The sequence below is a fragment of the Abrus precatorius genome, unplaced genomic scaffold (assembly GCF_003935025.1).
Source record: "Abrus precatorius isolate BTA unplaced genomic scaffold, Abrus_2018 Scaffold7, whole genome shotgun sequence".
NCBI lineage: Eukaryota > Viridiplantae > Streptophyta > Magnoliopsida > Fabales > Fabaceae > Abrus > Abrus precatorius.
In genome coordinates this window covers 32,317,646-32,428,505 of record NW_020874417.1, presented here as the reverse complement: position 1 = coordinate 32,428,505, position 110,860 = coordinate 32,317,646, and the positions used below count along the sequence as shown (strand labels likewise).

Sequence of the window (110,860 nt, the reverse complement as noted above, 5' to 3'; positions counted from 1 at the left end):
GGATTTCATCGTTCGGGTCTTCTGCCTCCGGGCGGTTCCTTTGTCCATTTTGTTAACCTGTGAGAGCTGAGTATAATCGGTGAATATATTTTTATAATTTCAATGTAATAATATATTTATTATATTTTTATAATTTAATATAATAGATGTATAATTTTTTTGTAATTTTTTATAAATATTTAAATTCATTACTTAACAAACTATTGTACTTTGACAATTGCTTACAATGTGGACAAATATTGACAGATTATTGCGGGTACCACGATTTTTATTAGGTTGGAGAGGACAAAATTTTGGCATATATTTTCTCACCCAAATCATTTTCACTAGATATCACATGCATATTTGTTGTTTAGCTAATTTTTGTTTTTGGTCGCTACTACGTTTAATTCATGGACTATATATATATATATACTATAACGACTAGTTTTTTGTAATTTTCTTTTTCAGTTTAGCGGACAGAAGTACCGAAACATGGTGCATTCTATAGTACGGAGTTTTTAGTGCCTATGCTTAATTAAGTATTCTAATTCCTGGGCCAGATACATCGACCTATATCACAGTTCAAAGGACTGAGTTCCGGTGCTTAATTCAGCCTCCGAAGACTTATAATGAAAAGTAGGGAACTTTAACATAATCTCTCCTACAGTATGCTCAAATATCAACATATTTTGCGATTTTAAGACACTTTTACTTGTTTAATTGAGATAAACTTTTCTTAGAAAAAAATATATCTTTTATTTTCTTAATCTACCGACGCAGTTTTTAAAATAACGGGAATGACGCTTAAAAAGAAGAGAAATTCGGCATTTTGCGTCGGATATGTGAGTAGTACAATGTATCCATATTTGCGATAAAATGTGTCTAATTAAATTAAGTTTTTGTTAAGTTCAGCGTTTAAATTAAATTTAACTATAGTAATTTTTATTTTTTTAAAATATATTTATTCTATTAAAATTATAAAAGTGTAATACACAATTTTTAATAAATATTATTACCAATTATTCAAACTCAATTTTAATAATTTTATTAAATTACTTTGAGAAATTAGTGAAATGTGACAAGTTTTTCTATCTTTTAACATGTTTATTTTAAAAGGCTTTGGAATGCTTGAATGAAATATTTGAAATGAGTAATTCAAATTTTATAAGAATTTAAACTTTTATGTATTAATTTTTTTAATTTTAAATTTTAAATTCTTTAAAATTTTAGAAATTTTAATAAACTAGAAACAAAGAAATCATAATTTTATTAAAATAGTGAAAATTTGAAATTCTATGAGTTTGCTCGCCTATCTCTCTGAGTTTCTTCTTCCCCTTTCTGGCTTGGTTTCTTCTTGAATTTTTGTGTTGTTATTTCTTTCTCTCTGAAACTTATTCTATCGCTGTCTCTTTCTGAAGCAAAAAATAGCTATTGAAATACTAAAAAAAGGACTAGTAAAAATTAGGTACAACAAAATAAATCGACACTACAATACCAAATAAAACCAACAAAGCTTTCTTATACTTTTAATTTAGAAAATTACTTAGTTTAATATGTAATTTTACTTTTAATTATTTCTTTTTTTTTTTAACTTTATAACTGAAAGTAATTTAATTAATATATCTTAATAAAAGTTTTTAAAATACAGAATGTTAAATAAAAAAATTTAATTACCTTATTTAAAAAATATTTTAAAATAAAGAAACTTATAAATAAACTAAATTTATTACTTTATCAAAATAAAATGTTTTAAAATAATATAATTTAAAACTTAGAAAAGAAAAAACATGAACAACTTAGAAAAAGGGTCGTGACAAAGCAAGCTAAAATCTTTCAATTCCTTAGTACGGAATTACAACGTTAAACATTTAGGCACCCAAACTTTTATGATAGAACCAAAATAATAGATTATAATTAGAGAATTAGAGAATCGGGCTCCAAGTTCAATCCATTGGGAATGAATTCTTTGTTAGTTTTCAAAATTTGGCCTTTTATCTTCTTGAGTTTGACAACCTCATGAGATTAGGGATGAAAAATCTATGGATGATTATACAATTTTATTTTTCATACAAAACTATTCTTTAATCTTTGTTTTGAAGGAACATCAGACTTGCCATAAGATGACAAATAGTTACAATAATAATTAAATCTTTGTTGGCGAGCTATTTAGGCTGCAGAGGATTCAGCTGTTTGTGTTTGAGAAACGAAATGTGCTGCTACAAGACGCCTTAGAATCTTGCCAGTAGCGGTCTTGGGCAAAGAATATGTAATGAAGACCCTTTTGGGGACTTTGAAGGTTGCAAGGTTCTTCTTGCTAAATCTTTGCACCTCTGCCTCATCAATGTTTGATCCTTCTCTTGGGATGATTGCACAATTTATCTGTCAAAATGAAGATAATGTGATCAATAATTCAATACAAATTTTCAACAAACCAACAAATGCAGCATCCAGGGAGCCCCCATATTTCTGATATATCTTTTCATTCGCGAGGCAATTGATTTGGCCTGAGTAATCTTTCTATATGTTCTTGTAGTATCTTTTTGGTTAAATTTAACTTTTTTATATCTAGTATTTTTTTTTCAATTCAAATTATTTTAAATCATGAAAAAATGTAGTTATTATATATATAAGATTGAAAAATTTTCCCTATCCTAAGATGATGCCATGGTTTGTTTTCATATATACAACAAATCGTTGTGGGCAAACCAAGTTGATCTTGGGGTTACCTTCATGGTAGGACCATACATACGTTCTATTGGGCTTACAGGTTCTGTATGACCTCATTCATGTCAATCACAGGAGATCATTCATTTATTAGTTAATTACCTATCAATGCAAATATCTGTGCGTCAACTCTTATATGGACTTAATAATGTATATATGCACGTAAGTAATTAATAATTGGATTTATGTATAACAATTCTTATTTATAAACACTCCAACAATATCTTATTTAACAATTTTTATTATATCCATCATTTTCTTCCTTTTAATTTCTTTCAGAGTGTGAACATCTTCTGAAATGTCTAAGAAACAGTTTCTTTTTATGAGTTTACGACCTTTCATTATTTGAAAGATTTATTGACACCGGTGTGCGATATAAAAAAGAGAGAAAAAACGAGAGCATAGTGAAGGATGAGGAAACTTGGAAAAAAATTGCAGAACATAATTATTCTAAAATGAATATATTCTAAAATAAACAATCAAGCGTATTGATTTCAATTTAATTTAAAATATATTATAATCTCTAAATTAATCTCATAAGAGCTTAAATTCTCTAAAAAGACGTACCTCTTCACCATATTTGTCATCTGGCACTCCAAATGCAATTGCTTGAGCAATGTCTGGATGAGATAGAAGGACAGCATCCACCTCTATTGGTGATATTTTCTCCCCTGAAAACAAAGGTCCTACTTATAAAACACGATGATTTGATAATATATATGTAAAAGGAAAGTCAATGTAAGCGATATTTCGTAGACAACTCAGATGCTTTACGACCATCTTCATTGTTATTTTGCTTTCTATTATGCCTACCAAAACTCTAATTTTGGTTATAGTATTTTTTAAAAAGAGATGACATAAATAAAAATAACAAACAATCATAGTATATAGTTATGAAATTGATTCGCCAGTTTTACAAGCTGACAAAATAAACAATTAAGATTGCTTTGAGTCGTACAACCAACATTTGCCAAGAACTTCCAAATGTACGTTTTACGTTTTCAATACAAATACACCACATAAAGCTATTCTTTCTTGAAACAATCATAATAAAAGGATAGTATCAATGTACAGTCCATTTTTTTAGTATAAGAGTTGAAGAAAGAGAGAGATAAAAAATTAAAAAGAAAAATAAGAGATTTGGAAAAAAGAAAGAAAGAGATATAAATATACCTCCCCGGTTAATAAGCTCCTTGATTCGACCCGCGAGATGCAAATACCCGTCCGAATCAAAGAACCCCAGATCGCCCGTATGAAACCACCCAAATTGAAACGCGGCATCGTTAGCATCAGAATTATTTTTATACCCATTTGTCACGTTGGCTCCCCTAACACAAACCTCACCTTTCACTTCCACCATTTGAACCTCGCCCTTCTCATCCAATACAGCCATTTCTTGACCTACGGGTTTCCCAACCGACCCGGCCTTATGCGGCCCATCTTCCGGTAACGGGTTTGAAGACATCAAATGGGAAGCCTCTGTCATAGCATAGGCCTCCAAAACCGGAGCTCCAAATGCCTCTTCCAACCGCTCCAATATAACCGGAGCAAGCGACGCACTACAGCTTCGAATAAACCGAAGTTTCGGGTAAACGGGTTCCGGGTTTTTTAAGTGGCGATCCAATATTATTTGGTGTATGGTAGGAACCGCCGTATACCACGTCGCGTTATACCTCAACATGTCAGACCAAAACGTCGAAGCGGAGAACCGCCCGCCGCCGGGAGTGCCACGGCCGCGCCGGCGGCGAGTGAACTCAGTAACGCGGCAAGCAAACCGTGAACGTGGAACAAGGGGAGAACGATCACGGTCGAATCTGACTCAGTGAGTCTGTACACGGACTTTATGTTCTCCACCGAAGAGGCCAAGTTGTGCTGCGTCAACGGCACTCCCTTGGGGCGGCTCGTGGTGCCGGAGGTGTGAAGGAAGAGTGCCACGTCGGACGGGTCGTTAGTGAGTGCGGCAACTGAGTCAGTCTCTGACTCGGTCTGGCTTAGCGAGAGACTCACTTCCGTTGCATCGGGTTCTGCGAGCCAAGCCGTGGCGTGCGGGATACTCAGCTTCGAAGCCGCGGTTTGAGCCGGTTCATTCCCTCCTCTTGAGGTTAGTAACAGCTTTGACTCTGAGTCGGACAAATAGAACTCGAACTCTTCCGCCGTGTAGGCTGCGTTCAATGGTGCCGCCGTGGCTCGTGCTCGAATCACTCCCAAAAGCATTATTATAAACTGAGAACATCAAATAGTAAATTAGAAATCTCAAATAATACATAATGAATAAAATCATGATTAATTAATTTATTTGCTTTTTTGTTGGCAATGAAACAGTAAGAGGAAAATGGATTTGGAGAGAGAGAGATGACTTTGACGGTGGTGTGGAAAGTGAGGGCGACGACATCGCCGGGTTTGATGCCGGCGGAGAGTAAGCGTGTGGCGGCGCGTTCGACGAGGTGGTGGAGACGAGAGTGGGTGAGGTCAAAATTGCCAGAGACAGAGACGGCTCGCCGGGAAGGGAATATTCCGGCGATGTGACGGAGCAATCCCGTGAGTGTGGTTGGAGCTTGCATTGTGGTGTTGGTAAGGTTGCGATTCGATCTGGTGCATAACCATAAGTAACGTGAGGGTGTGAGACATAAAGGGATGCTATTTTGTGAACGTGGCATGTGGTGATACGTGAGACCGCATAACGTTCATTAAATTCTTAAATTAGTCTCTACATTGTAATGGAATTTTTATTATTATTATTATTATTATATGGAATGCCATTTATTTTATTTTTACCATGAAAAATAACAAATTTTATTTTATGAAGTTCAAAATTGATTAAAATTTTGAATTATTTATTAATTCCATTTTCAAAATTAATTTATAACTTTTTTGAAATACATTTAAAACACACCATAGGCGTCTCACGTTATCAGTTGGACATAGCACAAATCCAGTCATCTTTTCGTTTCGTGCAATTGTGCAGTACAATAATGAGGATAGGATTTCATAAAACCTTGAGAGAAAATGTTTTTTTTTTAATTTAAATATTTTATACAAATTTATTTGATAATATATTGTATAACTTGGACATGGATTTGATAGGGTATTGGGTTCGTAATAGATAGGTTTGGCCCGTTTGGCTAAGAAGGAATCGAGTCATTGTAGAAATTTATATTGAAGAAAGGGAGTAAAAGAAAAAGAGGGACTGATTATAAAGTGAACAAGTTTCAACGAGGGCAGACCAAGGAATTGAGTTGTTAACATTAATGGGTCTTTAATGTTTCAAAGAGTTAAGTTCTATAAATAATAAATTGCGTAAAATTGATTTGCTTAAAGTTAAAAGACCGTATAATGTAAAACATATGAGTGAATTTATTGTTAATTTACATTAATATATATCGTAAATTTACTTTTTTAAAAATAAAAATAAATATGTTGTTCTCAAATTTAAAAAATAGTTAAATTAATATATTAAAACATAATTTTATATCTAAAAGTCCTAAATTAAAGCTACTACTTGTTTCTCTTGAGTTATGTAAATATAAGTCTTGGATCTATATGTGTTTTTTTTTTTTTTTTATGTTCGGAGACTTTCTTTATACCTTAATTTAAGATATACTGTTTTTCAAAAAAAATTATGTTAAAAAAATGTTTGGTGTTTTCTACTTTTCACTTTCTTCATGTAAAAGAAATATAATGATAATGTCTAAATCATAGTTTTCTTTTAATGATTTCCCACGTACGTTTTTTTGTCTAGTAGTAAACTATATATTAATACGACAGTAGTGATTTATTGTTACCTAATTGTATACTTTCTACGAAAAATTAATATAGTTAATATAATAGAGAAAGATATATAATAATAAACAAATAAACAGTATTATAAAAAAATATTATTGAATAGTACAATTAAAAATTTTATAACTTAAACCAATGAATATTTGTTTAATTGATCATACAACAATAGTTTGAAAATTGTGAAACGAGTTCCCCCAACCTCCAACTACCCTTGTAATTAAGTAATTAAGCGTTATACAAGTTCACAGGTTTTTTTTTTCAATGATACTTTTCCTCTTTCAACTTTATTCGCTTAACGCTAAAGCGTATAGTATTTATTTATTGAATTTGCATTGAGAAGTCGTTAGTGAGTATTGTTGTAAATTTTCTGAAAAAGAGATGCATAGCAAGCTGATTTGTATCTATAGTTGATAATATAGTGAAAGCTACACCTTATTATAATGTGCGAATACTTGCAGGCCCGTAGTGTACAACAAACTATATAGCGATCTTACAGTGCAAAACTCCTATCTAGGTGCAACTTCATTATTACAAACAAGATGTAGTATGCCACACTCAATTTGTTTAATATATTTAGTTGTTTAATATATGCCACTCTCAATGTGATCTTTGTGTGCTATAAAATTCCTAAATCTTAGTATGGTGGGAATGACGGGGCAGCCGCGGGTTCAATTGTGAACTCCACTGGGTTAATTGGTGCAGAAGCTTCGAACTGCACAGAGTGCACTGGTCCTGGTGCCACTATACCAGAGCTTCTCAGTTCAGCCATTCCTCGACGAGCATTTGCACCTTGTACTTCACATAGCTTCGGAAGAAACACACCTACACCCAAAATGAAAAAAAATGCTCAAAAAGCTTAGACATTAATTTTGGCGTCGTAAAAGGAGAAATGTGAAGTATGTCTCCATTTTAATACACGTTTTGAAACAATTATTTTTAAAAAATTATTACTTTATTTTTTCAATGCTCAAAATTATTACTTGAGAAATATAACATGTATAGGTGTGTAGTGTACCTTCACCAGCTGCGAGATTGAAGTATAAGTCAACAACGTTTGGGCAATTCTGGTAACACTGAGGGGAGCAGAGTTTTTGTGTGAAGCGAGATTCAAGAAGAGAGTCTGAAGAGATTCCGAGGCACTTTCTTTCCAACCCACAAGCCTTGATGCATTCATTGGTTTCAATGTGGTCCTTCAGTTTATCAGCATCAATCTCTGATGTCTTGCATGTGTACGCTTCCTCACCACTCCTCTTCACATGCTTCTCAAGCACACACCGTTTCCCAGCTGATGACACCGCGAATGAGCACGTGTCATGCTTCAGATCCTCACATTCTATCGCCCCTGCATTTCCTCATTACAACATTTAGTATATAGCAGTGGTTTAGTTTTTAAATATTCATCGAATGATCACCTCACATGTGAAAAATATTCATTGAACTTATTTCAATAATTTTTATGATCAAATTTATATCATAACTTCTTGTGTGATAAAAGAAAGTTATAAAACAATTACTTAACCAAACTATTTATCTGAAGGCACTTAAAAGTATATATATATGGCAGTTAAGGCATTTCGAGGTTGATCGGTATTGGAGACTTACCAAGAGTGCCTTGCAGGGCGAGAGAGAATGCAAGGGCAAATATCATCAAAGTCCTCAAGCTGAAGTTAGAGGCCATAGCTTAAATCAGAAGAAGATGCAAGCGTGGCGAAACTAGCTGGGGATTTTGGGTGATAACTGTGTTCTTGTGCTTGGAGGAATATTGTGAGGCTTGATGGCCCATGTATTTATAGTGGGTTTTTCCACGGGAATCATGGGGTTTGGCACAAACGGAGGAAAAATGTATACTAATTTTCAACGTGAATGGCAAGGACCTGACGAAAAGAACTCTAAATGTTATAAAACTTGAGAGGCCCTCTAGAATAATTACACGTTGACATTCTTCGTTTGGGTGTGAGGGTCAGTGGAGTCAAGAGAAGAATACAAATTAAATGTAAGAGAAAATATCTCTGTAATTAATTACACGTTATACCCTCTAATGCATGTGTCTTAGGATTCAAATATGCTTAATTTGTACGTTTCTTTTTAAATGACACTACTTTGTTTTTAGTTGCCAGTATTTTAAATTTTTATTATTCAATCAAAGAAATGAAGCATAAGAAAAAAAAAACAAAATGAAATAACATTTAGGTTCCATATGTCCTAGTTGACAAGTTAAGTAATTTCATGTGAACGGATATATTGTAAAATTCAAAACACATTAAACTTTGTGCTAATGGCTATTAAGCTTGAGCAAGAAATATAGCTCTACATCCAAAATGTGTGAGAATACCTCTTAATTTCGTGCGACACAGATGCATAATAGAATGGTGATTCTGAAAGAATTAAGTGTCAATAGTGGTCAACCATTACCGCCATTAGTGGCGGACCCTCTCCACAATCCACTGCTCCTTCCATCCATCTTTCCGTCACGCTAATTCAAAACTTTGCCATTGCTTCTGACTGGGTCCCATAGATAATGTCATCACGTTGAAAATTACATTTTGAGTTTTTTCAGTCACGTTAATGTCTTTTTTTATCGTGATAAATAAAATATATTTTTGCTGTATTACTTATTTTCGACTTCTTGTGCTAGTGAAATGAATTAAACTGATATTACGAGAAATTTTAACCCGGGCTATACGGCAAATATAAGAACAAAATTATTTAAAAAATCTCAACATGTTTGTCCATTTGCTTGGTGAACCTGTGACTAATCGAATGTTTGATCTTTTAAATTGTTTGTGTACTTGTTTCCTGGCAGTCAATGCTATAGAAGTCACTCATATATGGTCATAGCACCAAAAAGAAAAAATATTATTAGTCAAGTCTATACATACACTAAAGGTATGACATATTAATTATACTAAATATGTATAAAAATTCTGATGCATTATTAATAAAAAATTATTTATATTATTAATGAATTAAAATATGTAATGAATATAATCTGTAAGTTAATTATTATACAAAGAATAATTTTTCTGATATCTTAATTCATGATTGAATAATGATATAAAAAATTTATATATTATTAATATGTCTTAATTAAACTTTTATTAAAGATATATAAAAAGAAGTCCATAAATCTGAAAAAAAAATACACAAATTCATCATTATAAAGTTAATAAATGAAAAGTCCTTGAGCATAGAGTTTCAATTAGAGTATAATGGTAAAAGGGAGAAAAAAAATTATCCAATTCTTGAGAATGAGCGACGATCATGAAGGAATTGATTTGATTTGGGTTAGTTTGATTCGATTTATCATGTAGGTCTAATACAATAAACAACTTTAGTTTCTACCAATAATTTAATTTCTGTTGAAAAAAGTTATACAAACAAAAATTAACCAAATGGCATATCATACAAAACTATTCGAGTTTGTTGCTAAATTTCGTTGATAATGTAATTTATACCAAAGATAATGCATATATTGGACTTCATTTCATGCCGTTGTTTGCGGAAGGAATTGCATGGTCTACGGCAGCGGAATTGGTTATCTGTTGACCACAACAGAACTTGGCCTGCTTGAATCCCACTATAAGGGAGATGATATTGGCCCTTTTTGCCTCTTATTTCGGACCTACCAAATGTTTTTAAATAACTTTAATGTGGGAGCATATCTAACTTCTTCAACGTGGGCTATTTACTTTATTCATTATTTTAATCTGTACATGATTACATATTTATATGCAATAGATTTTTATTAGCTTTATATATATACACTACCATTTTAGAAAAGGAAAATATTTTTATATTAATCCGAGTGGCAAAAATTAGGTGTGACAGGTATTGTTTAAGTAAATTATTGAATTTGAGTTATTATGTATGTGAAAAATCTTTAGAATTAGACTCGTTCATCACATCCAAATTTACAATTTCAGTCAGATTCAAATTAAATTAAATTAAAAAAATTAATTAAAAAGAATAAGCAAAACCCTATATCACGTAAAATAGACCCAGTGATCACGGCGATGAGTTTGTACGTTGGGATTAAAAACGAAATGGAGTTGACAGCAGCGTTCACGGTGCCAACAACTTGGTTTTGCGTGAGCATCGTGAATCGTCCAGCAAATATCCCATCGAAACACGTGCACGGTTAAAATTTTAAGAACATGTATAACCCGTTCACACTTCCGTTCCACAACCAACCATGTGAATGTGATTATAACAGTAAAAAGTTTTGCTCCATATGCACTTCAGTCTTACCAATTTCTCAATTAATCCATTAAACCGCCCAGCCCAAATGATTATATGTAAATTTTTTTAATAAACTCTTGTTGTTTAAAAAATTATACAATATGCAAATTTAATGATAAATTTTTATAATATATATTATTTTTGTGAACTATTTACAAATCTTTTTAAATAATCTAATATTTATTCGTTAACAGAGCAACATTTTTATTTAATAACGATTTATCTGTGAATTAATGTAAAAATGAAAGCATTTACGTAAATTATGTTATAAAAAAAACAAAATAAAATGTTCAATTTTCATAGAGGTAAATTTTACCGTATAAGAAAATAAATTAGATAAATAACATTCGAATTCGCACAAATTAAAGAATAAAAAAATGAAGTGATTTTTTCTTAAGTGCAGTCCCGCCTCACTTTCCTTTCTCATTTTCTGTGCCTGCGTAAGATCTGTTACAGCAGCTTGCATAAGTTTTATCAACATTTTATATATTTTTTTCTTCTCCTTTTTATTATAATTATAATTTTTTATTACCTTACTCGTTTAACTCTACAAAATGCATATTCAAATATCATTTTCATTTTAACAATTTAACCACCTCCATGATTGAGGTGTCTCTTGATCTAAACCCAGTTTTCCCTTCCTTCTTTTGACCCGAGTAATATGTCATTAATTGGCCTTTTTGTCACATACAATTAAAGTATATAGTTAATAAATAATGTAATTCTTTTGTTAAAAAACTTTATCCCTGCTTATGTTTTTCCGATATTTAAATGAGATAGTCAGAAAAAAGGAATAATTTATTAATCAAATGTATTTCCAAAATGTTATTAACTTGTTTACGGTTGTATGTTGTAAACAATATATTTAAAAATCATATTATCATTAATTTTGCAAAAACACTAATTTACAATTACTTAATTTAAGTTATAATTAAAAATGTATATTAATATAATTATATAATACATCAAATAATATGAAAATATAAAACTATAACGATTTAAAATAATTAAAAAAATTAAGATAGGAAACTTAATTTAAATATTTAAAAAATTAAAAAAAATAAGTGAAATGTATAATAGACATATTAAAAAATAAATAAATTGGGGGAGCAACTGCTCCGCTGTCACTTAAAAGCCCCGCCACTGGGTCCATGACTGTGTGTTTCTCTTTAATTTGAGAAGTGGAGAGTTATCATGCAATAACGGATCCGGATCCTCTGCAGTGTTGGCGAAGCAGGGAGCGCAGTGCGTTTTCGCTTAAGCGACAAAATTTACTTAAGCGAATTTGAATCAATTTTGCTTAAGCTTGGAAGAAGGCTTAAGCGAATAGAGAAAGGGCTTGACAGCGCGCCCAAGCGAGTCACAAGAAAGCAAAATCATGTCTCGCTTAAGCCCCTACTTTCGCTTAAGCGATTTTAATTTAGCTTAAACCCTTCCAAGCAAAAATAATTAAACCTAAGCGAAAATGGACCAGAGAGACATGTGGTTCAAGCACTCTTTTCGCTTAAGCGGAACCTAAATTGCTTAAGCGATTATAAATTAGCTTAAGCCCTGACAAGTGATTTTAATTAATATTAAGCAATTTTCAGGCAGAGAGCAATGATTCAAACATAGAAAATAGCTTAAGCGAATTTAAATTGACTTAAGCGAATACTTGCAGGGCTTGAGCCCAGATTTGAATTTTTCAACGAATACAGATTCGCTTAAGCGAATATGTGAGCTTAAGCGAATATATCAGAAGTTGAAAAAATTATGCAGACATAGACAGTATGTAACAAAATGGCTTAAGCAAAGATTAAGTGGCTTAAGCGAATGGTGGCAAGGCTTGAGCCAAAAATTTAATTTTCCAGCGTATCTAGATTCGCTTAAGCGATTTCATGGGCTTAAGCAAATAAATAAGAAAATGCAAACATTTTGCAGTAACAGACAGCATGCAAGGGGGCTAATCACACTGGATTACATCTGTTCTTCAACATACATCTTCCACCAAAAACAATTTATAATGACTTTGGCACGATTGTGAATAAATATTAAAATTCATCAATGAAAAAGTATAGAATTCGGCATTGGAAAAGTAAAGAGAAAATGTATTACATAACAGAAAATGTTTAGTCATTGATATCCATTACAATAAAATCATAATTCTAATCATGGGTCTCCTATATTGTCCTCTTCTTGCATTGGTTGTGGCCCATCTTCCTCATCATGTCTCCCTTCTTCCTCTAAGTTTTGATGTTGTTGTACATCTCCCTCTTGATGATCGTCAATGTCCTCATTGGCTCCTTCATCTGGATGTGATACATGATCTTCTAGAGTTTCTTCTTGAGCTGGAAAGATAGGGTTGTCTCCAGGCCACGATACAGTCGCTGCAAAAAGCTCTGGTGTTGGCCATGGAAAAGCAGATGGTTCACCATGATGTTGATGTAAAGTGAACCTGTGGAAAGAGAAAATCAGGCATGGTTGCATAATTGATTAGATATATTAAAATATTAAATGAGAAAATGGCTAACTTGTAGAATGACTCATTCAACTGAGTGTAAGCGCGATTAGTTGCTGCCAATTGTTGCTCTATGTGGGTTAGATGGCATAAGACACTTGAATCCGTTTGTGGCATGTCAGGCATGAATGGTTGTGTTGGCTGTGATGTAAGTGGTACAGATGAGGAGGGTTGAGAGGAAGGTCCTGCAGGCAGTTCTAATTGATTGGTGCAATAATTTCTGATGAACTGGGAATTGATTGGTTTCTTCAAATTGATAGTTTGAGCAGCGCTCTCTGGAATGATAACGCTTTGGGAAGCACATAAAGCAGTGATGAGTGCTGGAAATCCCAAAGGTTTTGTTGCTGATGCAGTAGAGGAGGTGTTGGAAATAACAAATTGGTGCAGCTCATCTGAAATGATTGCTGCAATGTCAACGGATATCCCTTGCATGATACTGTATATGAGATATGCTCGAGGCATCCGAAGATCTGAGGTATGTGTCGTTGGGGCAATGTTAGCAAAGAGAAATGATGTCCAGATTTGGGCCAAAGTATTCAGAGATTGTCTTTTGAACCTCATTGGCTTCCCAGCAGCATTTGTTTCATATGATTTTCCAGGGATGCATAAGGTCTCAGCTACCCTATGATCCAAAAAACCTGAGAATCGCTTTTGGCGTTGCTGGTATTGGCATAGCTCCCCTTCTTCTAAGGTCAAAGGGTTGCCTAACAAGGCTGAAATTGCATCTCTATCATAAGCAACTGGGTGCCTTCGAACCCAAGATCTCCTTTCTGACCTTTCTGGTATCAATGGCCAAGCATTTGCATAAAACTCTTTGACGATTACGTCATTAATTTGGTTGGGGAGATTTGCCAAGAATTCCCATTTTCTTCTCCTAACCTCTTGCATAAATTCTTCATACTCTCCTTCTTGTAAAGCTACCTTTCTCTCAGGTAGCAATTCTCTAGCCTGTAAGTCAATAAATCTCTGAGCCTTGGCCCTGGTTTTGAACCTATATCTATCCCATGATATGACTTCTGTTTGTGTTTGTATTTGAGTTTGAGGTGGTGAATGTTCATGTTGATCAATAGGTTCATCACGCTGTTGTGAAGTTTGGCAAACTTCTGGTCTCTACCTCTTTCTTTGAAGAATGGATTTTTTTGGTGCCATCCTGCAATCGAAACTAGAACAGAAATTTCAGTTAAAATCGCTTAAGCCTAATGTGTCGCTTAAGCGAAATTATGTCACCCAAGACCTCTTTCTCATTCGCATTTATTCGCTTAAGCTGACATATTCGCTTAAGCGTAAATGAGTCGCTTAAGCGAAAAATACAGACAGACATCAAGGTAAGCTCAAAGTGACATTTTATCCAGCAAAAATATTTTCAATCAGCCCAACATCAAAATAAAAGTTAAAAAATGCATCTCTTATAATATAAATGAAACAAGGGTTATATACCCACACAAAAGTTCACAAATAACACGAAGGGGAAGACCCCATAATGCAATGGAAGAAATGTAAATGAAACAGAGTAATAGGAGAGATACAATGGTTTAGGGTTTGTACCTGAGGAAACAATTTTTTGGACGAGTTGAAGCTGTGGACTACAGGACAGAGGCTTGCTCAACTTAAGCGAGTAGCAGAGAGTTAAAATGCAGAAATGAAAGGAAAGGAAAGGAGGAGATTCAATCTTATGTAAAACCAACAGTCGCATAAATCGCTTAAGCGGATATATCCGCTTAAGCGATAATTCACTTAAGCGATAACTATCGCTTAAGCGAGACGTAGCGAATTACCTAGCGACGTCTCGCTTAAGCGAATATGGACGCTTAAGCGAGTTTTGCAGAAGAATTGGCGCCAAATATAATGTATTGGCGTATTTCTTAAGAAAGAGGCTTTTCCTAATGTTAAAAATGATGAAACACTGAGTAGATGATGTTCTTAGAAGCTTTGATAAAGGAAGTTCCCTGGTGAGGGGGTATTTTGACAAGTTCATATCATTTGCTCGCCATTTTGGAAAACTTTTTGACAAATATCATTTTCAAAGAGATAAGGCGTAAATAAGGTACACCTTTACTGCATAATATTTTTAATGCATATGATTACAAAAATGAATATAGCTCATCTTTATTATTATGTTATTGGAGTATAGAGATAGTCACAAAGATGGATGTCCCAACGAAACCAAGTGTTGGATTAGAGTTTGAGAGTCTTGAACAAGCATGGTAATTTTGGTGTGAATATGGAAGGCTAACAGGATTTGGAGTGAGGAAACAATACTTTAATAAGCGAAAGAGAGATGGTGTCATTACGGGTTGCAGATATGTTTGTTGCAAAAAGGGACATCGAAAAGAAGATAAAAGGGATCCATAAGTGACAAAGCATCGACAATAAACTAGAACTGAATGTCTTTCCAGAATAGCATTGTCTTTGGCAAACAATAATAAATATGTCATTCATCAATTTGTTGAGGAGCATAATCACCCGTTACAATTGCCAGAAACAACACACATGCTTGCTTCTCATCGTAATATAACTGACGTCCAAGCTCATGAAATTGATTTGGCTGAGGCATCCGGATTGTGACAGAAGGCGTCATTTCAACTAATGAGCACACTTGCCGGACACCAAGCTAATGTTGGGTATACTCGCCTAGATGCAAAAAATTACTTGAAGGCAAAGAGACAAAGGGAAATGGTATACGGAGAAGTCAGTTGTTTAATGCAATATTTTCAGCGACAATTACTAGACAACTCATCTTTTTTTTCATGCGTACCAAATGGATGCAGAGGAGCAAATCACAAATATTTTTTGGGCGGATGCAAAGATGGTAATTGATTATGGGTTTTTTGGTGAAGTTGTATCACTAGACACTACATATTGCACCAATCGAGCTAATAGACCTCTAACATTGTTTTCCGGTTTTAACCATTATAGAGGCGTTGTTATCTTTGGAGCAGCTTTTTTGTATGATGAAATAGCTGAATCATTTCAATGGTTGTTCGAGATATTCTTGGAAGCACACAACAACAAAAAACCTCAAACTCTTTTTACAGACCAAGACCAAGCAATGGCAAAGGCACTTGTCCAAGTAATGCCTGAGACACGTCATGCTTTATGCACGTGGCACTTAATGCAAAATGGAATCAAACATTTGGGGAATTTGATGAAAAGAGGGAGTCATTTCTTAAGAGATTTGAAACGATGCATATATGACTTTGATACTGCAATTGACTTTGAGGAGGCTTGGATAAGGTTGATTACAGAATACAATGTTCAAGAATATACTTGGATTACTTCATTGTATGCTATAAAGAAGAAATGAGCATCATGTTATCTCAAGGATTATTTAACCCTTGGAATGCGTAGCACTCAGTTAAGTGAAAGTTTAAATTCTGACTTCAAGGCATGTATGAGACCTGCTGTTGACATCAAGCAATTCTTTGAACACTTTGAAAGGGTGGTTGAAGACAAACATTACAACGAGCTCAAGTGTGAGTATGACTCTCGTCACAAACTAGCCATGTTGCGATATGAGGTATCACCAATACTAATACAAATGGCTAAGGTTTACACACATGTAGTGTATAATTTATTTCAATAAGAGTTTGCTCAATTCTTAGCTTGTTGCATATCGCAAAGGATTGAAACTCCTCCTTTGATTGAATATGTAATTACTAAAGTCAATCAACAAAGATCATGGACAGTTACATTTGATCGTTTCTCAACTACTATCAGTTGCTCTTATAAAAAGTTTGAAACATTTGGTTTACTTTGTTGTCATGCTTTGAAAGTGTTTGAAGCCAATGATGTAAAGGTTATTCCTGACAAGTACATACTAAAGAGATGGACAACACAAGGACGCTGTGGTATTATTCACAATGTAAAAGGAATACCAGTGGAAGGAAATCCTACATTGAGTACTACACGCAGATACCGACACCTAGCATGCAAAATGATTAGGTTGGCCTCTGAAGTTTCTAGTTCACAAGAATATGGTCAATTAGTGGATGATAGTATTGATACTTTAATTAGTCAAATCACAAAGCTTCGCTTACAACCACAAGATAATGACAACAATAACAATGATGGTGTTGATAAGGTCAATATTCATGGTATACAACCTAAGGGATTCAAGCATAGACCTACTACTAAGAGAAAAGGGTGTAAAAGATTCAAAAGTTAGGTTGAGCTACAAGCAAAAAAGAAAAAGAACAAAAGTCTAACTTTAGGTCAATCAGCATCTCAGGTACTTTGTTATAATGACTTTTATTGTCCATTAATGCATTTATTTTAACTTCTTTGTTGTAACTATATCATAAATTTCACTGTCCTTAAATGTTTAGGAATATCAACCAATGCTCTGTGATGAATTTCAAGTACATTGTTCAGCACCTCCATATTATGATCCCCCTCAAACATTAATCAATCAATTAAGTTTCACAGATTTGTTGAAGGTAAGAATATTCAACTTTCATCCATTATTGTTTTCTTTCATCCATTCTTGTTCATTATGTGTCTTCTTATATCTCTTTTAATTTTGTAGGAACAACTTGATGATACCAATACTTCAATCCTTGATCAAATTTGATGATGCAATTGGCAAAAGTTCTTTTGTTTCTAAGCTAAATTTGTATGTATAAATTATTTTTGGTGGAAGATGTATGTTGAAGAACAGATGTAATCCAGTGTGATTAGCCCCCTTGCATGCTGTCTGTTACTGCAAAATGTTTGCATTTTCTTATTTATTCACTTAAGCGAATCTAGATACGCTGGGAAATTAAATTTTTGGCTCAAGCCTTGCCACCATTCGCTTAAGCCACTTAATCTTCGCTTAAGCCATTTTGTTACATGCTGTCTATGTCTGCATAATTTTTTCAACTTCTGATATATTCGCTTAAGCTCACATATTTGCTTAAGCGAATCTATATTCGTTGAAAAATTCAAATTTGGGCTCAAGCCCTACAAGTATTCGCTTAAGCCAATTTAAATTCGCTTAAGCTATTTTCTATGTTTGAATCATTGCTCTCTGCCTGAAAATTGCTTAATATTAATTAAAATCGCTTGTCAGGGCTTAAGCTAATTTATAATCGCTTAAGCAATTTAGGTTCTGCTTAAGCGAAAAGAGTGCTTGAACTACATGTCTCTCTGGTCCATTTTCGCTTAGGTTTAATTGTTTTCGCTTGGAAGGGCTTAAGCTAAATTAAAATCACTTAAGCGAAAGTAGGGGCTTAAGCGAGACATGATTTTGCTTTCTTGTGACTCGCTTGGGCGCGCTATCAAGCCCTTTCTCTATTTGCTTAAGCCTTCTTCCAAGCTTAAGCGAAAAGCGACAAAACGTACTGCACTCTCTGCAGTTCCTGCCAACAGTGCAGAGGATCCGGATCCTGCAATAACAAAACTGTCTTCTCCTTTAAATTTGCGTTATGGTTTATTAAAAATTTAAATGTTCTTTGATAAAATTATATTGTTTTTTTAACAAAATAAATGAATGAATAAATTTTTTTTACTCTTAGCATTAATAGTTTAAAATTTTCATAATAATAATTTTTATATTTTCTGGATATACTTTATTTTTATTTATTTATTATTACATTATTTACACATTCTTTTTTATTTTCTCTCTTCTTTACATCTAAATAACACTCTGCTTAAGGGATGTCAAAATAAAATATCACAACCCTTGAAAGAGTACTCATTTTTTGTATTTGTTTTCGAATTTATGTATTATGCAATCAAGTGGCAGCAGCACACGTGCATGGTCACCTATGTTTAAAAAGGTACAACTACAGAGGGAGGCACATTACATAATGAAGTATGAATAGACCCGTGCGAACAAAAATTTGATTAATCGACATGTTTGATTGATGGGTTTACCTTTGTCAGCTGGGGCACTCGTGTTCATGTTTGATGCGACACAGATCTCAAGCAAGTCTTTCCTCATACAGTTACTGTGGTCTGCCATCAACTTGTAATTCACAATGACCAAACTCCATAAATTTGCAGCAAAGATTATTATTAGATAACATATCACTAATTTCTGAAGACAATGAGCTATAATGTAACTTGCACCAGAGTTGATTGGCGTGTTCAATTTAATTCTCTTGATTGCCCTATACGAATCTGAATAATACTGTTTATTAATACATGCTGTAAACACTACAAAACAGTACAATTTACTAAAAAATTAATTTTAATTTGACCTTTGTCGATATATTTTTTTAACAAAAATTAAATAATTTATATAAATATTATGAATTTATATTCACAAATTAATAAACTATACTAAGAAAACTAATTTATAATGTATCATACTACTAATAAATTTTTTTAATAATGTGATATTGTCTATTAATAATATTTTTCAATAACGTATAAAACATAAAACACACAATGGAAAATTAATTAGAAGAAAAAAAGAGAGAATTTTTTTATTTTTAATAAATATTTTAAATTATAAAAATATAATAAACAATCAAATGATTAATTAATATATTAATTATTTAATTAATTTTATAAAGATTATATTTTTAATTTAAAAATATTTCTTAAATTAATTCTGGTAAGACAAACGGCTTCTGCCTTAAAACAAACAAACAAACGGCTCTAAAGGAATGAAAAGGGAATATTAAAATAGGAGAAGTATTACTTTTGGTTTCCTCAAATTATGCGAGATAAAGTTATCATGTTCAAAGAGGAACGGACAATATTAGTTGCTCTAAAAATAAAAATAGATTTTATTAATTTTTAAAAGCTGAGTTTAAGTATTTACAAATAATTTTTTTTATAAAAAAGTATATAATTATTATATTAAAGTTATAAAAATATAAGAAATAATTATCTTTTTAATAAAATTATATTGTCCATTAAAAACTAAAGTTAACATGACCCAATAAAAATTGATTTCTTTCTCCTCTTCTCCTCAGATACATGTTGGGAGATGCTGACTAGTTAAACACCCAACCTACTTTTTATTCATTTGTTCTGCACAAACCTACGTAGTAAAGAAAGTGAACATGGAAGTTCAAACGGACAACTTCAATCTGTAGAACCGTGTTGCTATTCGATCTTAACGAGCTCAGGTACATGTATATACGTAAATTATCACAATTTAAAAAGTAGAATTGGCTTATAACTTTTTATATATGATGGTAATGATAATTTAAGTGCAATAGACTGCATTTATTTAAAAATTAACCTTATTATAGTAAAAAATTCGGCTAGTAAAGGGAGTAAAAATAATTCAAGAGTCATCAATATTCAAAATTAAAACTGTGAAGACAAGAAAGGAATCTTAAATCTATAAAGATTAATCGAGTGTTTCTTTCTAAAAGCTCATTAAAAGATTAACGCATATCTACCATGCATAACCAAAAATTATCTTTTTGTAATAGCATATATTTGATAAGAATGCTAGAAAGCGGTGGTTGAACCATGATGAACAGTGTATACATAGAATCGGAAAGTTAATTTTGCAGTATATAGAGAGAGGAGAAAATTAATTACTTGAGTTTCACTGAGGAAGGTGCATGTTGTGGATGCTACACATCAAACGGATCAAGACAAATATAAAGGTGATGGAAAATTCCTAAGGGATCGCATGATCCAAGCCGGGAAAAAAGGTCCAAAACCAGCATGTAAATGCAGGAATGAAGGACATGAATTAGATCAATGCGATCCCTTTGGAACTCTCCACCAACAATAAGGCACTTCACCAAAGCCCTTGTAGTCGAAGACTTCACCAAAATCTGGAGTGGAACACAGCTTTTATTGCACGAGTTGTACATATGAGGCTCTAAAAAGTAACTATGCTTTGGGTTGGTTCTTAATCTTTCTGATTTATAAGGGGAAATAATAAAATAAGATAAAGGTGGGGCTATTAATTCAGTGAATCCATGCCTTTTGTGTAGGTTGTTTCAGGTCTCACATGCACTTGGACTGACTTAAATGTTTTATTTGAATTAGAGAAAAAAAATATAAATAATGATGCATATATTTTTTAATTTGTTTGAAGAAAATATATAGAAAAATAATTTTTAAAAAATTAAAATTGTTCTCTTTTGTCCAGTTTCTCTTTATTTTAATTTTAAATTTTTTCTTCTTTTTTCCTTGAAATATATAAAGGTCCTTTTTTAAACTCATCATAGTAGTTTCATAGGCAATGGTTTTTAATACGAATATGAATTCACATTGCTTACTTTGTTTGATATTATTGATCAAGAAGTTTAATTATTTTTATAACATTTAACACAACATTCACCGTGATTGATCATGCTGAATATTTCATAAACTGAAATTGATTTAAATTTAAAATTACTAATTAGCGTGAGATAATTTTTTGTCAGTTGATTTATGCATCCAATAATGTTAACTTTATTAGTTATCTAAATAAATATTTCTATTTAGCATTTCACTTTTCACCTGTTACTCTAAACATCATTTCAAGAAAATGTTTATTAATTTCTTGCTAACGTAACTTACTTCCAAGCTTCAATTTCAAGCGTTGATTTTTCCTTTTCACTTTTTTACTGTTTAATTCTTAAGACCTTTACAAAGAGATTAATCACGATATCTGACCAATCATTAATGAGTAAAGGTCTATTTAGGTGATTCTCAAATGCATTAAGTTTCTTCTGGTTTAAGGATAGAAACAAGAAAACCTTGCGTAGAAACAAGAAAACCTTGCGTGGACCTGAATTTCTTGATCATCATCCTCTGAGGCAATGAACGTAACGCTTTGCAAATTTTCTTCTGCACGAAGTAAGATTTCTTACTTTTGGCGTAACGTCAGTTTAACACTGGCTTTTATATTGGCACCCATTAAACATTATTTTATAAAGTTTTAATTATAAATTTAATCCTTATATTTAACATTATTTTATATTTTAGACATATTTTTTATATATTTTATCTTTGTATTAAAAATTATTTTCTATTTTAATAGTGTTAAATTTGATTACAATATTTAATAATATTTTATTTTGGTCTCTCTGTATAAAATCTCTACATTTTAATCCTTAATGACATTTTTTTATCCTTCATGAAGAAATTTGCCAACACTGTTATAAGTTCAATAATTTATGGGAATCAATTTATGATTTTTTTACATATAAAATCCAAGATATATAATTTTTTATATATAAAAACTAAAACAAACTTTTTATAATTTTGTCGTCAAACTATGTAACGTTGAAATAGTACTTCAAAATAATCTATGTTTTTTCACAATCTTTTTAATTTTCTCAACATCCTACTTAAAACAAAATTAAATTTTACAAATCCACTTTTGATAAAACACTCTCAAAGATAAACTTTATCCTTTTGAAAAATATTATACTTAAGTTATTCTACAGAAATGTCGAAACACTCTTTATCAGCATGTATGGCTTGAAAAATGTCTTTTCGCTCTTGCTTCTGACCACAACTACTTTATATGTTGTGGCACTAGGAAGTATTTTGATTATTGATTTTGTTTCATTGATGGGTAAATTGTTTAAATTAAGCTTGCTAAAATGTTAAATATGCCCCAACATAGAAAATGAAAGAAAGAAAAAGAAAATATTATAGAATATGTTAAATGAAAAGAGAAAGTAACTTTCCTTTCCCTCTTTCCTTATAAATCGTAAATAATGCCCTTGCCTTCTAATGTTCTTCATTCCAACTCATCTGATAATTTTTTTTTTTCAACCCGTATGGTTGATCATCACATTATTACAACAAAAAGAACACAAGAGAAAGAAGGTGTGAGAAAATCCAAACTCAGAGAGGATACAAACCTCTTTTTCTGCTTCATAACCAGATCTGATCCTTAGTTTAACTTCAAAAAAAAAAAGAACTATTTGCAAACAGATTAAGTATGCCCGTATATATATACATTGATGCACAAACATGGAGTCGATTTAATCTGCAGTGAATTGTGTTAATAATTATGGGACCGACAAGATTATGCAAGATTATTTGGTTTTTAAGGCTGGTGAAGGTTGCAATCAAACAGCTAATGCTGCTGGGGAGAAGCTAGGCACAGTCTTTTTTTGACAATGACACATATTGTTCCTATGATTAGAAATATTTTCCTTCATTATATGGTTTTGCTTTTCAGTTTTATACTTTTATGTCCTCTATGTTTAATCCAAAACCAAATAGTATTTATACCATAAAGACTTTGGAAGCTCGACGATATTGATATTGTCTTCACTTCTCTTTATTGGCTACCTTTATTTGCATCTGTGGTTTGATAGTTGCCCAATTTCGTCCATTCATTTGCATGGATAGAAATACAAATCAATTACATCACACTAAAATCAAATTTTAGAATGATCAAGAATGCTAGAGAGTTCAGCTCTTAAGTTATTTTTCTCTTCTATTATTTTGCCGGATGTAATCATAAAAATCTTCATTAACAAGAGTTTGTTAACAATCTAAAGATAAAATAAGAAGAGGTGTAAACAACCATCTTCATAACCAAAGGAAAACAAACTCTGTTCAATGGAAAAATACGATACCCTCTAGAGAAAAATCCCACTTGAATTGATAATTAAAATTTGAACATTGCTTATCTCACTAATCTCGTCATACTTGCTAGGAATCTTTACACAAGATCAAAAGCCTTAGGGTAACAGATAATAATAAAAGAAAAATATCAGTTCTTTAAGAATTCCATTTCCTCCTCTGCTTGGAAACATTGAAACAACTCTACACGTATTATCTAAAAAGGAAATGAGCAGAAGATATAGATGATGGAGAGTGCAACACCCGCGGGACATTCAAAACATAATTCCTCCCTAAATGGATCCTGAAAGAAATCATGCATGTCATTATCCTGGTAAATATCCATATATATATATATATATATATATATATATATATATATATATATAAAGTTAATAAGTTTTTTGGTATACTAGTTTATCAATGAAAAATATCATAAATACAGTCTTGTAGTAAAATTTAAATATTCATGATTTCAAATAATTTGTTTCTTAAAGCACTTGTTAGTAAAATCTCAAATTAAATTTAAAAAAGCATACAAGACCATTGAATTGTATTTGTTTCCTAAATAGGAATAGTTTAAGTTCATTCTAATTGATACCTAATTAACCTATGTATTATTTAAACAAGTTCTTTTATTTAATTCAGGTTACTGGCTTTAGATTAAGTTTTAGTCATTTTTTATTTTAAATATTTCTCCTCATTTTTAAATCACAACTGGTGAATTAAATCAGTGGTTTAAAAAAAAGAAAAAAATGATAAAAAATAATAAAATATATGGGATTATTTTTCTACTAATCATTTAATTCCAAATTAACTGAAAGACTTATTAGAGCAGCACTTATAATTTAAGAATTAATTAGGATAATTTAAATAAGGATTGCCTATTTAAAAAATAAATAAAATTCTAAATGGTATTTTCCCTAATTAAACTAGCCATTTCTTTGGTCTATTTTCTTTTCAGATGGGTCCAGCTTTTTTCCAATGGCCCACTTCACCTACCCTTGGCGCAAGTCCGGAGACGATGAGATGAATTAGGAACTAAAAATTAAATAAAGTTAAAATAGAATAAAAATTTGTTATTTAAATGAATAGAAAGAAGAAAAAAATTCTTAAACTTGTTTGGATGTATAAAAAAAAATGAAAATAAATAAATATATTATAAATAATAAATATTTTAATAATAACAAAAAATATTTAATAAAAAGAAATATATATTTTTAATATAAGATTAATTCTTAATATCTTTTCCAATTTTTATATTATTTAAAAATTATTGAACATTAAAAATTAAAATTAAAAATATCCTCCTTTTATTATTTATTTCACGGATAAAGTGAAGAGAACAAAATTTTGTGAATTCCACCCATCTTTTTTTTTCTCTCTCTATCCACAAAAGGAGCATCCAAATAAAGAAAAAACAAATTTTTTGAACAAATCTATCCCCGATTATTTAGTGTGTTTGAAATTAAAGAGATAAAAACAATTATTATTCATTAAATTGGAACATCTGGAATGTCCTCAAACAAGGACTTGAGGGACTTGGGCACTCTATTTTTGATATTTTTTTTTAAAATCAGCATATTTCAATGCACCTTAAACAAATTGATACAATCAAACTTAAGGTTCTTTTCTTCTTTCAAAAGAATAACAACTTAAATAAAAATTATAAAATAAAATTAAAGACCAAAAACTTCATTAATTCATCTATTATTCCCACACCCAATACACGAAAGTAAATATAAATAAACCGAAATCCTTGGCGAAACCAAACTCTGATTAATCTCAACTCTTGATCATTCTTCACTGCCTTCTGAATTGATGAGATTAACTGCAGTTTTTCTTCTAAATTGTGGACATAGAGTAAAAGAAAATGTTTATTGTATATATTTAAAGAGGAATTTTTTTGAGTTTGATAAAAAATTTTGTGAATAACATAATATTTTCCTAAAATTTTGTAAAATAAATCCTTTGATGTCTCAAATAACATAACTGTAAAGCAAAAACAAGTTGCATAATAATACTTTAATTATCATCAAACTTTAATGTTAATAAATTAATTTTAAATTTTAAAATAAATTTAATTTTTTTAAATACCTATTAAATTTTTTTTCTAAATTAAACCTAATTTTTTATTTACTAAATAGAGAGTTGTGGGAAAAAAAAAAACACAACTCACATTACTTGGCAAAATAATCAATTAGAAAATTATCCTATATCAATATGTCGTATATATCATGCAAAAATTAATGAACTAGTAGCCTAAATTTGTATTTTTCCAAAGAATATTTCGTTGGTCTACTCTTTTAAATATCTATACCATGTATTTACATTTTACGATTTTGTTAATCTAATTTTTTAAGATTAACTTTAAATATTTAAAAGTAATAATTTTTTATTAAAAATAAAAACACACTTTATGTTTCTAATATAATAATTTTTATTATTATCTTTGAATGCTTAAATTCCCACCCTAAACTGATATTAATAAAACTGCATATTTTATTACGCTTATACATGTGAAAGAAGAACCCCATATGGTGTCCCACGCAATAGCTTCGAAGGGCAGTGGTTTTATTTTATTTTTTTTCCAGTTTTGCAAATGAATTATCATCGATTGAATTTAAAATCTTTAAAAACAAGGGAAAATTATTAAAAATAAAAAATTAAATTTTATGTCAAATTATAAATAATAAAGATTTTAATTGTTTTAGAAATCAAAACTCATGTTTGGATTTTATTGATTTATTAAAAAAGCTTTTTAATAAAAAATTAATCGTTATATACAATAAAATAGGTTAAGTTTTACTGCCGAACACACATAGATAATCTAATAAAAGTTAATTTCAATGGATTATCTATAACAGTAAAAAAAAAATGTAAGTTTTAAAATTTAATTTTTTATTTCTTGAATAATAATCCCAATACGAGATTTTATTTGCCAATCAAACTTATAATATTTAAATTTATTTCCGAAAAAACGTTTTAACACTGAAACTCAAAAAAATAAAAAGTAAATAAACAATAACATCGCTCTAGATTTTAATTGTGTGGGTTACCAAACTCAGAAAATCCCTAAGTCCCTTATTCCCGCGCCTTTCTTCTTCCCTCTCCTCTCTGAAGAGAATGGTTACACAGTACGGCAACAAATTCGCCGTTCACCTCATCACCAACCACTTCGGCAATCTTGTCGCTGTAACCCTCTCTTTCTCTTTTTTTCTTGTTACTGATTCAATTGGTGTATAAATGTTGATTATTTTGCGTGTGCAGAAAGTATGCGAAAATCTATTCAGCCATGGACCTCTCACTTTGGATCAGTTGATTCGCTTCACGGAACTTACCAAGGAGCAAGTCAAAAACTCCCTACTTGTCTTAGTTCAACACAATTGTGCCCAAGCATTTGTTTCTTCTACTGAAGACAAAGGTAGTGCTGTTATTTTCTGCAATCCCTTCTTTTCCTTTTCAAATTATTGCATGCTTTTAACTTTATTATTACCTACTTGCAATAAACTTGTTGGTGTAAAATACTATTTTAGTGGTTATGATGCCGTGCCTTGGTTTGCTAGATTAATGTAATGTTAGCCATTAAACACTGCTCCATTAGTGGGTAAAGTGACCTGATGGCGATATTTTGAATAGTTATGAATGCAGATGATGATGCAGACAAATCGAGAGTTAGAACGCGGTACATGGCATTGTTTGATAACATAATCCATCGATTGAGATTTCCCAAATTCTTGGAGATTGTCTCGCGGGAGCTTAATGAAGAAGTTAGCTTGATCCTTATGTTTCTTGAAACTTTTCGATGTATGGCTTAAAATGCTGAGTGTTTTCCACTTGTTTTGCAGTGTGTAGAGCTTCTTGACGGATTGCTTCGTGATGGTAGGCTTACCCTGAAACAAATGGTTGACAGAGCAAGTCAAGGAAAAGGCAAGTATTTTAGGATGTATGTGCTACATTGAGCATTGTTTCTTATATTAATTGATTTAATTAGACAAAAGAACAAAAGTTTAACACAGATTGACAAATACTATTTATAAGTATTGTGTGACCTATCAATTGAATCATACATAGAGGAATTATGATTAAACCATATTCCTCCTTGCAAATCAGGTGAGGGAACTGTAGATGAATTTTAAACTACGGAAAACAAAAGTATGTCTGGAGTGGGTCAAGGTACATGTACTAGAAGTGTGGTATACTTTGGTTTGGGTTATAGGAATGGTACATCATACACAACTTTGCTAATTTTTTGGTACATTAGGAGAGGGCTTAGTTAGTTTACAAGTGAAGGTAGTGATACAGTCAAAGACTTACGTGAGTCTTTCAAAATTATGTTGAGGAGAGATATATTACTGAATCTATAATTGAACAGTATACTCAATTTGATCAAACAGCTGATCTCACCTAGTGGGATAAAGCTTTTGTTGTTACTCAATTTAATCAAACATGTACTTGCCTCTTGGTAATATGTTGAAAGTACTGTATTTTAAACATGGTTTAGCTCATCTATATGTCTTGAAATCATGAATCCTCTCAAATTAATCTATCTCAAATCATATACTTTCACTTTCAGAAAATGCTGTGGGTACAAAAGTTGTACGAGATACCCTTTCTAAACTTTTGACAGCACGGTATGTTGAACGCTGCCCTGCCCCTGAGCCAATTGTTTCTACTGTATTTAAAGAAGAAACTACTACTAGGAAGCGTAAGTCTGCCAAGGTAATTGTTCACTCATGTGAGTTTTTTTAGGTTAACTGGATTTTCTTTAGTTAATTATTTTGGACAAGAGGCATTTGGCCTCTATTTGTTGTACAGCACACGATCATTCTGTAATTTTTTTTCAGTTCATCTTGATATATTTCTCTATTATTTTTATTGAGCTTACCGTAGCTTTTTGCTTATTTTTCTGTTGACTTTGGAGCAAAAGGCATTGTCTCTGCTAATTATCCAAGTTTGAGATCAAATTTATGGTAATATGAATTAGAAAGGAAGTTAAGATAAGATAATGTCAGCAGTGAGTTCAATTTACTTGGTTAATTATTGAATTTTGTATACACAGATGACCCATCATTTAATGCTTCCTTTAGGATGCGTACTGTCAGAATAATGTTTCATCAGTTACATATAATGAAAAGGAAAATAAGTGCTAGAAAGTCGATAATTAATGGGCATTCAGTGTTATCATTTTTTATTGAAGTTGCAGCAGCATGGTGTTCAGTCTTGTAACCTGAATGTAAATGTTGTCAACACTGTTACTTTTGATACTTTGTGGCTTATAGATATTTGAGCCACCAGAGACAATAGAGCAACGTGTTCTAGAAGCAGCAAAGCCTGGAGAAGCAATCAGATTTTCATTCACTGCTTACACAGGAAGTAATGCTGATGGGGAAACAATTTCAGATGATTCCGAAATGATTAAAGTTGAAGAAGATGCTGGTAAGACTACTAGTTTTCTACTACTTTTCAGTTCATAAAATCTTAATTTTTTGAACTTGGGTACTAAATTTGGTGCAGCAAAAGAGGAGCTAATACTTTGGCGTGCAAATTTTGAGGAGTTTATACGTCATCTTAGGCATAAGGTTGGTTTAGCAATAAATATACTATTTGAACTTTTCACTGTTACTACCCAGGCTACTTTTTTTTTTTCTTTGAATTTCCTCCTTTTTAAATACAAATTCTTTATGGTTTAACAAACTGAGAAAGGGAATTGAACTTGGGAGTTGTAAGTTGTAACAAGCAGACTACATGGTTAATGATAGTAATGTTTTGAATAAAAAATGCAAAAGTTGAAGGGCAGAAAAAGGCTACATTCTAGTGTCATATAAATGTTGAAACTTAAATTTGAAACCCCCTGCTCTTGAAGGCAACTATATTGTTTTCAAGTTGTCAAATGCATACTAATAATATATGTCAATCTGGATACAGCACCACATGAAATCACATAGATTACTTATTGATTGAAATAGTGCCTTAACATTGGGGTAGTTCAATTTGAAGTTCATAATGTTTTAGGAGTTATGTTCAATGGTTAACTTTGACATAAGCTAGCATTGATCTGATTCACATCTTACCCTTTACACTGTACAAAATTTTACAAACTCATAATTTTTTACAGTGAGACACTCATGGTTTGGGTGGGGGTTGTATTCACATTGCTGGATCGTTATGTAGTGCTTCCTCCAGAGCAGTTGCCTTTTTGGCATTTACTTTGATTTCCCTGTTGATGCTACTGTATTTTCTCTTAGCTTGTGAGTTGAATGTGGCAACAGGAATTGTACTATGATTACTGTGCACTTGGTTTTATTTTTGATCATATTAGTAAAAGATTGTAATGTTATCATGCTATGATGTTTAATTGAGCATCAATGTTTTAGTTTTTTGGTCTTCTGTCTGTGGATATTATTATTGGAAGCACACGCTTAATATTCTATGTATATTCTAGGTATTGATTGAGAATGTAAGAGCACAGAATGATGATGGAACTGCTACTGTCTTATCTGCAATATTGGGAGCAACAAGAAATGCAGAGCAAAAAGTGAAAATGGATAATTCAGGTGAACCAGATTTCTTACACTGAATTTTGTATTTATTTTGATAAACAATTCTGGTTGAGTCCAGATTTACACTATGTTTGCATGAAAGGAGTGAAAGAGAGATGAATGAAATAGAAAAGAATGACATAGAGATAAATGAAATAGAAATGAAATAATGCAGTGTTTGGATTAATAGAAATAAAAATGAAATAAATGAGATTAATTGAAGTATAAGTATATAAAGACTATTTTATTCTCACATCAATTGTTAGATATTATTTAAATAAGGAATAAATTGTCCATAAAACGTTCAGTACATTTGAACACTGTTTCACGGCAAATTGGGCTGAAATTTTTTAACATGGTTCCCACTGTAATTTAAAAAATTTATTCACACATTTCACCTTCAAGAAATGGATGAAATGAGTTGAAATCCTCCAATTTCATTTGTGCCCATTTCAGCCCACACCATATCAGTAAAATCACTGTTAGAATACAAACGCAAATACACAGGATTTGCTCCTAACCAACAAAGAGTCTCCTGCTTCAACGTTCTTAAAATGCAAACTGCACGACAAACTACCTTACACGCCCAAACAAGCATAAACCTCCCCCACAAGAATTGTCAAATGTTGAAACATAACCCACAATAAACAATGGGGTAAGATTAGGCATTTGGCTTTTGTTTGGTGTGAGATAGTTGGCCTTTTTAATGGGATTTCCCTAATAGATATTGTTATAATACATGAAAATATATGTAAAAAAATATCTTTTTCATATCATAGATTACTTTCTAGTATTAGTTTCCTTATTTCTCATTATTTCATTATATCTTAAGATTGATTACCATATTTCTGACTGTTATTTTATGGTACTGTCTTGACCTATGCTATATTATCCTATATTTCAGTTTCCTTATCACTGGATACTATTATCACAGAGGTGATGAAGACTGAAACAGGTCGAACAATGACCATAGATCGTATTAGAGCTTCCCTTGTCCAGTTGGGTTGTTCACAGAAGATGATTATAGATGATTCATATGGTATTGGTATGTCATATCTCTTTTCCTCACTGTAGACTATTTTTTGTGGTATAAAATGTCCACCATTTTATTTTATTATTTGTTTATGTTGAAGACTTCTTTTATAGTCCTGGTATATCATTCCTTTAATAGTCTGTAATTCAGAACTCCTTTTCCTTTCCAGATTTGAAGAAAATTATTGAAAGGGCTCGAAATGAAGAGGTTTTAATATATTTATTTTCTTTACAAATTATATTATAGATACATTCAGGTTTTGCTTATGTAGAACAGTCTTGTTTTATGTACTATGTTGCAGGTTGAGTCAATTGTGTTGAAGAGGTATGGCAGGGATGCGTACAGAATGTTCAGGTTACTGTCAAAGGATAATTGTTTTCATGACACGGATCAGGTGATTATTTCTTGTTGATGTAATTGCTAAAAATTATTAATTTTCCCAATACAAAAAGGGGATTCTATCAAATCTTCCCAATATTAACTTATGCTTTAGGGGGGTTGTTCACTGCAATGATCCGCTTGGATTTTGAAGGATGAAGAACTGCTAGCATGATGACATGTAGTGTATGTTTGATAAAAGGGCAAGTTTAGGCAATGAAAAATTACTAAGATATTTTCATTTTTGAAAATTTTAACCAATGAATTTGTATTGTGTACACCGATTTTGCCAAAAATATGAAATAAAAATTCAAGTTCTGAATGTTTATTTAATGGTATTATTGGCATTTAATAAATAAATGAGATTGTATAAAAGGAATATTAAGTGTGTTTGTAACACTAGCTTGTTGTTTATTTATGGTATATTTGGGAGAGGATTTTTGGAAGAGAAGGGAGGACACACACACATATATATATTAATTTTAAATTAAAAGAAATATATATAATTTGTGATGATAAATGCATAATTAATATATTAAGTTTATGTTAATGTATTTATATATTTTATTTTGAAAAAATTATTAATTTTTAATATATTTTTGTCAAATAAGAAATCTTTCCTTCCCTTTCCTCTCTTCAAAAACTTCCTTTCTAGACAATCCCTTAGATATTTGTGGTTTTTTTAGGGTTAATAAGCTAGTAGAGCTCTGATAAATTAAAAAGATAGAGAGATTGCAACTTTTTAAAGTTAACTTATGAACAGTTACGCCAAGTTCACTTATGATACTTTTGAAAAACAAAGGACAAATTCAAGTGATTAGTTGTCTCAGGCAAAAGCTGTTCGATTAGGGTGTCTATTAACTTCATCCACGTTGACCCTCCTCCCTGATGCTTCACGCGTGCCAAAAACCAATTAAGGAGATTGCTAAACTGAAATTATCTGTCCATGGTTACATATTCCATTTCCTAAAACTAAAAACAAAGGAATTATCAAATACAATACTACTGTTATGACCTTTTATTGCTTCTCTTTTATTTGTAGATAGCAGCATCTACACTTGTTGAGAAAAAGGAAGCTCCAAAATTGCTATACAAGTTATGGAAGGATAACTACTTGTATATGGAGGTGATCAGTCATTTTAATATTTGCAATTGCAAACACTCCAGAAATCACCTGATACTTGATATTTAATCTTTCCACAACTTAATCTTCGTTGCAGAAAATTCTTGCGACTGGAGCCAAGATATCAAATATTTTGATGTGGAAAGTTAATAAGCCTCTGCTTTGGGAATATGTGCTGGACGAGATGTACCATGCTGCCTTAAATTTGAGCCTAAGAATAGCTTTTGAGCAGGAGAAGGATGAAGAGGTTTGTAAATAAGACTGTTTATAAATTCACCTCAGTTAAATAAAAATGTTTATAAGTTTAGGTTATAATATCTGATTTGTTATTTTAACTCGTTATACAAACCTCGATGAGGCAAGGCGGAGTAGGAAGGATGTGGTTCCCCGTCCCCCATTGGGTTTTAAGGAGTCTTTTGATTTGCAGCCAATGTTGCAGGAGTAGGGGTCACGAGAAATGGATTTAATGTGTAAATAACTAAATGACATTTTTAGAAAATTAAAATACTAGTATAACAATATATATTAAGTAAAATATAATTATATTCATGCAATACTTATAATTATTAGCTGATATTTATATTATTGATTTGATGTCGTCATCATATTTTTGGCCTTTAATCTCTTGCAAAGTTTATTGAAAAAACATAATCAAAACCATTTTTAAATAAAAATATTATAATTAAACAATGATAATGCGCCAAGTGTATTTGGTGAAAAAAATACATAAGATTTTGAAGATAAGGCGCCAAGTGTGTATTCAGTACGGAATATGATACAGATACGATACCAATTTAAAAGTACCCATGCTTGAGTTTTTGCAACTACTAATGATGTCTTTCTTTTGCATCTAAATTACTGTAAGCTTTGCATTTTTTTTAGCTCTATTATTTATTATTCCAATCTAATCTACAACTTATGGGAGTCTACCAAGTAGCAATAGAAAAGGAAAATTTATGAATTAGTAGTCCTTGCTGCTATACTATTATATAGCTATTGTTGCGATGGACTTTTGGCATGACAACAGCTGTCAGAAAATCTGGGAAGATTGAGTTTCCTCATTCTTGCACTTCCTCTGATAACTGGAAACAAAATGTTTGACGTGGAATATTTGGTGTAATGGCATGCTGTACACAGCTCCGAACGTTGCTCCACATTTACTTTTATTATTGACACTATTTCCTGTATTGAGTCTCGTTATCAGTTGATTGACACTATTACTTCTTGTTTCAGCTTTTAAATGCTCCCAAGGACAAACGGCTACTAAAGGTCTGGTTACTCCTAGGATCATCATTGATGAAACTCGACGATGCTCTGATGCTTTTCCATGACTTCTGAACATAAATTTTAGGACAGTTATTTATTATGATTTCTTCGTAAAGGGAATAACAAATTTGATATTTTCATTATCGAAAAGTTCTGTGAATGTAATTGCAGTGTTCATATTAATTAATGAAAGTATAGGGAATTCGATGCAATGGATACACACCTTGGATGCGTTTTTTTTTTTTAATTATCATTATTTAATATTCGTTTTCCTAGATTCTTTTACATTTTAGGAAAAATATACATACATATTTAAAATAAAGGTTTTGCAGATAATTTCATAGACATGAAAGAGTCTTTGTCTTTACCCGCCTGTGCGAATACGAAATATTACTGCTTTAAATATTATGTGTTTGGTCCACGAAAATACAGTTGTAGCTTGAATATTTAATATCATTATAATTAAATTTGGTGAAATTATGATTGTAGTAATATCAGCTGTAATTGATTCATACGTTTCATGGTCTCTATACATGAAATTAAGTTATTGCTTGTCCGTTTCATCAGCGTCACCCGAGATTTTTAATTTGCTTTCCTTTTCCTCGTTTCCCTGTGTAGAAAAACGAAAGAAAGAATCACGCATCTTAAACCAGTGTGGACATATTTGTGTAAAATCCAATACTTCACACTCTGGTAAGACGTACCGGCCAAAAATTCTTACTAGTATTTTGAGAAACTGCAGAGCTAAAGCAGTCAAAAGGGTTTCACCGGCCAGTTTGAAATAAATGTTTTTCATACAAAATGTTCCAGCACTTACAAAAGTTGGAAAAGTTAATATCCAACAACCAAAATTCTGAAGTTTGAAAAATACAATTGCTGATAGGATACAGTTGAAATTGTTCTCAAGGGATAAAAAGTTTATATTAACTCACCAACATATCAATACGGGGCTACTCTATTTTTTGAAAACTTTAAAACATAACGATAATATATAAGGAAAATTTTCATATTTTTATTAACTATCAGTTAAATAAAATTTTAAACATTTATTGTGAAGATAATAACAACAAATATTTAACAATTCATCTAAATATAATAGCATATATCCAACATCAGCATTACTATAAACATTGAATAAAGTTCTTTAAAGTGTTTTATAAAGTGAGCAAATATAGATATATTTACTAGAAATTTAATTTAGAGTGTATACTAATCTTGTCTCACTAAAATTTAACACTACATAACACCATTACTTGTACATTGTAGAGACTAACTCATTTACAAAGAACTTTTTTTCTTTTTGATATTAACCCCCAGATCACAACTTCCTAACTTTAAAAATTGGATTCATTACTTTTTTTTAAAAAAATGTTTGTCCAATTTTGCAAGATAGCTTTATTTTTATTTATTTTTCTATTTAAAAATATAAAAAATATAAATTAATTATTCTTTTTGAATCAAATCCTTATTGTATATAATTTTTTAAATGTTACACATTTATCGAAAATGAAAAAGGAATAATAATATGGCAGAAGTTATATTAGGAAGTTAATAATAATTTTAATATGAATAAAGATATTCATTATATTTTTTTAATTTGCTATATTTTAAAGCAGATAGATAAGAAGAATCGAATGGAGTAATTTCGTGTCCAATTTTTGTTTTCTCAAAATTATCATGATTAGTTACTCATTTGAAAATTTAAATACAACATTTTTTGGGACATAACAAATTGAAAGACAATTATAAAAACGATAAAATTATGCATAAATTAATTAACGATAAGATATTACCTATTAAATCACAGAATAAAAATACAAATGTAAATAGGCGAATAAACCATAATCATGATGGCGAAAACAATAAAAAAATAAAAAAAATTTAAGTAATAAAATAAGAAAATGATGCATTAAAATTTTTTCCAAAGAAAATAAATGAAGTGTGGGAAATGATGTGATAAATTATGCAGGATGTCATAAATGTATATTACAATTAACACTTTAACAAAAAAATTTAATAATCCTATAAAAATTAACTGACAAAATAAAATTAGTGAACTTCACATTTAATTGAACTTATTTTAAAGATATAGTTTTAAATCTTTCTCTAACATATTCTCATTTATTTCCATAATTCAGTTTTTGCTCGACACTCATCAAGAGCAATGAAGTGTAAGGTTAATATGTTTTCGTGTTTCTTCCAATAGGCAAAGAAATTTGTTAAAATAAAAAGGATTACTTCAACTCTTACACAATTAAATGAGATTAATCATTGGTTATAATATGACCTTATGGACTCAGCAGGGTTAAAACACTGCTAGAAAAATTATTTTTTTTTCATAATTTTTTACTTATATAATCGTTGTTAATTTTAAATATTGTCTGCGGTTTAAATAACTATAGTTAAGTATAAATATTTTTTGTAGTTTATTATAATAACCATAGTTAATTAATGATGATTGTAAAAAATTTCAGTTAATTATTAAAATATATTTTTACTCTTATATTATGATAACTTGGTCACGTGCATAGAAATCCTTCTTTCTCAACCCAAAAATATAACCCTATTGTATTGCCAAAGGTTCATGTCCTTTCTTAACTTCTCTTTTGGCATCCTCTCTTTGTCAACTCTTCTTTGAATTGATTTCATGCTTGTTCTGTTGCGCAAAAGTTTGATTTAAAAACAAGTATGTTAATATTAGTATTTAGTTGTTTGTGAAATTTGAGCTTACTTATTTTAATGATGCTTTTGTAAGGAAAAAAAATTTAATAATATGAATCAACCAAATCTTTATCCCTAAAAATATCTACTCAAGATTCATTAGCTCATGTTTTAGGAAGTAAAGAGCATTGTGACCGTGTTCAGAGTCTGGGATTGAGTCCGTGTCCATCTCAAGTCATTAGATATCCTTCTCGTTCATATAATGAAATATCCTCATCTCTTCCTTCTTACAGGGAATTACAGAATCAAGTAAATATTTTAAAGTCACAAATGAATGAACAAAATAAAAAATTTGATGTAATAATGAATTTTTTCATTTAAAACTTTCAAGGTCAACTACCTCTAAACTTAGTTATGTTGGTAATCTTTTTAAATTGAACTGTTTTATTAATATATTACATACAAATTACATGACAATTCATATTTTTAACTTGTTCTTAATTATTACATTTTAAGTGACTGATCAAGGAAGTACACAATCAACTAATGTAACTGATCATTCTCCTTCAAAAATTTTAGAAGAAGAATTCTCTTACAAATTATAGTAGTAGTTTATCTATGAGTGTTTGTGGTTTTTAAAATTTGTTATGTTTATAAATTAAAGAAAATTATTTGATTTTTATGTGATATTATATAATATACAAGTGAATTAAAAAAACTTCAATTTTAATTATCAAAATTTTATATTTTTTAACGCATGCATTTAACAGGTATTTCATAACTGTAAGTAGTTTTAGCAAATTAATAGGAGTTCAAAAAACTACAAATATTTAATGAGAGTTTCAAAACCGCAGACAATCCACGTTAAATTTAACGGGAGTTTAAAAACATATTTAATGACAGTTATCAAATTCAAGATAATTAACAATATTTGTTGATTCGCGTATATTTAATGACAGTTAATAAATTGTAGGTAATTAATAGTGGTTATTAAACTGCTAGTAATTAACGATATTTATAAAAAATCACAATTAATTAGCAGAGGTTAAGTAAATGTAAAGAATACCAAATTTATTTGCAGTTGTTCAAAACTGCAAGTAATTTATTTACCATGCTTAAATTAACTATGCAACCACATATAATGTCATTTATAGCTATTTAAATCTTTATTATATCATAATTAACCATTGATAAACTATCTTTTTCTTGCAGTGAAATGTCAATCCGAAAATAAAATTCTAGAACCACCCACCCACCTTTCCTATATATGAACCATGACAAGTAGCCAATTTTAGTGTGGTCCAAGAAATAAATAATCAAATCAACCAAAAGCGACCTAACTGTTGAATGACATTACAGTTGCAAATTAACTATATATACTTCACCTTTTATTCCTCTAATGGAACCATTATGTTGTAGAATGCTTAGCTTAGCACTGTTAGAAGGAAGAGCAACATAAAATCTCCAAGCAGAAAAAAAGACTAAACCTGATGATAAAAGGCATAAAAAAATATATGCATCACAAACTTTTGATCACAATGGCAAAATAAACATTAATCCTCTACAAAATTGTAATTATGTTCCTATAAACATTTAATCCTCTACAAGAGTTGCCACTTTCCATATGAGAATGCAAGTACCTTTGGGAAAGCTCTCAACATTTCCAGAAACTCGTGAAGGTAACATTAACATTACTTTTATTTAAGTGTGAACTAGCTAGACAGAAACTAGAGAGGTAAATATGCTACCTTAACACTGGTTCCACGAGTTGTCGATTATGATGATTCAAAGCCATTAATCATCATCTTTATTTTTGTAAAATATTGATTAAGAGTAGTGTTTTCTTTTTAAAATCCAAACATCTTTAGATCATTCCCCCTATGTTAAACAAGGGAAAACTTGTCTTCTAATGATTGATGCAAGTTTGGGAACATTTCGTTTCAGCCATTATAAATATCCAGCCAAGATTCAACACTTTTTCCCGTGACCGATGTATGCTGTCACATGACCACTGTCCACTGCATCGAAATGAATCTTAACCACTCAATATATATTGTTATAATATATAATTTTATTAAATAATATATTTTAATAAAATTAAACGATATGAACGCACCCTGGATACCCTCTCATGTGAAGTTCTTGGTCCCTTAACAATAAGGGTTTGTTGAGAAGAATTTATAAATCTTTAAATAAATGCATCTTATATAAAATATAAATTAATTTCTTATTGAATATATAATAAGGTAAAAAAATCATGTGACCAAATTAAACTTAAAATTAGTAGCGTTGTTTTTCACGTGCGAAGATATCTACCAAAAAATAACAAATGTATATAATTAATATTTAAAATATGATGATCCCTTTGTCCACTGAACAAAATCTATAAAGACAAATGGACGCGTGAGAAAAACAAAGAGGAAAACAAATCCAAAACAATGATAATCTACTCACGAGCACCCATGCAAAAAATAAGAGTATGTTTGTTTTTATTTTTCTCTTTTTAAAAAAACTTTTATTAAAAATACAAATAAATATATTCTAAATATCTTTTGATTGTTTTGTTTTAAAAAAAACCTTGAACAAATAATATTTTAGAAAAAAAGGAAAAAAATAGAGAAATAATAAATAATATAACAATAAAAATATAAAACAAATAGAAAAATTAAGAGAGGTAAAAAGAAAACTAAAATTACGTTATTTTTAAAATGACATGTGAAGAATTAGATGATGCACGTTTGTAATGTTTTGTGACATGCACGGACACAAATCCCGTTATAAACGTTTCCGGGGAAATCGGTGACTGGCCAATTGCATCTTTCCATATTTTTTTAAAATAAAAGAATACTTAATAATACATTTTTATTATTAATTAAAATTTATTAAAAATTAAAAAATATAAACAAATTTATTTTATAAGAATAAAAAATATAAAATTTATATAATTTGTAATAAATTTTAACCAATAAAGAAGTATTGCTAGTATTATTATTTTTTATATTTTAACATATAATATTTTTAAATTAATTTTCCGATAGGTTTATGGCTGATGAGCAGCATCAATTTACAGGAAAGGATTAGGGCAGGATTTTAACTAAGTTGAAACTTTCTGTATTTGAACCAATCAATGTTTAAAGGGTGGGGACTGCAGATTGCACTAGCTAAGCAAAATTTAAATGTCGCAGCTTAATTGGCTGGATTAATTAATTAAATTATTGGCGATTAACCCGCGTGATAATGATGATATAATACTTATACAAAATATTATATACAATAATTTTTTTTAAAATGCTAACCAATAATCTTAAAACAATAGTTAAAAGATAAAAACAAAAATATTTTATTAGAATATGAAAAAATATATTGTTTTTTATTTTTTTACTGTATTTTAACAAAAAATTTTATGAAAATTTATTATTTATCAAACAATTTTTTTACTGAATTCTAATACGTTTTTCAACAATAACACTATTTTCTCTTTTATCCTCTAATAAAATTGTTTATTATTATTATCAAAATTATTTCTAAATATAATGGATCATAACATTATTAGTATAAATTTACAATATTTATATCAACAAAGGTACATACAACGCGTTAATGTATGGTATTTTTCTAGAAATGGCCTAGTATTGAGTGGGTTGTTGTGGCTGCACGACCAGAACCGTTCGATTTTAAACATTAGTAAGTTTCCGTACAACATGAGAATAATTAAATTAAAATAAAATTTTTAAATATATATATATTGTAAATTTTTTTAATTTTAAAAAAGTTATCTTAATATTTATAATACATACTATATTATATTAAGTAAGATTAAATGAAAAATATCATTTTTTAAAATTAAAAAAGTACTTATAACAGATTAAAATAAAATAAATTTTTTTAAATTGTATAATACATGAAAATTTACCAAACATAATAAAACAAATAATATTTAAAATCATATTTTCATTATTTTGTGTGTTTGCATGTACTTCCATTAAATAATAAATTAATTGTGTGAAATGCAGAATATATAAACACCGATAGTTTTAATGTGTGTAAGTTTAATTTAGAAAACAAATGGAAAGCAAAGAAAATGTTTTTAAGAAACTGTTCATTTTTTGAAAAAGAAATAAGAAAAAATTAAAATTTTTTCCTTTTAAATCCTTGTCTCGTTACAATTTTTTTTATTTTGTTTTTAACATTCAAACAAAAGACTAGTTCAAACTTCTCTTTCCTTTTCCACATTTTAAAAACTTTCATTTTTTTTCAAAACTTTCAAACGAAGTTTTAATTTATAGAGAAAAATATTTTTCTTGGTAAACAAATTAAGAGTGATAGATTTTAACTCTAAAAAAGGACATACATGCTCTAAATTTTTAGATTTACACTGATTGTAACATAAATAGAAAAATTAAAATTTAATGAAAAAAAAATTGCTTGCATAATAAATTACACACACTAAGTTATAATTTGTTATTGTAATTTTGCATTATTGTTTACAATTTTGCACTTTATTTTATAAAATCTGTATTGGACTAGCTAGAATGCAAATCTCAATGCTATTTCCTTAAAAACAAAAATCTCGTGACACCAATTATATTATTTTGCTATATTAATCTATAATTGTACATTAACATTAAATTTGGGTGTATAATTAAAGTTTAAAATTATAATTAAACATATGAGTTATGATTATAACGTTTAGAAGTCACTTTAGAATTGACATTATAATTTTAAGACATAATATTTTAATACAATTATGATATACTCTAATTTGTTTTATTCTTAACATCTACATTTGAATTACACTTTTCAGACTTTCGATTGCAATTTTTACTGTTACCTCCCTCTTAGTTTCAGTCGCTATCACTATTAATACCTATTATTACTATCATAATTATCATGAGTTATTATTTTTTTAATTCAAACCTGATATAAACTATTTTTTATCCGAAACTCATCATATAAATTCATCCATTATTACCCTTAAGTAGAGGTATTGAGTAAAAAATTAAATTAAATTAATAGTTATAATTCTACACTTTTCTTCTTTATATAATTCAAATATAAAAGATATGATTATCAAATAATTAAACAAAATTAATGTTATAGTTGTAAATTAAACAAAATTAATTTCACATGTATATGTTTATCACCAATTATTGATTTTTTTGGGTAACATTTACAACTACGTATTTGATTGTCTAAGCTAAAAAAAAAAGTAAAGTGTGATGCCCCTGATGTGCAGGTGGTGCACTATTTTTAGTATTTTTTTTTCTTTCCTTTTTGGGGCGAACACGGCGTAGTTGATTTCTTTCTTTATTACATCGGCTATTGCATTGACTACAAATATACCGTACAACACTTTTGCAAATGTTCATTTCCATCCTTTTCAATTTCATAGCCGCAAGAGTAATGTTATTTATATAATAAAATTAAAAAAAAGAGATAAATAATGTGATTGAGAAATAAAAAAGTTTATATGAAGAATTAAAAGAATATGTTATATGGATAATATTATTCCAGCCGTAAAAGAATCTATACATATATATATATATATATATTTATTTATTTATTTATTTAAAAGTGTGCGTATGGTCCAAAAAACATATGAACAAAAGAAAGTTGGACCAAAATATTCAAACAAAACGTGAGAGTCAAAAGGTTCAACCGAAGGACTGTCGTGGAAAAAAAAATAATAGATGCAATAAATAGTCAAAAGCCACGCATTCTCCTATTCAAAACATCATAGTATAAATACCAACATGGCTCTTTGCTTTAAATTCCACAACACAACGATAAACATAGAAGCATAAGTAAGATACGGAGAGAGAGAGAGAGAGAGAGAGAGAGAGAGAGATGGAGTTTCTAGGGCTATCTGGGATTCTTGTTGCCTTCTTGGCAACACTTTGCCTTTTCTTGCTCATGATACTAACATTTTCTTGGTGGATTTTCCCTATCCAAACACATAAGAAGCTTAGGAAATGTGGGTTGGGAGGGCCAACCCCAAGTTTTCCACTTGGAAACATTAAAGAGATGAAAAGAAAGAATAACATTCAATCTTTAGTTGCATCCTCAAATCTCCCACATGACATACACTCGTACGTTTTCCCCTACTTTTCTAGCTGGCAGAAATCACATGGTAAGTTTTCTATGACCTGTATCCATATTGAACAGTATTATGATATATAACGTATATAATTACTCAAGTGGTCATGAAGAACTATAAATGGAAACTCTTGTTAAAGATGCATTTTGATTTTTGTTATTGTAGGTAAGCTGTTCGTGTACTGGCTGGGCACAGAGCCATTTTTGTACATTGCTGACCCAGAATTCTTGAAGAAAATGTCAGCAGAGGTGATGGCGAAGAGATGGGGAAAACCAAGTGTGTTTAGAAATGATAGAGACCCCATGTTTGGAAGTGGTTTGGTCATGGTTGAGGGCAATGATTGGGTTCGTCACCGCCACATTGTTGCCCCCGCATTCAATCCCATTAACCTCAAGGTTCCTCTCTCTCTCGCTCGCTCTCTTCCTGTCAAGTTACATGCAGTTGCACGTGTACCATTTCCTAGGCTTTACACTTACATTAAATATAGTTGAATTTTTCATTTGCTAGACACAAGAATGAAATTTTTGGACTTCCAACAATCACGACAAAAAGAAAAGAACCAAGTAATTAATGATACATTATCCTATATTATAGGAAACTACTATGAAATGGTTCGCCAAATAATTATAATAAATTCAATTATTTTTTTTTCTTGATGTCAAACGTTTTGATTATTACCTATTTTGGCCATAAGCATATAAGCATTCTAAATAGTTTTGCATTAATTATGGAATGTGATAGGCCATGGCAAGCATGATGGTTGAGTCTACGAATCAAATGATAGAAAGATGGGCAAGTCAAATAAACTCGGGTAACCCCGAAATCGATGTGGAGAAAGAGATTATAGCAACAGCCGGAGAGATCATAGCAAGAACAAGTTTTGGCATGAAAGGCGATAATGCAAGAGAAGCGTTTGATAAATTACGAGCCTTACAAATGACTCTCTTTAAGACTAATCGATATGTAGGAGTTCCCTTCGGCAAGTATTTCAATGTCAAGAAAACTTTAGAGGCCAAGAAACTTGGGAAAGAAATCGACGAGCTCTTGTCGTCCATCATAGAAGCTCGAAAAAATTTACCCACAAAGAATTCTCAACGAGATTTGTTAGGTTTGTTGTTGCAAGAAAATCATCACGATGATGGAGGGTCAGGGAAGACATTAACAACCCGAGAAATTGTTGATGAATGCAAGACCTTCTTCTTCGGCGGCCATGAGACTACAGCACTTGCTATCACTTGGACTTTGTTGCTTCTAGCCATGCACGAAGATTGGCAAAATCAACTGAGAGATGAGATAAGAGAAGTGGTGGGTAATGACAAGCTTGATCTCACCTTGCTTTCCGGTTTAAAGAAGGTAAGTTGATGTATTTTTAATCCTTCACCAACAATTTTTCTATTGATTATAATACATATGATAGTGAGTTGGTGTTTAATGATAATGATTCCCTTCTGTTCTTTCCTTTGGTTATATAATTAACAATTAATTCCTAAACACAGTTAGATGTTGCATAAAAATAGAAAAAATAATCTATAACTATATCTAAATCTTCTCTTATATACCAATACCTGTAGGCTAAATTACTTCTACAAATAATTGTGAGTACTATTTTTTAAATAATTATCTTTAGTAAATATATTTTTAACTATTATTTTTATTTTAAAATTTAAATTAATTTTAATTTCTATTTTTAAGTTTTTATAAATTATTTTTAGTTTTAAAATATCTTTAAATTTAATAATAATAATCGTGCCATGTACGAAGAAAAACATATTAGTGATAATATATTAGTTTGAGATGAATTTACACTTTCCTGAATGATATTCAAGTATGTAGGTGGTCAAACTTTATACGTAAAATTCTTCAGTGTTGATATGTAATGTTAAGCAATTTATTTTTAAAAAATTGACGTTCCACCACAAAGCGCGTGTGCAGCTGAAGCATGTGAAATTTTTTGCTCAATATCATATTATTATAACAAAAAATAAAAAAATAAAAAAAAATATATATATATATCCAAGATGCGGTGCTCTTGTTACCACAAGACTAGAGGCCTACCACTATGCAGCGACAAATGTTCATAAAGCAAACCCCTTTATATTTGAAAGAAAAATATAAATTTTATAAAACACAGTGTCACTGTCTTTTTTATGTATTTATAGTTTACAGCTTTGTACCCTTTTTCTAATTACACATGGTGCATCCTTATGTCACTAGGTTATAGGCTTGTCTTTGAATATTCGGTTTCTTTCTTTTTCTTTAATTTCATTAGAACTAAATATTTAATCTGACATGTAAATGCCTTGATCCCACGTGCAGATGAAGTGTGTGATGAACGAAGTTCTAAGACTGTACCCACCATCACCAAATGTGCAAAGGCAATCTAGGGAAGACATTCAAGTTGATGATATAACAGTGCCTAATGGAACCAACGTTTGGATCGATGTGGTAGCGATGCACCACGACCCTGAATTATGGGGAAAGGATGCGAATGAGTTTAGACCAGAGAGGTTCATGGATGATGTGAATGGTGGGTGCAACCATAAGATGGGGTATTTGCCTTTTGGGTTTGGAGGGAGAATGTGTGTTGGTAGGAACTTAACCTTTATGGAATACAAAGTTGTGTTAACCCTACTTCTCTCTAGGTTTAGTTTTAAGGTTTCCCCAAGTTACCATCATTCACCATCTATCATGCTCTCTCTAAGGCCCACTCATGGACTTCCACTCATAGTTCAACCCCTTTAGAATATTCAGCTCAATTTTACAAATAAGAAACGTGTACACTTTAATAGTTCTTTCCCTTTCATAATTACAACTCAATTGTAGATAGTTTACAAATATCAGCGTTCCCCAGTACCGGTGCCTTTTTGGTTCTTAGAGGGGCCAATTTGTTTAGGCGATGCCTAGTTTGTTTGCTTGGGATTGTACATGCTGGATATATATATATAATAACATTATTTATTGGTAACCATTAATTTTAGATCTACATATTTCATATTGAATTTTTAATTCTTTTACTGGGTATTTATATAATTATCGTCACTATTATTAAATATTTTGAAATACAATTTTTTATGATGATTTTTAAAAACATAATCTTATGTTTTAAGAATACTAGTTAAGGAATCTTGATAAAATTGTATCGAAATCAAAATGAAATGTGTTGATGATATTTTTTTAATTTTTAAATAATATTTAAAATATTGAATAGGTTTTGAACGAAATATTACTTGTTGTATTTCTAATGTTTGGGAAGCAGTTTATTTTTGGTTACATGATAAAAGAAAATAAAAGAAAAACTAAAGTACATTTAGAAAAACTACACATCTTCAACTCAAATCTCTTGTTATAGATACACTACAAAAAATCGTTTATTTGTAGCAGTTAAATTTTATGATTAAAGAACACTACAAAAAATTACTTATTTGTGCCAGTTAAATTTTATAATTAGAAATGGTTTTAATCACTTTTAAGTAATTTTCTGACGGTTATGAAACCAACATTAAAATTGACGGTGCAAAACTAAATTTGTGGTAGTTAAACCACCGCTAAAATTTGAAATTCAAATTTTAGTCTGTGTGCAGCATGGTTCTGTTTTTGGTGGGGCAATGTTCTATTTTTGATCGACAATGCTCTATTTTTTTCTTCCACATTTTTTTTTATCTTCTACTTAGTTCTTTTTTTTGCTATTTGGGTTTACATTCCATTTATTTTTTAATATCACAACGTATATTATATAATTTATAATGTAGAATTGTTGGAGAAGAACCATTTTTAGAGAAAGTAAAAATGATAGTAGAAGATTAATAAGGTTGTCACAGTTGAAGAAAATATTTTGGCAGTGACGACGATGCGGCAGGACGACGGTGGTGACAGTGGTGGTAGTGGCAAAGAGAATGGTGAAACTCATGAGGCTAAAGTGGAGATGAATGATAACTTTGAGTGGATGATGGAGAATAAGAGAAAAGTAGTGTTTCTTATATTATGTCATAGTGAACTGATGCTAAATCTTGCTTTTTTTGCAGCAGTTTTTCAAAACCACTGCTAAATAGCGCATTTTTTGCTGTAGTAATGCAAAACCGCTATTAAATACTAATAAATCGCCATTAAATGACGTATTTCTTGTAGTGATATTAGAAAGTGAGAAATTTTAACATACACTCGTTTTAGTACATTTTTTTATAACTAGTTCAGTTAAAAAATTAAGATATTTACATCATAAAATAATTATTTTTAAAAATATTGCTTTAGTGTTTTTAAATATGCATCAATCAGTTAAAAAGTGTGTTTAAAATAATTCTCACGTTTAGATATGCACTTCCTCAATTAATGCATTTTGTCAACTAATTAAAACTTCTTAATTGTATTTTTAATTTTTTTGATAAAAATTATTGTATATAATTTTTCATCATCTATGATATTATACAAATATAAAAAACAATTATATTTAATCTATGCGAGGGTGGAAGTCTTATAGATATTCGAGTTAAGGGGGGTCAGTTGAATTAATTAGAAATTATTTAATTATATGAGAAAGGGATTGATTAGTTAATATTTCTACTCCGTGTATGTGACGCATATTAAGTGCTCATTGTAAACACTTTTCTCATTTAGTGAAATCAATTCTAAATTACCAATTCACTTTAATTTTCTAAATTTCTCCTTTTAAGAAACCGTATTCTTTAACATTTTAATCTCATCTGAATCATAAACCAAGGTGACATTCCCGATGATTATTCCAAGTCAAAGTTAAGGTTCAGTCATTAATTTTTTTCATTCATAAATTTTACAAATTATGTGTTTTTTTAATAAGATCAATATAAATAAATTTCAACCATATTAATAATGATACATATAAAAATTTAAATCAAATTAAAAATATTCAAAATTTTTAGTATAAATTACTGGAGTACTTTAGACTCATTTTTTTTCTAATATTATATAAATAAAGTGGGTACAAAATATTTTAAAAAATAGAGTTAAAAGGTTAGAAATATATAAAGATAAAAACATGTATGAATAAAATAAATGAAAAATTAATAAAGAAGAAATAAAATAATATAAAAATAAATCAGAATTAGAAAAAAAATACAACGTGGAAATTTTAGTCAAAAAAGTAATTATTTATATATATAAATTCCTCTTACGTGCATAAAAACATAAGAGCCACGATAAGTTTTCAAACAATTGTAGTGTTTTAATCATGAGAAGCGCGAGCTATTCTATAGACTATATATAAAAATTAAAGCAGAGATTTATTTGATAAAGTTGGCGCACTTTAACTAAAGCTTGTGTTTTCTTTGCAAAGGTCGCTTGCAGAAATAAACATTTAAATTAATTAATCAACACGATCTACAGTGATTATTTATTAATCGTTATAGATTAAAGTTTTAAAGCATGTTTGATTAGTTTTATTTTTTATTTCATTAATAGTTATAAAAGTATCACGTACGTAGTGTTAGTTTTATTTTAAAAATTTTATCCGATTAACAATAAGAATATCAAAATCTTATTTTGGAAGAGACACACGAAGAAGACGGAAGAATCTACTTATATGGTATATATCCATAAGAAACTAAAAAACTTATATGGTATTTTTATAATTATTTAATTTTAATAAAATAATAAGATAATATAATTATAATCAATGATTAAATTAATAAAATAAATTTTATATAGTTCATATTCATGGTTCTTATAATTTTCAAAATGTAAGTGGTTTCATACACTGAACTAAGAGAGATGGATCAAATTATTTAAGAAATAACTTTGATGGGATTTATTTTATTCAATAAATTTTTATACACGTTCAATTATATTAAATTATTTGTTAAATTAAATTTTTTAAAATATGAATTTTGTAAGAAATTATATAAGTTAAAAATTAATTAATGATTTATCAAATAATTTCATTTAAATATTTAATATATATATATAAATAAAAATAAATATTAATTAATTATAAAAATTTATATTTATAAATATTTAATTAATCTAAAATTTAATAAAATTGATCAATATCCGTTATATATGTTAAAAAATTATTCGGCTATTAAGTCGATTCTTTCTCTCTCTATTTACCCCTCTCTCTATACATATATAAAGAAGATTGAGAAATCTGACTATTAATTTAAACATTTTTATTGAATAAATTAATTTTATGTAAAAATAAAATTATTAAATATTTAAATATTTTTTATTTTAATATATAGTATAATTTTAAATAACATACTTATAAATATTTAAATTAAATAAAATTTAATATATTAATTTAATGATTAGATTAATTAATTTTACATGTTATGAAAAATTATTAAATGGACATATTATGTGTCTTTTACTATTAATAAAAAATTTTAAAATTATAATATTTAATATTATTGTATGATTTTTAATGAATTATATATTGTATTTTATAATTTTTATATAAAATAATTATATATATTTAGATATATGTTAAAAATGTAATATATATTTTTAATTATATCTAAGAATAAGTAATAAGTGTATATTTTTCTATAATAAATATTTTTAAAATTTTTTTTTATCTCTTTAAAATAAATGATTGGAAGGGGTTGGTATTTACCTTTTCATCAATAAACACAATAGATATTAATTTGGAATATATATAAGATAACCTTAAAAACATTATGCCTAAAATTTTACACTAATGTTCTTACGATGCCAATTCTACCAACAAGTTATGAAATGTATCATTTTAAAGGAAAATGTTAAAAATATTTATTAAAAAACTAAAATAAAATGGGAAATTTTAAATAATTTATTTACTGAAAAATATTATTAATATATTTTTAATATAATGTGACATGGTAATCTTCTGTTATAATGAAACATTTTTAATAAACTGATTAACAAGATTATATTTCAAACATGATGCTGCCCTTTATATACACTGAATAAAGTGCATAGATACAATTAAAAACCAGTAGGGGAAACAAAATCAGATCAATTAAACAATATCAGGTACACTACAGGTGAAGAAGCAGAAGATGCACGTTTGTAATGTTTTGTAATAATACTAACAAGCAATGATCTGTGAACTGAGATGACTTCCATTAAAAACGTTTGTTGCCACTCCGGTAAAAGAGGTGACTGGCCGACCGCATTATGAGTTTTTGTAGGTATACGCCTAATCAACAGTACCTATTTGTAGGTAATGATTCCAAATTTCTAATGAACAATATATGAAGTACTTCAGCAGAAGTTGAAACTTTATTTGAGAAACTAACACACTCAAGAAAACAATATATAATTAGAGCAGGAAATTTAACACCATTTAAGAAAAGAATAATGTATCTAAAATGCGTAAATTTTGTATAATTGTGATATGGTCCTTGTGTTTTTACACAAAAGAAGTGCTGTTTGGAAATGTTTCATGTGCAATTTATGGATTGATTGATTTAATTAAGGTCAAAATTTAGAAATGGATTGTGGCTAAAGGTAGGACTGTAGGAGCTATTTAGACGTTGAAATCATTTGTGACTTTGAATATAAAAGGATTTAAGTATTCTTTATACTTTTCTTAATAAATTTTCTCTTATGAAGAATTGTTATGACCATCTGTATTATATCTGTAACAATACATACATGCAAGACTAGTCTTATCAAATTCATTGTGTCTAACTCAGTTAAGTGAGTGAAATTACATAAAGTCTAATTTGGCACATGTAATTAGAGTTATAGTTTAAATTTAAAGTTAATTTGCAATCATATTTTTTATGTTTGGATTGCAAAAATTTAAAGTATATATATAGAAATTATAGTTCTAAGTTAAATTTTAATTCTATTTAGATACTTCTAAATAAAAATAGTTACGAGTAGGATTATATTAAGTTTAAGTTTTTAATTGAAAAATATTCTATTGATAATAATAATAACAGTAATAATAATAATCATGGTAGCACTAGATGAGAGAGAGGAGAGAATGTGAACGAGAATAGCAATAAAAATAATAACAATATAACAAAGATAGTACTAACACAGATGGTGATAAATGAGTTAGATGAAAGTAGAACTAATATGATAAAAGAGAGTATAGCTGTGTATTAAGTTCATATAATTTATTATTTGAATAGTAATTTTAATTAAAAATATTCTAATTATAAATTTATGATCTACTTTCTTAATTATTCCAAGCCCAATTCCATCTATCAAATGGACACTTAGATTGTACAACATTTTTGGCTTGGGTTTGATAGGGTGCTTTCTGTAAATTATGCGGCTCACTTTTTACAACAAGACAGTTTTAGGATGGGAAAAAAGAGATATTTTTTTACCCTTTATTTTTTAATGGAATCTTTAGGAATTATATTATTTTCCAACATGATGTGCTGGATTTTGAGAAAAACTCATTGAATTGGTCAAATTATGATTCCAGTCTTGGGGAAGTACAAAATTGGATGCAGTGTATTTCTCTTTTTTGGTTTGATTGTCTAATCCTTAATTTGGAAGGTATTTATCAATGTACTAGGAGTTGAATCAGGTGTAGTATGCTTTTCTAATGTAATGGTTATGATACTCTTCATATTCTTTTTAATAATAAAAAAAAAAACTAAGATGATGATTATTATAATAAATCTTTTTATTTTTTTAAAATTAGTACGATATACTAAATAAAATTTATTTTCACAACAGTGTTTTCACGATAATTATTTTACAAGCACATGTCTCGTGCATGTGCATTTAAGGCCTCGTGTTCAGTGTTCAAATGCACGATATACACTAATTTTTTCTTTTTTATTTCTTTTAGAAGCAATACACGCGAGTTTCTTTTTCTTATTGTATATTTCGTTGACAAAAACATGTTGGTCAACCTTTGCAGCAAGGATTTTTTTCCCCCCTCACGCTTTGCATTTTTATCCTAGATGCAATTTGCCACTTATAAACTAAAGATCTTTGGACCAGCTCCAGCCACAAATGTACGGAACAAAATGCGACCAAAACATTTGACACGAAAACTGAAGTTGGACCAAAAAGAAAAAAATTCAAATATAATGTGAGGGTCAAAAGGTTCAACGGGTCACAAATACAGATAATGATAAAATGCCCTACTCGTTTTAATAGTCAAAACCACGGATTCTACTACTAAATGCCCCTTATATAAATACCAATACAGCACTTTGCTTCCTACAACACAACCAAATCTTATATAGAATCTTAAGAAAGATACACGTATAGAGAGATAGCTAGAAAGCTTAATATACAGAGAGTGATGGAGTTTCTAGGGCTATCTGGGATTCTTGTTGCCTTCTTGGCAATGCTTTGCCTTTTCTTGCTCATGATACTAACGTTTTCTTGGTGGATTTTCCCTATCCAAACACATAAGAAGCTTAGGAAATGTGGGTTGGGAGGGCCAACCCCAAGTTTTCCACTTGGAAACATTAAAGAGATGAAAAGAAAGAATAACATTCAATCTTTAGTTGCATCCTCAAATCTCCCACATGACATACACTCGTACGTTTTCCCCTACTTTTCTAGCTGGCAGAAATCACATGGTAAGTTTTCTATGACCTGTATCCATATTGAACAGTATTATGATATATAACGTATATAATTACTCAAGTGGTCATGAAGAACTATAAATGGAAACTCTTGTTAAAGATGCATTTTGATTTTTGTTATTGTAGGTAAGCTGTTCGTGTACTGGCTGGGCACAGAGCCATTTTTGTACATTGCTGACCCAGAATTCTTGAAGAAAATGTCAGCAGAGGTGATGGCGAAGAGATGGGGAAAACCAAGTGTGTTTAGAAATGATAGAGACCCCATGTTTGGAAGTGGTTTGGTCATGGTTGAGGGCAATGATTGGGTTCGTCACCGCCACATTGTTGCCCCCGCATTCAACCCCATTAATCTCAAGGTTCCTCTCTCTCTCTCTCTCTCTCTCTCTTTTGCTTTTGTACGCATGAATCTAAACCATGAAATTTGGAATGTCTTCGAAGGGGAAAAATATTCACACAATGCATCATGTCGTAATTTGAAGAGTCCACGTGCATGTACTTTTATAAAGTTGTTGTACGTGGACCATTTCCTATAGTTTTACACTTGGTTAATATGTTCTTCATATATGTGTTAGGTACGTAAACAAAAGGATTTTTAATCCCGTTGAACGTTTAAATCCATGAACAAAGCATAAAATATAACCAAGAATGTACATTATCCAATAGGAAACTACTGCGAAATGGCTAGTCCTCACCAAACAAATTCAATTAATATTTTATTGTTTTTCCCTTGACGTTTAAGCTTTTTGATTTCTGCTTTGGCCACAAGCATATATTTTGATTAATTCTTGTATTATCTGTAGAACATGGCAAACATGATGGTTGAATCTACGAATCAAATGATAGACAGATGGGCTACCCAAATAAACTCGGGTGAACCCGAAATTGACGTGGAGAGAGAGATTATAGCGACAGCTGGGGAGATCATAGCCAGAACAAATTTTTGCATGAAAGATAACAATGCAAGAGATGTTTTTGACAAATTACGAGCTTTGCAAATGACTCTCTTTAAGAATAATCGATATGTGGGGGTTCCCTTGGGCAAGTATTTCAACGTGAAGAAAACCCTAGAGGCCAAAAAACTTGGGAAAGAAATCGATGAGCTTTTGTTGTCCATTATAGAAGCTCGAATGAGTTCAGCCACAAAAAATTCTGAACAAGATTTGTTAGGTATATTGTTGCGAGAAAATCATCGGGCTGACGGCCAATTAGGAAAGACATTAACAATGCGAGAAGTGGTTGATGAATGCAAGACCTTTTTCTTTGGTGGCCATGAAACCACAGCACTTGCTATCACATGGACTTTGCTGCTTCTAGCCATGCACGAAGATTGGCAGAATCAGTTGAGAGACGAGATAAGACAAGTTGTGGGAAACAGCGAACTTGATATCACTATGCTTGCTGGACTGAAAAAGGTAAATTGTTGATATATGCTACAGTCTCTTAAGAAATTCACTTTCTAATACTATTAATAATTCATAAAGAAAATATACTAAATAAAAATACATTTAACAACGTAAGAATATAAAAAAAAATCAATACATTCTTAATTTAATATATAAAAATTAACAAAAAAAATGTTATAAAAGGATTTTAAATGATTCATAATATGTAATAGTAGACATTTAAAAAAAAAAAAACATGACCCCTAATTATTTACTTTTTATATTATCAATTATCTTTTTATTATTTTCGGTTTACAATTAAGCGTTAGCCTTTGATACACTGACTTGGCTCATCTTTATAATTGGCACTTGATTACAAGTTTGTGTTTCTCTTTAATTATGTCTGACATGTAGATAAATGCCTTGATCACACGTGCAGATGAAGTGTGTGATGAACGAAGTTCTAAGACTGTACCCACCATCACCAAATGTGCAAAGGCAAGCTAGGGAAGACATTCATGTAGATGATATAACAGTGCCTAATGGAACCAACGTTTGGATCGATGTGGTAGCTATGCACCACGACCCTGAATTATGGGGAAAGGATGCGAATGAGTTTAGACCAGAGAGGTTCATGGATGATGTGAATGGTGGGTGCAACCATAAGATGGGGTATTTGCCTTTTGGGTTTGGAGGGAGAATGTGTGTTGGTAGGAACTTAACCTTTATGGAATACAAAGTTGTGTTAACCCTACTTCTCTCTAGGTTTAGTTTTAAGGTTTCCCCAAGTTACCATCATTCACCATCTATCATGCTCTCTCTAAGGCCCACTCACGGCCTTCCACTCATAGTTCAACCCCTTTAATTTTACAAAGTAGACGTGTGGACTTTTTCTTAGTTCAGCCCCCTTCAAAAAACACCACTCAATTGTAGAAATAATAGTAATCTACAGAATTGTATAAACTCCCAATTTTGGTTCTTGATGATCCAAACTTGTTGGTAATGCCTTTACTTGCATGGATTGTACATGCTGGGAATATATGTATTTATTTGAAAAGTTAGCAATAAGTACAAAATTGAGCGGATTTTCGCGTCTATCGGTCTGCACATCTTATCATCAAGGTAAAATATATGGAAAATTCTTGTCAATTTGAAGGATTAAGGATACACAAGGAATGAATAAAATAGGATAAACATTAATCAAGTTTGTTATATCTCTATTACGTAAATTTTTAATAAAAATTATTATATATAAATTTTTTATGTGTAATATTACACATGTTAGAAAACAATTTTTAGTATTTTACTAATTTTGACCTTGAAATTAAGTTTAAACACTTAAAACTAATATATTTTTATTGAAAATTAACACATTTATTAAATTAAAATTATAAAAGCTTAATCGATATTTTTTAATAAAATTTATTATTACTAGTTGTTTAAATTTAACTCTAAAATATAACTTTAAATTTACAATTTTTTATGGTATTTCTTTCTTCCTTTTTTGCCTATTTTTTTTATTTTTGAAAATGTCTTAAGGGTGCAAAAACGAGTGAGTTAATAAAGTTTAACTTGAATGGTCCATTGGAGGAAAAATTATTTTACAACTTTATACTCATAACTCTGTTATTATAAACCCTTTAACTTCTTTCTTTCTTTCTTTCTTTTTCTGGTGAGTGAGTACATTTAACTTGTTTCTAACATATATTAATTCGGGACTTATTTTCTGACAACATAATCTGAAATAATAAAAAAATTAGTTATTCAACTGTACAGATCATAAATTATTTCGTCAAGGTAAAAGAAATAAAAACCAAACTCAGTTCACATTTTATTGTTTATCTCTATAAATTTTCGGTTTAATCAGAGAAAAATGTTATATATATATAACAAAGCAGGATATGATATTTCTTTTGATATATAAAATAAAATAAAAATAATTATATATGATATTAAATTATTTGATGTTGAAACAATAAAATTGTTAATTAATTATATATAAAATTCTCCAGTTTACACATGAAGACCTTTGCCAATGGTTACAACGATATTGACATTTGAGGATCACCAATAATGCATTTGTTAATAGTGCATGGCACCATTCAGTCCTATCTGTCCTTGCGGCCCCCATATGAAGTCACCTGATCTTCAATGCTATCAATGCCAAATGCCCATTATTTTCTTTCTAAATTTAGAAGTTGAGGCTTTATAAGATTATATGGTTGTACGCCTAAAAATACCAAAAAGACGTGTAATTCTCTGCCTCTTTCATTGTTAATGTTAAAATTAATTAACAACCATCTATTAAAATTTTGAGTATTATTATCTTTAGTTCTTAGAACTACAAGATAAAATTTTATTAAAAAATATTTATTATTTTTTTATAATTTTAATATAATAACTGAGTATTTTTTTTATTTGTAGATGTTTAAACTTAGTTCTAAGAGCTGAAATTAATAAAATACTAAAATTTTATCTATTATAATCATCTATGCTAACTAGAAAGAGCGTGAAGTTTCAGGAGTATACGAAAATAATTATCATGTTTTGCTTATAAAAACTGAGAATTAGTACCACCTTCTGACATCACTATTATCTGAATTAAATTTTGAAAAAAGGGTCCAAATTGACTTTCACTTCCAGCCTGTTTAGACTATAAATTGTTCAAAGTTAGGCTTGGATTTGAGGAATATCTTAAAATATTTGTATTTATATTTTGTAAAAGATCGATATTCAGATAATATATATTTTTAAAATATTTGTATTTGTATTTATAACTTCCTTTGGAGCATTATTGAACAACTTGCACACGACGTAGATTATGCTGGCAAAAATTGACTGAAGAAAAAAAAGACATTCTCTGCTAAGAAAGGCAGCAATTATTGTTCAATGGTCATCCATATCTCATAAATAGGCAGCCTTTTATCGTATCATGCTTCAGTCTTTCCTTCTTCCTTTTTATAACATTTAGTAGCACAAAAGAGATACCTATATACCCCACCGAAAAATGAATATAAAATGAAAAGGAAATCTTAAAATTTTAAAATAAGATTCACGCATGCATAATCTTACACATCAGGCTCAAAACGAGTCTTCAGAATTCCGCGTTGAAAGCTCGTATCATATACTTCTGACACTGGTCAATCTCATATTTCTTAAGTGCTGATTGATCCAATCCACAAAAAATTGGGGGAAAAATCCAAACAGTCAAATGCATTGTATAAGATATACCTCCGTTTGTGGGTGTGGTTTGTCCTTGTCAACGTGTTTTTATATTATATAGCATGAAAAATGAAGAGAAAAGGATAAAGAACAATGAGAATGGCAAGGGAAACACCACCGTATTTTTATTTGCTAACATTGTGTACTTTTTAGTTTATGTCGTTGTAGCTTTATGAAGTGATACTCAAGTATATGAAAACCCAAATGTCACTTTCAATGGCTCAATAAAGTTGACGCGCACTATTATTATTATTATTATTTTCTAGAAATGATAATTATCCAATAAATATGTATAATGTAAATATATATTAAAAAAGGATGAGTAGAGAAAATAATGAAAAAAAGAGACTAGTGCTACCCCATTAATCATTAGCGAGAAAAAGGTTACACATTATAGATCAATGTAAGACCTGTGAACATTGTTGTAGCTTTATTCAAGATCAGGACCAATCTTTGCCTCCAATTTAAGATATACTTTTTTTAAAAAAAATTACAAAATTGCATTTAATATCAAGAGTAAAAGTAGGGCAGATCATTCATCAAAGATCTATGGCTGAACTTATATCAAGCCTGGATTAAGTTAGGCTTATTAAGTTATAAGTTTTAAGCTCTTTTTAAAGTTTTTAATTATATAAAAAAACTAAAGTTTCAGGTCATTATAAAAGACTTTTACAATTAATATACTAACCTATTTAAATAAGCATAAATAATGATATAATATATTTTGAACCAAAAAAATAACATTATTTTAAATTCTATTTATAAGAAATAACTACACTAATTTGAATAGGACAAGGTAAGAGTTGTATGGCTAGCACTATTGGTGCAATTCACGTGTTTATTTATTTTTGGTCTTCAATACACGTGGTTCGAGTTCACTGCTCATAATCACGTAAAAAGAGAGAGAACCAATTGTTCCCAAGAAGGCCTTACAGATGCTTGAGTCCAGATTCAAAATGGGTCATAATAATAAAACATGGATCAATCCCCAAAATTAAAGCAAACAATATTGAGAAATCCAACATCTAATGTTCCTAGCTATAAGAAATTTAATTCCCTTTAAAGTAAGGTCTTAGAATTTAAATTTTGTATAAAAACAAAAAAGAAATGTCAAGAACTTTATTCTAATATGTTCTCTTGGTTCGACTTTAAATTAATTTGAACTCAATGTTACTATTGAAAATCTCTTAAACCCAAAAAATACATTTTCAATGGCCATGTCAAAACGTCTAAAATGGTGTAAGCACTTGGATGATGAGGGGATAAAGGTAGCTTGTTGAAGTAAAAAAGGTTCAATTTATTGTTGCATGAATTGTTGTCATAAATCCTCTACAGTGACATTTTCAATGCAGAGAGCCATCATGAATATTTAATTTATTAATAAAAATAGTATAAAGTGATGTTTAAAAATCATCACTCTCATGGTAAATTTCCCTTGAGAGGATCCTTGCATTGCTGTCGAATAGCTTCATAATGGGGAGCCCTAGAAAAGGGGCAAGTTCGGGGGAAAACGCACAAGCATCCATTGTCTCTCATATGTTGCCAAATGAGTCCATCCAATTTCCTCAAGCAAAGAGAGCTTTAGTTCATATAGTTTCTTCTTGGCAGGCTCGGAATCATCTTGAATGATCTCAGTCAGTACCTTAATCCAGGGGAGCACACAAGATTAATATAAAAATTTACTCGAAAGATGTGGAAATCAAATAAAATCCTTCAAAATGCATTTTCGTTATGAAGGATCAATCTGTTTTTAATTATGAAATACATTTTCATTTAAATTGGATATTAACAATTTCTTATGGAATGACCATATTTTGTAACCATTCACTCTGTAGGTCTCATGAGTGAATTTTTTGGGTTCTCAAGTGTTAGTAGCAAAATGTGCCCTTTCTTTTCCCATTGAACGCTTGAGTGGTTGATGTTCCCGAATGATTCAATTCATACACGTGCTGTCAAGTGCACGCCCAAGCAGTGGGGCTCCCCTGCACTGTTAATTTTGATTTTGACTTATAAATGGGAAAGGGAAGGATAAATGGAGGAGGAGGAAAGGAGAAGAGAACTATATCTACAGAGTGAAAGAAGGACAACGATGGGATTTATGTTTGGCTTTTCTGGTATTTCTCTGCCATGTCTGGCTAATTTCTCTTATGGTTCTGATGTAGTTGATCTTTTACGCTTTTTTTCTAAGTTTCTTTTTCCTTAGTTTGTATGTTTGTCTCGTTGCTTAATTGATTTATGTTCTTGATTGTTGTGATAAACTCATAGTCTTGGCTAAATCTAGGAACAGAGGTAGCTAGTTCTATGGTTGCTTAAGGAATTCCTTGGCCTGTTTAGGGCCTTTTTTCTTTGGAATTAGACTAAAGGTATTGGTTAATTCTAAGGAGCTAAACAGGGATAATGACCAAAGAACTAGATATTAGTTAATTTTGTGAATTTTACCTATCAAACTTGGAAATAGGATTTAGGTCGAGTTGAAAGTCAATTATCCATAAGGAGAATGAAGTCATATCAAGACGTCAACACTTCATCTACTGAATTTTAAGAAACGCTTCTGATCCTTTGTTTTTTCGTACGGTTTTATTTTACTTCTCTTTCAATCTCATTTACTCGTTAATTGTTGTTTGGAGCTCCATTTAATCCTAATTCTGTAGTCTAAATAGTATTAACTATAGCGAATTGGTACTCTTACTTTCTATTACTTTTGTGATTTAGTACACTGCCAGTTGAGCAACACACAACATGGTTGTTACAATCCGCTTATGTTTTTTTTGGGTAGGGTCAGGGGCATTGGAATCTTGAAAGAAAGAGTTGGGAATACTAAAGTACGTCACAGTATGTGTTTGGAGTTTGAGACAACTTGAGTTACTCAGCATGAGCATTTTTGGGGTTAGGTGGGGTGAATAGTGGCTAGAGAATACTACATGTGAAGGAGGAGAAAGGAAACTAATGATTCTGTTAGATTAGAAATTAAAAGATGGAATAGTGAGAGGGGGAGTTGCTTAAGTTAATTTTTTACATAAGCAACTTGCTTATGTCAATTTACTATTAGAGATTGACGAGTTGTCATTTTAAATAAGTAACCGTTCCTTATTTAAACAACTGTTGCTTAAGCTAAGAATTAAGAAAAAGTGAGACTTTTAGTATCAGTTTTTAAAATAAAAAATTTCAGAATTGATAAAAGTTGAGTTAGAGCAAAAAGTTGCTTAAATAAAAAGAAGTGATACGTTGTTATTGGACCTACTTAAAAATTAATAAAATATAATTTAATTAATTTTTTAGTGTTTCACGAATGGAGATGCTCTAATACAAGACTAAGCAAAAATGGAAAAATACCTTCAATGCTGTCCCAAGCCTTTGACTACGCCTCTCATTTGTCACCAAGAGGGTTCCATATTTTGTGCACTTAACATCAACCCATTTCTTTAGTTCATTGAAGTTCTCTTCGAACAAGTCTGGATAAATGCCATCAGATTGATCATCATTTTTCTCCATATCTTGTGTTGCACCTTTTGTTTCAGCAGAAGCCAAGGACTTATCTACCTCCTTTGACAGTATACAAGTAAGCCAATAAAAAATAATTAAATGCTATTACTATTATAATGAAAATCCGAGTTATTCTAACGCAGCAACACCATTAACCAAATAACACTTACAAATGCTATGGAACAAAAACAGGCAAAATAATGAAAATTGTAGTTTTACACGATCTAACATAAGTTTATGGTTTGAGCTAGAGAGAGAGAAAAAAATATATGCTCTCTACATACAAGGATATTTCCAAATTTTGGGGTTTGCTAATAACTATATTTTATATGATTAAAAATTGACTTTATTAGGATGGAGAACTAATTCAATTCTAAAAGCTAACTCAAGAGGAGAGGATTACTAGGTCTTTGACCATATATCTAGCCGGTATGGGATCCTAACACTCCCTTTTTGCCTAGAATTAGACATTAAGAGCACTAAGTTTGTGGGGTTTAATGCCATGTTAAAGTTGGGAAAGGACTAGGCTTAACTCAACTTCAAAAGCTAGTTCAAATGCGGAGGATTGGTTAAGTCATTATAAGGATTGTTTTGGCTATATAACTAGCAGATGAGGGATTTTGAACAGATTTAAACAGGTAATAGTTAAAAACAAGTTTTCAAATGGCAAATGGAGCAGGTCGAACGCATTTTTAATGGATAGATCAAGTTCCTTGTAAATTTGTCATCATGTTCTCCAATCAAATAATGACATGGCAATGTTCTTTCTAAATTAGATAACCTGCATTTAATGTGTAGCAGATTTTTAAATGAACATTTACGTGTAATTATTTAACTGGAAAACTCAATGATAAGGATATCAGGAACTTGATCGAAGTCTTGCCCTTTTTAATATCATTTGCATGGTATTTCCCTCTGTTTTGAATGTATGGATATAATTGTTGATAATGTACAGTCATTGATTTTAAAATCATAAAAGCTCTAACCTTTAAAAACTCAATTTCTGCCAGTGCAAGCCCCTTTTGGTATAGTGCCTCTGCCAACTGATCACGGGTTGATTCCATCTTTTTCTTGTTTTTCTACAGTGAGATTAAAATATCATTAATTGTCAAACAAATTGCAAACTGAAAATTCATCGTGTAACTGGTAATACAAAAATTCAATTTGCAGACGTTTGTTTAATTGTTTACACTATCATGTCATCATTTTAAGACTAACCATTACAAAACTGACTGCTATAATTATATAAATTCAAGTAACAAAATCACAGTTAATCATGTAAGATTGCAAAATCTTCTGGATGAATTACACTCGCATGTCATGCCAATTTCATTTTATTATCTTAAATTTTGTATAAATAGAGAACTAATTCTGGAGTGGGTGACAGGAATATCTAAAAGCATGGGGAACATGGATAAGCACCTCAGCTTCCTCATCTTCTGGATCATTTTTTAGTGCAAAAAATTTTGCTAACTCTTCTCTATCAATACTGTCAATCACCTCATTTGCAGCATCAATTACCTGCAAAGTAAATTCATAATTGCCATAGAATCAACCTTTTTATATCATTGGTTTGAAAGTTCTCAGTTCTCACTAGCTCAGACTCACAAAATTGACAGAATTTAAAAATTATTTGGTGTTTTATTTTCTAACGTGATAATATCAAAATTCAACAGTAAGTAAGATGGTAACATTTTTCATTTTATTTTGATGTATATGCTTTCAAAAAATAAATGTCAACAATTAAACTAGATATTGTTAGGAAATACGAAGTTAGTTAAGATAGTTAGGATATTAGTTAGTTAGGGGGTTAGTAGTCAAATAAATAGGAGGATGTAAGGGTCAGTCTTGCATCATTTGAGATTTGTGCTTTTGCTCTCTGTGAAAGAGAAATCCTTTGTGAAGGGAAACTCTTGGAGGAGAGTTCTCTCTCCTTTGTTCTATTGGTTTGCAATTGATCAAGAAATAGAACTTTTTTTTTTCCTCTAGTTTCTAATTTGGGTTTCCTAATAAATACTAAGGAATGTCGATTGGTAAATTTTGAATTTTCCAAAAAAAGGAAAAAAGAGAGGACATTTAACGGTGTAAGAGTCACCAAATCCAACCAGATACACCAGTAGATGACTCTAATAGGAAAAACTTTTCATGAAATCCAAAGTTGGATTGAAAGTTCACATCACGTGGATAACGCTCCTAAATTTTAATATTCATCAGATATTAGTTTATACTTTTCTAATATTCCAAGAAATTACACATAATATATAATAAATTGCATGATTTCAAAAGTTATAATGATAAAATATGGGGGTTAAGAGGGGAAAGGGGGAAATAATATTAAACATTTAACTTCAACAATGCGTACCTCTTCAGCATGATGGAATTTATCTTTGATATTGCTCCTAGAAACTAAACATTCCAAAATCTTTGCAAGCAACGGAGTGTGTTTTGGATATTCAGACTGCAAACAAACATAAATTTTTCAATTTTTTATTTTTAATCTATGATGTAGAGAATAAGCAGGTGAACCCAGTTTTGAATAACAGTAAACCAAAAACAATGTATAAAATAATCTAGCAACAGAAAGCCAAAATCAATAGAATTTTAAGAGTAAGGAAACAAATGAATGTAGTCAACCACCAAAATTATATGTTCAAATAAAGTTATCTACTGACTTTAAGCGAGGCAGACAACTTCTTCCATTCCAAGCACTCTTCATCGTTTTCTTGTTTTAGGCTTCCAAGCACTTTTATTTTTGCATCTCGTACCTGATTGATAAGTCAATGCCATAAAAGAACCATTAGGACAGGAGATATACAATCTTCTATTTTCAACTCTAAAAGAATAACTCATTTCAAATCTTTAAAATAATTAGAAATTTGAATTAGATTACGATACACATGCTTAAGCTCCTCTCTTTTTTTTGGTAAAAATATGCTTAGGCAAAAATAAATGCAAAAGTGCATATCAGTCATGCCAAAAGCAAAACTCATAAGTGAAATACATGATTGGATAAAAAACAAGGATGCTCTTCAGCTAAATATGACTTGCATACCTCTTGTTCTAAGCGTTCAGAAACTGTCTTCTTGGAAGATAAGGAAGAATTTTTCCCCTTGTCCTCATCAATCTTTCAACAAAAGGTAATAGGAAAATATAATTAGACATTAACTTATAGATATACTTTATAACAGTTGATACATCAACAACTTGGTGCTTGTTCAAACCAGCACATATTGGAGTGTACAACTATAGAACACACAAAAAGACCTTAAGGCAAGTAAAGCATAAAGTCAAGATAACCTTGTGTGGGGGAACTATATAAGAAATTCGATAAGATACAGGATGTTTTTCTGGATTTTTATGCTCCCCTTGACCAGCAAAAGATAGTTTCCCATATGATATTGATCCCACCAATACAGATCCTTGTAGAGAGTTCTGTGGAAATACTACAAATGTTATCACATTTTACCAATAGTCCAATGGAATACCCAAATATCAAGCAAGGAGAACTAAATACCTTAGGAATCTTGTCTTTCGGTGGTGGACCAAGATAAAATCCTTCTTTTATACTATCAATAAGAAAACGTCAACACCACAGCACAAGATGACATTTAAACCTCAAGGATCTAGGCAGAACTATATAACCCAGTTACATACCCTGGAACTAATGTTGAGGACTTGAAGGAACCATTTCCCATCAGTGGACCATCTGGTTCAGAGAAAAAGCATAACCGAATGATCTCCTGGAGATAAAAAGCATATAAATGACAATTGAATAAATATATAGAAGGAATGAAATATGTGAGCTGAATTTTGATTATGTATTTAAAATTTTATATCCTTTACAAGTTTTCCAAGGAGTTATTTGTGAGATACTCATCACAATTTTAAGTGCATGCTTGGACTAGCTTACTATGGAAACAGAATCAGTATATTTTTTTGTCAACATACGAGAACTTTTGGGGGAAAATAGTCAGTATTTCCCAGAATTTAGCTATTATCATAGCATCAGTACCAATATTATACAAAATGATTGGGCAAAATTTACAGTTATCCTTATCATCTTTAATATTTTAAAATTCAGTTTTCCCTTCTATGATTTTTGGAATTACCAAGGGTACACTTTATGAGTGAAATTCTATCAATTTTGTTATCACAGAAATTCTATCACTTCTAATATGTGCCAGAGATCAGAGAACACTTTTATTTCTGTCTTCTGAATTTTTTAATGATTCATGGGCTAATTTATCAATATTGGTCTAGAATAGGAGCCAATCTGCTACACATTTGGAGAAAAAAATAAGGAACAGAATAAAGACAAACCAATCATAATAACCAGTCCATCTCCTGAATCAGATTTTATTATAATATCCTAAAACATGCTTAAATAATTTACTAATATCTCATGACAACATATTTAAATTTTCAAGTACAAATAGTATACTTTCATAATTTCATTTCATATAAAGCAAAATTCAGAAATTCCATTTGTGAAAAATATTTGCCAGCCAAATATGTCAAAGAGTTGAACGATACCAAACCATTGAGCATCAAGCAGCCCAACAGAAAAAGAAATAGGATTCAGTTGATGAAGTCCATTTAAAAACCTTACAATCATGTGATGACAAATGAGACTGAAGTCAAAGCAAAAGATACAAGGGATTACATAAAGTCGTCTTTTAGAATATGATATACTACCTTCTCTTCTAAATTTCGCTCAATGAATAACACCAGCTGCTTCATCTTTTCCAGAATTGGCAAGTTGTCATGCCTGAAACACCAAATTATCATGACTATAGGACCATGTTTGATGGACCTTTAAGTATCAATCTTTTCAAAACCTAGAAATAATCCACTCGCAATAAAAACTCCAGCTTTCTTATGCAGGTAATAATAACTAAACCAAGCTTTCAAGTCCATAAAAGAAGAATAACTATCAACAGCTAAAGAGCAAGCACCACAAGGAACAAACAAGCATAAGTGCTGGTCCAGTATATATGCTAAGAAAGAGTGGTACCTCAAATGTAGCTGTAAATTGTATTCTCCCTTGGGAAGTTTTGTAAACTTTGGATAGACATCTCCACTTGAATATACTTGCTATGATCAGAATGTATAAATATGAAAACCAATTACACGATGCTTACAATTCGCATGCCTCAGAAATGACAAACTATTCCCCCAAACTTTCATCTTTAAAAGCAAAATGGAAATTAAATATCAAGATACCTTATTTGAATCAGAAATCATATAAAATTGAGACTCAAATTTAGTATCATACATCCGATCATTTAGAAATGGTATTTGAGGTTTTATTTCAGCTCCATCTTCTAATTTGACCTTGTATCTGTAATCAGAATGCTGAGAACAGGCCATCTAAAAATATAAATGAAGCAGATAATGGAATTTATAACTACTCACGTTAATGTCAGCAATAGTATCTGCTTTCCAGAGGGGAGTTTATCGCGATCACTTGAAAGTGCACTAATCTTAGCATCTATTGGTCGATATGGGATCCTTATCTACAAGTTTAACATAAATTAGGAGAATAAATTAAACCACATTACCGTCCCAGATCACAAGCATAAAGGAATAGCACAAAAGAAGTAAAATTTTACAAAATAACCTTATTTAGAATTGCTACAGGTGCAAGTTTTTCAGATGCCAGTAATGCTTCAGCATCAATTCTGACTGGTGCTTCACTCCCATCAAGTACAATTTCCTCTTGATTGACTGTTATACCATGAAATACAACCTGTAATTTTAGATAAATTTGTAAGAATGTAACTTCAATGAAAAGAGATAGACCATATAAGATTCTCACTTAATTCTTTAAGCAGAAGTTGCTTATGAGAAAAAATCAAGCACGAAAGAAAATATAACAGCCTTTCTATTCAGAGGGTCCAATCATATGCTAGGGTTAGTTACAAAAAGTTCTGGGCAATGAAGTTGTGTCCATAAAATATGACAGTATACTAAAAAAAAAAAAAGGCATCTGCTTCCACATCTAAACACTGATACACACAGAATTTCTTCAAATATGAATTACAAAGAAACTTTCATTTGTATGCAAAGACATGCTTTAGTTTTCCACTAATTAATGTAAATCAAGTTGATCTGCATAGACTGACAAAAAAGGGGGAGAGGCAGCGGGGCAAACCCCAAGCATCATTAGGTTCATTTTTAATTAATTTAGGTATTTAATATATGTCTTTGTCCCTATTATTGTCTTCAATTATTAATCTTGATTGGAACATAACAGACTAACTTTCATTTAGTTACAATTAATTTTCAGTTGATGATGCCAATCAAACCCTGGACAGTTTGGAGAGGAATGTTTATTTCTTTAAGGGGAAACCCTTGTCCCTAGGCTTGCTTTGGGACATAGTTGTTTTTTTGACATCTTTTCTGAGTAGCTCAGCATACGGTATCCCTCAAGAATCTTCTTGTTATATGCCAATGGATTGGAAAGCTCTTTTTAAGAATGTTTTTTGAAGCTTTATCGTTTGCATCTTCTCTTGTTTATGGTGGAAACCTTCATTTTTTTGCGCTCTTTTCCTACTAGCCGAAATCTTCTTTTATCCAAAAACCAAAAAAGGCTAAAATCCCCTCCACATTTAGTGCCAGAAACAGCAATAAGCTCTTGGCAATCATTATCAAATAAACAAGACAGTTTATTAAAGGAATTGAGATACATCTTCAAAGATCACCTACTGAATGAATGAGGAACAATCATTATGTAGCTTGGCCAAGTCAAAAAAATAGGAGACTCAATTTAGTTTTAGTAAAAAAAGAGAAAAAAAAGGACCAAATATCTACAAGGGGAAATAAGTTCATCGTACAAACATGAATCCTGTTACCTCAAGATCCACGCTGGTGGTCTCAATACTCCCAATGCCACTAGACCAAAATTGAGCTATGACTAGTTCCAATGTCTGACCACCTACTACTCTAAAGGTGAAGCTTTTGGCAGCAGGCGAAGAAAAAGTTATCACATTCCTGCATTTAAAAGGTCTTTGCAGTGGGCATATCTGGACATAGTGAACATGTCAAAAAAATGTTCATACTTAACAACAACAGTTTCAAGCAGCATATTATACCTGAATTGTGTCCACAAAAAATCTTCGAGCTGTATCAAAACTTGATGCATTCATGGTTGCTTCAACCCAAGATGCACCACGTGGTACTTCTATATATTTTCTCTCTATATGGCCTAGTGAAGCAAAAAAAAAAAAAACATAATAAGCATTGGTTTTAGGACTAAATAATATAAACAAGACCATAATTGCAAAAGCAATGTGACAAATGATTTAAACATGGTAGAAACATTTTCAGTCTAAGGTAAAAGAGAAGCCCCCGGGCAAATAGCTCAAACATCATGGTTGGAATGCTTTATGTATGGATCCCAAATTCCAACCTTAAGAATGCCAATAGAAGAAAGAAGCATGGAGAATGACTCGATTGACTAAAGCACACCTGGATGAAATAACATTTTTGAAAATGAAGCTTGAGGTGGTCTGTTTGTTACAGCCACGGACTTGATTATAGTAATTGGAATTCTGAAAACAGGACCACGCCATGGTGCTTTGCAATCAGTTCCACAGACCTCATAATAATGCAGACCATCACATAAATTGGTAGGATCCACAAATATGCTGAAAGTAAAAGACAACTTATAAATCATTAATAAAACAAACAGCAAATTAGAGATTATAGTAAGACAATTTCAAGGACAACAAGAGGTTCGGATGATGAATATATTCCCCTAAAAATACCATGGGAGCCTTTTTTTTTCACAAAACAGCTATGCCTAGCATCTATCACTGTAAATGGAAAGTTCATGTTACATACTGGTAATTATGATAGCATAAAATAAACAATGCTTCATAAATATTCCCCACAAAGGAACAAGTTCATGAGCAATGCTTTTATTGCCAATAAATGGCCACACATGACATATCCCTAACCCTAACTTAATATTAAGAATATTATCTGTATTTATAACTATGCTCATTAAAAAGGTGATAGCAATAGAAGAATTCATTTTAATTAATTAATTAATTATATATATATATATATATATATATAAAATAAAACTATTGTAATTCCAAACCCTATCCTAAGATACATAACTATACATATATGAATATTATCATTAAGTTATATCAATATCCACCTATTCTCAAGTTTGCTTATCTTAATTTACTTAGGTTACTTTGATACAGTGATCAGACTTTAATTGGTCCATCTAGAGTAGCTTCCCACACTCCAAAATTTCTAATCAATCATGGGATTTTGACTTTAGAGGTCTAAGCATGATTCCTAAAAGTAATTAATGGAGCTAAACTATAAATATGTTAATATACTTTTATTCCTATATCAGAAATTTTCAATAAATATATTATTTTCATTAGACTCAAATGATTTGAGGGTGTCACAAAATACACTAGAATGAAAGGATAAAGGACAACTGACTAACTTGAAGGTGCGGCCATTATGAGTGAGCAATAGATACTCTGGGGCTTTCACAACTGTCTTATCTGAAGAGTGTAACGCAATACACTCCTCAAACACAGCCAATTCTTCAAGCTTGCTGGCATCTTCATGAAATTTTGGATCAACTTGCACTGTCCACTGTCAATAAGTACTACAAATTATAAAGAAAATTACCAATTGAGAGAACAAAGGAATTGCACTATAAATTACTGTAATGTTAATTGAGACAATGATTCATATATACATATATTTGATAAAATATATGTAAGTAGAAATTGAATGCAATTTCTAGTACTTGTTACCAGCATAAGAGAAATCAAGAGGATACCAGTTTCATTTCATTATATAAATAAATACCAAACAAAATTTCAGCAAACACTACTTTTGTCCCTTTATTGTACCCTAGAAAGCAAGGTAAATTAATTCTGCTTGTCAAATCAGCAAATTCATATCATTTTGTCCAAGCATGAAAATTAGATATAAATATCAGTCATCAGTTATTTGTTTTCTTTCCCACAATCCTGTCTTTAACCCATTTTATAAAGACTCAAGATATGCTCTAATCATCAATGCACAATTAATTCAAGAATGATCTCACCTCAGTAGGCTGTTGGCAAGCGTTAGCCTCCCTCAAGTAGATACCTCGTGAAGAAGGATCTGCCATCGGCAATCGTACAAAGGAACATATAAATTAGACATTTAAAATGAAAGGGTTGAAAGGAGACATTGACTGCAGTTCTATACTTTAACACATGCTCTTACTTAAGCATGACAAAAAAATTATAAGGAATGTCAGCAACCCATTTTTCCCCAAATAATTTATCTAATATCTAAACATAATATGCTTCACCATTTTGTACATGCATGAGTAATCGAATAAGGGAAAGCCAAAAGATGCCAGTTGGATGCTTCTTGTTTCTCAAAAAGGGAAGGAAAACTGTCCAGGAAAATGTAAACTCACTTGCTTTTCCAGATTGCCTGATGCATATTTGATACCAAACATTTGGAACATTTTGAGACTGTTGTATATAGTCATAACTCCTGTCATTGAGTATTTGATTCTAGTCAATAACAAATCTTATATAGTTACCATTTACTAAAAGTTCCATGAAAACAAAGACGGGTAAAAACATCGAACTTGTCAACTTGCATAAGCCCTTGCCCAGAGGATAATTTATCCTCAGGTGAATCACCTATGGGTATACATGTATTCTCAAGGGCCTTCCTCACACTATATGGACTCACAGTAATTCCCTCAGCCTGCGTATTAAATCAGAAAATTATAGGCATGTATACACAGTAAAACCAACTAAATCATACAGTCTAAATAAGAATCACATCCTAGAACCTTCATTGCACTTATGAGCAATGCAATTCCCCCACAAGCTGAGGGAGATGCCATTGATGTCCCATTCATGAGCATTCTCCGTTGAAGAGTCCATGTGGGAACAGGAGCAACAGCACCACCAGGAGCACTTACACAGACACCAAGATCTCCATCAGCTGTTGGTCCTCGGCTAGACCTATAAATCATTTCTATAAATCATGCAATGATAATGATGCAAAAAAGATAAAAAGGTATAGAAAGCCATTTAGTTAAAGTTTCCACATGGAACAAAATATACCAAGTGTATTCAAGCCCCTCAGAAGGAGGTTCAACAACACAATGAGCGCCAGCTGCCATGGCAGGAGAAACATAAGCGCCAACTCCTATAATATTTGAAGATGTACCACCAGGTGCACCAACAGTGCTCAATGCTGGCCCATTATTACCAGCACTGCTCACAAATATCAAATGATGCTTGCTTACTGCCTAAATATAAATAACCCAGGACATCAATAGCTTAGAGATTTGGGAACAACAAAGGAAAGATATAAGTCCAGTTAAAATGGAAGTCTTAGAAGATACTTCATTCACAAGGTCCACAAACCGTCCATAGTCTGGCAGCGATGTTGGCTCACCATAACTCATGTTGATAAGATCGCATTTATGCTGAAAAAGAAATGAGACAAGGTCATCATTACAATGTGATGTTCATATCAAACATCAGAACATCCTAAAGAAAAATTAGTTATGTCAAACACAAATATTAAAGACAAATCTATTTCAATTGTTGAAATATGCAGGATAGTCATGCAATGATGAAAAAAATATTTGAACTACCTCCACAGCAGCTATCAGTGCCCTAGTCAAACCAGCTCCTGTTTCCATTGAACCTAAGCGAGAGTCCCCAATTTTACAAGATATTACTTGTGCTCCAGGTGCAACTCCATTCAACAAGGGTTCCTACAACAATACTATTATAATGTACAATGCTTTTCATAGGAATTGCACTAAATTGATAAATCATAAAATTATATCTGTACCTCTGGGTGGAATGCAGTTGCTATAGCAGCAACATGGGTGCCATGAGGGGAGCTATCTGTTACCATACTTAAGACATTCCCATCATTATAAACATTCACAACATATGTACAAGCATCTAATTTGCTGAAGACACCATACTTCCCCTCAGTCCTGAAAAATGGGCTGTAATAGTTATTGTTCAATCATTTTAAATTTTAATACCCTACACTGATTTAGAGCTAAAAAGATAATTGCTCCCATGACTAAATGCCAATAGACCACTCAATACAATAAAGATGGGGAACCACTGCAATCCTCCTGCTTAATTGTCACATGAATAATTTTCGGAAAATATTTTTCTTTTTTCTTATTTTTCTCAGCATTGTTTGTGACAGAGATGAGAATATTGAGGTGCCCAGAAACAGCACCTATTGAAAAGAAGATGATGAAAACTTGACTGAGGTGGTTTGGTCATGACAAAAAATCCAATAGAGGCATAAGAGAAGTGGATCAAATAGAAAATAGTCTGATTAAATGGGGTAGAGCAAGATCTCATAAAACATTAAGAGAAGATATGAAAAAGACATTGCCAGAAATGGTTACCGAAACAATAAAAAGATTATATTTGATGGAGCCAATGACACATTGATCAAGTTGCTGTCTAGCTTTGTTGTTAAATTTTTATTTGGTGATACTGATACATAAATCAGCAAGAAACCTTAAAAACCATACACAGACAGAGACGGGCTGTTTCAAAAATATCATAAAAAACAGCTCAAAATAATATTTAATACGTACATCACAGAAATTTTTAATTGATTCACAAGAAATAAATTATTGAAAAATAACAAAAGAACTCCATGCATCCCGTGCAAGTCCTACTCGTCATTTATTCAGCTTGAGAAACTATATGTTGTTCATTTTCCTTTAGAAACTATAAATTAATGGTAGACACAAGTCACACAACAATCATTTGTCATTTTCCTTTTAAATATGTTGTTCATCATTTGCACCATATACACCCTTTGCAATCATGCTAAGTGTTTGTTTTTTAAATACAAGAAAATAAAATTCATAAATAATTCAAGAGGAAAAGCTTTTTTATTCAATCCAAAGAGAAAAAAAACAAAGTGAACTTTGATTAATTTGTATTGTGTAACTGTAAAGGGCAAGGAGATTTAACAACAAAACTGCTGAGTGATCCATGTATGGATTTTGACATTTTTAAATTTAGTTGAATAGGACATGGGGATTCAAAAGGAATAAGTTCATTATTCCAAAAATGAGTATCTGTCAATTTTACAACACTTTGCTGCTTGGAAGAAATTAAATTAGATTTAAAATTAGAAGAAATAACATCAGCAACCAAATCCAAATGTACCTATAATTAGTTAAGGGCACAAAGTTAGCAAGCTTCCCACAATCTGGATCATCCTCGAGACTCTGTGTGTCAAGAGCAACCCTCCAGACCTCTCCATCATACCAGACAACAGCATCTATGGCAGGCCCTTTATCATCGTAACTCTAAAACATAAAACAGCATTGCCTTTTTAGTAAGATAACTAAATTGACTAAATACTGAGAAGATCAGGAGGTAAGTAAGCAGGCAAAACACAAGTAAAAAAGTTTTGGTGAGAGAGATAGAGAGAAGCAGCAGGAATTTTGTGTTTTTGCAGAGACTAAAATGCTTCCAACATTATTTATTTCACATAGTAACAAAACTTTATCAAAATATTGTCTTTGCTACCATTAATGAGCATCACCAACAGCAGCAGAGCTACTTTCCTCCTTGGCGAGGGTAACCATGGACCATCATAAATTTATGGATCTTGTAAATGATATAATATTGGTCCATGATTCATCAGAGGGATAAACTTGAAAGAACCATAGACCACCATACAAACATTATATCACAGCCAGCAGCATTAGCACTATCACAGCCATGAAACTTTCCATCCTTGCTTTATTTGATGTAGTACCAACTAACTGAACAACATCGTTGCGACCAGTGTTTCCAAACCCAATACATGACAGTATGACATAGACTCCAAATCACAATCCCTTGGATATTGTTCAATCACTGGTTGAGACGCAATGATCATATAAGTGGAAAAAAGAGGCACAGCAAGAGCACAACATAATCTCCTAATCAGCCTAAAAACACCAAAATAAAGAAACAGAAAAGAGAACACTAGTTATGTTACAGTAATACATCATTAACCACCAAAACGTTAACATTTACCCACAATATTATATTTCAAACATCAAAAATATATTGAGCAATAAAGAAATTCTGAATGACATATAAAACCAAATGGATATTGGAATAACTTATATGTTTCATGGAGTGGAAAAGGAAGCACTACATAGAACAACAAAACTCATAACAAGTTCAGCACCCACCTCAGATTGCTTCCTCAGAAGATCAAGCCTATTATGGAGATCTTCACGAACCTTTTTAAGTTTAGCACCCTCCACCTTGATGTGTTTCTAGAAAATGCATCACAGTTTGAGTTACATGGAAGAGAAGATATAATGGAATACAAAAAGCACATTATATCCAGAGAAGCATTAGTTCTGTTCACAAAATTTAAAGCATAAATATGATCTACAACTTTATCCGGTAACTAAAATTTAAAAAACAAAAATAAAAAAGAAAGATTTCATCTTTGTACTTGAGCAGCCAAAAGTAAATAATCATGCTTCTCACAATGCTAATATAAATTCATAGACTCCATTTAATCTGCTTTCTCTTTTTTATTCTCTTGGATTATTGGTATGAGGCAATTTTTCTGTTGAGTATTTGCAGATAGAAACTAGAAAAAAACGATAGCATGTGAAACAGAACAGAAAATGTACAACTGACACCAAAAGGAGACTAACTTCCATTTCTTTTCCATGAACAGTATTTGTGTTATGAATGCAAATAAAAAGGAGAGACAAGAAAGAAAACACCAAGAAAACAAGGCACATGTGTTCAAAAAAATTAACGCAACACATGCAGCAGCTTGCTTCCATAATATATGATGCCTAGTGCCAACTAAACAAAATGTTAAATTGTTATGAGTAGATGATATGTGTGAATTGAAGTAATGGCATAAATAAGAAGAATCAGGCAAATTTTACAATTAACCTTATCAAAATCAGTAAGTTGTTTTACAGCCACAGTAATCTCCTCCTGGTTTTTCTCATCCCACTTTTTCTTTCTTTCTTTCTGTCAATGACAAATTAAGGAGGAGAAAAGGGGAAATTAGATCTATTAGCCATTGATAGTGAGTCTAAAGAGCAATTGGAAAAAGTTTAATGCTACCTTCAAACGAGAAGTCAATTTTTCTGTAAATAGCTCATAAACCAGTTTATAACCTACATGCCATTTTCCAGAAGGATTTTTCCATGAAGTGTTGATAACCAAAGTTGCCCCTGTACAATTTTTGCACGAAAGTCTAAGCACAAGCAAGGGCTTAATGTGATTCACATTCTTTGACTATGAAGAAGGAGAAAGAAAAGCAATTGGAAATAAGAAAAGGTTATAGATTTTGCATACAAAGGGAGCACATAAAAATTATAATAAAAAAAAAATGAGAGAGAGAGAGAGGTTAGTAGAAAAAAGAAAGAAATGTTTCATCCTTAACAATATTAATATAAGTTTAGAAGAAGAAAATGATATTTCTCTTCATTGATTGACTTCAATTACATGAGAGAAATATGCAAAGCTAGCTAGAAGATATTCTATCTGCCTTTATTACAAACTAAATATAATGACAAAATAGAGAAAGTAAAAAGAGAATCAAATCAGATTAGATATAAATAATCTGATGAGAATAAAATTAGAACAAATTTGAATAATCTAATTCAAATTTGATAATCTTATTTACCTAAACTACCTACAATACATATTTAAAATAAAATCACACACAACTGATGACATTAAATAATCTAAAAAATAAATAAGGATTATAGGCACTACAGTTCACTAAACTACTGCCACTATTAAAAAATTATACAAAATGATGAAAAAATTAATAAAAATATTATTTATAAAATATAAGTTGAATGATTAAAATAAAGTTATTTATAACCATAAAATACCTATTAAGTTAAAAAGAAAGTTTTATCATACTACAATATAAATTTTTTTATATGATAGTAAATATTGGACTTAAAAAAAAAAAAGTGACAAATATGAAAATGTTAAGCTGAATTAGTGGTCATACAAGAAAAGACAAAATAAAAAATGATTGTATACATAAAAATATCATAGTAAAACCTATAATAAAAAAGATGACTAAAAATTGTTTAAGGTAGTTTAGTGCAAAAAAGATTACAGGAAAGTACTAATAAAGAAAATGGATAACATAACTTTTAATCTGGTAAAAAGAGGTAAAGTTTCACCTAGAAGAAGCTTAAAAAAATTCATTAAAAAATCTATTGATAAATAATATTTTTGAGAATTTAATTTTTGCCCAAACTTAGAAGTATTGTGTGATTTATATAGTTAATCTCACCTAGTAAAATAAGACTAAGTTGTTATTATACAACCACTAACATTAGAGTATTTGAAGTAGGCTTAAACTCATACTTTATAACTCCATTAAGGTTTGACTTCAGATTATCCTGCTTAGTGTTACTACTTTAATTTTATTTTAGCCATCTTCTTTACACTCAATTCAGAAATGAGAAATGGGAAAGCTCACAATTGTCACTTCATTAATCCAATCAAGAATTCAAAACGGATAATAAACAGCTTGCAGACATCACAAGCAATGAGACATGGGCAAGAGCCCTTCTAGCATCAATCCTTGATGTGAAGTGAAGGAAGAAAGCCAAAAGCTCTAGTCCCATCTCTTTCTGTTATGGAATTGGATAGTGACTCATATGAAATAGCAGGGGATTCGATAACAGCCTAAGACAACAGGGTTTACGTACAGGCGCAGCAAAGCCGTATGGATGTAACTTCCATTCCGCTAGTCTGCCCCGTAGTTCAAGCGTGAAAAAAGAAGTGCCACTAACCTAACTTCTTTCGATTTCGAGCATCAGCACCGGATTCAATAGCAATAGCAAGGGATTCTAGCAGCCTTTTGTCCTACCAGCAGCCTATTCTTTCACTTTCAAAGGCAAAGCTCGCATTTTAGGAGTGGAATTCCTAAGTAAAAAACTTTCCTAGAGAAGAAAGAGTGCTGATGATAGACATTGCATAAGTACATACCATCCGGAATCACGAAAGCATAGTGAGAGCAAACTCCATTTAAGGAAGCAAGACCTATTATGCAACTCTAAAGGTAGCTCCTTACTCTCGGGCGAGGGACTGATTTCCTTGCTTTGCTTGCATCCCTTGTTGGAACTAAAAGCAATTAATATTGGATTCGGAAGGTCTTCCACGTCTCTATGTCATCCGGTGATCCATATGCATAGTACAAGCGCTTATCTGTGGCAATCAACGAGTGAAGCCGATTAAAGACCATGGGATAAAGGCTCTAAGTCCTTTTATCTCGCTAGATGGGGCAGGTCTAATTTCCCTCTTCTAAGGTTGAGGCTTGCCCCTCTTCTCTAAGCCCGGAAATGGCGTATCGTATGCCTTTCTCTTATACTAATAGCTCTTATTCCGACAAAGGCAAAGCCCTCTTATTTCAGTCAACTCTGTCCCCTCTTTAAGGCAAGGCAGATCTTTGGACAAAGACTTAAAGAAGATTGGGAGCCGTTGGCATTCCCCTATTTGAGACATTAGGCCTTTTCGTGCAACCTCTTCTAGCAGCATATATTTATATTCCCTAAGAGCAAGAGGGGATTCGAAAAGAGTAAAAAAGGGGCGTAGCGGTAAGACAGAAGAGCCTATTATATTCCTCATTCCTACTCCTAGCTACTAGTAGGTCGCTCACTCTCTTTAGAGTAAATGGTTGACTCTAACACTCGAAATAAAAGAAGAGGAGAGATTCAAACAACCAGTAACCATCGAAGCGAGACCAGAGTCTCCAGGTCACAGTCAACGGTCGAGATACAGAAACAGAGCAACCCACTATCGAACCTATAGACAGGACAGTTGAAGCGAAAGGGGACTTTTTATAAGACTACGGGACTTGGTCAAAGACTAGGAGAGCGAGTCAAGACACTCTCTTCTTCCTCTCCTTATAAAAAGGAGAAAGGCAAAGAAATGAAGCAAGACAAACTGAAGGACAGACAGAGCCAAGCTCAATTCTTTGTTACAGGGTGCCACGCGCTGATAAAAGCACAAGAGGCACAAAGCAGCAAGGATGAGGAAAGGACAAGAACGAGAACATCGAAGCAAAATTAGAATTCTAGTAATATTCAAAAATGACCCTCCATAACATGAGAACCAGTAGGGAGTAAATCCCATAACCTAAAATAAGATACCTTTCCTTTTGGATAACAAAATCCCTTTTCTTTTGCCAATGAGGAAGGCATCTCGGAAGAAGAAGTTGGGAGGAAGAATGCAAGCAAGGGATATCCGTATCCTTTCGCGCAATATGCAGCTCTCTCTGCGCGCTTAGCTTTCTTTTTCAGTTTGCTATCGCGGCCCCTTTAAGACCAAGGGCTCTTTCCAGAGTTTACACTGTAATAAAATCCTTCCGCTGTTCTTCTCCCTGACCCATCGACCAGGAATTCTATAATTTCCTAAGCTTCGGCTTATCTTTTGGATTCTCCCCTAATTGAATATTACGATTAAGCAGCTGGGATAGGAAATTTGTGTCAGTTTAAAGTGAAAGAACGAGCCCTATGACTATTCTTGCAAAAGCCCTTTATACTTTACTTTTTCGACTTCAACATCAAAGATTTATACGTATTCATTTTAATAAACCTCCTAAAATATACTTCAAATTAGCCGAGGATTGTTTATGTGTTTGTAGATCCTCAGATAGAAATTTTTGAAATTCCATCTCTTTCTTATCAGTAAATTCTAAATCAAAGCCTTGTTCTTGTTGGTCGAATTCAAGGCGTTTCTCATTTAAAAAATCATGGAATGCTTCCAGACTTCACCTTCGCCTGCATAGAAATGAAAGGAACTTCACTGAGACCAGGTTAAGGGGAGAAGGTTTCTCATCCTCTTGTTGCCATCTCTCTTGCCGCTGTTCTCTTTGTAATTGAATTCACTGTGGGAATAACTGAAAAAAGCGTTCTTAGAGGTCTCGTATCCGCGGTTGGAGACATATCAGCTCTTAGGTTGAGTTGTTAGAGAATCGGTTTTCTTCAAGAAAGGATTGTTAAGGCTTAGCCTAGACATAAGGGAAGGAACTAAGTAAGATGCTTTGAAAGAAGTCCTTCTTTCTGACTTTCATGGGCCCAGAAGCGTACACAAGGAACTCCGAACCGGAGATCCCACCGAGTAATGTTGCTCCTCTACCATTACCCCTTTCTATTGCTAAGATTGGTTCAGAGTGACGGTAGGAAGTTACTTCATCAAAGAGTTTCCACATCAGCCCGAAACGGGTCAGAAGTGGAAACTCGTTACTCGCTTTCCAGCGAGTAGTAACAACAGGAGCTTGGATAAAATCATGTGGAATTACTTGCAAGTTGCAAATAGTACAATTTTGAAGAATATTTTACCACAATTTAGCACTAACCTGATGCCCCAGAAATACAACCATCATCATCAACCTTCACCACCTTTGAGGTATCAATATCTCCACTGCCAGTGCTGGCCAGAAAAAATGGTGTCACATTTATTGGTAAATCAGTAATACATATATATCAGATAAAAATTCAACATCAATTAGCTTGTATTTACCAATCAAGGATATCAAGAATTTTCGGTTTCCCATCTGAGGTAACTTGTAATCCAGCAGCAGCTGGGTCTACACCAGAATCTAAAAACATGCAGATCTTGTGATTAAACTCATTTATCATATGAACCAGTGCAGGAATATATATTACTTCATAACGTTAACAAATATCAGAAAGCAAGCACAATAGTATTAGTAAAAAAAAAAAGTTTTGAAAGAAGCAAAGTTAGATCAGCACCATGCCAGTAACAGAATTGCATGGTGAAAATTGCATCCATGAAAAGACAATGCTGGGGACCAAGGAAACAAGGGTTGCAAACTTAGTAATGCCTGCATATGTCATGATGTAACAAATCCCATTGTTCAGAAAAGAAAAAAATTTCTAAAGCACTTAATAGCTTATTACTCTAACTAACTGATTTTAAACCAGGCATCAGCTCAACAGGTTAAATTATTTTGAATTCATTGTAATTCTTGGTACTCACCCCATCTGTTCGCATCCATAGCCAACCATGCACTTAAAGAGGAATAAACTGTACTACTTTCTAACAACTACTTCACACTCCAACAAGTTTTTTCTTCAAAAAAAAAAAAGAAAAGAATTGAAAAATCAGAAAAACTTCCTACATTACACTTGTTCAACATAATGTCAAAACGACAGAAAGAGTTTTATTTTCTTTTCCATAGTGCAGCCTTTACAGAAAAAACTAAGTAACAACAAAAGCAACCTTTCAAACATTTTCAAACGAAAACCGATTGTTTATTTTGTGGTCCTTTCAGAAGAATTTTAACACTTACACGTTGACACCAAATAATTACAAGTTCAGATCAAGCACCAGTCCTGTCATGAAACATAACCCATCCAAACCAAATAGAAGATCACCACTTGAATTCAGAGTCCACCCAAGTCAACAAATTTGATCAATAAGCAAAGAAAACAACACACACATTTTTTATCTCCCCTTAAAACCCATTACATCAAGCACAACAACCAAATCTTCTTCAACAATCCCCATTTACCCACTACGCAAATTTGAATAGCAACACCAACCCAAGTTCAATATCAACAAAAACAAAAAAACCAAAAAGGAAGAGCTTTATGAAATGGGCACCAAAGATAGCGATGAGAGCACCGCGACCATCATAGTGTGGGTGAGAATGGAGGAAACGGTCGACACCAATCTCTGCCTTGGGCATGAGTGAAGCCAAAAAGGTGGAGTCGTTCAGCTTCAAGTTGCGGAAAGAGGCACCGTTGTTGTTGTTGTCGTCGTCATAACTGCCACCGCGAGAAGTGCAAGCCATTGTCTTGGGAACAACGTAATTGCTTCTTCTGGGAGTGTGTTTCCTTCTGGTGCTGTTTTTCTTGTTGTTAACGAGTTTTGTCTTTGTGTGATGAAGATTAACGAGAGAATGAGAAGACAATGTTGGAAATCTGAGTAAGAGTGTGTGTTGGTTATGCATAACGTGAATGGTATTTTGGTAATTTCGAGAGAAAGAGTGCCGGCGATGGCGTTATGGCGACAGAGTTTAAGGAATCATCCCATGGGTGGATAAGATGGATAGATGTGATTTTTTTTACATGTTTTTGGAAAATAACATACATTTATCCACGCTTAGATAAGTTTCTGGCACATGTAAATATTGCTTTTTTTATTTTATTTTTTGACATTTTCAAAATTGTCAACGCATGATTTTATAAAAAAAATTTAGGCTAATTTTTTTTTCTTTTTTCTTCCTTACACACTGTTTCTCTTTGTTTCATGATTCTTGGCTTTGGACCATATAGAGCACCAGAAAGAAAAACAGATTCACCTCACATAAACATATGGAAGATAAAGAAACTGTAAGTCAATAAAAAGAAGTGAATTGTAGTTGAAAGAAAAACTATACTAGAGCCAATTAATTTTTTATATTTAGATTGCAATTTATACCAGAATGGTCAAAAGCGTGATACTTTTCTTGAGGCAACAAATCAACATTTTTTCTAATGAGATCTTTTGCACCAGCTAAAACAGAAGAACGTGAAACACCATGCAGATCAGCCTTTCATTATTTTTATTTTCTCACGTGTCACCATTCCTTTCATTATCACATAACGAAAATGTTCTCAATTTATATGTATATGCATTTTATATTTTTTTATAAAAAATATTTAATTTTAATTATTATATTTAATAAATTAATATGATTTTAATTTATCGTCAACAACTAAAAGCACATGCTATTTGTAATTTTAAAAAATTAAAACCGATTTTTTATATAGATTTAAATAAAAAAATTGTAATATTTTTAAATATATTGTTTACTTAAGCCTATATAGGCAAGCTGCAAAAATCCAAAAGACCTAGGTCCGCCCTTCCTATTTTCCTCGGATTATCCCTTGAGGGTCTCCGCCCATATCTACCTATTCACTTTTAATATCATAAGGGCACTTGCTCCTTATGGTTATTGGATCACACCTACTTTCCGTCTGTTTACAAGGGAAATGGGGTTTACAACCAGTGGAAGTGGCCCTGGTTTTTTTCGAAGTAAACAAACGGATCAAAAAAATGAAAATTCCAGCTGAGAAACAGTCAGGCCTTTCATTAAGTTATATACAAACCTAAAAGATCTCTACGAAAGTTGTCTGATATTTGAAATCAAACTACGATAGGTTCTTTTAGCTTTCTCCTTCTTTCCCTCTCCAAATACATCGAAAACATATATTGATGTCCTATTAGTTGCAAACTCTTATTACCATAATTGTGGCTTCCATGAATTTTGTAGCCCAAATTTTTTGGGAAGTGATGCTTTAGGCAGACATTGTAAAAACCTTCTAAGAGATTAGGGATACATGTCTTTGTTGAGGAAATTCTCTAAACGCATCTAAATGAGAGTATATGTTCACTATTTATGAATGTCCATGTGCTAAAGGCAAATTACAACTGTAGAATAACGTAGTTACGTAGATAGCGAGAGCTGAACTCTTAAACTCGCCTTGAGTTGCTATTTCGAGGGGAAACACTAAACTTCTTGGTGCATTTATTTACTTGAAATGCACATGCATTGATGTTATTGAATGATGGTGTGCCCAGTGCCAGGATAAGAAATTGAGAGAGAGGGAGAGAGAGAGAGAATGCATACAGTTGGTGTGCATTTAGACATAAGAGAAAAATAACAAAAGCCATTTTATTTTTATTAAGTAAAAATATTTTGTAATGAATGAAAAATAATTGAAATCATTCAAACCACATTTTCTCTTTCGGTTTCTTTATCCCCTATTCTTTTATCCTATCAAAAAAATTTCTATGTACCTAGTCTTCATCGTGTACTTGTATGGTTTTTTTACGAAAAATCAATCTCAAACCGGTTTTTAGAGAACTCAGACTAAGACCTTCTCTATGAGAAATAGAGAAGCCTGAGGAAAAATGCTCAGTTTAATCTTCCAAGTAACCTGCAACTGCAACATTTCAAATTGAGTTAGACAAAACGCCTTGACAGTCACCAAGACACCCAAGAGGACTATTTCACATTTTTATATAAGGCATTACCTCAGTTTATGGTATAAGATTGTGACATGTTGTATCACATGGATATGCACAGTCTATTTCCTTGCTTCTGTTTCTACTAAAATACCAATCACCAACCGCTTCTGCAATAGTCTGTAAAAGATTGACCAGTTTAATCATGCCCAAAATTCAAAGACCACTTCCTTTTTAAGCGAAGAATCTCAATTTTTGTAAAAGGACGGAACAATCAAACAACAAAATAATATAATATTGACGCATAGTTCAATCTTATATTTTTATCCTTTATATTTTAAGCTCATTTTCCTATTGTCACATATTTTGGGAAGTCAGTTACCTTGTTGCACAATATAAATGTTCGCGTAACAATTTAGTTAAAATTTCACATACTATGAACAAGTTTATCATCATGTGTCGCAGTCAATGAGCAAGGTTGGTACCTTGTTGTTTACTCTCGGAGAATCAGCCCCAAACCATGTTTCTTGCAATTCACTTTGGCAATGAGCAAAACATGAATTTATAAACATTCCCCCTCTTCTTGAATATATAGAGAACGGTCTCAAAGCAGCAAGCATGTCGAGCCTAAAACCTGAATGAAGTGCATTGAGGAAAATCAGTTTTAGTTACAACGTGAAGGATGAGTTCTGAGCATGACTGGAGTAAAGTACATGTTTCTTTGACAAAATACTAACATGTTTACAAACACTGAAAAACTTTTGAGAAGATACAATTGGTGAAAGGTATTAGAAAATATGCCGAGTTGATGGCAGAAATGTTATAGAGGAACCTTGCAATGTATTAATTTGATCTGGTGTGCATGCCGCAGGGTTCAGCTTGCAGTGGTTCCAGTGTCCGCGCACATCAGCAGAGGGTGGCACCAAGATATGATGGAACTGTCGACAATGTCAGTTTTATTCATCTCGCAATTCCTCAATTATGTGGATTAAGATGATATGCAATATAGGATGTTAGGAACAAAATATGTCAAAAAATATTACTTGGAATACATCATAGGCAGAGTTCAAGATAAAATATGGTGTTGATATGTATCCCAACGCATATTGTGGAAAGAAGCACTGCATGGAAACATGAAAAACGTCAAAATGTATAATTTTTCAAAGCTAATGATGCAAGTTCATGGGAAAACATACCAAGTCTGGAAAGTACAGCGCTCTAGTGCAATTTCGATTCAAGTTCTGCTCTATCCCCTGTTGCACAAAACTTTGTCATGCAAGACTCGTTCAATGTTAAGCACTGTCTTTTCCTTGTTACGCCATTAGAAAATTGAACGTCGAGACTATTTTATAAGATACTGAAGTGATGAGTTGCAACTTACAAGTAATGAATAAGTAATAGATCATTATTATTCTGTAATGTTAATATTTATGTGAACATCATGCTTTTCTTTTCATTAAGACTTTTCTTTACATAAACAATAGCTCATCTATCAGCTACCTATAAAATGCGGATACGAACATTTATCTCTGCCTAAGCTCAACAAAAAAATCAATGTGTCATGAAAAGTATCAAAGCTAAATACTGCATACATTGGACTAAGTGACATCAACTACAAAATGGAACCATTCGGCAAGGTATATTTTAAAAACAAAACCTAATAGTGGCGCTGTTTTTTCAATTGCCATAGTAAACTGAAGTAATATGGTAGCTTACTTAATTTTGCATTTTTTATGTAGGATTCCCTATATCATTCCTGTGTTATGATTTTACTGATTATCTCTCTCCTGGGTGGTATACGTATCTTCACAAAGGCTAATTCCAAGTTTCTTTCCGCACAATATGTTGCTTATACTTTTTAATATTTGGTAAAGAAATGTTGTGTTATGTCGACTAGGAAGATGAAAATCGGATATCTTATAGGCCAAATGCACATACCCTTGAGCCATTTAAGTTTATAGTTCTCCTTTTGGGAATACATGAACTCTTGTCAAATGATTAAAGCAATTTTTTAAGGCAAGTACATATATATATGGCGCATTTATTGAAGATTACCTGCAATTGAACTAGACTTTTGACGAAGAACCTCATAGTGTGGTTCAAACTTACATCTCTTCTGCAAGGGGAGGGGGGGACGGGGGCGGTGTTATATTTTGAAGCTGAAGATTATGTTGAGATGACTAAGACTGAACATACCCGTCAAGAAAAAAACCGGCATCACTCAAGCATTTAATACTAGCATTCGTTGGCAAATACTTGGCTAAGCCATCACAGTGGTGAAAGGTCGCTAAGCCTCCTGCAGAGCAGCCTGAAAGCAAAGCCTATAAAATAGAAATAGCAGCATTATAAATTCCGTTTACATCATATAATATAATCGGTTGACTTAAACTGGAAGTCATGTATGTATTCAGTTGAGAGAATAAACGAAAGCAGGTAAAGTATACCTTGCGTGCCTTTCCCAATCCTTTTGGTAAAAGGTCGCGGATAATGGCTTCCCAAATCTTCTGCCCTTTGAAATAAAGTGTTGTTGTCTGATGTTCATCTCACAAACATGGGTCACATTATTCAGTAAACTTTGTTTTATAATGTAAGTAGATATTCATTAATGCTGATGAAAACTAAATTCCGTAAAGATAATTTATTAACCCAATGATAATAATGTTTTCACATTAATTTTCGCTTATGTTTTACTCATACTTATTTCTTTTTTATTTTTCTTCTTTTCTTATCACATTATTCATTATATCTCTATTTTCTTTTTCTTCCTTTTTTTATTTTTCTTCTTTTCTTATCACATTATTCATTATATCTCTATTTTCTTTTTCTTCCTTTTTTTTATGTTTTGTTGATCTATATCCCATCAGTAACTATTTCATTCCCCCAATCATAAAAGATGTAAATATATCATTACTTTCAATCCAATACCCTCCTGCATGATTTTACTGTAATTTTTCTTTAAAAAGATATAATATTTTTATAGCAAAAGTGAAACAACTTTTGTTGCACCTTTTCATTTTTAAGAAGGTTTTTGTTGTGTACATTGAAAAAAAATTTAAAATGTGAAAATAGAAAAATAAATAAACTAAATTAAATTTTATAATTATTTGTGAAAAACAAACATTTTTCAAGTCAATCATACCAACATTTGTACTGTATGATTCAAAAATAATAATAATAAAGAAAATAACTCTGAGGCTCATAAAAATATTTTTTTCTTCTTGAGAAAAAATGAGAGAAGAAAAGTAATATGAAAATGAAAAATCGTACACTCACAAAATGTCACAATAAAAAAACTATACACACGTAAAAATAAAAGAATTTTACTTAATTAATGGTTATGTTAATAATAAGAATAGTCAGCAACCACTTGGTTATTTTCTGTGGTCTGTCGACTATCATATATATGGAAATTTTTTGTTTTATTTTTAAATAATTTAATAATTTTTCTCATAAATTGAATAGGTATTATTAAAATAATTTTAATTTTTAATAAATAATTAAAATTTTATAATATGACTATTTTTAAATTTTATAAATTTTAAAAAATAAATATCATAACTATTAGTAAAAAATAAAAATTAATTGTTAAAATTAAAATTCTAAATTTACTTTAAATTTTAAAATAAATACATAAATTTAAAAAAAAAACTTGCATAGTGAAAAAAACTAGTTTCTAAAAACATTTTTGTTTGAGAATAATTTTAAAAATAATCTCATTTAATAAATCTCATAAAAATGCTTTCATGTAAGAATTGTCATTTATAAATTATATGATTTAAAAACTTAATTATATTTATTAATATAAAAATATTATAATTAGGATTTCGTAATTTTTAATAGTTGTTTTAAATAAACCAGATGATAGGAACCTACAAAATTTATAATCATTTTTTATATTTTAGTATTCAATAACTTATAATTTTTAATATACAAAAAGTAATTGAAACCTTCGTTTTATGTTTGTAAAAGAACAAATCATATTAAATAATTAATTTGCATTTCCTATGTTTTATTCGTTAATAATCTTTTTCTAAAGTGATAAAAAATTATTAAAAAAATCTCATGGACATATAACCGCAAGAACTCATTTATCCTTCTTTAAAAAAATTTAAAAAAAAAAAAAAAAAAACTGTTTGGGGAGAGACCTTGTGAAAATTACCTTGTTACTGAACACAGCGTCTCCAGTAAATGAAGCTCCATCGCAATATCTCAGCTTCACACGGTTCCAATTGTAAAAGTCTGACAGTGCATTTTCGAACAAACTCAAAATTTTAATAATAAAAAAACCATAACACATTAAAAGAGATAAAGTCTATGAAATAAATAAGGTTAAAAGAAAAACTTCCTTTTATTGGTAATTTGACAAAAAGTTCCTACATTTGCTTGGATTTTAGTATAACACTAGATATTTCAAAAGTAGATAATTTAAATTAAATTTTACTAAAAAAGTACAGGACTAAAGTGTTATTAAATAACTTTGAAAGGTACGTGAGAGTATAAAGTCTATGGATTTCTTTCACATGAATCTGCTAGCTCTAGGTTTCGTTGATTAGCCAACTGACTTCTTTTTTCACGTTTTGTTTTAATATGTCTGCATATTTAATATTTCTTTTTCTTTTTCATTCTACAAAGTGAGAGAATGTAGTTTTCTGTTCATGCATGAAGAGGAATTAATAAGACATGGGTCACGGATCAAAGCACAATAATTATTATTAGTTCACATCTATGATGCTCATATCACCCCAGACAATTTAGATTATAATTTAGGAACATGGTATGTCCATCGACTGTTGAACTGAAGATGATGATTAGATCGAGAGGTGATGCAGGATGAAGAAAAAGAAAACAGAAAGATAAGTGTTATTTTATATATAAAAAAAGTTATATTTTTGTTACAGTTTAAAGAAAGGTAAAAGAAACAAGTTGAAAAAAAGTAAGTGATCAAACTAGTAATGTGATTTAAAGTGATAAAAAAGAAGTTATTATGAAAAATTATTGCAGTAATGCGTTGCAGAAATAATATAAATCAAACAAAAATGAATAACATATATGTGTAATGATGAGTTTTTATTCCCAAAATAATCACAACAAACAAAGGGGAGTTTAGAGTTATGGTTATGAAACGGGAATGGCAATTTTGTCATCTGACAGTCATGGACCAAAATGACAACTGAAGCATACATGATCGGAATGCTTTATGTAGAAGAGAGCGTAATAGTAGCTCAAATTGGAAAATGGAAGATAAAAAAAACAAGATACTATTATCTAAGAGACAAGAGTCCGTGGAAGGGAATCTATAGGAACATGACCCTGTCGGGGAGCTTGACTGTACACAACTGGATTGCCTATTTGTCAGAGAACTATAGATTGTAAACCCAAAAGACAGCTTTGTTTCAAGGACCAGTAGAAAAAGCTAGGTTCCCGTCGCCTAAATACCTACTATCATGTTATCAATTAGAAAAATGCTTGCAGAACTTATATTTAATGTCTATATCACATTATCCCGAGGCAGTGAGGAGGAAATTCAAAATTTTAAGGAAGTAATAGCACTTATTTTTACGGTGGTTGCATCCCCTCAAGCCGAGGGATTTAAGTAGTTTAATCTTTGGATCAAAGAAAAGTAAATAAAGAAAGAAAAAATATAATTTGAATTAAAAGAAAAATAAAGAGAGAGATTTGAGTTTTTATTTCTAAAAAAATAGTTTTTTTTTTATTTTTTACTTTACTTAAAAAATACATCGTACTTTTCTTTTTTATCCGAGACTAAAGATTCATTTGAAGATATATATATATATATATATATATATATATAAAATGTCAATCTTTAATACTTACTCTTTTAATAATTTTTTATAAAATACAAGACTAAAAAGAAAAAAGTAATTCTAATGAAAATTTATTCGTAAAAAAATTGTAAAAAATCTATTTTTATAATGTCCCCTGAAATCGTTAATCATTATGTTAATTCTAAATTGTCAAGTGTATGGAGAAGTTTTCACTTGAATAATTATGTATTCATTTATTAAATTTTTTAAATAGGAGAGAAAAAATTGAAACTTTACCAATAACATGCAAGGAGTTATATTCAAATATAATAAATGAGCATCAACACTTATGCATAAAATTAAAATATTAAAAAATTAATCTGTTGATATATTTCTCTTTAAAGAATAATATATATTTTTCTTTTAATTTGAACTTTTAATTAATTATGTATGTGTTTTTGTAATCAATTTTTTCTTTAACATATCTTTTTCAATATTCTACGCACATTATATATATATATATATATATATATATATATATATATTCTATCCTTTTAAAAAATTTTAAAGTATTTTTAATTTATACTTTAAATTTTTATTTAATACTTATTAATAATCATTGAAAATGTAAAACTGTTTATGTAATACAAATTAGGGTTTAAAATCAGAACAAAAACATATTTTCCATTTTATTGTCATTTTGATGGAAAAAAAATTTAGCCAAACCAAACAATGAACATAAAACTAATAAATAAATACCCGACAATATTTGGTAAAAGGCGTTGTCAGTCTCTACCTAAAGATATACCGTGTTCATAGTTTATTGCGGTCTTTTTATATGAAATAATTTATTCTATCCATAAGAAATAATCATATATATATATATATATACACACATATATATATATTATTTATTATAAAATTTAAATAAATAAAATATTCACTTATTATTTATACAGAAGAATATATTCATTTATTTAATATATATAAATTATTAATTTGATCATTTATTATTATAAATGTTTTTAAAATAAATATAAACTTACAATATATAAATACTTCTGCCTGATTCTTAAAAAAATCATTAATCTATTTTTATTAAAAAATAAACCCAATATTTACTTTTTTTCATTTAGTTGCCATGAATACCTAATCGCACATGATTGTTCCGTTAGATAATATGTGTCTAATGCATCTACCGGCTCTTGCTACTGGGCTTTTGATGGAGTGGATGAGTGGATGGCATGGCATGCGATTCTATTCATTTCCCTCAATTTTCTCGCGTCTCGGGGGCCTCGGTGGAGCACAGTGGAACCCAAATAGATGTGTAACGCGAAGTAGTTCAAGAAGTTACCGCAAAAGCTATAGTGATTATTAATTACTATCCATTCTATCCTTTCAAGGACATATATATTTTGTTATTCACGCATTAGAAAAAAATTCATAAAAGAAATATTTTTCATTGTTTTTTTATTGAAAAATTGGCCTACTAGTTATTTATATATTCTATTAAAGCAAAGGAGGGACCTTTCAAATTAAAGTTATAATGATTGCCAAATGAAAGAAGAAAAAAATTAGAAAGAAAGCAAGAGTTGATTTACCTGGATTGAGGGTGGCATTGTTGCTTAAGATACCAGAGAAAACCTCCCACTTTGTCATATAACGTGTTGAGCCCCTTCGAGTTCGGGCTCTCCCCAAGCATGATGTCAAGTCATTGCACCACCCACCTCCCTGGCATGTACCATAAATTGGTTATTATCATTAATGATTTGTGCATGCAGAAGCAAAGGGGTTTCTTCAATTGGGATTTAGGCTCCACCAAGTTAAATGAACTAACTAGCTGCTGTGCTATCCACTTTGTCATTTCATTCAATCATTTCAGATTTTCCATGGCTTTGCTTGGGTTCAAAGTTCATATGAAACTTAATTTATCCTCCGACATGACATGACACTTTATATGGGTCATCAAAATCGCTCTCTTTAACCCTACGCTTCCGAAGACACTGCTTATGAAAGTGTGGACTGTCGAATGTTGCCTGTGGTCACGCTTATTTAAGTACAAGACTCTTAATTTGACTGTGTTTAGGCAAGTAATATTATTTGTACGATAGGAAGAGTTTGTCCAGACTAAAAATGAAAAGTTTTAAGAATTTTTTTAAAATAGGTGAGATTAAGGTAATTTTAAACCTTAAGATTTTCCATCACAAGGTTCCTAGCACTCGAAGTTTAGAAGAGGAGAAGTGATATATGGATTATAATTCGAATTATTTGAAGACATTTAGCCTGTTGGAAAACTTCCATAATCAGCAATCTAAGAATGTCAAATTAATGTAGGAAAGCGTGCACATAATTTCATCACCGGTAATTTTTATCGTATAATGATTTTAGCTTTACAAAACAGGAAAATTAACAAGCTTTAAGAGAATCGGGTATCTCTCTCCTTCTGTTTTTAAGGAAATGATGAGTGTACTCCAACCCATGCATGCGGCAGGTGGACGGTAGTAAACCAAAAAAGATTACACCATGTATGTGGATCGTGGGATATATTTTGAACGAGAAAGCATCGTATGTCACTTTTTGCAGGTTTTGTTTTTTCTTCAATTTTTATATTTAACTTCACCCTGATTAATGTAACAACTAAAACCCAAATTATTGGATATCATTTTAAAATTACTGATTGAAGTACAGTTCAATTTAAAAAATAATTATTTGATTTCTTTATTACTAATTTATCAACGCTAACTTAAAGGCTAAAATGGGGGCAAACTACACATTGAATAAAGAAGACTTTATTAATCAATATCTTTGTTGCGTAAATATAATATCATCGTATTATTTCATTTTTTTAAAAATGAAATAAGAAAACATTAACTAAAAGTAACTATATTCAATCTTAAAATTGTGTATACATATGTGACACATGTAAATGTCCGTGAAAAAAAAAAGGAATCAAACTATATCGGTTTATGTTAAAATCATTCTCATATTACTTAGTTAGTTAAAATCGCATATGGTAGATGGCTTTTAAAAATAAAGTTAAAAACATGATTAGTTCAATCTAAGTTCAAGAGAATAAATTAAAAAATATATATAACCAAACAATTTAAAATATTAGAGGATAAATAATACGGATTTGGGAGGAAAACTTAATTTTTTTCTTAATAACAATTAACATTGAGATTTAAAAATTTACCGTGAAAAGAAATCTTAACACAAAAAGCTAGATTAAAAAATAATTAATAATTTAACATTTTTAGGTAATATTTTATAAAAATATAAATATTTATTAAAAAACAATGAAATTACATGTCAAAAGAATAAAAAATACAACAAAAAGTCATTGCATTCAAAAATAATTAATTAAATTTATAGTAAAAATTAAATTCATAAAATATAACTTTGTATTAAAATTTTTCTTATAAAAATCATTCATAAAATTATATATTCATTTAAAATCATTTGTCTCTTTTATTATTATATGAAAATTAACATAATATATATTTTTAAAATATACAAAAATAAAATTATTTCATTATATTTAAAAAAAATTATATAATAAATAATTATAACTTAACATTTAAATGTATAATAATTATTTTATATATAAGATTAATGAATATTCTAGAGACAAACTTATAAAATTATAATTGAGTGACGTGTACCAAATGAAAAATTCAATTTCCCAATAAAGAATAAGCACGTCAGCATAGATTGCGTCCTCGACACTGGGTAGCAAAAGAGCAGATTCCAGTTCCCCAAAGCAGTACGCGCGCAAAACTCTAGGTGGACGACAAAAAAACACTGTCGTATGACATTTCGAAACTAACCAATCATCACACTTCCTCCCCAAAACCAGAAAAACACCGCCACCACTTTTTCAAACGCTACTACTCGTGCAAAACAACACTGTATACTCTCTCTCTTTTTACATGCCATTTTCCTTTATGATAACACTTCCAAAACACAAAGCTAACAACTCATAAATAAGATATATCACACATATATTTTTTATTTTTTTTTCCATTCACATGCCTATCCTTTAACTAAAATTTTCGATTTCTGTTTAAAGGAAAAGAAGAGAGAGAGAGAGAAAGTTCAATGTACCTCAAACTGTAGAAGCCAGTTATTTTCGCCAGCTCCAAATCCTCTGTCCAAATGATACGCCGGTAAACTACCGTCCAAACAAACTACAAAATTTCCGACTCTTCAAATTTTAATAAATAAATATTGTACAAAATAATTAACGATTCATCAAACGAAGAAAAATAAATAAATAACAATAATAACTCACAAGCACCGCTAGCACGAGCCTTCGGAACCAGCGTCATGTTCACCAGAAGCCTCTCTTCCGAGCGAACCAGCGTGGTTAGATAGAAAAATGCGAAGGCCACGAAGACGTTCATCTTGGAAGATAAGAAAGGAATCATGTTTTTTCTTGGATTCGAATTCGGAAAAAGAGAAGTGACAAAGCGAGATCTAAAAATAAGCGCGCGCTAACTGCTCTGTTGTTTTTCTCTTTGTCTGGACTTGGTTTTGCAGGAAGGAGAGGAATAAAAAAGGAAAATCACAATGGATTTAGATTTGCATGATAAAATGATGGAGCTACTAAGGGTATATAATTTGGAATGAAGCAGGATTGAAAATCCACGTAAGTGAAATCGACGCCTCATTGATTGCTTAAGCGGAAAGGATAAAGATTAATTAGCGTCGCCATCACTATAATAATAATAATAATAATAAGAGCTAGAGATGGAAAAGGGAACCGTGAAAGGAATGAAGCCCAATAATCTGTGCTTGTTTAAGAAGCTTGACGAAACGGCGTCGTTAGGATGGGAGGTTTGCGTTTTGGTGAGAGTTGTTTGGGTGATGAAAACAGGGGAGGGGAAGGGGTTGGAGATTGAGACGAGTTGGACGTGAAGTGAATTAAGGTGCGCGTTGTCGTATTGAAAGGGAGGGAATTAATATTGGGAAATAGATGAGAAAGAAGGAAATGGACGGAAGCTTTGGGGTTCAAGAGTGTGGATTGGACCCACCACGTAACAGAATATGGACCAAGATGGCAACCAACCAAACCATGTTGCTACCGTGGGGTTTGGTTTTTGCTTTTGGTGTTGTTGAATCTTCAAGCTATGGTTATCTTTCTGCTGCTTTCTTTTCCTGTGATAATCTAGTGCAGCAGGTAACTGAAATTTTTCTCTCTCCACACATCTTTTTACTTTAACATAATTCAATAATTAATTTTTTAAGATACTGGTTAAGAAGATCTATGTTTCAATTATACCATCTTTGATTGGTCATTGTAGAAGTAGTTTACAACTCAAACAAACAAGTTTTAGCTATTATGGCAAGTGTTTCTATGTTCTAAAAAATTAGTTTTACAAATAGTTGCCACATGACTTAGAGGAGGATGTCTTCGACAAATGTGAATGGAAGTTTTGGAATATAGCGTGAGTGATGAAATTGTGAGTGGGGATTTCAGGTAATTAACCACTTTATCTGAGGTTGTGATGGTCTTCGATGAGATGAGGTTGGGAAAGGAAAGGAATATGTGTATTTGGTAGTCTGGGAATCTAATAATGGTAGGTCCATTTTGTTGGCCAACTTGTGCTGTGCGTAACTGACTCGGTGACTGTTGAGTTGAGAGCGGGATTAGATCAGGATCAAGCATGAAATTTAATAATATTTTGATTATAGATATTAGATAGAGATAGTCATTAGTGAGGATTATTTTTTTTCCCCTTCTTCCTCACAAATGATTATAGATTTTGACTACGAGCAACGAGTTCTCTTGTATAACTAAATAAATGAGTTTGGGACAAAATTACGACAGGTAATGTCAACATTATTCTCTAAATAAAATCAATGTTTTGTCTCAATAATCGCTATTTCGTGGAATACTATTTGAGTAATTGCCATTAATTTTAGTTATTGGCATGAAAATAATAATGATTGGAATAAATTTTTAGTTTTAATTATAAATAGCACTTACACTAATCTTGTTCTTGTCATTATCATTATTATTATGTTATTTTATATGAATTATGTATTTTATGCATGAAAATGTAAAAATTAAATTAATTTGTGATATAATTGATAATTAATTATTGTAATGATAAAAAAAAATATAAATATATAGATATTTAAAATTTTCAAAATCCCAAAAATCATTTTAATTAAAAGAATTTATAAACATTCTAATGTATTCGATGTTGACTGTAAAAAGGAAGCATTAATTGATAAAAATATGAATAAATTGAACTATAAATAACTATTTATTTTATTTATAAATAATAAATTTTGGTTTGACTTTACTTGAATGTCATTGAATTTTTTAAATATTTTATTATATTTAATATTGATTAAAAAAATTTGAACAAAATTATAGACAGTGAAGATATTCTGCATTTAAGTAACTATAGTTTAAAAATGTAATTTTTCTTAACAAAAAATAACGATTTTATGATAAGTGTGCTTGTGGTATGAATAGCCATTTTTTACTTCGATTACCATCCTTTCAAGCAGTACTATATTACAATTTACTTTAAGCCTAAATTTATATTGAGTTAATCTTAAATATTACTTGTTCATTTTTCAAAAACATTGGCCCACGTCCATAACTTACCACAGACTCCAACTATGCGAACATATGTAAGACAGCGAACCCATGCCATAAGAGTATAATCTACTTAGATTTTTTTTTTTTTTATCCTCTAAATATAAATATTTTTTATCCCCTAAAGGTATCATCATTTAATTCGTTCAGTTACAAAAATATAAATAATTATTCAATGTTAATTTTAATCAAATTAATTGTTCAATCCCATATTTTCTTAATCAAATCCAAAAGTAAATATTATTATCTATATCTATTTACCTATTTGATTTATCTCTACCTATAGTAAAATAGCTTATATTTGATAAAAGATTTTCACAACTATTGAAGTTGATTTTATGTTACGTCATTGCGAATATTAACCATTTTCCTATAAAATGATACCATTTTACCAATTATGTATAAATACGAAAACGAGTCATAAGTTCATTAATTGCCCGACCAAATAAATATTGATAATAAAGACGATAGAACTAAAAGAACGTTTTTAAATTAAGTTTTTTTTAAGCCTTATTTAAGAGTTTGGAATTTTTTTAAATAATTAAAATTTCACGAAAGGAAAGGAAATGCACGAGATAGTAAATGTTTTTTTTTATTATTATTATAGCTTACATTTTTTATTTAAAAAAAAACCTTAAATATGTCTTACTAAAGAAATAAAGAGAAAGAGAAAAAAGATTTTGAGAAATCAAATTTCATATTCACAATTTATATCTCGTGGTCGTGGTTAAATAATTAAACTAATTTCAGATGATTTTTTTATGCTTTTGATATAATTTTTGTTAAATGATACATAAATCGATGGCTAAAATGTAATTTTTTTAATGTAACAAAAAAAATGAATGGAATTAATCGAAGATCATCAACCTAATGAAATTTTTATTAACGTTAATCGTTATTTAAAGTTCGTGAATCACAAGCATAACTTATACCACCAACTCCATCTATATGAAAAGCTGTGTTAATGCAAGAAACACGGATGAGTTGGGAAGCACATGACATATGAACACAATCTACACAAAACAAATAATTTTTTTTATCCTCTATCAATACAAATAATGTTTATCCACTAAACTTGCTTTCATCTAAATCTTTCAACAATAAATATATCAAATAAACCAGTTATTTAAAATCAGTTTTTAATCATATTTTTTTACACTCCTAGATATTTCTATATACATTAGACATTAGAACATTTTAATTTTTAAATACAGATAAATAAGATTGTTATGAATGGTATGATTCTTTCATTCACTTTTTAACACGAATCTCCATGAAAAAAATGTTATCAACGTATTATTTTAAAAATATTTTCTAACATTATTTTTAATTAGTTGATTTAAAAAGTTAAAGAAATTAAAAATAATCAGAAGAGAAGTATTTTATTTCTTTAATAAATGAATCAGTGACCCGGGACTACTTATTATCAATTTTAAGATATATGAAAATTATGAAGTAAAAAAAAAAAGGACCAAACGTTAGCACGTGATTCGGAAAACAGTTTCAAAAGGACATTAATATTATTCATGTAAATTAAATTCAACTAAACCCGTATTTAAATTAAAAAGATTAAACAAGGACTCACCCAATTTTAAGCTGGCACATTATAGATTTCTCGTGTTCTATATTTAAAATCTCTTACCTGAACAGAACAAGCATGCTCGCAGGAACGATGAATACATGGAAACAAAAGCTCAGCAAAACTCAATTTTGGTTGTAGAAGGAAAATGGAAAAGAGATAAAATAAATAATTTTATATTTATTTGGCTAAAGAGAAAAGAAGAAATCAATTTTTTTTTCTTTTCTGATTTGATCTAATGGGAAATTTAAAAGATTATATAAAAATGTTTAAAATATCTTTAATTTATAATTTCACTTAATAAATAAAAGATAAATATTTTGATCCTCACAGTGAACTTTTTCCCTGTAAAAAAAATCGATACAACTTACTATTTTTTATCCATATTTTTTTGGGGACGAAGATGACAAAGACTCTTTTTCTTTTTCTTTTTTTTCTTTTCTTTTTTGTTATGTTAGTTTATAAACCCTTATAATTGTGTCTATTTTATGAAGTTCCTTTAATTTCAAAACTCATGACAAAGTTCTTATTAGTTTAAAAATTAACACCCTTAAAACTTTAGTAAATGTTGCTAAGATGATATTTTATACATGACAATTTTTTACATCTATGTGAACTGCATAGAGTAATTCCTCAACAGCAAGATGATGATGGTCACTGCAAATTCTGACAGCCAATAACAATGAAACAAGGTGACCTGGTTATTAATGCTGGTGCAAGGACTTCCTTAAAAGCACTTTTATTTTGTCCAGCTCAATTTTAACTTATTGCTTGTCTTACCAAGAAAAACTTTCTCAATAGAATCGGTGGAAGCATAATTGCCTCCATGTTATTTTTAGGTGGGTAGTAAATTTTCAAAAATTTTATCCTGTGTACAAGACTCAAGTTAGAAACCAGTAACACAAAATATAATAAATTTAATTTGTTATTTTATTGTACATCAAGTTTAAACAAAATATTACTATTCTCTTATTCTATTATATTAATATTCAACTCTCCTTTTCTATCTTATTGTATTTATTAATTGGGCTCTTTTATATTTTTATAATTTTCAATCAGCCCAATCAGGGCCTTTTTATTTTATTTTTGCTGCCTTTTGTTGGGTTGGGCTACACAAATTAGAGTTGATTGACTCAGTTGAACGAGTTGCTCTGTTTTGTTTCTACTATAGATTTTTATTTTGCCATTTTAAAATTAACAATATTGGGTCATGAGCCACCCATCAGTTAATTAGCCTAGTTCTTTTAGTTTACATCAAATGCCTTGATAATTTCAAGTGATTAATCATTTAATTCAATTAATAACTCTAAATAACGTCAACAACAACAAAAAAAACTTTTAAGTTTAACTAGAGTTATCATCTATCAATAAATTATTTCTAAATATCACCAAAAGTTTGATTTGTTTTTCGTTGAGGTAGAAAAAGTGGGTAAACCTATGAGTCTAGTCTAATGCACTGAATGGTGACCTTTTCCACTTTTTCAACAGTTGAAGTTGAAACAAAGAAGCAAAGGGCTGAAATTAAAGTGATTGATTTGGGCTCAAATCATAGGTCATATTCTTGATACAATCATTATTTCCGTGATTAATGTAGAAATAAGTATTTATAAAAGGCATTTTGATTTTGACAAAAAAAGGCACTTTGATATGTATATGTTTGGTTTAATTTGTTTCCAAAAAATAATTCTTTTTATTAATCTTAAAAAAATATTATTTTTCATAAATAAAATATTACAAATATGTTATAAGTTAAGTGAAGTAACAAAAAAGAAAGAAAAATATACATTGCCAACGTATTTGTGATGTGAGATTTTTTTTCCACCATCATCTTTTCTAATTAAATAATTTACTTAAAAATGAAAAATCAGAATATGTTGGTTTCGGAATTTAAATTTCAAAAAATATTTTAAAGTTTATTTTCTAAAGGGTAATATCGAAAGCAACTGCAAAGGTTTCTCGCGTCAATGGAATTTGGGCCGGAGGACAAATTACACTAGAAACTAGTGCCGTGTTGAGCGTTAGTGGATCTCACTCCAACAGAGTGGATTTAAAAGCCCAATTGGGTTTCTTTCATAATTGGGCTTCTGTGTATTGGTCCACATCAGAACAAAAATAAAGTTTGACAAAAAAAGAAGAAAACAATATAAAAATAAACAAGAGGCGACAAAAATAAAATAAAATAAAAATGAAGCAATTATATATATGCTTGGAGAAAAAGTAAAATACAAAATATTTTATATCTTTCATTTGACATATTAAAAAGAAAAGAAAGAATATGTGTGTAAAAGAATATGTTTTGTTAACATTAATAAGCATGTTTTACTTTCCAAACATATATATTTTTTGTATTTTACTTATAATTGAAAATAAAAAAAAAACAATATACTTTTCATTTTTTCCCTTTTTGAGTTAATTTAAACAATAAAAGATACTTAAAATAAGAACTTTATCCCTCATAATAATTTTACTTAACTCAAACAATATTATATTTAATGAATAATATCTATGATATAGAAAAAAACAAAAATATTTAATAATTATATTTTTCCTCAACTACTCTTTTTTGTTTTTGTTTCAGCTTGTGTGTATATGATTTATATTTTATTATTAAATTTATTATTTTTAATATTTTAAATACTTTCTTTTAGAATACTTTTATTTTTAAAGACTTAAATTAAAGATTTTTGTTAATAATTTTATTATTAAAATATTTTTAGAGTATTATTTGAACATTTTATTCCAACGATTTGATATTTTTTAATTTAAAAGTATACATATTATTTATATTTTTATTTAAAAAACTATTTTTGAATTTTTAAATATAATAAATAAAAAATTATATCAATGTTTTAAAAATATAAAAAAAACTGACTAATGAAAAATAAATGAAGAAATTTAATTAAAGAGTATAACAAATGATTAAATTTTCAAACTCGTGTGAAAAAGAAGAAATAATAGTATAATGTACTACTTCTGAATTCGTTTTTACTTTTTAGAAGACACTATGTTACAGGGTGTGCATAGGGAATTCAAAGAAAAAGAAGGGAATATCTGGAAAGGAAGTGAAATATTAGGGTCAAAATGAAAATCTTCATAGATTGACATTCACTTCTGACTTCACTTTGGAGAAATGGGTGCATCCTCCTTCAGCATTCAGCACACAGAGTCCAAGGTTAGTCCTTCTCCGAAACCCTAATTTCCCATTTCCATTTTCTTCCCACTTCTATATCACGCTTCGCATCAATCTTTATCGTCGGTTTTGATCGGTTCGTGCAAAACTTTTACTCTCCGATTTTAAAATTTTAACTTTTGCGATCCGGGTGGGTGTTAGTGCGCGTTGTTTTACGTTTAATCGATGTAATTGCGTGAGAGAAAATATTAGGATGATTGGGATTTGGGGTGCAATATTGTTCTTGAGCATTGATTTAGGGTAAATAAAACAATAATGTGAACTTGTTCTGATGGGCTAGTTTGCTTTAGATGGGTGATTCCACGTCGATAATGGATAGAACGGAAAGAAAAGTTGTTTTTTTATAAATATATTTGTGGTAGGAATGAAAACATAATTATTGGATTCTAAAAGGGTTGATTTTTTATTTTCCATGAAAATAATTACGTGTGCTTACAAGGTTCATTTGGTATATGCAGGTTGCACGGTTTTAACTGCTTAGGTTTTTGCCCTCGAAATTAAAACTGTGCAACTTTGGTTGCAAAGTAATAGGTGTTTGGTTTGTGTATGTATGAAAGCTGGGCTTTTAAGATAGTTGTGCCTCTTGTAAGATGGAATCGCTTTGGAGACTTTTGTATTTGCTGGAGCCTGCACCTGTTACGCTTATCACTACAGCTGTAGCTGTGACGTTTGGATCTGCATTTCGAGCTCTGAATTATGGGAAAGAAATGGAGCGTAATCGTGATTTGTCGGAAGCATCCATTACATTGGATAGGTCCCAAGCATTGATGATCCCTGTGATGAGTTCTTTCAGCTTGCTTTTGATGTTCTACTTGTTCTCTTCTGTGTCGCAGCTTCTTACAGCATTCACTGCCGTTGCTTCTGCGTCGTCCCTTTTCTTTTGCTTGTCTCCTTATGTTGCCTATTTGAAGTCACAGTTTGGTTTGGCTGATCCATTTGTTTCACGCTGTTGCTCAAAGTCTTTTACTCGAATCCAAGCAATACTATTGTTAGCATGCTGTTTCGTAGTGGCTGCTTGGCTTGTTTCTGGTCATTGGATACTAAACAATTTATTAGGCATATCGATATGCATTGCGTTTGTAAGCCACGTGCGCCTTCCAAACATCAAGATTTGTGCAATGCTCCTTCTTTGTCTATTCGTATATGACATTTTTTGGGTTTTCTTCTCTGAAAGATTTTTTGGGGCAAATGTCATGGTATCAGTGGCAACACAGCAAGCATCAAATCCTGTGCACACAGTTGCTAATAGTCTAAGTCTTCCTGGGTTGCAACTGATAACAAAGAAATTAGAGTTGCCTGTAAAAATTGTTTTTCCAAGAAATTTGTTGGGTGGTGTAGTTCCTGGAGAGAATGCAACAGACTTCATGATGCTTGGTTTAGGAGACATGGTATAACATCTTTACTCTCTAAGATCCCTTACTATATGAGTATATGTCCTTGAACGTTTCTAAGTTTTTGGTTCTATGGAAGGCAGTGTGTTACTTGAATTAAGTTGGTTGTGCCAATGTAAAATACTGTGCACTTTTCTCTCATGTTTTCCTACCATGCCTTGTTAAATATTATGTAGGTTATGTGAATTACCATACGTTGTGACTTTTTTATGGGAAAATTTTTCTGGCATATTTTATGCAAGAGCAGTAAAAGAAAAAAAAAAGAGAGAGAGATGGTCATTATTCACTCTATTGTAGCTGTCATTGTAACCTCCTTCCCCTCCCCTTTTCTCCTATTTATTCTGCATCAATTGTATTGTATCTTAATTTTGAAAGGCTTTTTGTGTCGCAAGGTGGTTTGATTACATTGGACATGTTATGAATTATGATCAGTGTTTTCTGTGTATTGACTGTGTTCAAGTACATCATGTGTGTGGACATCCAATCAAATACTTTATTCATAATATCATTACGTTTTTGAGTCAACCTAGGCTAGCCATTATTTTAATAAATAAAATCTTGTTTCGTCAAAACTTATTTACCTAGTGTGTTATAATATTTGGTCATCATTTTGTAGGCAATCCCAGGCATGCTCCTGGCTTTAGTCCTCTGCTTTGATTATCGCAAAAGCAGGGATACGGTAACCCTCTTAGAGTTACATTCATCGAAGGGGCACAAATACATATGGTATGCACTGCCTGGATATGCTATTGGTCTGGTAACTGCTTTGGCAGCTGGTGTCTTGACTCACTCACCTCAACCTGCTCTTCTTTATCTGGTACTTTTTTTTTTCCTGTTTCTTATTTGTTATAATACCTGTTTCATTGCCACCTTTACTTTTTCTGACCTTCATTATTTATTTATTCCATAAATTTTATTCTTATTACATTTTATTTATGGGGTTTTCTATTGTGTGCCCATGGGCAGTGAAAGCACTAAATACACCCTATTAATTACATTAGTTACATAAAAAAGCAAGCATTCAATGGATTTTGTGTTTTTGATAAATATATACTTTCTTTTTCCAATATGAACATTCTATTTTTAACTTAGCATGTGCTCATGAGCATAAAATACACAATTTATTTATATATTTGGAAATTTTAGTTTTTGTAACATATGTAAGCAAATAATCACTGTGATTGGTTAATGTACGTTATTTTAACTTTGTTATTTCTCTTTCCAGCCTCTAAATATGTATACCAACTTGAAGAATTGCCATCTATCTATTCAAACTGAACATGAGTTTGACTTGAGCATGTGATTTTATTGGCCTAAACTAAATAGGTCAAAACTGGGGATTGTTTACCCTTTGTTTAGCTATAATTCTATATGAAGTGATGATTGGATTTTTGCTGGATCATAAAAAGCTGGCTTCTTAGTTGCCCCCCACCCTTTTATCCCCAGCATTTGTAGCTATGGTATTGATGACATTTCTGTATAACTCTTGCTCCTCTTGTAAAAGTGGATTCTTTATTCCAACTAGTTGCACGTAGCATTACATGATATGGTTGCCAGAATTGGATTAGAGAAGTAAACTGAAATTATTGAACACTTTTTTACACCCAATTTCTGATTTCAGATGGGAGAGATTCTTGGGTAAATATGGTGAATGTTGAGTTTTTACAAAGGGATTTGGTAAATGCAATTAGTTTGCCAAAATCTGTTTTCTTATTCAAATCTAAGAATGTAAAAACAACTTTCACTTTCTATTGCTCCAGTGCATAACACATGGTTCGTCATATTCATGTCTATCCAAGTATTTTTCTAAGTTAATGTGCGTTGCCGAATTTCAACCAATGTGATACCCAATCCATTGTTCTGAATCCCACATGATTGTTAATGATGCTATGTTCTTAAGAATATACAAATTCATGGAATGAGACGCAAATATCATGCATGAATAACATATAACAGGAACCTGTCTCATTTTGAATTCTTGTTTCCCTTGACCAATACTATGGCATCACATTAATATCTGTTGTGATCTATAGAAGGGAATCCTAGGGGATTTGATAAGAATAGAAAGTGAAAAGCAAACTTATATTGGCTTTAATTTAAGTTTTTATATATAATTGATGCAAATTTTAAATTACTCCAGTAAACCCTGGTACAGCTGTTTCCGTGTTTAGGCGTCTTTATGCTTTAATGTGCTATGTTAGCAGGTTCCAAGAAATAACTGTTTGGTTTCATTTGTGACAGCGTTCTTTTTTTCTTGTTTTATGTAGGTGCCTTCTACTTTGGGACCTGTAATTGTGATCTCTTGGATTAGAAAGGAGCTACTTGAGTTGTGGGAAGGAGAGACACCCAATCTCAATGATAAGGATCGCGAAATAGAAGTTTAGTCTATTAAGCCGACGGTTTTATATCCAAACAGAAAGTTGTAAATTCACTGAGAATCTTCAATCGTCAGACTGGAGAAAATTTACATTGAATGTTCTTGTTGTGTCTTGATATTTCTATTTATACACCATACATAAATCAAGGTAAAGGAGTTTATAAGAACTACTTAATGGGAATACAAAAATTACAGACTAATGTAAAAGCAAGAGCCTAAATATGCCAAAGCTCTTAGGGTATGGTGAAGTTGATTAGAATCGATATTGATTTCTATAAACTAAACTAAAACTGGTACACCGTCTACCTACTAGAAGCTTGTTCACCTTAATTTCAACTTCCTAAGAAGAAATGACATTGAGATTTAATATTGAGAATTAGGCTCGAGAGTTGTGACTAGGGTATTGTAAGAACGTACACACTTCTGTCAACATCTACTTCATTTTCAAGAAGCAAAGGCTACAACGTCAAATGTCATCAAGCTCACAAGCCTTCCATAGCACAACCAGCTCCCAACTGGCCTTCTTTCAATCACAGTTTCACGGTTATTGATTAGTATATTATAAATCAGGATAGTAGAAAACTAGTTAGCATTGGTTGAGCAAAACCCCATCTTTGAAGGGGTTTCTTTTTTGTCAAAAGCATTTATTTTCTTTAGGTCATCCACTGGTTAGTGGAATCTTCACTTGTAATGAAGTGGGTTAGGTCCAGAAATTCTAAACGCTTTTCAAAGCCCAGGGTTTCTTCTATGGCTGCTTATGTTGACAAAAATATTATTATAGCTGCTTAGAGAAGCAACATTATTTACACAATAATAATATAAGCAATGTTATTCTCACCCAAAATATCTCTCAGACTTAAAGAGTAATGTCACTATCTATTCTCACAATAATGATGATATGTAGAGAAGGGTGTATATTGTTGACTAATAAATGCTACAAAATTCTTCCCGAAATTTCATATTCTTACGCTAGGTTCGTCTCTTTACAATGGTCCCCTCATTCTAAGAAAGAATAGTTTTAGTGGTTATTTTTAATTTAATTATTCTTTTTTCATATTTTTATATTCATTCATAGTAAATAAAATAAAATAGTATTTTTATCTCTGAAGCATAATTTTAGTGAATGTGATGAGTGAAAATCTTAGTAGATAATTGAAGGATAAGTTATGCTTTTATCTGCGTAGTTGTCGTCCCTTTGTGCATCTCACGAATGATTTTAGATGCTTTTAACTTTCTATATGTGGATGTAAAAGTCGAATGATATTTTTAACATTTCATTATTTAATTTTAAATTCTTATAAAGTAAATTAAATTTATAAAATATTATATTTTTTTAAAATATACTAATCATGACATTATTACAATAATTAATTATTAAATTAATAAAAAAAATTAAATAAAAGTGTCGTTTAATGGTGACCATACATATAAAAGTAGGTGATATTACAACGAGAAATATAGTCTGAATTGTATAAAACTAATAAGAAATGATATCTAACGGTTACTAGGATTGCATTGAATGAATATTATAGAGTTTAGATTAAACATGTAGCATACGTCCACACGTAATTCTAAAAGGGTAGTACTATCACTCGTACCAATCATGTTGTTCTGCCATCAGAGATGATCACTTGAATTAGTATAAACTAATGAATGTGTAGAATGGTCCATCTATTTCCAACAGTAACACTCATCCTGCATCGAGGGTAATGAATCAATCGCACATCTCCCTCACGGTCTCGTTGCGCTGAGTTTTCCATATTAAAAATGTCTCATATTTGTAATGATTAACGATCTTTCACGATGATTTGAAAAAATATAATGTTGATTTAGTCAACATCATTATTCATAAATGCAACAAATCTGATTAAACAAGAGTAAAGTGCAGGTTGGCTCTAGCTAAGAGCAGGGTAGTTCTGGGCTGGCAACATCCATTATGTGTCCCATTCGGTGCAGGTGTTATCGTTCTTTCTTCTTTCTCTTAAAGTAATCACCAGGTTTTAACTTCTCACTTTTTCTCCCACAACATTAGAAACAAATCAATCTGACAAAAAAATATAAAAAAGTAGCAGAGAGTTATAATATTAATTCCCTGTCCCTGCTATACTTTATTTTATGTTGAAAACAAATATGATGTTATTTATCTAAAAGTTATTTATGTTGTAAAATTAAATTTATAATTTCAGGGTTTTGCTAATGTATTTAGTAAGCATAAAAATATAAATCATACCGTTTAGACATTGTAGTTATGATAGTGTATGTCAATTTTATCTTTAAGCAATTCTTAGATTTGAATTTTGTGTAAAGAAATGTTATTGTTAAAGGGGTTAATTTTACTATATTGTAAATGCTTCAAACTCTTTTTGACAAAAATATTTATGATCTTTAAGAAATTAACATATTTTGAAAAATTTTAAAAATATATTTTTTAAATAATAAAATGAATAATTAAGAAGACCCAACAAAAAGATTTGAAATTTCTCGATGATACATTTATGTACTATTCTCCAACCTATAAACAATGAACCATACAGGAAACCCACAAATAATAATGCTCTCTTGACATAGATTTGCACTCGCGCTGTTGTGAAATATAAGAAACCCACAAATAAAAAATGTCACATTACAAAGCACATCCCACTCCATTCTCTCTTTATTTTTATTTTATTTTTATCCATATATTGTCCTTTTATTTTTTAATAATACAAGACCAGCTTTTTAAATTAAATTTTGAAATGGCATATCAAATTAATAGATACAAGGATTGTGTCTTAGTTTTAAACATGGATAAGTGAACGTAATAAAAGGAGATGATAATATACTTATTTTAATTAGTTAAAATAAAATTTAAAACGTTCCATTTTGCTGTATTTAATTTTTTTCCCCAGTTTAAAGACACAGAATAGAATGTTGGTTTTTTTAGTTTTATTTTATTTCATCATTCCTGCATGTAAGATTTCTTTATTCATTCCATATTATATACATATATATATATAAATGTTATTTTTCATGTAATAAAAAGTGCATTGACATTAATTTCGTCTATTTTATCCCAATTCCAACTCAAGCACATCTGATATCATAATTAAGGGTTTGAATCATTCGTCTTTTATATATCTCTTCTTCAAGTAGGAAGCAATCAGCACACAGCTTTCAGCTTGCCATTATTTATTGGATAAACAAATTAATATATCAACCTAAAGTTAATATATTAATTATAAATTTATCATAATAAATAGTTTTTTAATTTAAAATAAAAATATATATTCTTTCTTCTCTTCTCTTCCAAAAATTCTCTCCTAAACATACCCAAAAGAATCGAAAGAAAATTGAGAAGAAATTGTGCTTGTCTCCATTATGTTATCCTACAACATTCCTTAGTTGTAGCAGAGTTATTTGGGTCACATTCTGTTTTTGACTCCCCCACTCTGTTTTGTAGTTTCTTTGTCTTATAGCTGCCACTATTTTCTTCCAATATTTTTATCATACATGCTGTGTGCTTTTATCCTTCTTCTTCTCACCGTCTTTTGGTGGCTAATAATCTTTTTGTTCTATAAGAAAGAGTCGATGACGTGGTTGTGTTTCTCAACACATTTGTTATTGCCTTAAGTGCTCAACGACTCAGTTTTTTTTATTTTAAACATTTTCCATAGATGCAATTGGCCACTTCTTAAGTTGGATCCGTCGTGCATTCTATAAGAAAATTAGATATTCTAAACTATGATCTTCACTCCTTCTAACTTTGTGTTACCTTAGATTCCATAAAAATGATGACGTAGGGGAACAAAAAGTAAATTGCAGATTTAATTTGAAGAATATAAATGTCAATTGTTTTAATATTTGACTTTATGTAATGCTGATAATTTAAGAGAGAGAAAACAGTACTTTAACGAATAAAGTTAAAGCAGGAAAGTAATTTTCTTAATAGTTGCATTAATAGTGGTTGGAATTTGGAAACCTAGTTCGTGATTAAGGAACAAGAGTCAAATTCATCAAAGAATGAAATAAGAAATATTAAAGAGTAATAAAGGAGAAATTGTTGATTTAAAAAAAGGATATCTTATAATTTATTTTTGCATAACATATTTTAACGACATCTTATTCATACATTTTTTTTATCATTAAATACGTCAACAAAATTAACAGAAGGGGCTAACATATTATAAAAACAAAACATTAATAAAATAACCAAATCAAAACTTTAAATAAAAAAAATTAGACTAATGTTACGTATAAAGCTTTCATAAGGCTCCATACTATTTTTTTCTTAGACGAACCACTATGACATGACATGAATTAATGAATAATTTAATTTTATTTACACGTAAGAACGAAAAATTAGTATTCACCATTTTATACTTATTTTATTAATGTTATATACTATCCTATGCAAGACCTCAGTTTTAGAAGCAATATTTCCAATTATTTTTTTTAAAACATATATTTGGTGATATTTTTTCTTATAAAGATTAAAATACCTTTTTTACAAATTCATTAATTAATTTAATTTTAATAAAAATATATTTAAATTATTATTGAAGTAATATAATTTTAACATTATTCGTTTTGGAATTATTTGTATTCAATCATTCTATAAGAGTCTCGTTAAGTTATAATACTAATTTCCAGTCGACATATTTTGAACTTGACTTAATAATTATATTTTATTACAACACAGACGGCAAATTAAATATATCAATTTATTAATTTTTCCTTCCTAATTAATTGGATTATACTTTATAGTACCTTTCTTCGTTATCATCAGAAAACCAATATCTTATAAAATAAAATGAGGCTCACGTGTGAAATTTCTTTGCGACTTGCCCAATTTTTTATTAGGATAAATTTTGGACATTGTATTTTATTTAATAATTAAAATTAAAAAGTACTATAAATGTTTCATTGACATTTTAAAAAATTTATAAATAAACGAATTAATTGGTTTTTTGTGAGACGCAGATTTACGTGATCCATATGTCCATATCATAATGATCCTTAACATAAAAATATAAAATAATGATAATCAGATATATAATTATTAATTACATATCTTAATCATCTTTCTCTGTTTTTTCTTTGACTACGCAAAACATAAAATAATGATTGTGTGGCAACTCGCAAGGAAAGATTATCCATCATCAAACAAAAACTAGTGCCTTATTTGGATCCCTCTCATGCATTATATTTTACTGTGATTTTGTTGATGGATTCCCACTTCTTGGGTCACTGTTTTAGAGAAGGGTTTTCACACTAGAGCTTGTATTGCAGACACAAGTGGGAAAATTTGAATGGTTTTCCTTTGGCGTGTGAGTGTAGGGTTCAAAATGAAATGGTGTGATAAGAGAACGCACGAGAGATTATGACAATAATTGATCCTTAATGGCATTAAGCCAGCCAACTAATTTAATCAAATTTAATTTAGTCAACAAACTTTAGAAGGGCTTAAAAAATGCATTTGGAAGTTTGCACTGACCTTTTTATCTCTTATCCCGTTGTCGCATTCGTACAAAACAGTGACGTGAGCCTTTTTTTTTTAATATTTTTTTCTTAAAACTATATGTAACATCCTATATTTCATATTATTATTATTATAATCGTTGTTGTTGAAGATGTTACTGTTATACTACCATTAATATGATATCTTAGTAAACTTGATTTAAAATTTTTATTTTATTTATATTTAATATTTAATAATATAATAAATTATAATCTGTTAGATATAAATTAAATATAAAATTTTTTAAATTTATATTAGTGTGAGCAAATTATATATATATATATATATATATTAAAATTAAAATAAATGCACCTAAATACATGTATTCATTATAATTTTACTTACTTGTTTAGATAATCAACTTATTATTATTATTGTTTAGTTAAATATGTAAATTTTGTAGACTTAAAAAGTTGGATAGTTGAAATAAAGTTTAACATTTTTAATTAATTTTTTTAATTTTTTGAGCTTAAACCCACTCAATAAATATATTTAGTTTATCTAAGTATGATGATAGACCATTAGCTTTCAAAGAACGACTTGACCTATTTTTTCTTTTACTGTATTCTTTTTATAACTTATTTTTCGTTTCGATTTTTTTCTGCCTATTTTTTATGCCCATTGCCAATCATTTGCATTATTATCATTTCAATGTTTTTTTTTTCCATTAATTTTCTCCTTCATTTTGTTTTTTTTTTTCACTCTTTGTTCCTCATTTGTTTACTTAATTTTACTGTTCAGTTATATGAACTTTTTTATTTGAATTATTTTTTTTCCCGCGGCCCTAATTTTTTTACCTATTCTTCTTGTTCATTTTTTTATGATTTTTTTTCCACCGATTTTATGTGTGAATGTGCGAATGAAATTTGTTTTTAAAAATGTTTTTATGTGTATATAAAATGTATGTTGCTAGGTTGAGATTAAAATTATTGTTAACTAATGTTGTTTGTCAAAAAAAATTTATAAAAAAATCATATATGTTTTATATTATTATAAATCCTTGACGAGTGTCTCAAAGTTTTAAATTGAATGTTGCATCATGTCCATGTATAGCTTTTACTTGTGAAATTTTCACTTAATTCATTAGTAGCCCACAATTAAATTGATTCAACACGTCTTAATCTTAAAAATATACAGGTCACAAAATTAGATAATGAGCCGTCGAGTTGACGATCCTAATTACTATATACTATTTTTTTTTAAAAAGTAAAATAATTTGAATAAAATGATTTTAATCTCTTAAAAATGCTTAAACCATATGTTTAAATCATATATTTTCCATCAAAATATCAGACATAAATTCCATATAATTTCATAACAAACAAAACTGTGCTATGATACATATTAGAGCATCGCTTTCTAAGCAAAATGGTAAACTAATTAAGAAAATGAATGGATAACTCTCACAGCACATGTGCAGTTCAGTTCTCATATATTGGTGCAAGTTCCATGAACACTCATTCCCCAAAATGCACATTCACGTCACGTGAGTCCTCCATTACTACCATTAAACAAATATTTTCATACTCGAAATTTCATGTACCATTATTTCTCTGTCTCAAATTTTGTTTCTTCCACGAAATCAACATCACAACCTTTTTTTTAATGCTTTATATGGGGTGAGATCAATGTTAAAATATTTTTAGGTTCATTTTTCAGTTATTGAGTAAACCTCCAATTTCTGAATGATTTTCATGAAAAAATAAATAATTTACGGAATTTTTTATAATTAAAAAAATTTAATACTCTCTCTTATACGTCGAATAATAAATAATAAAATTAACAGTTTAATTAAAAAATATTAATAATAATTTATTTTTAAAATATTAAAAAAATTATAACTATTAATCTGAAAAAAATATAAAATATTTTTTTAAATTTACAGATAAGAAAGAAAGAAAAATGTACCATGATATTTCAATATTAAGCATCGTTGAAGAGATAACAATCACTATTGGCAAAAGATCAGATGTGAAAAACATCATCCTAAAAATGTACGTTTGAAAGGGTAAGATTTTAA

At 30.5% G+C, this 110,860-nt stretch overlaps 7 protein-coding genes and 2 pseudogenes across 10 annotated transcripts; 5 read left to right on the top strand and 4 right to left on the bottom strand.

Annotated features, from left to right (window-relative positions):
• Positions 1–2,135: 2,135 nt before the first annotated feature.
• On the bottom strand, positions 2,136–5,289 carry LOC113873867 (annotated as a pseudogene).
• A 1,831-nt stretch (positions 5,290–7,120) lies between these two features.
• Positions 7,121–8,229, bottom strand: LOC113873869. Its single transcript, XM_027512216.1, has 3 exons — positions 8,089–8,229; positions 7,502–7,828; positions 7,121–7,308 (listed from the first exon to the last, which is right to left on the bottom strand). The coding sequence occupies exons 1-3, from the start codon at positions 8,162–8,164 to the stop codon at positions 7,121–7,123; spliced, it is 591 nt and encodes a 196-aa protein (XP_027368017.1). The 5' UTR covers positions 8,165–8,229.
• Positions 8,230–15,367: 7,138 nt separating this feature from the next.
• On the top strand, positions 15,368–17,792 carry LOC113871809 (annotated as a pseudogene).
• An 8,957-nt stretch (positions 17,793–26,749) lies between these two features.
• Positions 26,750–34,240, top strand: LOC113873400 (DNA-directed RNA polymerase III subunit RPC3). The gene is made up of 14 exons (XM_027511501.1): positions 26,750–26,884; positions 26,960–27,113; positions 27,329–27,459; positions 27,538–27,619; positions 28,266–28,411; positions 28,972–29,128; positions 29,207–29,271; positions 30,135–30,246; positions 31,136–31,276; positions 31,434–31,471; positions 31,566–31,658; positions 32,685–32,768; positions 32,863–33,012; positions 33,999–34,240. The coding sequence occupies exons 1-14, from the start codon at positions 26,816–26,818 to the stop codon at positions 34,101–34,103; spliced, it is 1,527 nt and encodes a 508-aa protein (XP_027367302.1). The 5' UTR covers positions 26,750–26,815; the 3' UTR covers positions 34,104–34,240.
• Positions 34,241–42,539: 8,299 nt separating this feature from the next.
• LOC113873671 (cytokinin hydroxylase-like) lies at positions 42,540–45,531 on the top strand. The gene is made up of 4 exons (XM_027511914.1): positions 42,540–42,822; positions 42,955–43,184; positions 43,531–44,142; positions 45,106–45,531. Exons 1-4 carry the CDS (start codon positions 42,540–42,542, stop codon positions 45,529–45,531), a joined length of 1,551 nt encoding a protein of 516 aa, XP_027367715.1.
• Positions 45,532–52,018: 6,487 nt separating this feature from the next.
• On the top strand, positions 52,019–54,554 carry LOC113873695 (cytokinin hydroxylase-like). Its single transcript, XM_027511946.1, has 4 exons — positions 52,019–52,301; positions 52,434–52,663; positions 53,108–53,719; positions 54,129–54,554. The coding sequence occupies exons 1-4, from the start codon at positions 52,019–52,021 to the stop codon at positions 54,552–54,554; spliced, it is 1,551 nt and encodes a 516-aa protein (XP_027367747.1).
• Positions 54,555–58,168: 3,614 nt separating this feature from the next.
• On the bottom strand, positions 58,169–80,538 carry LOC113871116 (tripeptidyl-peptidase 2-like). Of its 4 annotated transcripts, none has more exons than XM_027507906.1 (34): positions 80,080–80,538; positions 78,973–79,051; positions 78,809–78,882; positions 74,542–74,651; positions 74,365–74,445; positions 73,635–73,721; positions 72,613–72,755; positions 71,252–71,402; positions 71,049–71,171; positions 70,794–70,877; positions 70,510–70,697; positions 70,233–70,407; positions 70,023–70,144; positions 69,846–69,925; positions 69,483–69,541; positions 68,868–69,022; positions 67,865–68,043; positions 67,489–67,601; positions 67,249–67,419; positions 66,015–66,143; positions 65,810–65,910; positions 65,618–65,735; positions 65,409–65,488; positions 65,090–65,162; positions 64,049–64,134; positions 63,909–63,960; positions 63,692–63,826; positions 63,447–63,518; positions 63,067–63,159; positions 62,757–62,852; positions 61,817–61,915; positions 61,381–61,473; positions 60,245–60,454; positions 58,169–58,553 (listed from the first exon to the last, which is right to left on the bottom strand). In XM_027507906.1, exons 1-34 carry the CDS (start codon positions 80,426–80,428, stop codon positions 58,395–58,397), a joined length of 4,119 nt encoding a protein of 1,372 aa, XP_027363707.1. In that variant the 5' UTR covers positions 80,429–80,538; the 3' UTR covers positions 58,169–58,394. The 4 variants fall into 4 exon arrangements, with proteins under 4 accessions (XP_027363707.1, XP_027363709.1, XP_027363710.1 ...); XM_027507907.1 differs by having other exon boundaries at positions 58,395–58,553; positions 60,245–60,397; positions 64,049–64,131; XM_027507908.1 differs by lacking the exons at positions 74,542–74,651; positions 78,973–79,051; positions 80,080–80,538 and having other exon boundaries at positions 78,809–78,873.
• Positions 80,539–82,274: 1,736 nt separating this feature from the next.
• LOC113871117 (pectin acetylesterase 9) lies at positions 82,275–92,686 on the bottom strand. The gene is made up of 13 exons (XM_027507910.1): positions 92,485–92,686; positions 92,298–92,380; positions 89,795–89,924; positions 86,588–86,667; positions 84,873–84,959; positions 84,625–84,749; positions 84,484–84,544; positions 83,625–83,681; positions 83,472–83,549; positions 83,261–83,366; positions 82,914–83,062; positions 82,498–82,608; positions 82,275–82,406 (listed from the first exon to the last, which is right to left on the bottom strand). Exons 1-12 carry the CDS (start codon positions 92,618–92,620, stop codon positions 82,504–82,506), a joined length of 1,197 nt encoding a protein of 398 aa, XP_027363711.1. The 5' UTR covers positions 92,621–92,686; the 3' UTR covers positions 82,275–82,406; positions 82,498–82,503.
• Positions 92,687–99,421: 6,735 nt separating this feature from the next.
• Positions 99,422–103,508, top strand: LOC113872470 (signal peptide peptidase-like 1). Its single transcript, XM_027510049.1, has 4 exons — positions 99,422–99,557; positions 100,034–100,963; positions 101,583–101,783; positions 103,234–103,508. The coding sequence occupies exons 2-4, from the start codon at positions 100,166–100,168 to the stop codon at positions 103,348–103,350; spliced, it is 1,116 nt and encodes a 371-aa protein (XP_027365850.1). The 5' UTR covers positions 99,422–99,557; positions 100,034–100,165; the 3' UTR covers positions 103,351–103,508.
• Positions 103,509–110,860: the final 7,352 nt, after the last annotated feature.

Coding starts and splice junctions, on each gene's coding strand:
- LOC113871116 (XM_027507906.1), bottom strand. CDS start 80,428: ATGCATAACCAACACACACTCTTACTCAGATTTCCAACATTGTCTTCT. Junction 65,489..65,617: donor TGATTTCTGATTCAAATAAG/GTATCTTGATAT, acceptor TTCTGATCATAG/CAAGTATATTCAAGTGGAGA. Junction 62,853..63,066: donor AGTTGTCTGCCTCGCTTAAA/GTCAGTAGATAA, acceptor GTTTGTTTGCAG/TCTGAATATCCAAAACACAC.
- LOC113873869 (XM_027512216.1), bottom strand. CDS start 8,164: ATGGCCTCTAACTTCAGCTTGAGGACTTTGATGATATTTGCCCTTGCA. Junction 7,829..8,088: donor CGCCCTGCAAGGCACTCTTG/GTAAGTCTCCAA, acceptor GAGGAAATGCAG/GGGCGATAGAATGTGAGGAT. Junction 7,309..7,501: donor CAATCTCGCAGCTGGTGAAG/GTACACTACACA, acceptor TTTTGGGTGTAG/GTGTGTTTCTTCCGAAGCTA.
- LOC113873671 (XM_027511914.1), top strand. CDS start 42,540: ATGGAGTTTCTAGGGCTATCTGGGATTCTTGTTGCCTTCTTGGCAACA. Junction 42,823..42,954: donor TAGCTGGCAGAAATCACATG/GTAAGTTTTCTA, acceptor TTGTTATTGTAG/GTAAGCTGTTCGTGTACTGG. Junction 44,143..45,105: donor TGCTTTCCGGTTTAAAGAAG/GTAAGTTGATGT, acceptor TCCCACGTGCAG/ATGAAGTGTGTGATGAACGA.
- LOC113873695 (XM_027511946.1), top strand. CDS start 52,019: ATGGAGTTTCTAGGGCTATCTGGGATTCTTGTTGCCTTCTTGGCAATG. Junction 52,302..52,433: donor TAGCTGGCAGAAATCACATG/GTAAGTTTTCTA, acceptor TTGTTATTGTAG/GTAAGCTGTTCGTGTACTGG. Junction 52,664..53,107: donor TCAACCCCATTAATCTCAAG/GTTCCTCTCTCT, acceptor TATTATCTGTAG/AACATGGCAAACATGATGGT.
- LOC113872470 (XM_027510049.1), top strand. CDS start 100,166: ATGGAATCGCTTTGGAGACTTTTGTATTTGCTGGAGCCTGCACCTGTT. Junction 100,964..101,582: donor TGCTTGGTTTAGGAGACATG/GTATAACATCTT, acceptor ATCATTTTGTAG/GCAATCCCAGGCATGCTCCT. Junction 101,784..103,233: donor AACCTGCTCTTCTTTATCTG/GTACTTTTTTTT, acceptor TGTTTTATGTAG/GTGCCTTCTACTTTGGGACC.
- LOC113873400 (XM_027511501.1), top strand. CDS start 26,816: ATGGTTACACAGTACGGCAACAAATTCGCCGTTCACCTCATCACCAAC. Junction 27,114..27,328: donor TTCTTCTACTGAAGACAAAG/GTAGTGCTGTTA, acceptor TATTTTGAATAG/TTATGAATGCAGATGATGAT. Junction 27,620..28,265: donor CAGAGCAAGTCAAGGAAAAG/GCAAGTATTTTA, acceptor TTTCACTTTCAG/AAAATGCTGTGGGTACAAAA.
- LOC113871117 (XM_027507910.1), bottom strand. CDS start 92,620: ATGATTCCTTTCTTATCTTCCAAGATGAACGTCTTCGTGGCCTTCGCA. Junction 84,750..84,872: donor GATTGGGAAAGGCACGCAAG/GTATACTTTACC, acceptor TCTATTTTATAG/GCTTTGCTTTCAGGCTGCTC. Junction 83,550..83,624: donor CGCTGTACTTTCCAGACTTG/GTATGTTTTCCC, acceptor GTTTCCATGCAG/TGCTTCTTTCCACAATATGC.